The sequence below is a fragment of the Salmo trutta genome, chromosome 14 (genome assembly GCF_901001165.1).
Source record: "Salmo trutta chromosome 14, fSalTru1.1, whole genome shotgun sequence".
Classification (NCBI taxonomy): domain Eukaryota; kingdom Metazoa; phylum Chordata; class Actinopteri; order Salmoniformes; family Salmonidae; genus Salmo; species Salmo trutta.
The window spans coordinates 25722018-25866196 of record NC_042970.1 but is presented as its reverse complement, the minus strand read 5'-3'; the positions used below and the strand labels follow the sequence as shown (position 1 = coordinate 25866196).

General features: G+C 42.4%; 2 protein-coding genes across 3 annotated transcripts; both read right to left on the bottom strand.

The window, feature by feature from the left end:
- Positions 1 to 14860: 14860 nt before the first annotated feature.
- LOC115207675 (coiled-coil domain-containing protein 3) lies at positions 14861 to 49107 on the bottom strand. The gene is made up of 3 exons (XM_029775006.1): positions 48364 to 49107; positions 33465 to 33639; positions 14861 to 17179 (listed from the first exon to the last, which is right to left on the bottom strand). Exons 1-3 carry the CDS (start codon positions 48807 to 48809, stop codon positions 16895 to 16897), a joined length of 906 nt encoding a protein of 301 aa, XP_029630866.1. The 5' UTR covers positions 48810 to 49107; the 3' UTR covers positions 14861 to 16894.
- Positions 49108 to 77801: 28694 nt separating this feature from the next.
- LOC115207674 (protein FAM107B) lies at positions 77802 to 128883 on the bottom strand. Of its 2 annotated transcripts, XM_029775005.1 has the most exons (5): positions 128482 to 128883; positions 114153 to 114231; positions 95596 to 95824; positions 78364 to 78526; positions 77802 to 78256 (listed from the first exon to the last, which is right to left on the bottom strand). In XM_029775005.1, the coding sequence occupies exons 1-5, from the start codon at positions 128503 to 128505 to the stop codon at positions 78143 to 78145; spliced, it is 609 nt and encodes a 202-aa protein (XP_029630865.1). In that variant the 5' UTR covers positions 128506 to 128883; the 3' UTR covers positions 77802 to 78142. The 2 variants fall into 2 exon arrangements, with proteins under 2 accessions (XP_029630865.1, XP_029630864.1); XM_029775004.1 differs by lacking the exons at positions 114153 to 114231; positions 128482 to 128883 and adding an exon at positions 112625 to 112789.
- Between the last annotated feature and the right edge of the window lie 15296 nt (positions 128884 to 144179).

Sequence of the window (144179 nt, the reverse complement as noted above, 5' to 3'; positions counted from 1 at the left end):
ACCCTCGTAAAACTGACTATCCTACCGATCCTCGACTTCGGCGATGTCATTTTCAAAATAGCCTCCAACACTCTACTCAGCAAATTGGACGCAGTCTATCACAGTGCCATCCGTTTTGTCACCAAAGCCCCATATACTACCCACCACTGCGACCTGTATGCTCTCGTTGGCTGGCCCTCGCTTCATATTCGTCGCCAAACCCACTGGCTCCAGGTCATCTATAAGTGTTTGCTAGGTAAAGCCCCGCCTTATCTCAGCTCACTCGTCACCATAGCAGCACCCACCCGTAGCATACGCTCCAGCAGGTATATTTCACTGGTCACCCTGAAAGCCAATTCCTCCTTTGGCTGCCTTTCCTTCCAGTTCTCTGCTGCCAATGACTGGAACGAATTGTCAAAATCACTGAAGCTGGAGACTCATATTTCCCTCACTAACTTGAAGCACCAGCTGTCAGAGCAGCTCACAGATCACTGCACCTGTACGTAGCCCATCTGTAAATAGCCCATGCAACTGCCTCATCCCCATACTGTTATTTTTTTGTTGTTGCTCCTTTGCACCCCAGTATCTCTACTTGCACATTCATCTTCTGCACATCTATCACTCCAGTCTCTCACTCCAGTGTTTAATTGCTAAATTGTAATTCTTTCGCCACTGTGGCCTATTTATTGCCTTACCTCCCTTATTTTACCTCATTTGCACACACTGTATATAGACTTTTTTTCTATTGTGTTATTGACTGTATGTTTTGTTTATTCCATGTGTAACTCTGTGTTGTTGTTTGTGTCGCACTGCTTTGCTTTATCTTGGCCAGGTCACAGTTGTAAATTTGAACTTGTTCTCAACTAGCCTACCTGGTTAAATAAATAAAAAAAAAAAATTTTAAAGAAGAAATTCTTATTTATAATGACGGCCTACACCGACCAAACCTGGACGATGCTAGGCCAAATGTGCACCGCTCTATGGGACTCCCAATCACAGCCAGTTGTGATACAGCCTGGATTCAAACCAGGGTGTCTGTAGTGACGCCTCTAGCACTGAGATGTAGTGCCTTAGACCACTGCGCCACTTGGGAGCCCGATTAGTAGATTTAATTGATGGACTAATACACATTTGAGTCAATAAATAAGGCAGAGTGTCAGAATGTTGGGAAAGAGCACATGGTCAGGAGTTCAGTGTCTCCGGTCAGAGTCCCATGTCTCCTCTCTGGCTCAAGCTCTGCTCTGGCCTTCTGGGTCCACAGTCCAGCAGATCTGATTGCCATTACCTCACCAGCCTGGCCAGGGTGAATGACAGTTGGCTGACATTAGGCTGAGAAACTGTGACGTGGTGAGGTTGGACCCAGGTGCAGAGAAGAGACCAGAAGAGGAATCAGTGGTTAAGGATAAACATAAATACCTTAATGATAAACAGTAGCCGTAGGATCACAGTACACTAGAGAAAAAAAAGAAAACTCACTCAGTAAAACAAAACACACATGGTAAACAATTCAAGCTTCTGCAAAGGACAACAGAAAACACACAGGGAAATCATAATGAGTAAATAGGACACACCCGAGTGTCGTTAATGTCTCTAGGACGGTCTCTGCTGCTCTTTGGTGACAAGTGGAACCATGACAGTACCCCCATTGCACCACCAAGCATGATACGCAACTCTAAACATTATTGAGGGATAAGTGTACTTCGGACCTGAACATGTGTTTTGTTTGATTATGCTCTTGATCAGACAGAGTCCTCTGCACAGTGTGTGATGATTGGTAAGATATTGTAAGAGCAACAGTGAGTTTGTTTTGATTTGCATTGCTGGCATTCACACCAGGCCTGAGATATACGCCATTAGTGGTTGATGAGGTGACGATGGAGGCCCAGAGGAAGAAAAGGATTGGACATTGAGCTGAACAATAGTAATCAGGAATGACACTGTCCAAAATCCGAAGGCTTTTTGGTCTGTGCTATGAAAACATGAGCAGCACAATATCTCATGAGCTCTATAAACAACTGGGGTGGAGGATATGGGAACGTAAACATAATTTGTCCCTAGTCAGCAAATAGATTTAAATCACAATTATGCACTGCTAACAACAAACACATGAAGTCATGTTCCTTCTGCTTATGCGGTGGCCTCTGCCAGTGGCAGAGAAAAGAAATCAGAAGAGAGCAGTAAAATCGAGGGAAGAGGGAGGGAAGGAAGAGGGTGGATGGAAGGAGGTCAATGAAGTGTTGGGAGAATGATGAGTTAATCATGTCAACATGGGACTGTTCGATAATTGGACAGAAATCAGAGACGGAAAAGGGGAAACTTCTGCACTCTCACAGTACACTAACTCTTACACACAGATGAATGGGTACACGTGTAAGCAAAACAGTACATAACTATATTTGAAGCAATTGCAACAATACAGACAGTAATTACTTCTAAAGCACAATCTCTATCATAGCCTTAACCCATCACAATCAAGTTCTCTCCATCATTGTACATAAAACTACTCCACAGCAGCCAGTAGCTTTGTTTGGATATCTCCCACAGACGACACTCCTCATTCTGAGGGATGGTTGCTGCGGAACAGAGAACCTCTTGTGTAATCTTCTGCGTCATCTTAAGAGTTTAGGTGGATACACTACAATATGGAAATGGATGCCATCTGCAAAATTTTATTGGCTCAAGTTAATGTTAGGGATCCTTTTGAGCAAGTGATCAATACTAACAAAACAATCAATACCAAAAACAAAATTTGAATGTAAAGTACACAAACAAATAAAAACAAATCAATGCACCCGACCAATACCTCTCAATATTTTCAACATCCAATAATGTGCTGAGATGTGAAACAACATTCACATTACAGACCAGTCATCTGTATAAAATATCTCCCCCTCTCCCAACAGGAGGGCTGTTGTGGCATTGCACTGGACCATCCCTTCATTAGGACTTTCATTAGTAGAGTGTGTTGTCCTTAACACTGCCTGCAGCTCACCATTTAACATGCAGCCAGCTTCACTTTCCTTGGGAGTGCAGTACTTTTATTGTCTACAGGAGAGACAACTGCGAGCCTGAAGGTGTACTGTTTAGTCAAAGTCCAAAGAACACACAAACATGTTTACATTTTAGTCATTGAGAGTTAGTTAAGATACTTCAAAAAGGTAGAGTTTCAGATGTTTTTGAAACATGGTCAGACCCTTCGCTGTCCTGACTTTAGGGGGAAGCTTGTTCCACCTTTGGGGTGCCAGGACAGAGAAGAGCTTTGACTGGGCTGAGTGGGAGCTGACCTCCCCGTAGTGGTGGGAAGGCCAAGAGACCACAGGTGGCTCGGGTTGGGTTGTAGGGTTTGAGCATAGCCTGAAGGTAAGGAGGTGCAGTTCACCTTGCTGCTCCGTAGGCAAGCACCAGGGTTTTGAAGATGATTCAAGCTTCGACTGGAAGCCAGTGGAGTTTGCGGAGGAGCGGGATGACATGGGAGAATTTAGGATGGTTGAACACCAGGTGGGCTGCGACATTCTAGATAAATTGCAGGGGTTTGGTTGCACAAGTGGGGATCCCGGCCAACAAAGAGTTGGTGTCTAGACGGGAGAAGACAAGTGCTTGGATTAGGACCTGCGCTGCTTCCTGTGTGAGGAAAGGTCATACCCTACAGATGTTGTAGAGCATGAACTTGCAGGAGCGAGTCACTGCTTTGATGTTTGCAGAGAACAACAGGGTGTTGTCCAGGGTCATGCCAAGGTTATTTGCACTCTGGGAGGGGGACACCGTGGAGTTGTCAACCGTGATGAAGAAGTCTTGGAGCAGGCAGGCCTTTCCCGGGAGGAAGAGCAGCCACATTTTGTCAAGGTTGAAGAGTAGTTGAGTGCCATCCACATAGCAATGATAGGAAAGACCATGTGAGGATATAACAGAGCTGAGTGACTTTGTGTAAAGAGAAAAGAGGAGATGGCCTAGAACCGAGCCCTGGGGGACACCAGTAGTGAGAGCATGTGGTACAGATGCAGATCCTGTCCACTCTGTAGCGGTATTGTTAGAGAGTGGTAAAGATAAAGATTTTGTTAGGGTGCCAGACAGGTATTAACCCTTGCCTAAAGAAAAATAGTAGGAGAGTGTACCACTACCACACACACACCAGCAGAAGAGACTGCCTAGAGTTTAGCCTGTTTGCCAGATAGCCAGAGGAGAGAAAATACAAGACACACATCACAGCACAGGGGTAACCCAACCAATAATCCCTCATACAATACTATTGGTAGAGCAATTTAATGGCAACTTCATAGAAACAATTCACAAGAAAGAACCCAGAGAGAGAGAGAGAGAGACTTGAGACTTTCTTTACTGAAACTTTCTCATTTCATTTAAAAAAAAACTCACCCCCCCCTTAAAAATAAAACACCAAAATATATGTACTGCATACATGTACCATACTCACCTTTCCATTTACCACATGATACAAACCAACATCACAATACCCACTTCTACAACCGTATATCCAAAACATCTTCCCCAGCTATACAGACAGCCCCCCAACACACCTTATCTCCTGAAACATCTCCACACTTTTTATCATTCTATAGTACTCAAACTCAACCCTAAGGCGCGCAGAGACCATCCCATTAAACAATAGTAAAGGGTCTGTTATCCCCCCACCTTTGACCCTGTTCCTCCTTGTTAGCCAAATAGCTAACTGCGCCTGAGCAAACAGAAAATTCAACAAAACACATTTGGACTTCTCCTTAATCGAATACCTGTATCCCATTATAAACACCCCAACAGTAAAAACCACCCCCAACTTCTCACACAGACATTCCAACAGAGACATTCATGGAATTAACCTGGTGCACACAGAAAACATATGAATCACAGTTTCTTTTATTACACAGAAAGGACACCATTGCCCGATTCCTGGTTCAACCCGTGCCAACCAGCTGTTAGTGGCCCGGGCTCCATGAAGAACCCTCCACTGGAGGTCCCCTGATCTCTTTGGTGCTGGGGGTTGTAGAGCCCCCTCCATCTAAAACCCACCATATTCTCCGCCCCACATACCCCCTGCCACTGATGTGCCTTCACTCCTGTTAGGCTTCTAATGTTCCTAACCTTAACGCAGAGGTTGTAGAGGGCTTTACCTCCCACCCCTTCAAACTCCCCCAGGCTCGGAGTGTTAAAATCTAACAAATCCTCAGACAGTGCCTCCTGGACCTCCTCCAGGAATCTCTCCAGCATCCTAAGAGGCGTTATTCCTGTTTGTTGTGCCAAGACTTCCGGGGTTTTCCACCCCTCCTCTCCCAGCAGTCTCAGGTCACCCAGCCTTTGTAAACCCGCTGCCATCAGTTGCCTCTGCAGGATGGCCAACTGAACCGATCTCAAAGGGATGGCTGGGTTGTTGAAGACAGGCTCCTCCCATACCCACAGCCCAGGCTCCACACACCCTTCTCGTGTGGGCCTTAGCAGCTGCCAGGCCCTCAGTACTGCAGAGTAAAAATCTGAGAGACCTGCTGTACTCAGCCTCTCCAGCTTCATGAGGAACAGCTGCCTGTCCAAACCTAATCCACCAGCTCTCCTCAGCAGCGCGCATGCTGGTTCCCTCCAGCCAACATCAGTATGGTACAGCAGTCTCTGCACCGCCTTTAGCCGGAAAGCAGCTATCCTGCTCTCCAGTTCCACCAGGCCCTGTCCTCCTTCGTGGACAACACTGCCGCCCTCAGCCAGTGATGGCCCGACCAGAAAAAGTCCACCAGCTTGCGTTGCAGGTCTGCGAGCAAACCGGCGGGGGGTTGAGGACAGCCAGTTTATGCCACAGGGAAGATGCCACCAGGATGTTGATTATCAGCACCCTCCCTCTATATGACACTTGGGACAGGGACCACCTCCACCTGGCCAGTCTTGACACCACTGCCTGTGATAGCCCCTCCCAGTTCTTCCTGACCCACTTCTCCGAGCCCAGGTACACCCCCAACACTTTAAGCCCTTCACAACCCCACTGCAAACCCCCTGGAAGCAGAGGAGGGACCCTATCCCCCCATGCCCCACATAACAGAGCTTTGCTCTTGCCCCAGTTCACCTTAGCTGAAGAAGCTCCCTCGTACACCTTCAGACTAAGTCTCTAGTGCCTGCATATCCTGACCATCACAGAAACGTCATCTGCATATGCTGACACTGCTATGCCGGTCACCACATCCATGCCTGTCCAGCACACTCCCTGCAGTCTCCTGCGTAGCAGTCCCAAAAAAAGGCTCAATGGCTAATGTGTATAACTGCCCAGATACAGGGCATCCTTGTCTAATGCCCCGTCTCACCCAGAATGGCCTACTGAGCCACCCTCCCACCTTGACCATACATGATGCCCCAGCATACAACAGCTTCACACAGGTAAAAAAAAACTATTTCCAAATCCAAACATCACATTAAACAGATACTCATGGTCCACTCTATCAAAAGCTTTCTCTTGATCTAAAGAGACCAGTCCAAAGTTCACATTAAAACCTCTCGACAAGTCCAACATGTCCCTGATTAAGAACAAGTTGTCCGTGATTGATCGTCCCGGTACACAATATGTTTGGTCCTCATGTACTATCGAGTCCAAATGGGACTTCAGTCTGTTAGAGAGGACCTTGGCAAATATCTTGTAGTCCGCACAGAGTAATGCCACAGGCCTCCAGTTCTTAAGTTCACACAAGTCCCCTTTTTTGGGCAGGACGCATTCACGCAACACGCAAAAGAAGTCCTGTCCAATTATTCCCCAGAATGTTTAATAAAACTCCACTGGGAGTCCATCGACCCTCAGTGCACGACCGGGCGACATCTGGGTTACGGCCTCTGCCAGTTCATGGGACAACAGAGGAATGTCAATTTCATTCCTCTGTGCCAGAGAGAGCTTAGGGAGTCCTGTGAACAAGTCCTGAGCACACAGAGGTTCACACACTGCTGCCCTATACAACTCAGTATAAAACTCCACAGTCCGCTCCCGCATCTCTCCCACCACAGAGGTCACCCGCCCATCAGACAGCTGTCGACAATGCATGCCCTTGGCTTCACTGCTCTGTCTTTCCAAACCAAAGAAGAAGGAGCTGGGAACATCCATCTCCTTGAGCATGGAGAACCTAGCTCTTACAAGTGCTCCCTTTGCTTTAACCTGGAAAAAACTACGCAGGTCCCTACGTAATTCAGCTAAATTAGCCTGAAGGCCTACATTGCCTTGCCCCACCATCTCTACCTCCATCTCACTAATACAATGCTCTAGTTCCCCCAATACTCTCCTAGCCTCTGAGGATGAGAGAGCTGTGTACTGTATCTTGTAAGAGCTTTACATTGAACTTCCAATAGGATGCCTGCCGGGGCCCTGGTGAAATAGACAGCCGTGCCATGGTTATGTGGTGATCTGAAAACCCCACCGGGAGAAATGCTATTACTTCAATTTCTCAAACATATGACTATTTTACACCATTTTAAAGACAAGACTCTCGTTAATCTAACCACACTGTCCAATTTCAAAAAGGCTTTACAACGAAAGCAAAACATTAGATTATGTCAGCAGAGTACCCAGCCAGAAATAATCAGACACCCATTTTTCAAGCTAGCATATAATGTCACATAAACCCAAACCACAGCTAAATGCAGCACTAACCTTTGATGATCTTCATCAGATGACAATCCTAGGACATTATGTTATACAATACATGCATGTTTTGTTCAATCAAGTTCATATTTATATCAAAAAACAGCTTTTTACATTAGCATGTGACTAGCATGTGACTGGCATTCCCACCGAATACTTCCGGTGTATTTACTAAATTACTCACGATAAACGTTCACAAAAAACATAACAATTATTTTAAGAATTATAGATACAGAACTCCTTTATGCACTCGCTATGTCCGATTTTAAAATAGCTTTTCGGTGAAAGCACATTTTGCAATATTCTGAGTAGATAGCCTGGCCATCACAGGCTAGCTATTTTGACACCCACCAAGTGTGGTACTCACCAAACTCTGATTTACTATTAGAAAAGTTTGATTACCTTTCCTGTTCTTCGTCAGAATGCACTCCCAGGACTTCTACTTCAATAGGAAATGTTGGTTTGGTCCAAAATAATCCATAGTTATGTTCCAACAGCGACGTTTTGTTCGTGCGTTCAGGACACTATCCGAATGGTAAATAAGGGTCACACGCACGGCACATTTCATGACAAAAGATTTCTAAATATTTCATTACCGTACTTCGAAGCATGTCAACCGCTGTTTAAAATCAATTTTTATGCAATTTTTCTCGTAAAAAAGCGATAATATTCCGACCGGGAGTCGTTGTTTTCATTCAAAGAGAGAGAAAGTAAACATGGTGTCGGCTCGTGCACGCGCCTCCAGTCTCATTGTCCTCAGATCGATCACTTACCAAATGCGCTAATGTTTTTCAGCCATGGCCTGCAAAGCCACCATTCATCGTTCTGGCGCCTTCTGAGAGCCTATGGGAGCGTTAGAAAATGTCACGTTATGCCAGAGATCCCCTGTTTTGGTTAGAGATGATCAAGAAGGCCATGAAATGGTCAGAGAGAGCGCTTCCTGTTTGGAATCTTCTCAGGTTTTGGCCTGCCAAATGAGTTCTGTTATACTCACAGACACCATTCAAACAGTTTTAGAAACTTTAGGGTGTTTTCTAACCAAATCAAACAATTATATGCATATTCTAGTTACTGGGCAGGAGTAGTAACCAGATTCAATCGGGTTCGTTTTTTATCTGGCCGTGCAAATACTGCCCCCTATCCCCAACAGGTTAAACACTTTACAAACTAAGCACGCAGAAAATAACCAAGACTTCTGCAGCATTGCACACCCCAATCAAACTGCCACGCCAACCGAGAGCTACCTCCCAGAGAGCCGGAAGAGCTATCTTTATTTCCTCCTTTCTGACTGCTGATGTGCTCTTAAAGTGGCAGTGCACAGTAAAGGCTCCTTGCAGGATTTTGCCACAACGCCACCTAGTAGAAGCGACCTGCCAGGTAGGATGAAATCAGGAGTCTGCAGAGCCTGAGACACCCAACCCTGAGAGGGTTGAGAGGAAGATCTGATGGTTCCCGGTGTCAAAGACAGACACAGAAAGACACACACACACACACATACATGCACTCATGCACAAATGGTGGACAAAAGTCCTCAACCCCCCAGTCAATAACCACGGTCCTCAACCCCCCCAGTCATAGACAGCCTCACACCTGCTTAATAACCTCCCATTTATTATATCCTGTTTCTGAACAAATATACTGAACAAAAATATAAACACAACATGTAAAGTATTGGTCCCATGTTTCATGAGCTGAAATAAAAGATCCCAGAAATGTCCATACGCACAAAAAGCATATTTCTCTAAAATGTTTTGCACAAATTTGTTTAAATCCCTGTTACTGAGTGTTTCTCCTTTGCCAAAATAATCCATCCACTGACAGGTGTGGCATATCAAGAAGCTGATTAAACAGCATGACCATTATACAGGTGTACCTTGGGCTGGGGCCATTAAAAGGCAACTATAAAATGTGCAGTTTTGTCACACAACGCAATGCCACAGATGTCTCAAGTTTTGAGGGAGCATGAAATTGGCATGCTGACTGCAAGAATGTCCACCAGAGCTGTTGCCAGATAATTAATGTTCATTTCTTTACCAACGCTGTTTTCGAAAATTCTGCAATACATCCAAACGGACTCACAACCGCAGACCATGTGTAACCACGCCAACCCAGGACCTCCACATCCGGCTTCTTCACCTGTGGGATCGTCTGAGACTAGCCACCCAGACTGCTGATGAAACTGAGGAGTATTTCTGTCTGTAATAAAGACTTTTTTTGTGGGGGGGGGACTCATTCTGATTGGCTGGGTCTGGCTCCCCAGTAAGTCCCAGGCCCACCCATGGCTGCGCCCCTGCCCAGTTATGTGAAATCCATAGCTTAGAGCCTAATGAATTTATATAAATTGACTGATTTCCTTATAAAAACTGTAACTTGGTAAAATTATTGAAATTGTTGCATGTTGCGTTTATATTTTTGTTCAGTATAGCTACATTGATCAGTAGAGCATTCACTGAATATAACGCTGAAGTCTGCTTCTTGTCTCTTTGTCTGGTAAAAATGCCCATGAATCCCTCTGTTTGTACAGCTTGATGTCAGAGCCAGTGAAAATATTGCGCACTTGGTTACATGAACTTCCCCCTCCTAGCTCCAACTGTGGTGCTCCTCTGAAGTTTAGCAGACATTAATTACAGTTCTTCTCAATTGCTTGAGCACATTTGTCCAAACATAATTCACTTTTTCAAAACAATTAACACACAGCCCCAAACTGACACACGTTGCCCAAAATGACACATTTCATTTGCAAAATGCATTAAGACTCTGAAAACATGAAATACATGACACAAAATCAATTACCTCCATCAAAACATAAAACTTGTTATCTAATGAAAAGTTTTTTCAGTCAGTCATTACACAATGGCCCAATAAATACTAACTACAACTATCAATATACCCTAACATGGTTAACCCTCTTTAATTTTGTCTGTGCCATTTGTTGATACTACAGTATAATTATAGTATGCACCATAAAAGGCAAGTAAACATATTATCACAGCATAGGCTGTATTCTTTTTTTCCTAAAATTATTTTACCAAAGATGACCAATACAGAAAGAATGTCACTCAAGAGCATGAATATTCAGAAACAGAAGGTTTTATTTGACCTTTTTCCAGTTTAGCAGAGCTGAACTAAACTATCCTCCTCTATGCACCCCTCTACCTGTCCTCTACCTGTCCTCTACCTGTCCTCTACCTGTCCTCTGCCTGTCCTCTGCCTGTCCTCTGCCTGTCCTCTGCCTGTCCTCTACCTGTCCTCTGCCTGTCCTCTGCCTGTCCTCTGCCTGTCCTCTACCTGTCCTCTACCTGTCCTCTACCTGTCCTTTGCCCGTCCCCTCAGCCTCTTACTTGGTCCATTCTTGCAAACAACAACGAAGAGGTGACCTCTTTTATGCATGAATAAGGACTGATTGCTGATTGAACAATTGTGCAAAGAGGTTTTGCACATGTGCAGAAGAGGTTCACATTCATGGGAGTAATTTGTATCAGCTGTGACCAAATGTTTTAATTTGGTTTCTCATGATTTACTCAACTGAGTTTTGCGTCTTCTGTAGAGAGTTGTGTTTACTGTTTTGCAAAAATGTGCTTAGTATTTACATGGTGTGTGAAAGTGAACTGTTGTGCTCATTAGGTTATGGTGGAGATCAAGTGGACCCCAGTTTATTAAAAGTGTCTTAGCAATTGAGAAAAACTGTAACTCTGAACAGTTTTAATTGTAGAACCTTGGAAAGCAAGGAAAGCAAGGGTATTTTTACATGTGTTGTACATGGACCTTCACAATACAGAACAACACACACAAAGACAATATACAATATGATCTATAGTGAAAACATTCCTGATGCTGAGTGTACTGTCTATAGGTATTTTGGGTAGTAATCTGACAGATGTTATATAAAACGGGAAGGGATGAGTGCTGAGAAAACAACCAGCATGAGTCATTTTCCGATGCAGGACTGAACTGAGCTGACCTGTGTTGCTCCCTCCCTCCATGTCAATAGCTATCACACAAGTTCACGGTGTATTTTACTGCTCTGTGCTGAGCATACCAACACCAATGTGTTTGGGTCTGTGTGTCTGAGACTGGTGTGTACTTTGAAGGTGTGTACTGTGCCAGAGTTCTCTATGACTGTCCCAGATGTGAGCGTGTGTGTTTCTCTGAGTGTGTGATATTTTCACGCAAAAGCACTGCAACTGTCTTCCCTGTCTGACTTGTATTGTCATGAGAGAGCACCTGTATCCTACTCTGTAAAGAGAGATACAGCTCTGCTCAGAGCAGCTTTTGGCTCGGCCTGATGGGTATTGTTGTTCTTTCCTTTTTGGGGGACTCTGCATATGACACGTGTGAGTAGGCCTGGTATTGTAATCATTGTCAGACAGAGAACTAGAGGAACGACAGCAGCCTCAGAGGAAAAATACACACTTCCCTTCTCCTTATTGACACAGACATAGACAACCATGATGGAAATCACCTAGTCCTCGCTGAAATGCACACAGCTGGAGAAGTACTGAGATACAGACAAAGTCATGCATACACTTCAAATCTAAGCTGACCTTGTTAGGGTTAGGGTTACCATAATACACATTTTAGTATGCTTTATTGGCATGTCTGTACATAACATCTGACACGAAACCGTGCACTGTTGCCAAAGCGATTAATAGAATATCTTCAGGAGGTGATGTATCACAGGCTCAACCATTAAACAATGAAACATGTATTATACAACTTTGGAGCTGTACAAGCTGCTTGCCAGCACTCCTTAAGGAATGTAGGAAAATCACACTGGAATGCCAGAGACTGACACCAAGTGCATATCTTCTGGGTTTTCATTGTAGGGTGAGAGATTAAAAACATAAAGGAGATGGGATTCCTGTGCTTAAAAGGAAGTGCTGGCTCATATGGGACATATTTGAGTAAATACCAACAGAAGCAGAAGTGAACCATGCCAGAGATGGTTCATGTTTACATGGTAGATCTCGCTTAGGTTGAATGGATAAAATAATTGTTAGAATGAGTTAATATACTTTATACTGTATGACATACCCAGTGAATACAATTTAAAAAATACAGACAAAGCATTGTAGATATGGATGCCTGTTGGAGTTCGCCACTTTTTTCAATTATTTGTTTTTCTTAACTGTATAATAAACCAAGATAGAGTAGAGATAGAAACAGATGACGGAATGAAATGAGAGAGAGAGAGAGAGAGAGAGAGAGACAAAGAGAGTCTTAGAGAAAGATTACCATATTGAAAAATATACATAGGAGTGATAAAATGATGGTTTGAGAGCCTAATGAGTTTATAATGAACTGTATGTGTAAGGAATTGTATATTACATGAAATTAGGCAGGGATTCAATCCAATCACGGGTTATAAACATCGCAGGTTTTTTGATTGAGCCAACATAAACAGTGTTTACCACGAACGTGGGAACGTTGCCTTCAAAAACGGCAATGCTTATAACCCCTACAGTGTATATCCCGGCCTTTGTACTTTACATGGAAAATTAATGCTATATTGTCAAGGGAAAACTGACAGTTGAATATTCCTAAAATCCCTTTACCGTTTATTATCCCAGCAATCAGAATACTCCAACATTTAAATTATATGAAAACAACAACATCCAAAAACACATAAATAAAATAAGACCAGGTCTATAATTAGACTGAGTGCACCAGGGAGGACCACCACAAATGCGGCCATATTATCTGACATCTGTTTTGCAGCTTGTCGGTGCGCGCAGGGTTTATGTTGAGAAGGCAGCGTGAATATATCATTTTTGGCCCACTTCCACAGGGCTATGGCAGATTCCTGCAGGCAAAGCCATCTGATGTAGTGCTTTGGGAGAGGGGGGATGGAGAGAGTTATATTCTGCAACTGTCTCCCCTTCGGAGGTCAACCAAAGCCTGCCAGAGGCCCCAAACACAGAGACAAGGCTCATAAATGTCCCTCACACTCACCCATACTCATATTCTCTGTGAGATGTCTCCTTTTTCACGACTGGAAGAGGCTTACACATCGTAAAATGTGGTCATTTCTGAGTTTTACTCCCCCTTTTACCTTTATTTTTTATGAAATAGCCCCATATGGAAGCGTTTGGGTTCAGTTCTCTCCTGGAAATCGTATAGAAAATTGAGAATGGTCTGATAGAGTATTCCAGATTGGAAATGATGCTTTCACCGTCGCTATGCCCAACTATCTACAAAAGGCTCTCGGGAAGAGGTCAAAATATGGGCTGGCTATTTATAATCCTGCTTTATATTCATGGAGAAGAGAGTGATTTATTCATTTTGTATCACATTGAAGATCCCATAAAAGCCAGAAGTAATCTATCACATCCTCTGCCGTCACAGAGGAGAACAGAGGAAACATCTTGTCTGTTTTTGATTTGAGCCCTGTTTGAAAACAACAAGTCTGTTCTGCATGCTCTTTTTGCAACTAAATTCTCCCGGTGGTAGCTCTGACATTTGGCTGTACTCATCTATGTTGAAATACCAGAGCCATAGATAAAAAGAGTTTGGCAAAACTATTCCTGATGGCACCAAACATTCCATGACAATTTGAATTTAATCGATTTGTAACCTTTGGTGCTAATATGGCACCCCTTGGAATTTTAAATCCCAAACAAATTCTCCTCAACATCTTACCAATGGCTCTGGGAAATCTCATGGATTCAAAGATCCTCCAGTCTATTTCTAGGGTATACTGTACAACACAAATCTACTCCAAGTGGTGGGGGAGTAGAGGGACGAAACTGCTTTCACACCTCAGCCTAATGTGGAACTAATTTCAGTTGATCTCTGTGCTGAAAGCTCTTTGGATGACTGGGTTATCTGTATATCAGCCCTGTCCCGTGTAACTCTCTGGGAATAGGAGGTGATAATCTGTAGATTTATCTGGTAACTTCTCTATAATATTTGTTCTAACTGTCTCGCCTTCCAAACCACATGTGAGAAAAGTGCAGGTTTGACCTACCAAACACAGAACATAATGTAAAGTGACATTGATCTGAACGGTGCCAAATACTAATGTTCAGCAGACTACTTTGCTAGAATATGAAGATCTTGTTCCATCGGGATTCAGAGCTTCACACCAGTGACCTGGTTGTGCTAATGAGTGCTAGTCTATAATGAGATTCTGACAAGGACCAGATTGTGGAATGGTCAGTGTTGATCTTTGCGGTGCTACACCTGCATCTATGGAAGGCAATCACAACAGTTTTGCTAATAATATGCTGAAAGTTCATACTATTGAGAAATTGCAAGATGACGAAACAAACTTTGTAAAAATGAAAGTTTATTTTTGTCATTATTTGCTATCATACATGATTTAAAGGTTAAAGGCAACCAGATGCTTATTGTTTGAAAAGGACATAAACATACAAGCCAAGTACAACACATAATAGGAGACTAGGGATGCCTCTCAGTTCTGACACAGGAAAAGATTTTACGGTACCACATCATGCCTCATTGGCTAGTGGTTGTATTTATTGAGTGCTCAGCACCCTGTTTACAAACATAAAAACTATATTTTCCCTCAGTGTACTATAACTGTATAAAACGTACCATCAAAAGCTATAATCTTTAACAAATTAACAATAAATGTGGAAGTACATGGGATAGTTATTCTTGGTTAATAATGCCCATATAAAAATAGCTGAATTTTAACAGAATTTGGGGGATTTCAACTGAATTTAAAACCCTAGTTATCCTTGCTAATAAGAGTCTGGGCATGTTTGTTAATATCATATTACTATTATTTAATATACCATGAGGAGTGTGCTTACCTGTTCTTATGGCCAACCATACACTATCCCTGTGTTTACAATCCTCGGGCCTGAAAATTGGTTTCCTGTAAGTGCAGTGACGGTGTTGGGTGTGCTGTGTTAAAAAAGGGAGGGTTCCGTACACTCTGTCCTAACTGGTCCAAGGCAGCTCTTGTTGTTTGGTGTGAAATGGTTATGGCTGGGACTGCTGAGGGAGGGGAGAGCTGATCAGAGCCATGGATATTAACAGTTCAGCAGACTATTGCCTGTGTTGTCATTAAATCAAACTCCCTGTACTCTGTTAGCCTCGCAAAGCCGCCTGATCCTGTGAGCTTACATGAATGTTGCTGTATGGATATAAGTCTTGTATTTACGAGGCTAGTACTCTGTGACTCTGGATCTGATCCATCGTCAGTTGTTAAAGGACAGAATTGAACCTTTTACATGTAACACAATGTAAAAGGTTAAGCAGGTGTTCTTAGCCAGCAGGCCTATGACTGGTTTAAATTCAGCATCCTCAAGTCAGCAGTGTGAGGTCCCTGGCATGGTATTGGCATCACACCTGTAGCCCTTGCCTTGACTTTCCCACTAGTTCTCCAAAAGGTGTCAGCTACTACGGCAGCATCTCACCTAGCATTGAAATGGCATGGAACTCCACTCTGGGGAAAAACCTGCCAGCAGGAAGGCCTGGGCATGTTTGGGATGTGCGAGGTGGGTAGAAATGACAGGGTGAGACTATATTGACCTTATTGAGCTGGGACCAGCGTTGATCTATTTACAATTTGTTCAGTTGTCAATATTATATCCTCACAGGATAAGACTTCACAGAGCAGCACTGATCTCTACTGTATGATATTGAGGTGAGGGGAACTAGGAAATGGGGGATATGGGAGCGAGGTTGGGATTAGATATGGGGTTAGGAAGGCCCGGTGGGATGAGATGGGGACTTTGTGATTACCATATATCCCCCAGCATGCATTTTTGTAAGGAAGCAGTTGTATAACCAGTGAGTCATAATGAAGCATGAGCGCTGTCTTCATCTGTGGTTGGAAATCACATTTGATCCAAGCCAACGTTCCCCTCAAATTGTCCTGCTACTCTTTCTGTGGTAAGAACAGTGACACAATGTGATTGCTATGACAAGAAATGCTCATCACATTGTAGTGAAGGCATTTCACATAGATCTAAACAAAGTGTATGTGTGTGAAATAGGTGTGAAATGACTGCATTCATATATAGAAATGTTGAAGGCTATTCAATAGCATTATATTAATGTAGGGAAAAATAATAAAATTCTGAAGAATACAAAACATTTTTGATTTTGCTCAAAGCACTTTCTTCTAAAGGTGTGACTAGTCTGCATCACATTAAGGGTATGCAATTCCTCTATCTCCTTAACTTGTGACATGATACAGTATTACATACAGTACCTATCTTAGCATACCTATCTTTCCCCTGATGTCACATACTATACAATCCTTATGTCCTTTTATACAGCCTGTTTATGTCTGCAGTGTAACAGGTGGTGGTGGCGGCTGGTTGGGGTTCAGTTTTTTATCATCTTGGTGAGGATCTTTTTGAGTGCGGGTCTCTTCTGGTCCTGTGTGGTGTCTTGGTGTGGGTGGGAGGGCTCAGCGTGGTGCAGCTGTTTCAGGGGGAGGGTCTGCTGATCCTTAGTGTCTCGTTTGGCTTGGCGTAGGAGGCGCTTCATGTTCTTCACCTTGTCCCGCAGGTGGCTGTTGGCCTTCTCCAAAGAACGCACCTTCTGGGAGAGAGTCTTGACCCTCTCCTCCTCCTCAAACAGGGCCTTCTGCACCGTTGAACACAGCAGCTGGAGGAAACAGGATGTTAGTCAACAGGAAGTGAGCAAAATGCTAATGTGCACCACAGATTGAGGTTAAGAATTGTTAATTGATTCAGATGATGAGTGAGTTCAGAGAATAAAGTCTCAGGCTGTTGTTGAACATGATGACCACATCCTTATTTTACACTTTTGATGATCCATTACACAAACCCCAAGTTGTTACACTAATTCAGTCCTGATTCTTTGGATCATCTGGTTACTCAAGTTCCTGATCAAGTCTTAATGTTTGGAAATCTATAATTTACTTCAAAAGGCAAAGATATTAATCTCAAAACCTATTTTCTTTGAAACACATTTCAGAAAACAAATTCTTGCCTTGTGTGAATATGCTAAAATGGTAATGATGTCAATCCACATTAATTTATTAATAGAGATAAAAAAATATATTTAAAAAAGTTTAGAAACTGTTCCACTTCAAGTGATGGAAAGTCTGAGACAGATTCTAATATTTTTGTTTTACTTCTATCATATGTCACGAATTAGATCTTAATCCTTTGAAAGATAATACATTGAGATTAAGGAGGAAAGACATCGGCTAATTTACTGTCCATGTGTTTTTACTTGAATGCAAAATTCAATTTTTATTTGTTCAAACATATTTTTCAGGTTGCTAGGAGATAAAGTACACTACCGTTCAAAAGTTTGGGATCACTTAGAAATGTCCTTGTTTTTGAAAGAAAAGCACATTTTTTTGTCCATTAAAATAACATCGAATTGATCAGAAATACAGTGTAGACATTATTAATGTTGTAAATGACTATTGTAGCTGGAAACTGCAGATTATTTAAGGAATATCTACATAGGCGTACAGAGGCCCATAATCAGCAACCATCACTCCTACGTTCCAATGGCATTTTGTGTTAGCTAATCCAAGTTTATCATTTTAAAAGGCTAATTGATCATTAGAAAACCCTTTTGCAATTATGTTAGCACAACTGAAAACTGTTGTTCTGATTAAAGAAGCAATAAAACTGGCCTTCTTTAGACTTCAGTATCTGGAGCATCAGCATTTGTGGGTTTGATTACAGGCTCAAAATGGCTACAAACAAAGAACTTTCTTCTGAAACTCGTCAGTCTATTCTAGCTCTGAGAAATGAAGGCATTTCCATTTGTGAAATTCCCAAGAAACTGAAGATCTTGTACAAAGCTGTGTACAACTCCCTTCACAGAACAGCGCAAACTGGCTTTAACCAGAATAGAAAAAGGAGTGGGAGGCTCCGGTGCACAACTGAGCAAGAGGACAAGTACATTAGAGTGTCTAGTATGAGAAACAGACGCATCACAAGTCTTCAACTGGTAGCTTCATTAAATAGTACCCGCAAAACACCAGCCTCAATGTCAACAGTGAGGACTTGTGAGGCGTCTGTTTCTCAAACTAGACACTAATGCACTTGTCCTCTTGCTCAGTTGTGCACCGGGGCATCCCACTCCTCTTTCTATTCTGGTTAGGGCCAGTTTGCGCTGTTCTGTGAAGGGAGTGGTACACAGCATTGTACGAGATCTTCAGCTTCTTGGCAATTTCTGGCATGGAATAGCGAGAAATTTCTCAGAACAAGAATAGACTGAAGAGTTCCAGAAGAAAGTGCTTTGTTTCTGGCCATTTTGAGCCTGTAATCGAACCCACAAATGCTGACACTCCAGATACTGAACTAGTCTAAAGAAGGCCAGTTTTATTACTTCTTTAATCAGAACAACAGTTTTCAGCTGTGCTAACATAATTGCAAAAGGGTTTTCTAATGATCAATTAGCCTTTTAAAATAATAAACTTGGATTAGCTAACACAACGTGCCATTGGAACACAGGAGTGATGGTTGCTGATAATGGTCCTCTGTACGCCTATGTAGATATTCCATAAAGAAATTGCTGTTTCCAGCTAGAATAGTCATTTACAACATTAATAATGTCTACACTGTATTTCTGATCAATTTGATGTTATTTTAATGGACAAAAAATGTCATTTTCTTTCAAAAACAAAGACATTTCTAAGTGACCTCAAACTTTTGAACAATAGTGTACATCTCAAAGAGACTGAGTGAGAAACCTCTATGTCCAACATACTAGCCAACTGCCATTTAGTATACACATCAGCAACCCAAATAAGGAATATTCCCTTCATTCAAAACAAGTATGTCGCACAACTTCAATGATTAACAATAAACACAAGGTAATGTCTTCAGAATGATAACATGTGTGATCATTTAACAGTGGTAGCACTGAGGAGAGAAACCTAGCATGTTTGTTGATAGTGTTAAATGATCTAAGACTACTTGTATTTCATTCACAGGTGGCTTGTGGCACCTTATTTGGGGAGGACGGGCTCATAGTAAAGGCTGGAACGGAATACATGGAATGGTATCAAACACATCAAACACGTGGTTTCAATGTGGTTGATACCATTCCATTTACGCCATTCCAGCCATTATTATGAGCCGTCTTCCCCTCAGCAGCCTCCTGTGATTTCATTAATTTCTTTCCCTTTTGAAAGAGTTTAAAACCATTTGTTCTATCCTGTGTGATTTTCAGTCCTGCTGTTTTTGATAAGTGATGGAACCCCATGTACAGGGGCTTTGTCTAACGGGCAGAAGTTGTGGAACATAGCATTCCTTGGCCTGTCCAGCAGAAACAACAGCTCATATATATGTCTTTCAGCGTATTCTGGGCTTTTATTATGAGTGAGCCGCAAGAGGATGCCTTTTTTTCATTAGCAGCAGGCGTGCCTGTGGCCAGAGAACTAATACGGAGAAGGAAAGAAAAGGAAAAATGGAAAACATGTAATTTAAACAGAACTAATCTGATGGGGGGGTGGGGGGGTTCTCTCCAGGGAGCGGCCTAAGGTCATGTGGAATTATGAAGGTGGTTGGTAGAAAGATGCATGGCAAATGCCTTGTGCTTTAGAAATGTGGTCAGAGTGGTGGGTGAGCTGCCCCTTATGGCCCTAAGTAGCAGCCCCGAACACAGAGCTGAAACCAAACAGTGTTAACGAAAAAATGTATATATATTTTTTTTATTTAACCTTTATTTAACTAGGCAAGTAATGCTGGGGTCTTGGTTACACTTTATTTGGATAGTCCGGATAATCGATCTGTAGATGCTCTACAGATGATCATGCTATCAACAAACTTTCTGTTGATAAGCAACTGCTTGTTAAGGTTACGGTTAGGGTTAGGTTTAGAATAAGGGATAGGATAAGGGTTAAGGTTAGGATTAGGGTAAGGGTAAAGTTCAGGGTTAGGATAAGGTTTAAGGTTAGGGTAAGGTTTAAGTTTAGGGTTAGGAAAAGGGTTACGGTTAGGGTTAGGGTAAGGTTTAAGTTTAGGGTTAGTAGATAGTTAGATGAAATGTTACTGATAAAGCATCTACAGATGGGCTATCCATATAAAGTGCTACCAGGGTCTTTCCTGGGAGAAGCATACAGTGGCTTGCAAAAGTATTCACCCCCCTTGGCATTTTTCCTATTTTGTTGCCTTACAACCTGGAAGGAAAATTGATTTTGGGGGGTTTGTATCATTTGATTTACACAATATGCCTACCACTTTGAAAATGCAAAATATTTTTATTATGAAACAAACAAGAAATAAGACAAGAAAACAGAAAACCTGAGCGTGCATAACTATTTACCCCCAAAGTAATGACTTTGTAGAGCCACTGTCTGCAGCAATTACAGCTGCAAGACTCTTGGGGTATGTCTCTATAAGCTTGGCACATCTTGCCACTGAGATATTTTTGCCCATTCTTCAAGGCAAAACTGCTCCAGCTCCTTCAAGTTGGATGGGTTCCGCTGGTGTACAGCAATCATTAAGTCATACCACAGATTCTCAATTTAATTGAGGCCTGGGCTTTGACTAGGCCATTCCAAGACATTTAAATGTTTCCCCTTAAACCACTCGAGTGTTGCTTTAGCAGTATGCTTAGGGTCATTGTCCTGCTGGAAGGTGAACCTCCGTCCCAGTCTCAAATCTCTGGAAGACTGAAACAGGTTTCCCTCAAGAATTTCCCTGTATTTAGTGCCATCCATCATTCCTTAAATTCTGACCAGTTTCCCAGTCCCTGCTGATGAAAAACATCCCCACAGCATGATGCCTCCACCACAATGCTTCACTGTGGGGATGATGTTCTCAGGGTGATGTGAGGTGCTGGGTTTGAGCAAGACATAGTGTTTTCCTTGATGGCCAAAACGCTCAATTTTAGTCTCATCTGACCGGAGTACCTTCTTCCATATGCTTGGGGAGTCTCCCACATGCCTTTTGGCAAACACCAAACGTGTTGGCTTCTTTTTTCTTTAAGTAATGGCTTTTTCTGGCCACTCTTCTATAAAGCCCAGCTCTGTGGAGTGTACGACTTGAAGTGGTCCCATGGACAGATACTCCAATCTCCGCTGTGGAGCTTTGTAGCTCCTTCAGGGTTATCTTTGGTCTCTTTGTTGCCTCTATGATTATTGCCCTCCTTGCCTGGTCCGTGAGTTTTGGTGGGCGGCCCTCTCTTTGTAGGTTTGTTGTGGTGCCATATTCTTTCCATTTTTTAATAATGGATTTAATGGTGCTCCGTGGGATATTCAAAGTTTCAGATATTTCTTTATAACCCAACCCTGATCTGTACCACAACTTCATAGTGCTGCTTGCTTGGTGGTGCCCCTTGCTTAGTGGTGTTGCAGTCTCTGGGGCCTTTCAGAACAGGTGTATATATACTGAGATCATGTGACAGATCATGTAACACAGATTGCACACAGGTGGACTTTATTTAACTAATTATGTGATTTCTGAAGGTAATTGGTTGCACCAGATGTTATTTATGGGCTTCATAGCAAAGGGGTGAATACATATGCACCCACCACTTTTCAGTTTTGAACTTCTTTGAATTTTTTAAAACAAGTACTTTTTTCATTTTACTTCACCAATTTGGACTATTTTGTGTATGTCCATTACATGAAATAAAAATAAAAATAAATTGAAATTACAGGTTGTAATGCAACAAAATGGGAAAAACGCCAAGGGCGGTGAATACTTTTGCAAGGTACTGTACATCAACGACAGCCTTAAATCAGCCATAGGTGAGCTTCAATGCATGTCCATCTCCTAAAAAATTGATTCCCTGCTCCGATCCTAATGCTTACACATGGAGCTGAGTAAAACATTGACGTAAATGCACTGCCATCTCTGATAGGACTGTGTGGAGGGGTTTATATGAAATTCAAAAAGTGTGGTGGGTGCTGCCATCCTGCATCACCAATTAGTGTGTCACTTTATGTTATATTTGCCTACATTTTTATCCAGTGTGGTTTCTTCCGCAGCTCTGCCACAGGGCATTCTATCAGCTGCTAGGGCCCAAAATCAAATCAAATCAAATCAAATGTTATTGGTCACATACACATGGTTAGCAGATGTTATTGTGAGTAGCGAAATGCTTGTACTTCTAGTTTTAACAGTGCAACAACAATCTAACAATTCCACAACAACTACCTAATACACACAAATCTAACTAAAGGAATGCAATAAGAATATATATATATAAATATATGGATGAGCAATGACAGAATGGCATAGGCAAGATGCAATAGATACCATAAAATACAGTATACACATATGAGATGAGTAATGCAAGATATGTAAACATATTTAATGTGACATTATTAAAGTGACTAGTGATCCATTTATTGAAGTGGCCAATGGTGTCAAGTCTGTATGTAGGCAGCAGCCTCTCTGTGTTAGTGATGGCTGTTTAACAGTCTGATGGTCTTGAGATAAACTGTTTTCAGTCTCTCGGTCCCAGCTTTGATGCACCTGTACTGACCTTGCCTTCTGGATGGTAGCGGGGTGAAAGGGCAGTGGCTCAGGTGGTTGTTGTCATTGATGATCTTTTCGGCCTTCCTGTGACATCGGGTGCTGTAGGTGTCCTAGGGGGCAGGTAGTTTGCCACCGGTGATGCACTGTGCAGACCGCACCACCCTCTGGAGAGTCCTGCGGTTGTGGGTGGTGCAGTTGCCGTACCAGGCGGTGATACAGCCCGACAGGATGCTTTCAATTGTGCATCTGTAAAAGTGTGTGAGGCTTTGATGCGCTGTTGCACCTTCTTCACCACACTGGCACCCCTTATATTTATTTATTAAATTTTTTGAAAATGCACTGTTGGTAAGTAAGCATTTCACTTCACTGTAAGGTCTACACCTGTTGTATTCAGCGCATGTGACTAATAACATTTGATTTGATTTGTCTTTGTGGGTGGACGATTTTACATTTTCCGTGATGTGTACGCGGAGGAACTTAAAACTTTCCACCTTCTCCACTACTGTCCCGTCGATGGGGATAGGGGGTTGCTCCCTCTGCTGTTTCCTGAAGTCCACAATCATCTCCTTTGTTTGGCTGATGTTGAGTGAGAGGTTGTTTTCCTGACACCACACTCCGAGTCCCCTCACCTCCTCACTGTAGGCTGTCTCGTCATTGTTGGTAATCAAACCTACTACTGTTGTGTCGTCTGCAAACTTGATGATTGAGTTGGAGGCGTGCATGGCCACGCAGTCATGGGTGAAAAGGGAGTACAGGAGGGGACTGAGCACGCACCCTTGTGGGGCCCCAGTGTTGAGGATCAGCGAAGTGTAGATAATGTTTCATACCTTCAACACCTGGGGGCAGCCCGTCATGAAGTCCAGGACCCAATTGCACAGGGCGGGATTGAGACCCAGGGCCTCAAGCTTAATGATGAGCTTGGAGGGTACTATGGTGTTGAATGCTGAGCTAGAGTCAATGAACAGCATTCTTACATAGATACTCCTCTTGTCCAGATGGGATAGCGCATAGTGCAGTGTGATGGCGATTGCATCGTCTGTGGACCTATTGGGGCGGTAAGCAAATTAAAGTGGGTCTAGGGTGACAGGTAAGATGGAGGTGATATGATCCTTGACTAGTCTCTCAAAGCACTTCATGATGACAGAAGTGAGTGCTACGGGGTGATAGTAATTTAGTTCAGTTTCCTTTGCATTCTTGGGTACAGGAACAATGGTGGCCATCTTGAAGCACGTGGGGACAGCAGACTGGGATAGGGAGAGATTGAATATCTCCGTAAACACACCAGCCAGCTGGTCTGTGCATGATCTGAGGATGCGGCTAGGGATGCCATCTTGGGCCGGCAGCCTTGCTAGTGTTAACACGTTTAAATGTCTAACTCAAGTCGACCTCGGAGAAAGAGAGCTCACAGTCCTTGGTAGTGGGCCGTGTTGGTGGCACTGTATTATCCTCAAAGCAGGCAAAGAAGGTGTTTTGTTTGTCTGGAAGCAGGACTTTGGTGTCCGTGACGTGGCTGGTTTTCCTTTTGAAGTCCATGATTGTCTGTAGACCACATACGTCTCATGTCTGAGCAGTTGAATTGCGACTCCATTTTGTCTCTACACTGACATTTCGCTTATTTGATTGCCTTGCGGAGGGAATAACTACACTGTTAGTATTCAGCCATATTCCCAGTCACCATTCAATATGGTTGGTCAAGCTTTCAGTTTTGCGCGAATGCTGCCATCTATCCACGGTTTCCGGTTAGGGTAGGTTTTAATTGTCACAGTAGGTATAACGTCTCCTATACACTTCCTTAAAAACTCACTCACCGAATCAGCGAATACATTGATATTATTTTCTGAGGCTACCTGGAACATATCTCAGTCTGCGTGATTAACTTCTATGGGCTGCGGGACACAGCCAGTGAAATATCAGGGAAAAAAAAAAAAGAAAAAAAAGTCATAATTCAACTTTCTCAAACATACAACTATTTTACACCATTTTAAAGATACACTTCTCGTTAATCTAACCACAATGTCCGATTTCAAAAAGGCTTTACAGCGAAAGCAAAACATTAGATTATGATAGGAGAGTACATAGACAAAAATAATCACACATCCATTTTCCAAGCAAGGACATGTGTCAATAAAACCCAAAACACAGCTAAATGAAGCACTAACCTTTGACGATCTTCATCAGATGACACTCCTAGGACATTATGTTACACAATACATGTATGTTTTGTTCGATAAAGTTCATATTTATATCCAAAAACAGCATTTTACATTGGCACGTGATGTTCAGAAAATGTATTCCCACCAAAATGTCCGGTGAATGTGCACATCAATTTACAAAAATACTCATCATAAACGTTGACAAAATATATAACAGTTATTTTAAGAATTATAGATTGACTACCCCTGGATGCAACCGCTGTGTCAGATTTTAAAATAGCTTTACGGAGAAAGCACATTTTTCAATATTCTGAGTACATAGCTCAGCCATCACGGCGAGCTATTCAGACACCCGCCAAGTTCGGGGCAACATAAATTCAGAATTAGTATTAGAAATATTCTCTTACCTTTGCTGATCTTCATCAGAATGCACTCCCAGGACTGCTACTTCCACAATAAATGTTGTTTTTGTTCCAAATAATCCATATTTATGTTCAAATACCGTTTTGTTCGTGCGAACAGATCACTTATCCAAAGGCATAACACGAGAGCGCGGAACGAGAGACGAAAAGTCAAAATGTTCCATTACCATACTTAGAAGCATGTCAAACGCTGTTTAAAATCAATCTTTATGGTATTTTTAACGTAAAATTGCGATAATATTCCAACTGGACAATAGCATATTCATTCAAGAAGAAAAAGAAGGAATGGCATGCTCGTGTGACTGCGCATATCCAATCCCTTTGTTGCCAGGCAGACCACTCAGTAACTGAGCTCCTATTATCTGCCCAGTGACAGGAAAATGCACAAACCACTTTCTGAAGGCTTTAGACAGCCAATGGAAGCCTTAGGAAGTGCAACGTCACCCCACAGACACTGTAGCTTCGATAGAGAATCAAAAGATGAACTCCAATTCTCAAACTTTTCACTTCCTGCTTGGATTTTTCTCAGGTTTTTGCCTGCCATATGAGTTCTGTTATACTCACAGACACCATTCAAACAGTTTTAGAAACTTCAGAGTGTTTTCTATCCAAATATACTAATTATATGCGTATTATAGTTACTGGGCCAGAGTCGTAACCTGTTTAAATTGGGTACATTTTTCATCTGGCCGTGAAAATACTGCCACCTAGCCCAGATAGGTTAAAACAATCTTGAAGTGTGGATTTTGATTGGTCAGACCAGCATTGACTGGTCCTTAGCACGGGTACTTCCTGTTTGAGTTTCTGCCTATAGGAAGGGAGGAGCAAAACAGAGTCGTGGTCAGATTTGCCGAAGGGAGGGCGGGGGAGGGCCTTGTATGCGGAAGTTAGAGTAGCAGTGATCCAGTCTTTTTCCAGCGCAAATTGGCCAACGTGCAATCACTGGAAAATAAACTAGGTGATCTCCGTTGGAGACTATCCTACCAACGGGACATTAAAAACTGTAATATTCACCAAATCGTGGTTCAACAGCAACACGGATAATATACATTTGGTTGGGTTTTCTGTGCATTAGCAGGACAGAACAGCTACGTCTGGTAAAACGGGGGTTGGGGGTGTTTGTCTACTTGTCAATAACAGTTGTAGTGGGATGTCTAATATCAAGGAAATCTCAAGGTATTGCTCGCCTGAGGAAAGTACATCATGATAAACTGTAGACCACACTATCTACCAAGAGAGTTTTTATTTATATTTTTCGTATCCGTATATTTACCACTTCAAACCGATGCTGGCACTAAGACTGCACTCAACAAGCTGTATAAGGCCATAAGAAAATAAGAAAATGCCAATCCAGAAGCGGCGCTCTGAGTGGCCGGGGACTTTAAACGTAAATGTAAATGTAAAATGCAGGCAAACTTAACTCAGTTTTACCTCATTTCTACCTGCATGTCAAATGTGCAACCAGAGAGAAAAAAACTCTAGACCACCTTTACTCCACACAAAGAGACGCATACAAAGCTCTCCCTCGCCCTCCATTTGGCAAATCTGACCATAATTCTATCATCCTGATTCCTTCTGACAAGCAAAAACTATAGGAGGAAGTACCAGTGACTCGCTCAATACAGAAGTGGTCAGATGACGCGGATGCTAAATTACAGGATTGTTTTACTAGCACAGACTGGAATATGTTCCGAGATTCATCCAACGGCATTGAGGAGTATACCACCACAGTCACCGGCTTCAGCAACAAGTGCATCGACGACGTCGTCCCACAGTTACCATACACACATATCCCAACCAAAAGCCATGGACTACAGGCAACATTCACAACGAGCTAAAGGCTAGAGCTGCCGCTTCAAAGAGCGGGACACTAATGCGGACGCTTCTAAGAAATCCTGATATGCCCTCAGACAAACCATCAAACAGGCAAAGCATCAATACAGGACTAAGATTGAATCCTATTACACCGGCTCAGACCCTCGTCAGATGTGGCAGGGCAAGCAAACTATTACGGACTACAAAGGGAAACCCAGCCACAAGTTGCCCAGTTATGCGAGCCTACCAGATGAGCTAAATGCCTTCTATGCTTGCTTCGAGGTATGTAACTCTGAAGCATGCATGAGAGCACCAGCTGTTCCGGACAACTGTGTGATCACGCTCTCCGTAGCTGATGTGAGCAAGACCTTTAACCTCTCTAGGATATGTGGGACGAAATCGTGCCACCTACGTAAAGCCAGTGGAATCCTGTGGCGCGTTATTCAAATACCTTAGAAATGCTATTACTTCAATTTCTCAAACATATGACTATTTTACACCATTTTAAAGACAAGACTCTCGTTAATCTAACCACACTGTCCGATTTCAAAAAGGCTTTACACTGAAAGCAAAACATTAGATTATGTCAGCAGAGTACCCAGCCAGAAATAATCAGACACCCTTTTTTCAAGCTAGCATATAATGTCACAAAAAACAAAACCACAGCTAAATGCAGCACTAACCTTTGATGATCTTCATCAGATGACACCCCTAGGACATTATGTTATACAATACATGCATGTTTTGTTCAATCAAGTTCATATTTATATCAAAAACCAGCCTTTTACATTAGCATGTGACGTTCAGAACTAGCATACCCCCCGCAAACTTCCGGTGAATTTACTAAATTACTCACGATAAACGTTCACAAAAAACATAACAATTATTTTAAGAATTATAGATACAGAACTCCTCTATGCACTCGCTATGTCCGATTTTAAAATAGCTTTCGGTGAAAGCACATTTTGCAATATTCTAAGTAGATAGCCCAGCCATCACGGCTAGCCATTTACACACCCACCAAGTTTAGCTCTCACCAAAGTCAGATTTACTATAAGAAAAATGTTATTACCTTTGCTGTTCTTTGTCAGAATGCACTCCCAGGACTTCTACTTCAATAACAAATGTTGGTTTGGTCCCAAATAATCCATAGCTATATCCAAATAGCGGCGTTTTGTTCGTGCGTTCAAGACACTATCCGAAAGGGTAAATAAGGGTTACGCGCCCGACGCGTTTCGTGAATTTCTAAATATTCCATTACCGTACTTCGAAGCATGTCAACCGCTGTTTAAAATAAATTTTTATGCCATTTTTCTCGTAAAAAAAGCAATAATATTCCGACCGGGAAAGCGTGTTTACGTTCAAAGAGAGAGAAAATAAAAACATGGGATCCCCTCGTGCACGAGCCTCAGTCTGATGGTCCTCTGATCGGCCACTTAACCAAGGCGCTAAAGTTTTTCAGCCAGCGGCTGGAATTACATCATTCAGCTTTTTCCCGGGTTCTGAGAGCCTATGGGAGCCGTAGGAAGTGTCACGTTACAGCAAAGATCCTAAGTTTTCAATAAACAGAGCCAAGAAGCTCAAGGAATGGTCAGAGAGGGTACTTCCTGTAAGGAATCTTCTCAGGTTTTTGCCTGCCATATGAGTTCTGTTATACTCACAGACACCATTCAAACAGTTTTAGAAACGTTAGGGTGTTTTCTATCCAAAGCCAATAATTATATGCATATTCTAGTTTCTGGGCAGTAGTAATAACCAGATTAAATCGGGTACGTTTTTTATCCGGCCGTGTAAATACTGCCCCCTAGCCCTAACAGGTTAAACAGGGCAACATTCACAAGGCCGCGGGGCCAGACGGATTACCAGGACGTGTACTCAGCGCATGAAAGTGGACCAACTGGCAAGTGTCTTCACTGACATTTTCAACCTCTCCATGACCGAGTCTGCAATACCTACTTGTTTCAAGCAGACCACCATTGTCCCTGTGCCCAAGAAAGTGAAGGTAACCTGCCTAAATGACTACCACCAGGTAGCACTCATGTCGGTAGCCATGAAGTGCTTTGAAATCTGGTCATGGCTCACATCAATACCATAATCCCAGAAACCCTTGATCCACTCCAATTCGCATACCGCCCCAACAGATCCACAGATGATACAATCTCAATGACACTCCACACTGCACTTTCCCACCTGGACAAAAGGAACACCTACGTGAGAATGCTGTTCATTGACTACAGCTCAGTGTTCAACACCATAGTACCCACAAAGCTCATCACTAAGCTAAGGACCCTGGGACTAAACACCTCCCTCTTCAACTGGAGCCTGGACTTCCTGACGGGCCGCTCCCAGGTGGTAAGGGTAGGCAACACCACATCGCCACACTGATTCTCAACATGGGGGAACCTCAGGTGTGCGTGCTTAGTCCCCTCCTGTACTCCCTGTTCACCCATGACTGCGTGGCCAAGCACGACTCCAACACCATCATTAAGTTTGCTGACGACACAACAGTGGTAGGCCTGATCACCGACAACGACGAGACAGCCTCTAGGGAGGAGGTCAGAGACCTGGCAGTGTGATGCCAGGACAACAACACCCCCCCCCAACATGAGCAAGACAAAGGAGCTGATCGTGGACTACAGGAAAAGGAGGGCCCAGAATGCCCCGATTCACATCGACGGGGCTGTAGTGGAGCTGGTCAAGAGTTTAAAGTTCCGTGGTGTTCACATCACCAACAAACTATCATGGTCCAAACACACTAAACCAGCCGTGAATAGGGCATGACAACACCTTTTTCCCCTCAGGAGACTGAAAAGTTTTGGCATTGGTCCCCAAATCCTCAAAATGTTCTACAGCTGCACCATCGACCGGTTGCATCACCGCCTGGTATGGCAACTGCTCGGCATCCGACCGTAAGACTCTACAGATGGTTGTGCGTACGGCCCAGTACATCACTGAGGCCAAGTTTCCTGCCATCCAGGAGGAAGGCCCAAAAAATTGTCAAAGACTCCAGCCCACCAAGTCATAGACTGATCTCTCTGCTTCCGCACGGCAAGCAGTCCCGGAGCACCAAGTCGAGGTACAAAAGGCTCCTTAACAGCTTCTACCCCCAAGCCATAAGACTGCTGAACAATTCATCAAATGGCCACCCGGACTATTTACATTGACACTCCCTCCCCTCCCTTTATTTTTACACTGCTGCTACTCACTGTTTATTATCTATGCATAGTCACTTTACCCCTACCTACAATTACAAATTACCTAGACTAACCTGTATCCCCACATATTGATTCTGTACTGGTACCACCTATATGTAGCCTTGTTATTGTTATTTTATTGTGTTGCTTTTTATTTAATTTTTTACTTTAGTTTATTTTGCAAATATTTTCTTAACTCTATTTCTTGAACTGCATTGTTGGTTAAGGGCTTGTAAGTAAGCATTTCACGGTAAAGTCTACACCAGTTGTATTCGGCGCATGTAACAAATACAATTTGATTTGATTTGATTTAATGTATTAGGCCAACTTCACAAATCTCACTCCTACAGAACTGTTTTCATTATGTTAATGTTACATTTTTTTAGGTTATTGTCATGTTTAAAAAAAAAATCTGAGCGTTAGAATGCGATAGTGATATTGACTCAGAAAAGGTTGTAGAGGCTCAGCAGGTAACCATTTTGTAAAGATATTTTCAAGGTCTTTTCTGACTTTATTGGACATATAGAGGGAAAGGATGGCCGTGGGGAAAGCTAGAGAGAGGTTGTGTGAAAGGGCAGTAAGCCGGATTCAAACCTATGCCGACACTGTAGATACAGTATGTGTGTCGGCGGCTGCAGCATTACCTCAAGACCAACCAGGCCACTCAGCAGATAACCCTAAACAACAAATTCCAGGTAGAAAAATTAGATGGATGGAGTGGTGGGGCTGTTTTTTTTAACTGGGTATGTGTTTCACTCAGACCAGAGGTACCTATAGTAAAGTCCCTATCTCCACATCTCCCTACCATTGTTATGGGACAGTCCATGGTTTCCTAAACCAAGCTCCACTGTGGACACATACCTATTTAATTGCCCTTGAACATGTCTGGAGTCTTGAATATATCTGGACTGTGATCTGAGCATCTATCTCCCACGTATGGTCCACACCTGCACCACAGCTACAGAGTTGGTGTGCTTGCTTCCAAAGTCTGAATACTATCCCTATCATATCTTTCCCATGGCAGACAACCCAGTTTTAAAAATAGTAATACATTCAACTGTTTACACAACCAAACCAACAAACTAATCTCAAGTGGCAGATGGAAGATTTATCACTGTGGTCATAATGGTAGAGACCTAGACTCAACAGAAACATAGACATAACATGCCATTTTGACACTTATCCAGTAAGAATTTTAGTAAGAAATATATTTCCAGTCTTACTGGGACATTTTCCCACGTTAGCAGAGGGACATCTTCAGGGTTTTTGAGGGAAAACAGCTGCGTGCCCCAGTTAAGAGTATCCCAGTGGGCATATGATAATTTCATTCTAACCCAGGAAATCTACGACTATAATCATGACAGTATGTGTGTTGGGTAATTATCATTAGTTTTACATGTGAAGACCCTAGACTGTCACTCTTACACAACAGTCACAGTCATGTCTGTGTGGCATGATGACAGAATATGACTGCGTTATGCTGTCCAGCAGTCCAGTCTGTGGGCCTAGCCAATCCATTCAGATATTTAGTAATAAGAGTGTAATCATACAAATTACTTTGTGCATTACCTTGGCTTTGCCTCTGATTACAGATTTGAGCTGAGATGTGGTCATTAATGGAAACATAAGCCCATTCTTATTCTGTCAGAGAGACAGAAGGCTTTTATGTGTAGTCAGCACATGATTGGAAACAGAGAAGACTGATGTAAATCATGAGTTCAATGAATGGAATCCAGAGACGTGGAAATGCCAGATTATTAGTTACTATTGAGGGACTATGCATGACACTATGACGTGATCACGAGTGTTGATCTTGCAAATTGACACTGAAATGTTGAGTTGAGCCATGGATATGTTAAGCAGAAATGTGTAGACTTCATACTCATCGGTATGTTAATCAGCATTTAGGTATTTTACAATGTGTATGAGGCAGACTTTTCCCTCAAACTACTTCAATTTGGATTTTATGAGCAACAATGTCCCGCTGACCACGAGACAGGGCTTTGAAACTGATCCAATAATTTCTACCTATATAAACAGTCATCACTAAACCGATGGCTGCCCACCTACCATAACATTGGTATGAAAGGCTCAGGTACAGGCAGTACAGTCTAATGAATGTAAGTTCTGTGCTCATAGTAGAAAACCCCATAGATGGTTAAAAAGCCTGCTGCTCCCTGTCTCTCAGCCACATCCCACATCCTGCTCTACAGCCAATATACTCTACCATGCATTGACACACATGAAAGACAAGCACAAACCAAGGGGATTCTGACTGCCTGGACCAACTACTGATCAGAGCAGGGTCTCTATCCACCACCCAAATAATTCTGGTCTCCCAGACACCAAGAACATATTACACTTACAAGCCTCTCCTCACTGGACCTTTGAAGACTGTGGTTAGCCCTAACCACAAGCCACCATTAGCAGAATGATTTCTGGATAGCATACAATTCCATCCCCTGTGAAGTGGGGGCTCCTATTGTGATTCCTTTCATAGGCAAAGTTCCTTGATTGGGGGTTAAGGGTAGGTTAGGCATAATATACAATACTCTGCAGCACTGGCCTTTAGTTAATCCTTACTGGGCTCTCAAGTGCAAGTGATCATGGAAGACTTGCTAGGACATAGTACGCTGAATGCTACCTCAGCCATGGAGGGACCAAAATGGATTAAGGGGGAATAGCAAGGAACATTTATCAGCTGTCTATTAGTGTGTCTGTCAAAGGTTTCCTGCATGTGTTTTGATGAGATTCTTCCAACCTAGGCAGTTTTTCTTTCCCAGTCTTGCTCTTTGGTGGTTTAGGAGCTGCTGTTTAGGAGTTGCTGTTGCTGACTTTCTTAACAACGGCACATAAAAACCGGAGTGATAGATTAGTTGAATTCGTACCCGGCTGTCCTCCTGAGCCTCCCATTCTGGGGTGTAGCTGTGAACCATGGTTCCGGCCGTGCAGTTGGAGAACTGGAAGAGGCTGGCGAACATGCGGTGGTTCTCTGGTGTGTCTGGGAAGATTGGGTCTTGGAAGTTAACCCCGTGGGGGATAATGCTGTAGTTCTCATCCATCCTGGGGAACACAGATAGACAGGAGATTAAGATGCATTGCATTTGAATTCCACACACACACACACACACACACACACACACACACACACACACACACACACACACACACACACACACACACACACACACACACACACACACACACACACACACACACACACACACACACACACACAAAACCCTCATACAGTATGGCTCTGAGACTGAGGTATGGCAGCTTGTGTGATGCTGCCGTTGGTGTCAGGCAGGATTAAAATAACATGTATTTTATCCTCCTTAGTAGCTAGGTTTCCATCCAATTGGTGACAGATTTTCTTGCGAATATTCTAAATTCCGCATTGAAACAATATGCACATTTTCCCACCAGATGTGTTTACATCAAAGGCTGTGCGTGATGACGTAGTGCACATAACATACATTTCGCGGTTAAATTCCCATGTACCAAATAAAAAGTACAAGTTAAATGGGTTTCTATCTCATTTTCAACTCTACTGATGAATTTTTCACAAAAGCTTTTGTTTTATATAGCGAGTGTGCTCACTCTGGTATTGGCACATGCAAGAGAGCACATATGGCCTACATGATGAGATACTATTATGGACAAAGGAGACAAGATTATTTTTATTTGTCAAAGGCAGCCAAGCATTGATTACCATGTCACCAGAATAAGACCCTTGATATTTATTGGAAAGGCGCATCAAGCTCATCTCCTTGCACTTTCACCACCCTGTGAAGTTCTTGATAATTTATTTAATCTGTAACCTAATAAACTGCATGCTTTCCCGATGAGAAGGAGTGGGAGGACCACAGAACATGTCATCGCGTGACTCCAAGTTTACTTTGATATGATGGTTATTATATCAGTATTTGCGCATAAAAGTGATTCCACCAACATTTTTCACATAATTAATATTATCGACACGAAAAGATCCCACCTTGTCTAGCGTATTTTGTTTTGTCAACATTTGTAAAGCTTACCGAAAAATGTTCTGTACTTTGCTCGCATAAAAAGGTTGGATTCAAGCCTCTGCCTTGGGCCACATCTGTCTAATAAAACCTCCAATCATGTGACAAGTAGGGGAATACCTGTTGCATAACACCCAGTTAGAGCACCTGCAGTACAACATTATGACACTTCTTCAGCAGCTACACTAAAGCACTTATGCATAACAAAGGCATTTGGCAACACAATTACATTAACCTTCAGGCGAAACATTGAATGTTCAAATCTGAACTCATCCAAACAAAGTGGCATACTCTCCTCAATTCCTTCTATGTCTCTAACTTCCTCCCTTATTTTTCCTTTCTACCCCTCTGTTGTTTTCATTAATTATGGTGTTGAACCATGTCACTGCTAACCTATCCCAGCAGACATCTGCCTTCACACACAAAAACACACACACAAACCACATGCATTCACACGCGCGCACACACACATCGCACACATTCAAACGCACTTGCACACACACACACATCCACTGATACATAGCTAACAAAATAGCTACACGGACCGAGTTTACCTTGTATCTTTACTGACCTTTTATTTCAATATTTTCACTGTCTCTATGCACACTCACAGGGCCATACACACTCACACACACTGTCACTCCAACACACGCAAACACTCATTTGCTCACTCACACATAATATGCACATACATTTATACTGACTCTACACACACGCACACCTACTCACATACAAGCTGCTGCTACTCTGTTTACCTCATATCCTTGAAACTTGAAACACTCACACACACACATACCACATCAGGATGGAAATGAAGGAAGTCCGTTATCACATCTCAGGGTGGCAAGAGAAATATTAATACAACAACATGGCATAAATGAACAGGAAATTTGGTTTGGTCTGCCTCTCGTTAAGGGCATTGCTCCTTTCTTTACTGTGAGCTTTGGTTGCTTTCCAAGTGCAAGCCTGAGGAAAAGTTATTCTTTATTTCCCATTTATGTTTGTGCTACTCGATTACAGAGAACAGTTTACATAATGGCCTGCAGAGTTGAAAAGCAATCATCAAGCCCATAAGTGGTGAAGGAAGGAGAAGTGTGTTGTTCCATTAATAGTTTCTTAAGGCAGGAGAATGTTAACAGCGCTGGAATGACATGATTTTGAAAGGATCTGACTTTCAGGAGTTATCCAGCTGTGTTATCCAGCTGTGTTATCCAAATGATTAAAAAAGAATCAACCTCTGACAGACGCTTGAACCAGTAATGTATCTCACGTAACAGTATACCTAACACCTAACAGTATCTTCTTCAGTCAACAGCTTCCATGACCCCACCCAAAAAATAGCTTTGAGTCCATAGATACTATGGCCTGGTTATACAGTTTTATAGCTGTTATTTTTAATGTTGTTTGAGTAAAACTGGAACGGACCTTCAATCCACCCGGGTCACATTTTCTCCAGCTATTAGAAGTGTGTCAGACTGAGGCGGAAGTATTAGCTTGGAGGTTGAGACTCGACAGCAGGCAGTCCATACATCTGGACTCCATCTAATCTCCCTTGTGGGACATCAAAAGCTTGCTTATTGTTTCTCTGTCCATCAAAACATCGGTCAGTGGCTGCATACGTGTTTGCATACTTGGGGTTTTGGGGGGGATGAATGAAAATCGAGGATGGCACAAAAATACAAAATAAAAAGGTACCTCATGAGTGTTTGTGTGTTGTCAGCTCTAGACTGTAAAAAGCGGGATGGCTTTTACTGATTGGTATGATCTAAAATTACGTTTTGGTTCATTCAACCTATTCTATTTCATTTGTCTGGAATAAAAGAAAATTAAAAATTAAAAAATATATATTTTTTTTCTTTTCTATTGTACGTTTCTTAATGTGTATCTCTGTGTTGTTGTTTTTGTTGCACGGCTTTGCTTTATCTTGGCCAGGTCGCAGTTGTAAATGAGAACTTGTTCTCAACTGGCCTACCTGGTTAAATAAAGGTGAAATAAAATTTAAAAAAATGAAAAAATGAATTTGACAGATTAATGTGATTTTTTTAATCGAATGAATGCTTCTAAATTGTTTTCAACACCTCATGCAAATACACATTGCATAGCGGTGGCAGCAATGCTGCAGCAGCAGCCTATCAGAAGAGTTGGGGGTGTGGCTTATTGGGGGCGTGGCTTTCAGTCTGTTCTTTTCGAACACCCGTGAAAGTGAATGTCATTGAAATGAATCTGTTCTGTTGTATTCTCTATGTGAATGTCACGGTGTGCCCTGGGGGAAGGATTCTAGCGACCTCTTCCCACAGTTTGTGACTTTACGACAGGCCATAAGTACCGGGTAGTAACTATCATACAGTATTCAGAGAGAGAGAACAACAGACTTCACTTGGCCAAACTCCTAAGTCCCCAAATGGGAGAATTAAACAATAGTTCTACTTTTGAGAATGTGGGAATGGCCTGTGGACACTTAAGGGACAGTTATGTTGTTTCATTTGGTGATCTCATGAAGGACAGGAAACACCCATAATGGTATCTCTTAAAGTGTACATTTCCCAGCTGTCAGGTTTACATCTAAATATTGTGAAACATATGTGATTAAATATTTAACCATTTCTGAAAAGATGTAATGTGATGTTAACCTTGGAAAATGACAGAATGGATTTTCATACAGTGAGGGAAAATGGAGGAAAACTCGCCTCCCTGCGGACCTGGTATCCTTTCACTCCCTCCTCTCTACATTTTCCTCTTCTGTCTCTGCTGCTAAAGCCACTTTCTACCACTCTAAATTCCAAGCATCTGCCTCTAACCCTAGGAAGCTTTTTGCTACCTTCTCCTCCCTCCTGAATTCTCCTCCCCCTCCCCCCCTCCTCCCTCACTGCGGATCACTTCGTCAACCATTTTGAAAAGAAGGTTGACGACATCCGATCCTCGTTTGCTAAGTCAAGCGACACCGCTGGTCCTGCTCACACTGCCCTACCCTGTGCTTTGACCTCTTTCTCCCCTCTCTCTTCAGATGAAATCTCGCGTCTTGTGACGGCCGGCCGCCCAACAACCTGCCCACTTGACCCTATCCCCTCCTCTCTTCTCCAGACCATTTCCGGAGACCTTCTCCCCTACCTCACCTCGCTCATCAACTCATCCTTGACCGCTGGCTACGTCCCTTCCGTCTTCAAGAGAGCGAGAGTTGCACCCCTTCTGAAAAAACCTACACTCGATCCCTCCGATGTCAACAACTACAGACCAGTATCCCTTCTTTCTTTTCTCTCCAAAAATCTTGAACGTGCAGTCCTTGGCCAGCTCTCCTGCTATCTCTCTCAGAACGACCTTCTTGATCCTAATCAGTCAGGTTTCAAGACTGGGCATTCAACTGAGACTGCTCTTCTCTGTGTCACGGAGGCTCTCCGCACTGCTAAAGCTAACTCTCTCTCCTCTGCTCTCATCCTTCTAGACCTATCTGCTGCCTTTGATACTGTGAACCATCAGATCCTCCTCTCCACCCTCTCCGAGCTGGGCATCTCCGGCGCGGCCCACGCTTGGATTGCGTCCTACCTGACAGGTCGCTCCTACCAGGTGGCGTGGCGAGAATCTGTCTCCGCACCACGTGCTCTCACCACTGGTGTCCCCCAGGGCTCTGTTCTAGGCCCTCTCCTATTCTCGCTATACACCAAGTCACTTGGCTCTGTCATATCCTCACACGGTCTCTCCTATCATTGCTATGCAGACGACACACAATTAATCTTCTCCTTTCCCCCTTCTGACAACCAGGTGGCGAATCGCATCTCTGCATGTCTGGCAGACATATCAGTGTGGATGACGGATCACCACCTCAAGCTGAACCTCGGCAAGACGGAGCTGCTCTTCCTCCCGGGGAAGGACTGCCCGTTCCATGATCTCGCCATCACGGTTGACAACTCCCTTGTGTCCTCCTCCCAGAGTGCTAAGAACCTTGGCGTGATCCTGGACAACACCCTGTCGTTCTCCACTAACATCAAGGCGGTGACCCGATCCTGTAGGTTCATGCTCTACAACATTCGCAGAGTACGACCCTGCCTCACACAGGAAGCGGCGCAGGTCCTAATCCAGGCACTTGTCATCTCCCGTCTGGATTACTGCAACTCGCTATTGGCTGGGCTCCCTGCCTGTGCCATCAAACCCCTACAACTCATCCAGAACGCCGCAGCCCGTCTGGTGTTCAACCTTCCCAAGTTCTCTCACGTCACCCCGCTCCTCCGCTCTCTCCACTGGCTTCCAGTTGAAGCTCGCATCCGCTACAAGACCATGGTGCTTGCCTACGGAGCTGTGAGGGGAACGGCACCTCCATACCTTCAGGCTCTGATCAGGCCCTACACCCAAACAAGGGCACTGCGTTCATCCACCTCTGGCCTGCTCGCCTCCCTACCTCTGAGGAAGCACAGTTCCCGCTCAGCCCAATCAAAACTGTTCGCTGCTCTGGCACCCCAATGGTGGAACAAGCTCCCTCACGATGCCAGGACACCGGAGTCAACCACCACCTTCCGGAGACACCTGAAACCCCACCTCTTTAAGGAATACCTGGGATAGGATAAAGTAATCCTTCTAACCCCCCCCCCCTTTAAAAGATTAGATGCACTATTGTAAAGTGGTTGTTCTATTGGATATTATAGGTGAATGCACCAATTTGTAAGTCGCTCTGGATAAGAGCGTCTGCTAAATGACTTAAATGTAAATGTAAATGTTGTATGTTTGCCCACTGACAAAGAAACGATCAGTCTATAATTTTAATTGTAGGTTTATTTGAACAGTGAGAGACAGAATAACCCCAAAAAATCTAGAAAAACGCATGTCAAAAATTTTATAAATTAATTTGCATTTTAATGAGGAAAATAAGTATTTGACCCCTCTGCAAAACATGAATTAGCACTTGGTGGCAAAACCCTTGTTGGCAATCACAGAGGTCAGACGTTTCTTGTAGTTGGCCACCAGGTTTGCACACATCTCAGGAGGGATTTTGTCCCACTCCTCTTTGCAGATCTTCTCCAAGTCATTAAGGTTTCGAGGCTGACGTTTGGCAACTCGAACCTTCAGCTCCCTCCACAGATTTTCTATGGGATTAAGGTCTGGAGACTGGCTAGGCCACTCCAGGACCTTAATGTGCTTCTTCTTGAGCCACTCCTTTGTTGCCTTGGCTGTGTGTTTTGGGTCATTGTCATGCTGGAATACCCATCCACGACCCATTATCAATGCCCTGGCAGAGGGAAGGAGGTTCTCACCCAAGATTTGACGGTACATTGCCCCATCCATCATCCCTTTGATGTGGTGAAGTTGTCCTGTCCCCTTAGCAGAAAAACACCCCCAAAGCATAATGTTTCCACCTCCATGTTTGACGGTGGGGATGGTGTTCTTGGGGTCATAGGCAGCATTCCTCCTCCTCCAAACACGGCGAGTTGAGTTGATGCCAAAGAGCTCCATTTTGGTCTCATCTGACCACAACACTTTCACCCAGTTGTCCTCTGAATCATTCAGATGTTCATTGGCAAACTTCAGACGGGCATGTATATGTGCTTTCTTGAGCAGGGTGACCTTGGGGGCGCTGCAGGATTTCAGTCCATCACGGCATAGTGTGTAACCAATTGTTTTCTTGGTGACTATGGTCCCAGCTGCCTTGAGATCATTGACAAGATCCTCCCATGTAGTTCTGGGCTGATTCCTCACCATTCTCATGATCATTGCAACTCCACGAGGTGAGATCTTGCATGGGGCCCCAGGCCGAGGGAGATTGACAGTTCTTTTGTGTTTCTTCCATTTGCGAATAATCGCACCAACTGTTGTCACCTTCTCACCAAGCTGCTTGGCGATGGTCTTGTAGCCTATTCCAGCCTTGTGTAGGTCTACAATCTTGTCCCTGACATCCTTGGAGAGCTCTTTCATCTTTCCCATGGTGGAGAGTTTGGAATCTGATTGATTGATTGCTTCTGTGCACAGGTGTCTTTTATACAGGTAACAAACTGAGATTAGGAGCACTCCCTTTAAGAGTGTGCTCCTAATCTCAGCTCGTTACCTGTATAAGACACCTGGGAGCCAGAAATCTTTCTGATTGAGAGGGGGTCAAATACTTATTTCCCTCATTAAAATGCAAATCAATTTATAACATTTTTTACATGCGTTTTTCTGGATTTTTTTTGTTGTTATTCTGTCTCTCACTGTTCAAATAAACCTACCATTAAAATTATAGACTGATGATTTCTTTGTCAGTGGGCAAACGTACAAAATCAGCAGGGGATCAAATACTTTTTTCCCTCACTGTAAAAAGATTAACCTCTCTAGGGTATGTGGGACGAAATCTTCCCACCTACTCAACAGCCAGTGGAATCGAGTGGCGCGATATTCAAATACCTTCAAAATGCTATTACTTCAATTTCTCAAACATATGACTATTTTACACCATTTTAAAGACAAGACGCTCCTTTATCTAACCACATTGCTTGATTTCAAAAAGGCTTTACAACAAAAGCAAAACATTAGATTATGTCAGGAGAGTACCCAGCCAGAAATAATCACACACCCATATTTCAAGCTAGCATATAATGTCACAAAAACCAAAACCACAGCTAAATGCAGCACTAACCTTTGATGATCTTCATCAGATGACACTCCTAGGACATTATGTTATACAATACATGCATGTTTTGTTCAATCAAGTTCATATTTATATCAAAAACCAGCTTTTTACATTCGCATGTGACGTTCAGAACTAGCAAACATACCGAAAACTTCCGGTGAATTTACTAAATTACTCACGATAAACGTTCACAAAAAACATAACAATTATTTTAAGAATTATAGATACAGAACTCCTTTATGCAATCGCGGTGTCAGATTTTAAAATAGCTTTTCGGCAAAAGCACATTTTGCAATATTCTGAGTAGATAGCTCGCCATCACGGGCTAGCTAATTTGACACCCACCAAGTTTGGCACTCACCAAACTCAGATTTACTATAAGAAAAATTTGATTACCTTTGCTGTTCTTCGTCAGAATGCACTCCCAGGACTTCTACTTCATCCACAAATGTTGTTTTGGTTCAAAATAATCCATAGTTATGTTCAAATATCCTCTGTTTTGTTCTTGCGTTCAAGACACTATCCGAACGGTGACGCGCGGACGCATGTCGTGACAAATTTGTTTCAAAATATTCCATTACTGTACTTCGAAGCATGTCAAACGCTGTTTAAAATAAATTTTTATGCGATTTTTCTCGTAAAATAGCGATAATATTCTGACCGGGAGACGTCTTTTTCGTTCAAAGACTGAAAATGTAAAATGGCCTCTTCACGTGCACCCCTGTCTAATTGTTCTCAGATCGACCGCTATCCAAATGCGCTACTGTTTTTCAGCCTGGGACTGCAAAGTCATTATTCAACGTTCTGGCGCCTTCTGAGAGCCTATGGGAGCCTTAGAAAGTGTCACGTTACAGCAGAGATCCTCTGTTTTCAATAAAGAGGGTATAGAAGGCCAAGAAATGGTCAGAGAGGGCACTTCCTGTACAGAATCTTCTCAGGTTTTGGCCTGCCATATGAGTTCTGTTATACTCACAGACACCATTCAAACAGTTTTAGAAACTTTAGGGTGTTTTCTATCCAAATCAAACAATTTTATGCATATTCTAGTTTCTGGGCAGTAGTAATAACCAGATTAAATCGGGTACGTTTTTTATCCGGATGTGAAAATACTGCCCCCTACCCTAGAGAGGTTAACTAGTCAGTGGCCATTCCCACGTGAGCATAGACATTACGTCGGCGTCATGGAACCGCCCTTTTCTACTGAAACGTATAAAACCCCGGTGTAAGCTGAGGTTGCAAATGGTTGAATTTCTAAGACCAAAACATGCTGGGTGACACTGGTGTGTGAAGTGGTTTAAACTACAACTCTACCAAAGGACAAGACTATACGTGGAGCATTGGCTACACGGCTGGAAATGGTTAAACTCTGAGATTATCGATCCCCACAGAATAAGAGCAAATCTTAGACGTATAATTACTAGTCTGCAGCTAGAAATTATTTAAATCTAGAACGAGAATACTGACAACTCCCGAAGCATCTATTCTATGACAACATTTCTGAATGATACTCTGAAGTATACATTCTAACCATCTACAACCATAAAAAGACTGTGACTTCAATGGAAGTTAACCAAAGACTCTAAATAACCCTACAGGATGATGGAGGATTCCAACAGAGAAGACAACAACGACATACGGGCGTAAATATATATACATTGCAATTATTCTTGAATGAGCAGCCGTTCATGTGCAAAGGATTAGCATTTCAATTAATATAATTATAGACTGTGTGTAATGAATCCATTTAGTCTTTCCCACTCTTTCTCAGTCCCAACCCTTTCCTTTCGCCTACCAAGCTGTCATATCGGCTTAGCCCACTAGGGACTTTTCCATCATTGTTATTAACCAATATCTAGTGTTTGTTTGTTATGTATTTCTGTGATTATTTAGTTAGTTAGTAAATAAATAATTAAGCCAATTTGTACGTATGTTGCAGATTCATAATTTATGCTAGGGTTCCTGCAGATAACGAAGAATTTTACAAAGTAAAGTAGTCCCTCTCCGGCCTCTAGGTCATCAGGCTGCTGATTATCCTGCACACCTGTCACCATCGTCTCGCGTACCTGCGCCTCATGACACTCACCCGAACTCCATCACCTCCTTGATTATCTTCCCTATATCTGTCACTCCCCTTGGTTCTTTCCTCAGGTGTTATTGACTCTGTTTTCATGTCGGTGCGTTGTTTATGTTTTGTGTTCATTGGTTCTTTTATTTATTAAAACACTCACTCCCTGAACTTGCTTCCCGACTCTCAGCGCACTCATTACATGAAGAGTCGCTTTGGGAAATAGAGACTATAAACATTTTCCCGTGGTGCCCCGACTTCCTAGTTGATTAAAGTTTACATGATTAGTTTAATCACGTAATAATAATTACACATAGAGAATTGATTTGATAAAATAAGTCTTCACATGTAATGATAGTAACGACATGACACAAAGTAGAACATGTGCACTGCCAGCACTGAATCTGTAATGATGCTTGCAATGATACTAAAGAGCTTGTTAAAGTTTTCATTGGTAAGCTAGTTACCATTTGATTACACTATTGAAGTAAATAAATGTGAAAGTCTACAGAAAGAATGTGATATGTAATGATTTCATGTTATTGAACCAACTGAATTTATTGATACAGGAAATGTATTTAATTGTTTGTAACCCAATTTGTATAGGTAATATCAAATGGAAAAATCTACTTGGAACAATATGAAAAAATTGGTTGTATTTACATAAAATATTAGTTTGGATTTAGGTTATTTATTAGGTTTTACCAAAGGGGAAAAGTAAGTTGAGCTTTGAAAGAAATAGGTTGCAACTTGAAATGTTTTTTGGTTGATCCAAAGAGTAATTTTTTACAGTGTATGTTTTTGTCTGACCCAGACAGCCTGATGTTTTGTCCCTACAGTGGGGGTCACTCATAATGTTGATAATGTTGAACTCTTGCGGCACTGGAATGTAAGCAGGGGCAACACAAGGTCAACCCTGAGAATTATGTGGATGGGGAGAAAGGATCCGGAGGGAATAACACTCTGTGTTGTACTGTTGGCCCCAAAAATGCACATGGTTCTAATTACCAGACTATTTAGCACAGACACAAGAACATACTCACAATGGACATGACCACTGATAATGGCTGTATGTGTGTTCATTTCAATGGCTTTGAAATTAATTTCACTGCATATTTTGAGGGACACTGGAACCAATACCTTCCTCAAAACAATAACTGATGCACTGGTTTTAATTAATTCCATGCTCCTGAGACATGAATCCTTCCCCATCCTGACAAGCATGGCTTTGTGGATTGTTTTATATATTTCATAAACAGTATGTTTTGTCCCTCTTTCTTTTTCTCTACCTTCCTCCATCCCTCACTCAATCATTCTTGCCCTCCCTCCATCCCTTCCTCTCTCACTCGGTGTCTCTCTCTGCTCTGTTGCATGTTGAGGGTTGTGGCCAGTGTTTTCCCTACTTCACAAGTCTAGCATGTAAGTATCGAGACATTTGGTCCCTATAGGATTACAACTCGATGTATAAACCAACCAAATACTCCCAGATGGCGCAGTAATGTCAACCAGCACTAGTAAATGCAGTTTAACGGCCAATGTTTCCACTGGTTTCAATTTCTTCTCAGCTTCTACAAATTCCATGGCACTTAGCAGACACATAATTATGTCCTAACCACTTGACGCATACATTCCCAAACAGTTCCCCAGTCAATGGTTGTAGAAAAAAACGATATCTTTAGAAAAAAAATGTCTATGCTGGTTTAGCTATCCTGGATGCTGTGTCTGTATTAGCCAGCTATATTGTCAAAGTTCTGCCAAACCAACGTATTATCTTCATTACACTCTCAGCATAAGGTATCGACTGCATACAGTACAGTCAATGGGACAGCAGTTATAGGAATTATCCTGTGTTTCAAACCCTAATGGCTTCCAGAGAGCGTACGCGTCTGCTGGTTCTCAGACCCTTTTTCACATCCACTCTCAAATTCCCCAACTTTAAACAGACCTCACTTCCCTCTCTCTCCCATTCCTCTACACAAAAAACCTGGTCCTCCCTAGGAAAGCTTGTCATCTTGTCTTAACCTTGTTTAGTCAAGAGCATGTTGGTTTAATTAATGTTTCCATGCAGCCTTTCTCCTATTTCTTCTCCTATTTCGGTGACGGTTTGACTGGTTAGTTTTGCCCTGTCAAAATGGAACCAGCTGGCTGGTTGGTTCAACGTTCAGCCACACACCAAAGAGTCAAAGGAGGAAGTAAACAAAAGGGGAACCGCTGGGATGTGCAATATACCTGAGCCAAATACCAAGCCCTCTCCATGGTAATGGAGACTAAGGCAGACACCCTGGAGTCAATTCCCCCAGTAGCACTACGCTATGTCTCTCAGTTCTTCAAGCAAGCATCCTTTCTTGTCCTGCTTACAGTACATACGTGAACTGAACACAATGGAGAGATTATAGCTCTTGTTTATTGTTCTCAGTATTGTCACCTATTCTATCTTTTCAGATTGGTGATTCTTGGAATTAAAACATAGGGAAGGAGACTTCTTCCAAATTACAGTAGCCCTCTCTAGGGGCAGGCAGCTGAGTGTCTTGAGGCTTAAAGCTCGCCAGAGCACCACCACTGCATTGAGATTTATTGACTGAACTTGTGGAGACATCCTTGAGAGTTCAGAATGAATGGCTGTCATGATCCCTTCACTCCATTTGGCTAGATGAAAGCAAGTGATGAACTGTTAAGTCAAAACCGAGACATGAACTGTAAAGTCTTAACCCACAAATTCTACTCACAGAATCACCAAGAATAATAATCTGTCCTTCACTTTGTTTAACAGCAGACAAGCAACAATGTTATGGGATTGAGATGACTACATTTGGCACAGACAAGCAGACCAATCAACAAGTCTACAGTTTCGGTCCTGTGGGAGACTCCTTGTTGCATTTCTTCATATACTAAACTCCCCTTTGTCCTGTCCTGAGCACTCATAGTCGTGATTGATTGGGGAGGCTGTTTCAGACTGTGTCGTTTGGGGGGCTTTAACAGGAAATGGGAGCTCACTGGAGACTCTGATGGAAACTTTTCAGCACTAGCTTGCTGATTCAGCGCCTGAGAGAGCCAGCGTTGCAGAACAACGAGAACAATGCTTTCTGGAACTGGAGACACCTCTGTTAAATGTTTACGACGGAGGTCTGAGATTAGCTGAGAAGCTGCAGAGCAACACTAGGGGCTCCGACAGACCCCCCCCCACCCCAGCATCCTAATGGAGGGAGGTAGTCCAGAGATGCATCAGAGGAGGCATATTCTAATATAGGCTTTTTCTGTAACTTTGAGTGACAGTTTAACACAGCACTTTCATGTATACGTAGGATTTTTTATTCTAGTTTTCGTGGCACACTGAATCCTTGAACCCGTATGTCTGTGTCTTATTGTGATCCTTATTAGGTTGTTTCCTTCCAGGGTCCCCTGGCTGATTGCAGGGTTAATCCCTATGATTTGTAGTTTCAGGATGAGGAGACTTTCAGATCAGCAAAAACCTCAAAGCCTTATGGGTTTCCCAGTGATGGAGAACGGCTACATAGTGACACCATCAACCTTTCCTCTCAAACAGAACACACAAGTTCCTGTCTGTCTGTCTGTCTGTCTGTCTGTCTGTCTGTCTGTCTGTCTGTCTGCCTGCCTGCCTGCCTGCCTGCCTGCCTGCCTGCCTGCCTGCCTGTCTGTCTGTCTGTCTGTCTGTCTGTCTGTCTGTCTGTCTGTCTGTCTGTCTGTCTGTCTGTCTGTCTGTCTGTCTGTCTGTCTGTCTGTCTGTCTGTCTGTCTGTCTGTGTGTGTGTGTGTGTGTGTGTGTGTGTGTGTGTGTGTGTGTGTGTGTGTGTGTGTATTGACTGGCAGCAGGGTGCCTGTGAACCTGGGGTCTTCAAAAAAAACAATAAAAAATGTTGCTGGCCATCCAACTCATCAACACAACACACACATATACACACACTCTCCCCCTGACTATGTAAACACACAGTCATTACTGTACTTGGCCGTGAACCTCCATACGGAATAGCTGAATACTCCACACTGGAATGCCTTTGAAATACTCTTTGATTGAATGCGCACTTATCTGTTCTAGGTGCTGAGAATGAAAGAAACACAGGACATGAGACATGTTAAACCTGTCGGCACAAGTTCATCTCTCAGAACAGAAGGCCTGGTGTCATTCATCAGGGTTGTTCTGTGTTTGGGATACAAACGACTTCCCAGCCAGCCTGTGGTTGGTGTGGAGATAATACCCTCAGCCTAAACTTCCAGCTTTAAGGGTCTCCCCTAAGCAGTTGGGAACTGTCAGACTCTGTAATTATAGAAGCTGGAATGCCATGGGCACTTTCTCAAAGACTGATGTGTTGTTCCACTCTAAAACCAAGGGAGATAAGTATTAAGGTGTCAATCATCTCACATTATGAAACTTGCCTTTGTGGAAACAAATCTACTGATATGCTGTAAATTGTGTAAGGCATTTTAACTATCACAAAGTAGCACAGATGTTTTACCTATAATATGTGAGACAAAGTTTACTTTGGGTCAAACGTGTTGGGGTCAAATTGACTGGTGGTGCTTGTGCTGAGTCTCTCTCTCTCTCTCCCCATCTGTTTCCCCCACATTAGGACCTGTGACAGGTGTGACATCTGTGCAAATGTGCATCATGCATCTGTCCATGATAGACATTGTTGTATCATTACAGGCGCAACTTCAGAACTACTGGTACCTGATCCTCTTTTCAATCTGTTGCTTTTTATCTCACAATCTAGCTACTCCATAGAACACGCTTCATATCATACACACACACACACACACACACAGACACACAAACAGCAGGTTTGGGTTATTATTCCTGCCGTGTTTGCATCCAAAGACAATCCTAGGGGCCAGACCATCACTCTCAACTCTATTTCACCAAGTATTCATCAAACACAAGTTTCTCATTGTGACTGTAAAAATGAATAACAGCAGGAAATGTAAGGGTTATATTGTATCTAGACACAAGTTCAGGCAATTACACAACCAAATCACTGTATGCCAATTTTCTGTTGAATTATGATTGTGTCATTTCTGACTTACAAAACCGCCACACTTGCTTGACAGTGATAAACGCACCTCCAACACCAGGATGTCAATGTATCTTACCTCAAAAAGAAATAGTAAGAGTTGTTCTCCACTGCGCTGTAGGAGTAACAGGGGAAGTATCCCAGCCCGGTGACATTGAACCGGGAACCAGCAGGGACCTCCAGCATGCTGCCCCACGCCTGGTCGCATTGCAGCTCGATCTCGGCAGAGAAGAAGAGGTCCGTGTCATACTGCCAAGGCAAGTAATTGTACACACTGTATGAGTCCTTGTGCAGCGCAAGCACCTTAGCGAAAACGATAATCTCCGCGAGCTCCGCGCGGCACGCCTCCGTCTGTGGTCTCCAGTCATGGGGCAACTGGCATCCCCAAACTCCGCTCAAACAGGTCGCCAGAATCAAAGCCAAAATAGCACCCATGGCAGGCAACTGCGGGTCTCGATTGCAGCCTCTATGAAACGTAATTTGGGGCAGTGATGGGTGAGCGCTACAGGACCAGTGACTTCTCATCAAACTGTCCGACAGGACTGTATTCCATGGGCTTGTGTGCAAATGCGCAGCACCAATGTGACATATAGTCACTCAGTTGTTGCAGTCAAATATAAAAGGTCCGCAGCAGTTTATTGATCCAGTTCTCTCATGTAAACCCCTCTGTCCTCCCTCATCCCCTCCTGCACGCTAGTCTACACACTGTGAGTGATGATCTAATATTACGCGCAGCTCCCCTGTATCCTGTAGAAAAGAATGAGGCGCTCAGTGCGCTTTATATCTGGCACTCTATTCTAACCTAACGTAGCAGGCGTAAAAATACGTCTGAACGGAGGGCCCACATCTGGTTTCCTGCTGAAGAGGAAGCTTGGTCGAAGTGGATGTATGCCTGAAAACCGGATGCATCCGTTTGTTGTCAACTCCGCTAAGGGTGCACTATTTTGACAGCCTTCATAGAGAACATTCTCCACTTTGTCTATTACCTAACACTTTATATTACTTAACCTCTCTCGATCCGACATCCAGGGTGTCATCAGGCGTTATCTACAGTGTCTTAAAAACTGAGAGCCTATAAAAAAATGGTATGCCCATTTACAATCCTCCAAATGTGCGATTTGCAGACCATTGTCTAATATAGGCTATTTCCATACATTTCCAATATTACATAATATTGGGTGTTTTCTATATTCCTCTTATATTTCTTTGGTAATAAGCACCTGCAATTTACAACTTAATGAATAGCAAATCCTGCAACAGCTACCTTATCCCTCTCACAGAGACAAACAATGCCCCCCTGGGGACATAACTTCTGAGACATAAGGAGGTGGGAAGTGGCCCACAAATTACACCACCAAAAGCTGATAGAAATACAATATTTGACCACTTTCTAATCACTCTGGTGTCTGAAAGATAGATGAGTTGCTGCTAACATTAGGTCAGAGTTCAATAATAAATTTCCTAAATGTCTCAGGCTCAAGAGACCCTAGGCTGAACAGTAGGCCTGCTACAATGACATGTAACATCATGCCTTTATCCCAGCATTGCACCTGTCATGGGCAGGGATGTAAAAATAATACTCAATTGTCATACTTGAGTAAAAGTAAAGATACCTTAATAGAAAATGACTCAAGTAAAAGTGAGTCACCCATTAAAACACTACTTGAGGAAAAGTAAAAAAGTATCTGGCTTTAATTGTACAGTGGTGGGAAAAGTACTCAATTGTAATACTTGAGTAAAAGTAAAAAGTAAAAGTAAATGCCATACATCAAATCAGAAGACACCATTTTCTTGTTTATTTAATTTATTTACAGACAGCCAGGGGCACACTCCAACACTCAGACATAATTTACGAACACAGTATTTGAGCAGACACCATTACCTTAGCTCAGGGATCATCAACTAGATTCAGTCGCAGGTCAATTTTTTTCTTGAGCAGATGGTCAAGGGTCCAGAACATAATAAAAAATAATTTATAGACTGCAAATTGACCGCAAGAAGCTCAAACAGATAAAATATGTGACGAAAAAAATATGATTTCAAACTTTGCTTGCATTTGCATACGATCACATATATGTCTTTATTATGTGTGGGAATACTTTGGATACTTTGGAATTTCTGAAATTAAAATCACTTACTGTAGAGCTGATTTGCTAGCGTTTTTATAGCCTTTTTATGTCCCCCCAAAAACAAGTTACCTTGGTGGGTCAAGTAAAATCAATTGGGGATCCACCAACAATTTGAAATAGGGCACTGAAATCATTCCAATTCCGATTAAAAGGCAAATGCAGTTCAGCAGTATTAAAAGGCTGACTTTAGGACCATGCATATACCTGGGAGCAGGAGGGAAGGCTGTTTGTATGGCTGGCTGGCTTTATGGAGAGCTCATGATGCAGATGCAGGGAATAGTGCAGAGGTAAAGATGGCTGTAGTAGATGGCGTTGGCTAGGTAACTGCTGTTTGACTTGACATGACACATACCAGCTAATTCTTGTTTAACATGTTTTTGTAGAATGTTAAGTCCCATATTGACTGAGGTGAATGAAGCTACAGCAACTCAAAGTGATAATGGCTGCAGTGAATTTATCTGGTTTTTGCTGTTCTTCAAATTGTATTTTGGAGTTCTGTAAAAATGCAGTAAATGAGCTTCAATTTGATAAAATAAAATCCACTTTGCTATACCCTAGGTTTAGCTGAAATGATGCCCCTAGTGGGAATTTGACCATTTTGCTGTCCTCCCTGAGCATTCGAAATGTAAACATGTACTTTTGGGTGTCAGGGAATATGTATGAGTAAAAAGTCCATATTTTCTTTACAAATGTAGTGGAGTTAAAGTTGTCAAAAATACAGATACTCCAAAAAACTAGTACTTCAAAGTATTTTTACCTAGGCTGTATTCCCTTTTACACTGCCGCCACTCTCTGTTTATTATCTATGCATAATCACGTTAACTCTACCTACATGTACATACTACCTCAATTACCTCGACTAACCGATGCCCCTGCACATTGACTCTGTACCAGTACCCCGTGTGTCAAGTCCTGACCCTAGTAAGATGTAATTTTCTATAGTAGAGTAGGTCAGGGCGTGACAGGGAGTGTTTTGTGTTTTTCTAGGTTTTGTATTTCTATGTTTATGTTCTAGGTTTCAATTTCTATGTTGTTTTTTTGGGTTGATCTCCAACTGGAGGCAGCTGGTCCTCAGTGTCTCTGATTGGAGATCATATTTAAGTAGGGGTTTTTCTTCCTGGGGTTTGTGGGTTATTATATTTTGAGTAGTGTTTGTTTCTCTCTGCGTCACAGTTTGTTGTTTTTGTCAATTCAGTTATTTATGTTTTGCAAAGTTTCACGGATTTAATAAAATGTGGAACTACAACCACGCTGCACTTTGGTCTGCTCCTTTCGACAGCCGTGACACCGGGTATATAGCCTCACTACTGCTATTTTACTGCTGCTCTTTAATTACTTGTTACTTTAATTTTTTATTTTTTACTTATCTATTTTTTTACTTAACACTTATTTTTCTTAAAACTGCATTGTTGGTTAAGGGCTTGTAAAGTAAGCATTTCACTGTAAGGTCTACACCTGTTGTATTCGGCGCATGTGACAAATATGATTTGATTTGAAGGAGAGTCTGAGGAGCAAAACAGAATTCTACTTTTCAATTTCCATTAAATCTTTGCCTTAACTTTCGTCGTGTCTGGCAACATGGCATTCTTGGTCCGCAGTTCAAATTTACAGTAAATATCACAGTAACCACCAGCCAGTAAGCACAAACTATTCAACAATAGATGCAGTTAAGGGGTCAATGGAACTGCAACGAGGGTCGTCTAAAGGAGACCAAGGTGCGGCGTGTGAAGTGCTCATATTTAACTTTTAATGAATATATTTAAAGAAAACAACAAAACGACCGACAACAGTTCCGTCAGGTGACATACACTAAACAGAAAACAACTACCCACAAAACCCAGGAAGAAAAACCCCTACTTAAATATGATCTCTAATCAGAGGCAACGAGGATCAGCTGCCTCCAATTAGAGATCAACCCAAACAATCCCAACATAGAAATAGAAAAACTAGAACTTAAACATAGAAATAGAAAACATAGTACAACCCAAAACACCCCGTCACGCCCTGACCTACTCTATTATAGAAAATTACATCTTACTAGGATCAGGATGTGACAGTACCCCCCCCCCCCCCCAAAGGTGCAGACTCCGAATGCAACATATCAAAACCCAACAAAACAACCACAAAACACAAAGGGAGGGTAGGGAGGGTGACAAAAGTCTATGGCGGCTCAAATGCAGTCCACATAACATTAACTTCCAGCATAGGAGGTGGCGCCGGTTCTGGGCGTACTCCCCGCTCCACCCGCTGATCCTTCTGCTTTATTACCACCTGACCGTGGATCATCGTCGAAGGAACCGGACTGTAGATCATCGTCGAAGGAACCGGACTGTAGATCATCGTCGAAGGAACCGGACTGTAGATCATTGCTGGAGGTTCTGGGCTGCAGGCCGCCGCCGTTGAAGACTCCGGGCTGCAGGCCGCCGCCGTTGAAGACTCCGGGCTGCAGGCCGCCGCCGTTGAAGACTCCGGGCTGCAGGCGACCGCCGTTGAAGACTCCGGGCTGCAGGCCGCCGCCGTTGAAGACTCCGGGCTGCAGGCCGCCGCCGTTGAAGACTCCGGGCTGCAGGCCGCCGCCGTTGAAGACTCCGGGCTGCAGGCCGCCGCCGTTGAAGACTCCGGGCTGCGGACCGCCGTTGAAGACTCCGGGCGGCAGGCCGCCGCCGTTGAAGACTCCGGGCTGCGGACTGCCGTTGAAGACTCCGGGCTGCGGACTGCCGTTGAAGACTCCGGGCTGCGGACCGTAGCTGGAGGCTCCGGGCTGCGGACCGTAGCTGGAGGCTCCGGGCTGCGGACCGTAGCTGGAGGCTCCGGGCTGCGGACCGTAGCTGGAGGCTCCAGACTGGGGACCGCCGTTGAAGACTCCGGGCTGCGGACTGCAGTTGAAGACTCCGGGCTGCGGACCGTAGCTGGAGGCTCCGGGCTGCGGACCGTAGCTGGAGGCTCCAGACTGGGGACCGCCGTTGAAGACTCCGGGCTGCGGACTGCCGTTGAAGACTCCGGGCTGCGGACTGCCGTTGAAGACTCCGGGCTGCGGACCGTAGCTGGAGGCTCCAGACTGGGGACCGCCGTTGAAGACTCCGGGCTGCGGACCGTAGCTGGAGGCTCCGGGCTGCGGACCGTAGCTGGAGGCTCCAGACTGGGGACCGCCGTTGAAGACTCCGGGCTGCGGACTGCCGTTGAAGACTCCGGGCTGCGGACTGCCGTTGAAGACTCCGGGCTGCGGACCGTAGCTGGAGGCTCCAGACTGGGGACCGCCGTTGAAGACTCCGGGCTGCGGACCGCAGCTGGAGGCTCCGGGCTGCGGACCGTAGCTGGAGGCTCCGGGCTGCGGACCGTAGCTGGAGGCTCCGGGCTGCGGACCGTAGCTGGAGGCTCCGGGCTGCGGACCGTAGCTGGAGGCTCCGGGCTGCGGACCGTAGCTGGAGGCTCCGGACTGGGGAGCGTAGCTGGAGGCTCCGGACTGGGGAGCGTAGCTGGAGGCTCTGAACTGAAGAGTGTCACTGGAGGCTCCGGATGGAAAAGCGTCACCGGAGGCTCCGGACTGGGAGGCGTCATAATAGGTTCCGTACCAGTGACCGTTGCTGCTGGCTCCATGCCATGTATCATCTCTACAGGTTCCGCGCCAAGGATCATCACTGGAGGCTTCTTACCATGGATTATCTCTACAGGTGCCGGGCCATGGATTTTTCTTACAGGCTTTGTGCCATGGTTTATCCCTACAGGCTCCGGACCATTTATAATCCCTCCAGGCTTTTTGCCAAGGATTACTTCTTCAGGTTCCGGGCCATGGATTACCTCTTCAGGCTTCGTGCCATGGAATATCCCTACAGGCTCCAGGCCATGGATCATCACAATAGGCTTAGTGTCATGGATCATCTCTACAGGCGTCGGACCATCGATTATCACTGGAGGCTTTGTACGAGGAGCAGGAACCGGTCTCACCGGACTGGGGAGACGCACTGAGGACCGAGTGCTCAAAGCAGGCACCAGCCGTACTGGGTTATGGATGCGCACTGGAGGGAGAGTGCGAAGAACAGGTACAGGACGTACTGGATTCTGGAGGCACGCTGGAGGGAGAGCGCGAGGAGCAGGCACAGGACGTACGGTGCTATGGAGGCGCACTGGAGAGAGAGTGTGAGAGGCAGGCACATGCTCACCACAAAAAGCATGGGGAATTGGCTCAGGTCCCAGTCCTGGCCCAGCCAAACTACCCGTGTGCCCCCCGGTCTCACCGGACTGGGGAGACGCACTGAGGACCGAGTGCTCAAAGCAGGCACCGGCCGTACTGGGTTATGGACCAGCCACCAGCCATCCTCTCAATCCACTCCTGATGTGACCAGGTGTCCATTTCTGCCCGGGCACGCCGCTTGATCCAATCATGGTGGGTAGTTCTGTAACGAGGGTCATCTAAAGGAGACCAAGGTGTGAAGTGCTCATATTTAACTTTTAATGAATATATTTCAACAAAACGACCGACAACAGTTCCGTCAGGTGACATACACTAAACAGAAAACAACTACCCACAAAACCCAGGAAGAAAAATCCCTACTTAAATATGATCTCTAATCAGAGGCAACGAGGATCAGCTGCCTCCAATTAGAGATCAACCCAAACAATCCCAACATAGAAATAGAAAAACTAGAACTTAAACATAGTAATAGAAAACATAGAACAACCCAAAACACCCCCTGTCACGCCCTGACCTACTCTACTATGGAAAATGACATCTGACTAAGATCAGGACGTGACAGGAACGCAGACCATCCCATTGTTCAGATTAGCGCACATTGAAATCTGATCTATCAAAGTGGATACTCGTCAAATCCGTCATGATTTATGTATTGTAATAGGCCCACAATGTGGTTACTGAAGTCCGATTTGGATATAAACTCAGCAAAAAAAGAAACGTCCCTTTTTCAGAACCCTGTCTTTCAAAGATCATTTGTAAAAATCCAAATAACTTCATAGATCTTAATTGTAAAGGGTTTAACCACTGTTTCCCATGCTTGTTCAATGAACCATAAACAATTAATAAACATGCACCTGTGGAACGGTCGTTAAGACACTAACAGCTTACAGACGGTAGGCAATTTAGGTCACAGTTATGAAAACTTAGGACACTAAGAGGCCTTTCTACTGACTCTGAAAGACACCAAAAGAAAGATGCCCAGGGTCCCTGCTCATCTGCATGGACGTGCCTTAGGCATGCTGCAAGGAGGCATGAGGACTGCAGATGTGGCCAGGGCAATAAATTGCAATGTCCGTACTGTGAGACACCTAAGACAGTGCTACAGGGAGAAAGGGCGGACAGCTGATCGTCCTCGCAGTGGCAGACCACATGCAACAACACCTGCACAGGATCGGTACATCCGAACATCACACCTGCGGGACAGGTACAGGATGGCAACAACAACTGCCCGAGATACACCAGGAACGCACAATCCCTCCATCAGTGCTCAGACTGTCCTCAATAGGCTGAGAGAGGCTGGACTGAGGGCTTGTAGGCCTGTTGTAAGGCAGTTCCTCACCAGACATCACCGGCAACAATATCACCTATGGGCACAAACCCACCGTCGCTGGACCAGACAGGACAGGCAAAAAATGCTCTTCACTGGCGAGTCGCGGTTTTGTCTCACCAGGAGTGATGGTCGGATTCGCGTTTATCATCGAAGGAATGAGTGTTACACCGTGGCCTCTACTCTGGAGCGGGATCGATTTGGACGTGGAGGGTCCATCATGGTCTGGGGCGGTGTGGTCTGGAGCCGTCATGGACTGGGGCCATCATGGTCTGGGGCGGTGCATCATCGGACTGAGCTTGTTGTCATTGCAGGCAATCTCAACGCTGTACATTACAGGGATGAAATCCTCCTCCCTCATGTTGTACACTTCCTGCAGGCTCATCCTGACATGACCCTCCAGCATGACAATGCCACCAGCCATACTGCTCGTTCTGTGCGTGATTTCCTGCAAGACAGGAATGTCAGGCAAATCTGGTGCAGTCCATGAGGAGGAGATGCACTGCAGTGCTTTATGCAGCTGGTGGCCACACCAGATACTGACTGTTACTTTTGATTTTGACCCCCCTTTTGTTCAGGGACACATTATTTAATTTCTGTTAGTCACATGTCTGTGGAACTTCAGTTTATGTCTCAGTTGTTGAATATTGTTATGTCAATACAAATATTTACAGATGTTAAGTTTGCTGAAAATAAATGCAGTGGACAGTGAGAGGACGTTTCTTTTTTTGCTGAGTTTATTTGGCTGTTTTCGCTGCATAATATGTAGAAGTCCCTTTTCAGGTTTAGAAGATTTGACTGCTAAATGCTAACTCCCGTTTGTATAAGCGGGTTAGCATAGCTACAGTAGCATACAGAAATCGGTGGTGGTAATCAAAGTCGATTTTAACTATAATGCAGTTGATTGGTAACAATGACATGAACATGTGTTAGGATTGACATTCATACAAGCATTATACTCACATTTTTATCTCAACATAGTGTGAAATACACATAAACCTAAATGTAGGCACATTTTGCTGGGGGACAATTAGGAGACTCGGGATCTTTGCCCAATGGCCCTTTCCATGGCAATTCTATTGTTTTGGTCGAGTTCGATTGACCTCTAACGTATCTATGACAGAAACTTTTCTTCTAAAATATTACACTATTGAATAATGCGACCAAAACATATTGCACTCTTGAATTATGCAACAATTCACAAGCATGTGGAGAAAATTAAAGGGTTTCTTTTCTTGGCTATAAGCTACACTCATTAAATTTTAGCTTCAAGACAAAATCACAGAGTTACTAACAGCATGTCTTCATCAAGTAACATGAGCCTATCAAAAATGTACAATTAACCCTCTCATACTAAGATAAGTACAGTAGGCCGACCTTACAACATTACAAGAAACCACACTTCGTGTTTTAAATATCAATATGAAATTTCACTGAAAACATGGGTATAAGTGAATTAACTGCGAGGAGCTGTTATATGGAAACCCATAGCCGACCACAATTAGTCTGTGCTTCAGTCTGATCAACTGTAGCCTACTGATAACAACCACAGCTGCAGGTAGCTTAGAGAAGCCTATGTGCTCTGATCCCATCTGTGCCTGGCCAGGGGAAACATAATGTTTTTATAGCGAAAGCTATGTATTCATAGCCTAAAGTATTTGTGTTCTGAGAAATGTGAATGTGATCAAATTTGTTTTATATTCAAACTTCGGGTGGCTAAGCTACTTAGGGCTTTTTAATCCACAATTATTGACTGGAATTAATCAATCAACACAATAGTGATGACATACAGTACGGGTATCTTTTTAATTACAGATGCAAAGGCCTGCATGATGCAACCATGCATACAACAAGCTCAGCCCTGTTAAAACAAATTAACCCCCACAACTCTGGGACCTGTGGTGCCACCTCTGTAATCACCACACAATGTTACAAAGGAAAAAAAACATACCCCATTTGTATGATCTACATTTTACATGTTTTTGGTGGTGGGGATAGGCTTCCATAGTTTTACATGGCTCAGTGCAGCCAGCAACAACAGGCTGTTACTGCAATTTCAGGTAAAAACTCAATAAAACAAGTCTCAAATATTAGGAAAAAGTCCATACATTTCAGCTGTTTCAAAAACTGTTAGTACCATTTATACTTCAGGAGTTTTGGCTCAACATGGCAATTCTGTTTACGCTGCCCTGCTTCAAGGGGGGCAACTGTCAGGCGAGTGTCGTGCACTACCCCTGGAGGTAGTGGTTAAGACGTAGCAAGCAGCCTATTCAAGTTTACATTTATAATATGTAATATGTGTAGCCAACGGTATGTTTTACGGAAATTGTAAAAGAAGAGCTTAGTTACTTTACAACACTGATCATGGGAATGTCCTTCCCAGCAGAACAGCCCCCCCAGTTATCTCCTCTTTAGTAATCTCTTCCAAGAGGTGGCAGGTAGCCAGGCGATTAAGGGCGTTGGGACAGTAAAGGTTGCTGATCTGGAGCCCAGAGCCAGCAAGGTGGGAAAAATCTACCGTTTTGCCCTTGAGCAAGGCAATTAACCTCCAACAACATCTGCTCCCTGGGCGCCGATGACGTGGACATTGATTAAGACAGCCCCCCACACCTCTCTGATTCAGAGGGGTTGGGTTAAATGCAGAAGACACAATTCGGTTGAATGCATTCAGTGGTGCAGCTGACTAGGTATCCCCCTTTCCGGGTACAACATTTCCTCGTTAGAGATGAGTGATGAATTAACCCATGCCAACCATGCAGAAAAATAGTAGGCCTCAGCGAAGATGGCTCAAAGGGTCTACATTTTTCATTTTGGCAGATCTAATGCCTGAGGCAGGCCTTTACACCAATAGGCCTAGGCCATGTTTTTAAGATTACACTAGAGCCTGTCCTACTGTTGTATAATTTGACAAAGGGTTTATATTTTCAACATGTATTATCCGGTTTAAATCTCAGGCTTTTTGGTGTTGATATGGGAGCGTGGACATCAGTGAGTCCCCTCCTCCTCTCTAATCCTCCGCAATCAAGCCAAAATAAGCATGTGGATTCCTGTCGCTTTTTATGTCGAGTGACACAAAAAGAGAGCCGGTTTGATCAGCCACGTGGCTCCTTCAGTTCAATCAGCAGTCAAAAACAGACAATGATCAGCCTCGCCTCAAAACAAAACGTTTTATATTTTACTCAAATCCGTGCCACTCCATTTAGTATGATATGTTACTTTTCTGGTAACATTTGGCCGAGGTAAATCCAGGACACTGAAATTAGTATGATATGTTACGTTTGGTATGACAGTAGCTTTCTTAAGACAAAAATGATAGAGATGAAACCAGATTACCGGTAGGCCAAGGGAAAAATTCCTCTGCACCTTCTTACACTGGAGAATTCCACCATCACAATATTTTCTTAGAGGGGAATTTCACCCTGGCTCTGCCACGGCATATAGTCATTACTATGTTAAACAAGTTTTTGTCATAAACATCAACATTATTCTCCCTCCCTCCTACACAACATCACTTCCTGTTGAACGCAGAATGAGGCAGCACTCGGTTTGTTGGTTTAGAACATTTTAAAAGTGTTTGAAAAAGTGTTCTATTAGAAAAGTTTGGTTACTAGCTAGCTATATTTTGATTTTGGATTTTGCCATCAGTTGCTGGGACCTCTGCTATCTGTCCAGGGATCCTATCAATCGAGGGTCTGATGATGAGTTACTCTCTGTCCCAGCTTTGATTCACCTGTACTGACCTCGCCTTCTAGATGATAGCGGGATGAACAGGCCGTGGCTCGGGTGGTTGATGTCCTTGGTTATCTTTTTGGCCTTGCTGTCACAGGTGGAGGATCTTTGAACAAACAATGACTATACCATTTACAGTTGAAGTCGGAAGTTTACATACACTTAGGTTGGAGTCATTAACTTATTTTTCAACCACTCCACAAATTTCTTATTAACAAACTATAGTTTTGGCAAGTCGGTTAGGACATCTACATTATGCATGACACAAGTAATTTTCCAACAATTGTTTAGACAGATTATTTCACTCATAATTCACTGTATCACAATTCCAGTGGGTCAGAAGTTTACATACACTAAGTTGACTGTGCCATTAAACAGCTTGGAAAATTCCAGAAAATTATGTCATGGCTTTAGAAGCTTCTGATAGGCTAATTGACATCATGTGAGTCAATTGGAGGTGTACCTGTGGATGTATTTCAAGGCATACCTTCAAACTCAGTGCCTCTTTGCTTGACATCATGGGAAAATCAAAATAACTCAGCCAAGACCTTAGGAAAAAAAAATTGTAGATCTCCACAAGTCTGGTTCATCCTTGGGAGCAATTTCCAAATGCCTGAAGGTACCACGTTCATCTGTACAAACAATAGTACGCAAGTGTAAACACCATGGGAACACGCATCTGTCATACCGCTCAGGAAGGAGACGCGCTCTGTCTCCTAGAGATAAATGTATTTTGGTGCAAAAAGTGCAAATCAATCCCAGAACAACAGCAAAGAACCTTGTGAAAATGCTGGAGGAAACAGGTACAAAAGTATCTATATCCACAGTAAAACGAGTCCTATATCGACATAACCTGAAAGGCCGCTCAGCAAGGAAGAAGCCACTGCTACAAAACCGCCATAAAAAAGATTGTACTTTTTGGAGAAATATCCAGTGGTCTGATGAAACAAAAATATACGTTTTTGGCATTAATGACAATCATTATGTGTGGAGGAAAAAGGGGGATGCTTGCAAGCCGAAGAACACCATCCCAACCGTGAAGCACTGGGTGGCAGCATCATGTTGTGGTTGTGCTTTGCTGCAGGAGGGACTGGTGCACTTCACAAAATAGACGGTATCATGAGGGAGGAAAAGTATGTGGATATATTGAAGCAACATCTCTAGACATCAGTCAGGAAGTTAAAGCATGGTCGCAAATGGGCCTTCCAAATGGACAATGACCCCAAGCATACTTCTAAAGCTGTGTCAAAATGGCTTCAGGACAACAAAGTCAAGGTATTGGAGTGGCCATCACAAAGCCCTGACCTCAATCTTATAGAAAATTTGTGGGCAGAACTGAAAAAGTGTGTGCGAGCAAGGAGGCCTACAAACCTGACTCAGTTACACCAACTCTGTCAGGAGGAATGGGCCAAATTTCACCCAACTTATTTTGGGAAGCTTGTGTAAGGCTACCCAAAACATTTGACCCAAGTTAAACAATTTAAAGGCAATGCTACCGAATACTAATTGAGTGTATGTAAACTTCTGACCCACTGGGAATGTGATGAAAGAAATAAAAGCTTAAATAAATCATTCTCTCTACTATTATTCTGACATTTCACATTCTTAAATTAAAGTGGTGATCCTAACTGTCCTAAGACAGGGAATCTTTACTAGGAATTAAATGTCAGGAATTAAATGTAAAAAATACTCAGTTTAAATGTATTTGGCTAAGGTGTATGTAAACTTCCGACTTCAACTGTAGTTAATATACTGGAAAGTTCAATGTTTTAGTAGCCAACTAACGTTAGGTAGCTAGCTAACATATATTACCAGTACATATTGCTGTAATGATATGCTATGCGGTTCATAAGGATAGCGTAATTAACAAATTGTCATAATTGGTTAAAGCAATACATTTACATCTGCTCTCGAATATTTCCCATCAGTAGGGAAATGCTGCCCAATTTATGATCACCGACAACGACGAGACAGCTTATAGGGGGGAGGTCAGAGACCTGGCCGGGTGGTGCCAGAATAACAAGCTATCCCTCAACGTAATCAAGACAAAGGAGATGATTGTGGACTGCAGGCGAAGAAGGACCGAGCACGCCCCCATTCTTATCGACGGGGCTGTAGTGGAGCAGGTTGAGAGCTTCAATTTCCTTCCAATCACCAACAAACTAGAATTGTCCAAACACACCAAGACAGTCGTGAAGAGCGCATGACAAAACCTATTCCCCCTCAGGAGACTTAAAAGATTAGGCATGGGTCCTCAGATCCTCAAAAGGTTCTACAGCTGCAACATCGAGAGCATCCTGACTGGTTGCATCACTGCCTGGTACGGCAACTGCTCTGCCTCCGACTGCAAGGCACTACAGAGGGTAGTGCATACGGCCCAGTACATCACAGGCTAAATTGCCTGCCATCCAGGACCTCTACACCAGGCGATGTCAGAGGATGGCCCTAAAAATTGTCAAAGACCCCAGCCATCCCAGTCATAGACTGTTCTATCTGCTAGTGGATGGCAAGCAGTACCGGAGCGCCAAGTCTAGGACCAAAAGGTTTCTCAACAGCTTTTACCACCAAGCCATAAGACTCCTGAACAGGTAATCAAATGGCTACCCAGACTATTTGCATTGTGTCATGCCACCCGCCAACCCCCTCTTTTACACTGCTGTTACGCTCTGTTTATCATCTATGCATAGTCACTTTAACTATACCTACATGTACATATTATCTCAATTAGCCCGACTAACCGGTGCCCCCACACATTGACTCTGTACCGGTACCACGTGTATATAGCCTTGCTACTGTTATTTTCAATGTCATTTTACTGTTTAGAATTTTTTAACAACCTTAGCTTGGCGATGCTGTCTTCGTCCTCAATTCGTGGAAACAGGAGTCTCAAAATGTCTGTGTCCAGTTGAAGGGGTCCTCTTAAATTAAAAAAAATGCTCCATTATGAAAACAAAAACGTTTTTTTGCTCCATGAAGTAATCCAACAAAGTGTACGCTGCCATCTTATCTGTTTCAAGTCTTTTCTCATTGAGTGTCCACTCCAAAGTGCTGCATGTCATGATAACAGTCTCTCAGTCAATGAGACATTGTTCGACTACTGCATGGAGCAAAAAAGTTTTTTGTTGACACAGCTTCTAAAATGGAGTATTACGTTAAGCATTTCATTAACTGCAAAACCACTCATGTCATCTACAGATTGGAATGTCCACAGTGCAAGGTATTCTACATTGGACGGACAAAGAGACACCTTCAAGACCGCTTAGTGGAACACAAGTACGCCATACGGGTAGGCAATGAAGACTACCCCATGGCCAGGCACTACAAGTCCTTACACCATGGCAACCCTGCCTCCCTACAAGCTATGGGTATTGATCATGTTCCGGCCTCAATTAGAAAAGGGGACCGTCTTAAACAGTTAAACCAAAGGGAAAGTTTTGGGATTTACAAACTACAGGCCACTAAGTACCCTGATTTAAATGAAGATGGATTTCTCACCCTTCCTGTAGGGTCGTGATAAGTCCATTTGCTGTCATCTAGTGGACATTTTGCTCAATTGCCCTGAGCTATGTTGTGTCCATGTTTGCTGTGTTCTAGTGTACTACGGAATATATTGCTTTCTTATTCTTGACACTTCACCCATTCATATGTACGGTTAGAACTACCTTTCTAGACGTTCTGATAATCTAGCTTGGAGTTGAATTTTTTGATAACATACTTTTCACTTTTAAATGTGTATAGTATTGCTTACTAGGTGTGTCCAATCAATTTTGTAACCACTCCCTCTTCAAATTAGGGATAACTGGAAAAGCTGTTCAAAAGAGGACATTGTATTATTTCTTTGTACTCCCTGACGAGGGCCATGCAGCCGAAACGTGTCGGATTTTTAAAACTTTGTTTCAATTGAACATGCCATACAAATAAAGGCATTTTAATTAATTATATGAAGAGTGCCTTGGTCCTCCTTTCTTTTTGATGACCAATTCACCCCTTTTACCAAAGAGCACCTTCTGTCTACCAAAATGTACTATTGTGTACCTTAGTAGCGCTTCCCTTCCTCCTCTTTCTACAAAAAAAGTATTTATTTTAATAACTGAGCATTTTCTAAATTCAATTCTGACCCCCTGCAACTGGACACATTTTATGAGACTCCTGTTTCTACTAGTTTATGCCAAAATCTCGCACTATCCCTTTAAGGTAAGGTTTATTAGCCCTATGTCCATGTAAGGTTTATTAAGCCTACGTAACCTAATATGTACTGTAGGACTATCTAACCTAGCCCTTGGCATATTTCAGGCTATAGTACTCTCAAATTAAAATCTGGACCTCAAAGCCAGTTCCACTGCTTTTTTTCTGTTTTAATTTAGGACTGATTTAGACCTGACAACAGGTGGGTGCAATTAATTATCAGGTAAAACAGAAAACCAGGAGTAAGTTACTTCGGCTCTTCAGGGTAAGATTTAAATACCAATGCTATAGTGCAGTGTTTCCCAACTCCAAACCACCGGGGCTACAACAAAAATGTGTGCTGTTGATACTTTCGGACTGGAGTTGGGAAACACTGCTATAGAGTGTCAAGTTGTCAACAGTAGCATTTCATGGAGCCACTAAAATAATAGTTCAAATCTCTCTTTCTTGATGAGTAGTCTAGCCTAGTGTAAAATATATATTTTATTTAGATTCAGCAAATTAATATTTATGTGGATGGTGTTGCCTAGGCCAACAGGTTAGGTCATTGGCTGTCAATAATGTCACATGGCATTTTTGGTTGTGTTCCTCTGCTAAAATGTTGCTGACGTGTGCCAGATTTTTACAACACCTGGATAGGTATTTTATACATCAGCTAACCACATCATACAGTACATTATAGCAATCTGGTGCCCGACGGCACAGTCGATGACGTTTCACACAACCTTTGGTTAATGCATGCAATGTCTGAGCAGGTTAACAACTTTTGAGTTTGTATTGAGGTAGACCTATGTCCTTGGGCTTTGGAGCTCATGGACCCTTGCCGGGTCTGCGGAGTGAGTGGTATGCCAGTGGCCCGAAAATATTGCAGACGCTTTCCAGATCTCATAATGGCAGGATAGGTGTATAGCAATTTGATGTCAGACTGCACAGTTGATGACGTGCCACGCAACCTTTGGTTGATACATATGGAACACCGTTTGGGTCTTTGCATGTCAAAAAAATATACAAGTCAAATATCACTATTTGATGCATCAAATAAGCTTGTTGACCAATCAGGACCTGAATATGACTGTACTTCACGTAATAATTTAACACATCCAGGAATTTTTGACGTAATATTACACATTGATTATACCGTCACTCGTATTTCATGTTACAACGATTCACTGAAACGTATGCTATGATGCTGGTAAAGTTGTGACTTTACGCACATGCTGCACCAGCGCAGACACATCCCAAAGCTCTTGACAGTGCTGGTTATAAATAAACTAGCTAGTTGATGGATGCAAACAATGTTCTTCCCCAAAAACATAGCAAAACGACAATCTGTTTCATCAGCTATAGTTAGCTAGATAACTATCTAGCTAGGCGTCATCATCTAAAATACCCTTACTTTATAAGACAGTCCTCATTGAGTAGATGACATAGGTGGTCAGACCCACCTATGTGAAGCTAGCCACACTAAAGAATATACATAATAGTGGAATTTGCGGTTCGCCTTCAAAATAAGTCTCATTGAAAGTGATGCAAATGAACACAAATAGTGGAATCATGCCATAATGGAGAATGGAATAAATCATGCTGAACGAGGTTGGAATGTTCTTATATAAATTCAACAAAATACAACAATTTGTTAATATGACAAAAATCTGTTAATCACAATGGATGTATTAGATTTTAGAATTGCATTGGGGGCATACTTTGTTTCACTGTACAGCCTTACCTATGGATTGTGGATTGGGTATCAGTCTACTCAGTGACACCCAGAGGACATTAGTGTCGTAGCTCTTATTGCGGGACTCTGAAACCACTGTGAATTGAGCCACATTTATTGTACCAGTCAACCTACTATGTGTATTGAACACTATTCCAGAGGAAAAACAATACGACCTGGATGTTTTGAAACCTGATAACTCTTGAGGAGGACTTTGGGAAAAAAGCACTTGGGTACTGAGTAGACTGATACCTAAGGATTGGGGATCAATGAAATGGGGTAAGGCTGTCCAGTGCAATATAAATGTCAATACAAACAATAGGCTGACTGGGGAGGTGATTTCCCACAGTCAAAGTCCCACAATAAGAGCTATTACGACGCTAATATGTTCGTAAACTCTTCACAGTTGTGTTCTGTGGGTGGGGAAAGGGGGATACCTAGTCAGTTGTTCAACAATGCATTCAACTAAAATGTGTCTTCCGCATTTAACCCAACCCTTCTGAATCAGAGGTGCGGGGGGCTGCCATAATCAACATCCACGTCTTTGGCGCCCAGGGAACAGTCACCGGGCGTCACCGAGTAGACTCATACTACATTTCAATGCTCCACATTACAACATTCCAACCTTGTTTAAGAATATCTAGTCTAAATATGGCATGATTCCACCAATTGTAACATACGACATCACTTTAAATATGGACTTTTATTTTGAAGGCAAAACGCAAATTCCACTATTGTGGCTAGTTTCACAACACATAACCCGGCCCGGTCAAGCCATACTAGCCAGATGAAGCTAGCTGGCTGTTTATAACGTTAGTTTTTGGCAACAGGGTTAAGTAGATGGCTTAGCTAGTTATTTCAATAGGAGAACAACAAGCGGCTACCTAGCTAATACGTACTCACATGGTTTCCTAAACCGATGCTAAGAATATTGAGAATTACTGCAGTTTTTACTGGTCATTGTTTTCAGTCTGGTTGCATTGGTGCTAGCTAGCTACCACGCCAAAACTAGCTAGCTAACCCAGAAGTTGCTAATAAAATATGTATCAAAAATGTTTGATCCTGATCTATTTTCAAACGCTCACACAGACGTTTCCCATTCGGTCGAACAAATACTTTATTACCAACGCAGTATTGTACATATTTGACAGTGATCATAGTGGTGGCGCTTGCACGTGGAAATTCAGCATAGACAACATTCTATAATAGAATAGTGTTATTTGACGTGTATCTTTTTGACACACAAAGACCCAGACGGCGTTCCATATTATTTGACGCATCGTATCTTTTTTGACACACAAGAGCACAAACGGCGTTCCATATATACAATACAATGCATGCACGTCTAGTCTGGCAGGAATTCGACCTTAGACTTCACTGTTCCATTACTAGACAGCAACATCTGAAAACACATCATTTGAGAGTTGAGAGCAATTATAGCGGCAAATACTTACAGCGCGTTTCTGCCCTCGTGTGGCAGTAGCGTAGTAGATAGTCAGCGGCAGCCAAACGTGTTATATGTTTTTTCCAACCGACAGACCGACGGACAGATAGACCTTAACGTTTGCTCAGCGGTCTAATACAGGTATGTAGGAGACCTTGGTTTGGACCCAGTCGGTCACATTGATCCATTGGTTTTTCTGGAGCAATAACAGAAAGAAAGTTTGCTAACACTTCATGGCACTGAGCATGAAAAGACTTCCTGCAGAATAATTGAATTACTCATTAGAAAATGAATGTACAACATCCTTTTGAGTGCTCTGGTTCATAGTACTGTTTTACATGTTTATCTCATGGGACTAACACCCTAACTCAATAAAACAGAGGGCTAACAATGGCGCCAGAAGTTTACATTCTAGAAAATCAAAGTACCTTTTGTGCTTCCTGTTTGTTTTTGTGGTGTTCCAATTTCTCAGACCTCCATCCTTACAACTCCTCTCCCATTCCCAGCCCAGCCCAACTCCAGACTTGGTCCCTTTCCCAGCTCTCTAAAGCGTTTCTTCTCCCATGGTATAGCTGACAAGCCTCCATACATTCCTGGCTGGCTTCTCCTAGAAACATCTCACCAGCAACGGGTAGGAACAGTGTCAGAACACAGTGTCAGGTGTCTTTACTGTAGTTCTCCCTGATATCCTTATCCCTGCCAAGCCCCCCTGCCAACATGCTTTAGTATTTTTTGTATTTAGTATTTTATTGGGATCCTCAATTAGCCGCTGGCTACTCTTCCTGGGGTCCAAACAGGAAACAAAACAAATAAAATACATAATGTACATAATCTCATTCACTGAGCTGGTAACAACAATGGACAGATGCAGGTAGGTTGGATTCACATGTGGTTTCTCTCTCCTGGTAGGAAAAGGCATTTCCAATGAGAATGAATTATGTATTGTTTAGTGTAGTAATTCTATCTTTTCAGAAATCTGTGAGGTTCCTTTCTGGGTTATGGTTCTTAGCATGGTTTCATCTTTTGCCTGATGATGGCAGCAGAGTTTAGATTTACATACAATTTTCTGATTCATTGATTTCTCAAAAAGGGAATTTGCCTTCTGCGGTACTGATGTTTCATTATATTTTGTAGATATTGTGTTTTCCTCTTTACAAGCTTACATAGCTCTTTCCATTGCTCTCTTCATGTGAAATAATATTGCCTTACACTTTTAATAGCATTCCCCCAATCTACATAACTAATGATCTTAGAAACCACATACAAATGACAACAATTGGTTAAAATATGAATTTATTAAGATATTGACACAGACATATCAAGGTAGACCTGCCTATTTATTTCTAAATCAGTAAGCTGGATATTTAAGTACAGGTAATACAGCCTAGGGTGAATTTAATTGTACATTATAAATTCCCATAAGTAAACAATTTTACTTGGTAGTTGGCTCATTCCAAAACATTACTCTTCAAAAAATGTTTAGCAAAATCTGCAAAAACGACATTTTCCATTGCACCACATAATATTATTATTGCACTTCAAGTTGCCTCTCGTAGATCACGTTTTACCACTTAACTTTCAAAGAGAAAAATATTTTTCTTTGGACAATGCATGGTTTATAAAGAATTGTACCTATGCAATTTAAGATCTATGATGCTACAATGACAACTTGCTAAATAAATTAAGTGAGCACCATTCTTACAAAGCACCAATATGAAAGTAGGCATTTATATAATCCTTACTAAGGTTAACTAATAAAACAAGTGTTAGAAGTTATTTTGTTGAAATAATAAAAATACTGTGAAACAAATATTAGGATAACTCACAAACCATAAATCAAATGGTTTGACAAAGCAGATAGAATAACAATATTAGAATACATCCATATTTCACAAAGACCTTGGAGTTATATACTTCCAGTATTTAAATGTTTAATGATTCCTCCCACCCCAAGAGATAATGATGAATAAAGTGGAATATTTGGCCTTGCATTGTGTCATTCACTATAGATAAGACCCATGCTTCTCCTCTCTCTCTCCGCTCCAGCTCTCCTGGCCTGGCCTGATGATGCTACATTACACCCCAGGGCTACATCTCTGAGCCTTCCAGCATAGCCCCACTGCTAAGGCTCTGAAAAAAAGACACAGAAAACAAAATTATGAACTGTGCACCTTCATTTCGATCAAAAGTTTGAAAAACTTGTAACTTACCGATTTCACCAGTGCCACAGTATCGCCATTCAACAGCATCTTTGAACTGTCCTCCTGTGAATTGAAAAAGTAATGTAATCCTCACAAATTGTGTTACACATAGCAGGCTTTACTGTATTACAGAATATGAAGTACTCCATATTACTACTGTCTGTTGAGTTAGCCACAGTTGTTCAAGTTCAGGACTAGTAACAATTCTCATACTAGAAATCAAATGTGATATTTGAGGCTGGTGCAAGTGAAACAGATTGTAACAATGTCAGGGTCAATGTCCTGAGCTGTCTTTGTTCCCGTGTATGTCAGAGCATGGTAGTGGGAGCTGCACCACTGCCCTGGAGGATCAACTTACAGAGTAATGTTTGTCAGTCTAGCTTGACCTCATAGACTAGACGTAACATAGTAAACGAAAATCCGGGACACTCAAATTAGTATGATATGTTATGTTAGGTGTGGTTACATAAGACAGAAGGTTACTTAACGCAAAAACAAAAGGAGGGAGGGTAGTTGGTTGGTGTGGATGGGTGGACTATAATGCAAACTTCTAGTAACCCAAAGGTTGCGTGATCAAATCTCCTCACGGACAACTTTAGCATTTTAGCGAATTAGCAACTTTGCAACTACTTACTACTTTTTTTGTTACTTTGCAACTACTTAGCATGTTAGCTAACCCTTCCCTTAACTCCAGACATTTAACCTAACTCCTAACCCTAACCCTTACCCCTAGTCTAGCTAATGTTAGCCAACTAGATAGCGTTAGCCACCTAGCTAACATTAGCCACAACAAATTGCAAATTTGGAACATATTGTAATCCGTAACATATCATATGGATTGGGCTCTCGAGTGGCGCAGCAGTCTAAGGCACTGCACTTCAGTGCTAGAGGGGTCACTACAGACCCTGGTTTGATTCCAGGCTGTATCACAACCGGCCGTGATTGGGAGTCCCATTGGGCGCCGCACAATTGGCCCAGCATTGTCTGGGTTAGGGTTTGGCCGGGGTAGGCCGTCATTGTAAATAAGAATTTGTTCTTAACTGACTTGCCTAGTTAAATAAAGGTTAAATAAATAAAAATATTGATATCCACAAATTAATACATACTATACCAAATGTAACATATTACGCTCATTTGTGTTTCTCTGATTTTACCTGAGTCCAGTTTGCAGTGTTTATGGCCAATATAGTTTCAGAGATAAACATCTATTTTTCAGGAGAGACCAAGTTAGCTGAAACAGATTTGATTAGTTCTAACTTTAACTAAGCCATTCTAGAAGGAGGAACACCATAGCATGCTGGTCTCAGGTGCAGTAATTTGTAATTTGAGTAATACTATGATATTGAGTGACCCATATGTAATGTCTATACTTCAATGTGTAGCTCCTCAGCCTCACTCTCCTCCATACTGTAGCGTGCAGGGAAACACCCTGCAGCACGCTTTTCTCTCACTGGTCTCAGGAAGTCAGCAGCTGTGGATTTCCTCAGCAGAGCTAACAAAAACAAAAACACAGAGGAATATTTGCAATAACACAAAGTAATTAATATAAACTCAGCAAAAAAAGAAACGTCCCCTCACTGTCAACTGCGTTTATTTTCAGCAAACTTAACATGTGTAAATATTTGTATGAACATAACAAGATTCAACAACTGAGACATAAACTGAACAAGTTCCACAGACATGTGACTAACAGAAATGGAATAATGTGTCCCTGAACAAAGGGGGGGTCAAAATAAATCAAAAGTAACAGTCCGTATCTGGTGTGGCCACCAGCTGCGTTAACTTATATGGGCTAGGTGGGACGCCAGCGTCCCACCTGCGGGACACAGCCAGTGAAATATCAGGGCGGAAAATTCAAAAACAACAAAATGTCATAATTCAACTTTCTCAAACATACAACTATTTTACACCATTTTAAAGATACGCTTCTCGTTAATCTAACCACATTGTCCGATTTCAAAAAGGCTTTACAGCGAAAGCAAAACATTAGATTATGTTAGGAGAGTACATAGACAAAAATAATCACACAGCCATTTTTCAAGCAAGGACATGTGTCAATAAAACCCAAAACACAGCGAAATGAAGCACTAACGTTTGACGATCTTCGTCAGATGACACTCCTAGGACATTATGTTACACAATACATGTATGTTTTGTTCGATAAAGTCGATAAAGCATTTTACATTGGCGCGTGATATTCAGAAAATGTATTCCCACCAAAACGGCCGGTGAATGTGCACATCAATTTACAAAAATACTCATCATAAACGTTGACAAAATACATAACAATTATTTTAAGAATTATAGATAGACTACTCCTTTATGCAACCGCTGTGTCAGATTTTAAAATAGCTTTACGGAGAAAGCACATTTTTCAATATTCTGAGTACATAGCTCAGCCATCACGGCGAGCTAATCAGACACCCGCCAAATTCGGGACAACCTAAACTCAGAATTAGTATTAGAAATATTGTATTACCTTTGCTGATCTTCGTCAGAATGCACTCCCAGGACTGCTACTTCCACAAGAAATTTTGTTTTTGTTCCAAATAATCCATATTTATGTCCAAATACCTCCATTTTGTTTGTGCGTACAGATCACTATCCAAAGGGTAACGCGCGAGCGCGGAACGAGAGACAAAGTCAAAATGTTCCATTACCATACTTAGAAGCATGTCAAACGCTGTTTAAAATCAATCTTTATGGTATTTTTAATGTAAAATTGCAATAATATTCCAACCGGACAATAGCATATTCATTCAAGAAGAAAAAGACTGCGTGACTGCACATATCCAATCCCTTTGTTGCCAGGCAGACCACTCAGTAACTGAGCTCCTATTATCTGCCCAGTGACAGGAAAATGCTCAAACCACTTTCTGAAGGCTTTAGACAGCCAATGGAAGCCTTAGGAAGTGTAACGTCACCCCACAGACACTGTAGCTTCGAAAGAGAATCAAAAGAAGAACTACAATTCTCAAACTTTTCACTTCCTGCTTGGATTTTTCTCAGGTTTTTGCCTGCCATATGAGTTCTGTTATACTCACAGACACCATTCAAACAGTTTTAGAAACTTCAGAGTGTTTTCTATCCAAATCTACTAATAATATGCATATTCTAGTTTCTGGGCCAGAGTAGTAACCTGTTTAAATTGGGTACGTTTTTCATACTGCCACCTAGCCCAGATAGGTTAAAACAATCTTGAAGTGTGGATTTTGATTGGTCAGACCAGCGTTGACTAGTCCTTAGCACGGGTACTTCCTGTTCGAGTTTCTGCCTAAGGCACGTTCACGCAGATGAGCAGGGACCCTGGGCATCTTTCTTTTGGTGTTTTTCAGTCAGTAGAAAGACCTCTTTAGTGTCTTAACTGTGACCTTAATTGCCTACCGTCTGCAAGCTGTTAGTGCACCCGTTCCACAGGTGCATGTTTCTTTTTTTCTTTTTTGTGAAGAAGAAGGAGGGAGGTTTGCGCCCGTGTATTGACTATCGAGGCCTTAATCAGATAACTGTGAGGTACAGTTACCCGCTACCTCTAATCGCCACGACGATTGAGTCAATGCACGGGGCGCGCTTCTTCACCAAACTTGATCTCAGGAGTGTTTACAACCTGGTGCGTATCCGGGAGGGAGACGAGTGGAAGACGCCGTTCAGTACGACCTCAGGGCATTATGAGTACATCGTCATGGCGTACGGGTTGATGAATGCTCCATCAGTCTTCCAAGCATTTGTAGACGAGATTTTCAGGGACCTGCACGGGCAGAGTGTAGTGGTGTATATTGATGACATTCTGATATACTCCGCTACACGCGACGAGCATGTGTCCCTGGTGCGCAAGGTGCTTGGTCGACTGTTGGAGCATGACCTGTACGCCAAGGCTGAGAAATGCCTGTTCTTCCAACAGTCCGTCTCCTTCCTAGGGTACCGCATTTCCACCTCAGGGGTGGAGATGGAGAGTGACCGCATTTCAGCCGTGCGTAATTGGCCGACTCCCACCACGGTAAAGGAGGTGCAGCGGTTTTTAGGGTTTGCCAATTACTACCGGAGGTTTATCCGGGGTTTTGGTCAGGTAGCGGCTCCCATTACCTCACTGCTGAAGGGGGTTCGGTACGTTTGCAGTGGTCGGCTGAGGCGGACAGGGCTTTTTGTCACCTGAGGGCTCTGTTTACCTCGGCTCCCGTGCTGGCCCATCCAGATCCCTCTTTGGCATTCATAGTGGAGGTGGACACGTCCGAGGCTGGGATAGGAGCCGTGCTCTCTCAGCGCTCGTGTACGCCACCGAAGCTCCGCCCCTGTGCCTTCTTCTCGAGGAAGCTTAGCCCGGCGGAGCGAAACTATAACGTAGGGGACCGGGAGCTGTTGGCTGTCGTCAAGGCTCTGAAGGCGTGGAGACATTGGCTTGAGGGGGCTAAACACCCTTTTCTCATCTGGACTGACCACCGCTATCTGGAGCACATCCGGGCGGCGAGGAGACTGAACCCTCGCCAAGCAAGGTGGGCCATGTTTTTCACCCGTTTTGTGTTCACCCTTTCTTACAGACCAAGTTCCCAGAACGTGAAGGCAGACGCACTGTCCCGGCTGTATGACACAGAGGAGCGGCCCATGGATCCCATCCCATACTCCCGGCCTCCTGCCTGGTGGCGCCGGTAGTGTGGGAGCTGGACGCGGACATTGGGCAGGCGTTGCGTGCAGAGCCCGCTCCATTCCAGTGTCCCGCTGGGCGTCTGTATGTTCCGTCTGCTGTCCGTGACCGGTTGATCTATTGGGCCCACACGTCACCCTCCTCTGTTCATCCAGGCATCAGTCGGACGGTGCGCTGTCTAACTGGGAAGTACTGGTGGCCCACTTTGGCTAAGGACGTGAGGGTTTATGTTTCCTCCTGCTCAGTTTGCGCCCCGTGTAAGGCTCCTAGGCACCTGCCTAGGTAAGCTACACCCCTTACCCGTTCCACAACGGCCATGGTTGCACCTGTCGATCGATTTCCTGACTGATCTTCCCCCATCACAGGGAAACACTACGATCCTGGTTGTTGTTGATCGTTTCTCTAAGTCCTGCCGTCTCCTTCCTTTGCCCGGTCTCCCTACGGCCCTACACACTGCGGAGGCCTTGTTTACACACGTCTTCCGGCGCTACCGGATGCCTGAGGATATAGTGTCGGATCGGGCAGGTGGAGAGAGTTAACCAGGATGTGGGTAGGTTTCTGAGGTCCTATTGCCAGGACCGGCCGGGGGAGTGGGCAGCGTTCGTGCCCTGGGCAGAAATGGCCCAGAACTCGCTCCGCCACTCCTCCACTAACCTCTCCCCCTTCCAGTGTGCATTGGGGTATCAGTCGGTTCTGGCTCCTTGGCATCAGAGTCAGACCGAGGCTCCTGCGGTGGACGACTGGTTCCGGCACGCGGAGGAGACATGGGACGCCGCTCATGTTCACCTTCGGCGCGCCACGCTGCGCCAGAAAGCCAGCACAGACCGTCACCGCAGTGAGGCCCCGGTGTTCGCACCGTTTCTGGTCTGGCTCTCGACCCGAAACCTGCCCCTCCGCCTGCCCTGCCGGTAGCTGGGTCCGCGGTTTGTGGGGTCATTTAAAGTCCTGAGGAGAGTGAACGAGGTTTGTTACAGGTTACAGCTTCCCCCCGATACTCATTCCATGTGTCTCTCCTCAGGCCGGTGGTGGCTGGCCTGCTCCAGGAGTCTGAGGTGTGGGAGTTTCCTCCGCCCCCTCTGGACATCGAGGAGGCCCCGGCGTACTCCGTTCGTTCCATACTGACTGGTGCGCATCGGGTTAATGTGCCCATATTTTGTATTTCGTATGCCGTTGGTTTTACTATTAAACTGCTCCGGCTATTACCAAGTTCTGCTCTCTTGCATCTGACTTCCCTGCCACCAGTTACGCACCCCTTACACAGCCCCATCTTCAATGAACCTTTGACCCAGGAATTAGTTGGAAAGGATGTTACATTTTATTTAAATGGCTGTTTTTATAATAGGGTAACACCAGTGGCATGAAATTGAGAGACAGCTATTCCCTGTAAATGATTTACAAATTTAGTTGATCTTTTAGTTTTTCAAGTAATCCACTAAATAACTATAATACTTTCCTTTGTATTATGACATAAAACAATATATTTTAACTCAATAAAATGTCACTAAACCACGACTCATTACCCGAGGGACAAGCCATTTTCATGATACTGACCGTGTTCTATGACAGGGTTTCCCAGACTCTGTCCTGGGGCCCCACCTGGGTGTACGTTTTGTTTTTTGTCCTATCACTACACAGCTGATTCAAATAACCAATGAATTATCAAGCTTTGATTATTTTAATCAGCTGTGTAGTGCTGGGGCAAAAACCAAAACAGACGTACACCCAGGCGGGGCCCAGGACCGAGTTTGGGAAACCCTGTTCTACGATGTATACAATAATGTTTTGCAATGTAACTGTCTTACATATGTTTTATTAACAATAATACACTTAAATTAAAACAAAAACATATATTTTGTATTATTATCTGACCTTTTTAAGTGATTTTCCAAGTGGTTAAGGCGGGCGACAGAAAAGCCACTATTTTTGTGGAATGATCCAGAAATTATCAGACCAAATGAAAGGTCACAGTGCAACTATCAATGCAGTGTTTGTCCTTTTATTTATTTTCTTAGAAAGGAATACAATTTTCTCCAGCTCTTTGTTACCTCTCTTCTCAAACATGTACCATAGTAATTTGAAGTACAAACCTTTGTTATTCATAACAATCATTCTGTCATTGTGAAAGCTATTGAAATATTCATACATTAATATAGTCATGCTTCTATGCAATGAAGAGACTGAAAAAGAAATGAGAAAGAATGTATTCATGTTTATAACATGTACAGCTTTATAATATTAAACATCTTAAGTGGCTTCAGGAGTCAGTAAAGGCAGATATTTCATACAAGTAGAACAATATTTGGTGCAAAAAACACCAAAATACCAATGGCCATCTATATGCAATCAGGATAAAAACATATTAAAGACTTTAAAAAAATTACAAATGCATAATTGATCAGTAAAATAAATGTTCAGATACATAATTTCAATGTTCTAAAGTGCCTTATTGAAATAAGATTCAAATGATTGCATTTTATTTTGTATTGCTACATAATACTATTTAAAAAGCGCTGTGATACAATTACAAATGTGAGAATATCTACCTGGTCTCAGACCTTAAGCACAAAACATAAATATCCCTTTTCAAAACATGTATATGTTACAAAAAAATGGTGAAATGGGGTTAGAGAAAAATCTACATCTATAATATAACGTATGCCATTTAGCAGATGCTTTTATACAATCTCACACGCGCATACATTTTACATATGGGTGGTCCCAGGAATCAAACTACCCTGGCGTTACAAGCGCCATGCTCTACCAACTGAGCTACAAAGGACCACCATATCAGTGTCAGTCTCTTGTGTCTGCAACATGCATTCACTCAACCACTCACACTCACCTACATACTGTACAAATACTCTATCTGATTCCTCAGATCATGTGGTTTGATAGTATGCCGTTGGTATAAGCGTTACATGCACCACCATTTCAGAAAGATAGCGTTCCTTGGTTTGAACTTTTTGATTAGGATGACATGCAGCTAGAGCTAGGAAGGCACTGTTAGGGATAGGTGCTTTCTCAGTGAGAGATTTCACATTGAGACATGTGACCTTGAATTGCAGATAAATGCCATTAGTAGGAAGAACATTTGATTGTTTACTGTTAACAATCTGTACTGATTGTGTGTGCAGGTACAGTGTGCTTCTTATACTGTAACCTAGATAATTACTATTGGATACACATAGCCTAAGATGAAAAGTAACCACTGCTTTGTGACACACTTGAGAAAAACAACCAATTTGGCTTTGTCTCTTAACATCTTACGTGTCCTTGTTTCTAGAGTCATTGCAGTACGGAACACTACATCCACTAGTGAATAGCTTCTCCCCTCTTCTTCAGCCTGGTCTTATAGACTAGAAGTAACATAGTAAACGTAAATTTGACACTAGTATGATATATTATGTTTGGTATGGTTACATATGACAGAAGGTTACTTAAGGTAAAAACAAAGGTATGGTGGTTGGTCGGGTGCATGAGTAGGCATATAACACGAATGTCTAGCAATCCAAAGGTTGTGTATTCAAATCTCATCACGGGCAACATTTAGCATTTTAGCTAATTAACAACTTTGCAAGTATTTACTACTTTTTAGCTACTTTGCAACTACTTAGCATGTTAGCTAACCCTTCCCCTAACCCTTTAACCTAACTCCTAAGCTTATCCTTAACCCCTAACCCTAACTGTTAGCCTAGTTAACGCTAGCCACCTAGCTAACGTTAGCGACAACAAATTGGAATTCGTATCATATCATATGTTTAGCAAATTCTTAACATATTGTACAAATTGCAATCCGTAACATATCGTATGAATTGTCATTCGCAATATATCATACAAAATGGATGATGGACATCCACAAATTAATTCATACCATACGAAACGTAACATATCATACTATTTGGAGTGTCCCGGAATTATGTTTACCATGTTACGTCTACCCCCGAGTCCAGGTTGTCCTTTTTGACCCTAACACTCACTCTCATGTCAGTTACTCTGGATTGAGATATCACAGACACAGTTTGACCTATCCCTGTAACAGTAGCCCATTGCAGAGTCAACCTTCCTTCTCTGTCTCTCTGTCTCTCCCGCTGTGTCTCTGCTCTGAGTGGGTTAGTGAAGGCATTGTGTCATGGCTTGCCGACCAGTCCTTGTAGGTAGAAGTTCCTTGCTGTTGTCTTGAGTTGTGCAGTCAGAGCAACACAACACAGCTGTCCTGTGTCCACTCACGCGCATAATACACACAAGTGTACAAACTCCAGCAGATTCCAACTCAATGGTATACTTGGACCGGTTTGTCCCTACACCTCTTTCTCTCCATTATTGTGAAAGGACGTCCGTCTCAAGTTCTCCTTGACCTTGACAAACTCTGGGGCTCTCACGGTCTCCTCTTTTTTTCCCTGCTCCTTCTCCAGCTGAATCAGAAACAGAAGTGAGTTTATTCAATCAATTTCGATTAGATTAAATTGTAAAAAGCTCTATAGCAATATAATTGTATTGACCGATTGATGATCTCTCCTACCTCTTCTAGCTTCTCCTTCCTCTTGAGGAGCTCTTGTTCCAGAGGGGAGATCTTCTTTCTGGCCTCATCTTCCTCCTTCCTCTGCTTGATGATCTGTTCCCTCTTCCTGGCCTCCAAGACACGCTGCAGCTCCGGCTTAGACTCCATCCCAACACCGCCACTCCTGAGAGACCAAGAGAGAGAAGGTATTTACTAAGGTCATCTGCATTTAAATTTAACTTCAGTCTTTTCCTCTTGTCTCCAGCAGAGGGAACTCTAATCATACTAAATGCTATGTTCTGATTTTGCTCTCTCATACAATATCCTTTCCTCACCCAAAGTAGTGGTTTGTGGGTAAAATCACTGGAGAAGACAAGTCAGGAAAAAAAGCCATATTATAACCTATGTGTTGTGATAATTGTGTTGTTTGCTGTATCCTGTTAGTTCATATGCCTTGACAACCTGATATACAGTTGAAGTCGGAAGTTTACATACACCTTGGCCAAATACATTTAAACTCAGTTTTTCACAATTCCTGACATTTAATCCTAGTAAAAATCCCCTGTTTTAGGTAAATTAGGATCAGCACTTTATTTTAAGAATGTGAAATGTCAGAATAATAGTAGAGAGAATGATTTATTTCAGCTTTTATTTCTTTCATCATATTCCCAGTGGGTCAGAAGTTTACATACACTCAATTAGTATTTGGTAGCAATGCCTTTAAATTGTTTAACTTGGGTCAAACGTTTCGGGTAGCCTTCCACAAGCTTCCCACAATAATTTGGGTGAAATTTGGCCCATTCCTCCTGACAGAGCTGGTGTAACTGAGTCAGGTTTGTAGGCCTCCTTGCTCGCACACACTTTTTCAGTTCTGCCCACAAATTTTCTATGGGATTAAGGTCAGGGCTTTGTGATGGCTACTCCAATACCTTGACTTTGTTGTCCTTAAGCCATTTTGCCACAACTTTGGAAGTATGTTTGGGGTCATTGTCCATTTGGAAGACCCATTTGCGACCAAGCTTTAACTTCCTGACTGATGTCTTGAGATGTTGCTTCAATATATACACATAATTTTCCTCCCTCATGAGACCATCTATTTTGTGAAGTGCACCAGTCACTCCTGCAGCAAAGCACCCCCACAACATGATGTTGCCACATACATGATGCTGCCACCCCCGTGCTTCACAGTTGGGATGGTGTTCTTCAGCTTGCAAGCCTCCCCCATTTTCCTCCAAACATAACAATTGTCATTATGGCCAAACAGTTCTATTTTTGTTTCATCAGACCAGAAGACATTTCTCCAAAAAGTACGATCTTTGTCCCCATGTGCAGTTGCAAACCTTAGTCTGGCTTTTTTATGGCGGTTTTGGAACAGTGGCTTCTTCCTTGCTGAGCGGCCTTTCAGGTTATGTCGATATATAGGACTCGTTTTACTGAGGATATAGATACTTTTGTACCTGTTTCCTACAGCATCTTCACAAGGTCCTTTGTTGTTGTTCTGGGATTTATTTGCACTTTTCGCACCAAAGTACATTCATCTCTAGGAGACAGAATGCATCTCCTTCCTGAGCGGTATGACAGCTGAGTGGTCCCATGGTGTTTATACTTGCATACTATTGTTTGTACAGATGAATGTGGTACCTTCAGGCATTTGGAAATTGCTCCCAAGGATGAACCAGACTTGTGGAGATCTACAATTTTCTGAGTTTTCTGAGTTCTTTGCTGATTTCTTTCAATTTTCTCATGATGTCAAGCAAAGAGGCCTTGAAATACATCCACAGGTACACCTCCAATTGACTCAAATGATGTCAATTAGCCTATCAGAAACTTCTAAAGCCATGACATCATCTTCTGGAGTTTTCTAAGCTGTTTAAAGGCACAGTCAACTTAGTGTATGTAAACTTTTGACCCACTGGAATTGTGATACAGTGAATTATAAGTGAAACAATCTGTCTGTAAACAATTGTTGGAAAAATTACTTGTGTCATGCACAAAGTAGATGCCCTAACCGACTTGCCAAAACTGTAGTTTGTTAACAAGAAATTTGTGGAGTGGTTGAAAAACAAGTTTTAATGACTCCAACATAAGTGTATGTTAACTTCCGACTTCAACTGTATAGGCCTAAGGCTGAGACAATAAGAAGACACAGTGAGCAGAATAAATTCATCCACACCTTTGTTTCATGACAAAACCGGAGAGCAACATCTGTCCTGTGAAGTCCACAAACAGTTACATGACATCCAGCATGGTCGAGTAAGTTAATGTTTCCGACATTTTCGGACTACTAAATAACTATTGATTTAGAACCGCAGAGAGTTACCGCAAGTTGCAAAGAAAAACAGGAGCTGCCGCCACTCTTCCAGCACCATTACAACATTTCAACATCATCTAATCACCTATGCTTAGTCTAATACAGTTACAACTAAAAGATACCAAAAACGATTTACTCCAGTCAACGTAAGCTAAATATGATGTGGCTGACCATGTTACTGATTTCTCGCTCTCTCTCTGTGTGTGTGTGTGTGTGTGTGTGTGTGTGTGTGTGTTCGTGCAAAGAAAAAACATGTTGACTCTGCCTACTTGTAGAGAAACGCCAACGCCATCCTCCTCTTTTATGTTGCTTAAATGGCAGTGGTGGAAAAAGTACCCAATTGTTATACTTGAGTAAAAGTAAAGATATCTTAATAGAAAATGACTCAAGTAAAAGTGAAAGTCACCCAGTAAAATACTTCTTGAGTAAAAGTCTAAAAGTATTTGGTTTTAAATATACTTAAGTTTCAAAAGTAACTGTAATTGCTAAAATAAGTGTCAAAAGTCAAAGTAAAAGTATAAATCATTACAAATTCCTTATATTAAGCAAACCAGGCGGCACCATTTTCTTATTTTTTTTATTTATTTACGGATAGCCAGGGGAACACTCCAACACTCAGACATCATTTACAAACTAAGCATTTGTGTTTAGTGAGTACGCCAGATCAGAGGCAATATGAATGACCAGGGATGTTCTCTTGATAAGTGCGTGAATTTGACCATTTTCCTGTCCTGCCAAGCATAGAAAATGTAACGAGTACTTTTGGGTGTCAGGGAAAATGAATGGTGTAAAAGTACATTATTTTATTTCAAAATGTAGTGAAGTAAAAGTAAAAATTGTCAAAAATAGAAATATTAAAGTAAAGTACAGATACCCCCAAAAAACTACTTAAGTGGTACTTTAAAGTATTTTAACTTAAGTACTTTACACCACTGCTAAACGGTCTATAACTCTGTCACACAGTACACACTTTTAGTTTTTGTTTTCCTATGCTTGCTCACTAGCCTAACTGCCTTTCATGGGCAACGATGCGCCAGCCCAGCTAGGTAACATTAGCCTACTACATCTAACCACATGTTACACTTCCATCCTCTCTGGCCAGGGGCACAATGTATGAATTTATGGTTTGATCAGAATCTGCATTATAAATCATTGGCTGGTATGGAGAACTAGGTAAAACCACAAGTCCAAATCCCTATATATATTCCTGGCTAATATAAGAAAGGGACGATTTTAGCTAGCTAGCTAGCCACAGCAACACAACGTGACGCAACAATTAACGTTTTTTTCTGTCAATGACGTTTGGCTTCAGATGTAATGTGATTGGTGTGAAGCCAAATCCAAACTGGCTTCACTTTTTTTTGGTGTGCCAGGACTATTCACAGCTGAGCTCACTCAGCTGAGCTCAACGCTGATTAGCTATATTTTATATATTTTTTATCAAGGGAGGCCAAATGCTTGCTGACAACAGTGTCATACCCTTTTTGACCTGACAGCGTCAGCTAGATAGGCTACACATACTGAGACGGAGGGGGCGCTGTTTTGTTAGTTCGGATGCTTTTTCCGGTGAGATACTGTATATTCAGCCTCTTGCGATTTGATGGACATTTATCAAACTCAGAGAGATTAAATCAATTATTGTGTTGTTTTTTTTTGGGGGGGGGGGGAAACCTGGGTCCTCTTGACACCCATAAATACACACCACTGCTCACCCATTGATTTTTTTTTCAGGATTCAATTACATTAATATGACAAATATAAAATGCGGAAGGATTATGTTGCATTTTAGCAAATAACAATTGCATAGAAGTAAAGCTTATTTCCCTGCTCATAAATGCTCCTCTATTCCTAACAAGGGCTATGGGACTTGTGATCCACAGACCGGTGTTTGTCTCTGAATCTCTATGGTGATGCCAGATTAATTAGGAGCCTGTTTTCTTATTAGACAGAAAAAGACAGCAGGAAGCACACCGCTGAGGTTTGGTGGTGGGACCCTTGTTTTGTTTTATCAGAAAGGAAGAAAACCATCCTTCTCAATTGTTAATCAACTTTGAGTTTATTCAATCACTGCATATGGCCTCTAAAACTCATCAAGAATTCATTCAATATCTCCCCCCAATATCTCACATCAGACCTCTTCGGAGTGAAATGCCATTATACTCAGGATAAGATAGAAACTGTTGAGCTCTCTTTGTAACCCTCCTCTCACCTCTCCTCTTTGAGACTGCTAATTCAATTCACGCAGTGCCTTTAGCCCCCTTAGGGAGGTGCAGTCACCGTTTTTTTGTTGGTGGTAGAGAGAGGGAGGGCTGCTATTGAGGTGTGATTAGTGTTTTTGTTAATTTTGTCTCTGCTCATCAAATAAGTCAGAGTGATGTACACACACACACACACACACACACACACACACACACACACACACACACACACACACACACACACACACACACACACACACACACACACACACACACACAGTGTATAGCAGTAGCCTGTGTACTGTAGATAGTTTATGAAAGAAACACACTACCAATAGACTACAATCCCATTTCCCCAAAAATCTGTAGAAGGTATAGTTTGATCGCCAAGCACAGGACAAGAATAGCACAGTGAAAGGGCTGATATTTGAGTCCACTATATTACTTTCTGGTTGCTGTCATCCATAGGCCTATTCATGACATACTCTGGGACCTCTGACTCCTCTATACCTTCTCACTGCTCTAAAATCAATAGACAGTCATTTCTTACTACACAGCATTGTGAACGGCATTGACATTTGAAACAAAACATGTTTTTTTCTGTGTGTTGTGGTCCATGCTTTTTTCCCTCTTTCATCTTACATCTACCACCTCAGACTTTCCAGACATCAATGCTCAATGACACAAAAAATACTTATCCAGAGTGAGAGAGTGAACGAGAGAGGTAGCGAAATAGCAATCAGAGAAAATGGAGACCACTTAGTAAGAGAGAGAAAGACTGTTCAAGTTGATTACCTGCACTCCCATCACAGTGGTGTGGCTGATCTCCCAGCGCTGTAAGGGCTCTCTCTCTGTCATGGTGCCCAACACAGATTGCCTGTTCTGGGCTTTGACTCTCATAGCCATACCCCTCTTAGCACTAGTAGCAATGCCAACCCAAGCCCAGCAGATACATATAGATGCTTAATTGAAAGCATGACACCTGCCAGCTTACCTCTGAGTATCTGCCTGCCTGCCTGTAGAAAAGCAGAAGTGAATGTGTGTGTGTGTGTAGTTTAAACTACGGTCTTATTCAATGTTCACTTAATATCACTTAATCACAGATATCACTTAATATCTATCAATGTGCTCAATTTCATAAAAAGGTAAATGAATAACATTAATGACAATGTATTTCACTATAATTTCAAGTACATGTGATGGTGAATGCATACTAAAAAGATTTACACCAAGTGTGATGTTTAATTATTTTTTAACTCAGAAGGAAATATCAAGAGGATCAGGTAAGTGATAAAACAGTCAAATAACAATATCGAAATGTCACTATCAATCATGTTACTAGTATACAAATCAGACACCTTTCAGCATGGAATAAACATTAAGGTAGGTATTCCGATAAAAATCATGTAAGTAATAAATAAATAATCATAATTTGGCAGTACGTCCAACCGGCCTCACAACTACAGACCACGTGTAACCACCCCAGCCCAGGACCTCCACATCCGGCTTCTTCACCTGCGGGATTGTCTGACCAGCCACCCGGACAGCTGATGAAACTGTGGATTTGCACAAGTGAAGAATTTCTGCACAAACCATCAGGAACTGTCTCAGGGAAACTCATCTGCATGCTTGTCGTCCTCACCAGGGTCTTGACCTGACTGCAGTTTGGCGTTGTAACCGACTTCAGTGGTCAAGTAAAGTGTGCTCTTCATGGATGAATCACGGTTTCAACTGTACCGGGCAGATGGCAGATAGTGTGTATGGCGTCGTGTAGGCGAGCAGTTTGCTGATATCAACATTGTGAACAGAGTGCCCCATGGTGGCAGTGGGGTTATGGTATGGGCAGGCAAAAGCTACGGACAACGAACATAATTGCATTTTATCGATGGCAATTTGAATGCACAGAGATACCGTGACGAGATCCTGAGGACCATTGCCGTGCCATTCATCCGTCGCTATCATCTCATGTTTGCACCACCCCATGTCACAAGGATCAGTATACAATTCCTGGAAGCTGAAAATGTCCCAGTTATTCCATGGCTTGCATACTCATCAGACATTTCACCCATTGAGCAAGTTTGGAATGCTCTGGATCGACGTGTATGACAGCGTGTTCCAGTTCCCGCCAATATCTAGCAACTTCGCATAGCCACTGAAGAGGAATGGGACAACATTCCACGGGACAACATTCCACAGGCCACAATCAACAGCCTGATCAAATCTTGGCGAAGGAGATGTGTTGCGCTGCATGAGGCAAATGGTTTTCACACCAGCTACTTACTTCTTTTCTGATCCATGCTTCTTTTAACCTGTTGGGGCTAGGGGGCAGTATTTGCACGGCCGGATAAAAAACGTACCCGATTTAAACTGGTTACTACTCTTGCCCAGAAACAAGAATATGCATATAATTAGTCGATTTGGATAGAAAACACTCAAACGTTTCTAAAACTGTTTGAATGGTGTCTGTGAGTATAACAGAACTCATATGGCAGGCCAAAACCTGAGAAGATTCCATACAGGAAGTGCCCTGTCTGACAATTTGTTGTCCTTCTGTTGCATCTCTATCGAAAATACAGCATCTCTGCTGTAACGTGACATTTTCTAAGGCTTCCAGTGGCTCTCAGAAGGCGCCAGAAAGTGTAATGGGGTGTCTGCTGTCTCTGGGCGAAGAACAGCAGGAGAATTTCTGAGTGGTCAGCCTGGGGACAGTGACACTGGAGATGCGCGTTCATGAGAATTCTCTATTTTGTTCTTTCAGCCTTTGAATGAATACAACGTCGCCCGGTTGGAATATTATCGCTATTTTACAAGAAAAATAGCATAAAAATTGATTTTAAACAGCGTTTGACATGCTTCGAAGGGAATATTTTGATTTTTTTTGTCACAAAATGCGCTTGCGCGTCACCCTTCGGATAGTGACCTGAACGCACGAACAAAACGGAGCTATTTGAATATAACTATGGATTATTTGGAACCAAAACAACATTTGTTGTTGAAGTAGAAGTCCTGGGAGTGCATTCTGACGAAGAACAGCAAAGGTAATCCAATTTTTCTAATAGTAATTCTGAGTTTGGTGAGCCCCAAACTTGATGGGTGTCAAAATAGCTAGCCGTGATGGCCGGGCTATGTACTCAGAATATTGCAAAATGTGCTTTCGCCGAAAAGCTATTTTAAAATCTGACACCGCAATTGCATAAAGGAGTTCTGTATCTATAATTCTTAAAATAATTGTTATGTATTTTGTGAACGTTTATCGTGAGTAATTTAGTAAATTCACCGGAAGTTTGCGGTGGGTATGCTAGTTCTGAACATCACATGCTAATGTAAAAAGCTCTTTTTTGATATAAATATGAACTTGATTGAACAAAACATGCATGTATTGTATAACATAATGTCCTAAGAGTGTCATCTGATGAAGGTCATCAAAGGTTAGTGCTGCATTTAGCTGTGGTTTTGGTTTTTGTGACATATATGCTTGCTTTGAAAATGGCTGTGTGATTGTTTTTGGCAGGGTACTCTCCTGACATAATCTAATGTTTTGCTTTCGCTGTAAAGCCTTTTTGAAATCAGACAATGTAGTTAGATTAACGAGAGTCTTTAAAATGGTGTAAAATAGTCATATGTTTGAGAAATTGAAGTTATAGCATTTTTGAGGTATTTGTATTTGGCGCCACGCAATTCCACTGGTTGTCGACTAAATCATAATATAACTCTATATAACTGAAGTGATTTGGTAAAATGTAACGGAGTAAAAAGTAAGTTACTTCCTTCAGAAATTACTTGAGTAAGAGTGCAAGTGCAGCCCACAGAGAGTCACTAGAAAAGTACGAGATCCTCCAAGAATGTACTTAAGTACATGTAACCACCTCTGGCTAGCAGCTATCAGTAAAGCTGCTGGCTAGCAGTCCAATCGATCAAAACATTCTAAAGTAAGCACTACGTGATCAAGGGATACCACAGTGTGTAATATAGTATTCTACAGTATACTAAAACATTCTATATTAAGCATTACACAATCGAGGGGGATACTACAATGTGTAGTATAGGGATACTACAGTGTATAGTATTCTCCAGTATACTACTCAATTCTATAGTAAGCACCACACAATCGAGGGATACTACAGCGTGTAATAAAGTATTCTACAGTATACTACAAAATTCTAAAGTAAGCAGCACTACATGATCGAGGGATACTAGAGTGTGTAGTATAGTACACTACAGTATACTACAAAAGTCTGTAGTATGCACTACATGTTTAAGGGATACTACACTGTGGAGTATAGGACTCGACAGTGTACTACAGTTTTACTACAGAATTCTATAGAATTCTATATTAAGTACTATAGTATTCTATAGTAAACTGTAGTATTTGTTATGTGGGAAGATATTGGATACTGTAAATTAGACTTGAATGTTCTGCTATATTTATCTATTAACATCTATGTTTTATATTCTTCCCATTTCTCACACTAATTACACTCCAGGTTTTAGTGTACTGTGTCTTTCTCTCTGTCAGATCAATACTAGGATTTGGATATATTCGATAAGAGTCAATCTACTTGAATCCAAGATCGCGTAGCAGTCAGACGTCTTTGTCTTTGTTCTGTCGTGTCACTTGTATATGTCTTTTTACATCTTTTTCTTCACATACCTTTTAAAAATATTTTCCCAAACCTCAACTTCTAAATACTCTCCTGCAACCCGCCTCACCCAATGTGGCGTGGATCTTTTTTTTTTCTAAAGTATTTCTATTTACTTCGGATTTGGAATCCCTCAACTGAAGCTAGGCAGCTAACTACCTACCAGCTATCAGTCAGCAAACCATTGCTAGCGGTCATCAGCTAACCTTTAGCTCGGAAAGCTCTCGCCAGTTCGAACAACGTGACTCAAATCAGAGCATAACGGACCTATTATTATTATTTATTTTTTCCCCCCAATTCCCCGGATTCCTACCGCAAACTCTGAACATTTTCATCTGGATCTTCGCAACTAGCTAACCGCAATCCCGTGTGACTACTCCTGGCTAGTGTTTCCATCCCGGAGCAAGCACCAATTAGCCTGATGCTAGCACGGCCAGGGCTCCTGTGCTACCACCGAAGCCCACTCCTGGGCTACAATATCCGGACCCCTTCTACTGCCGGTACGGGGCACGGAACCCCGCCGATCCTCTACAACTGGAATACTGACATAATCTGCTAAAGGATTCCAACAGGCCCCTCAGGCGCGACGTCCGCTGAAGGCCCATTCTGCTAACCGCGGCCTACTAGCTACCTAGAGCTACTTGGAACCCTACTAATTCCACGACTGGTCTATCGACATCACCGCATGAAGAGGCAAAAACAGACTTACCTCTATCGCGACGTCCCCCAAAGGCTAACTTGCTAGCCCCGGTCTGTTAACTGCTAGCTTGCTTGCCCCGGTCTGCTAACTGCTAGCTTGCCTGCCCCGATCTGCTAACTGCTAGCCCCGGTCTGCCAACTGCTTGCTTGCTAACCCGGTCTGCTAACTGCTAGCTTGCCAGCCCCGGTCTGCTAACTGCTAGCTTGTTTAGCCCCGGCCTACTAACTGTTAGCTTGTTAGCATCGGCCTGCTAACTCTCTGAATCGCGTGTCCCCAGTCAGCCCAACCACTCACTGGACCCATATGTTCACTTGGCTACGCATGCCTCTCTCTACTATCAATATGCCTCGTCCATTACTGTCCTGGTTAGTGATTACTGTCTTATTTCACTGTAGAGCCTCTAGCCCTGCTCACTATGCCTTAACCAACCATGTTGTTCTACCTCCTACATATGCGATGACGTCACCTGGTTTAAACATCTCTAGAGACTATATCTCTCTCATCATTACTCAATGACTAGGTTTACCTCCAATGTACTCACATCCTACCTTACCTTTGTCTGTACACTATGCCTTGAATCTATGCTATCGTGCCCAGAAACCTGCTCCTTTTACTCTCTGTTCTGAACGTGCTAGACGGCCAGTTCGTATAGCCTTTAGCCGTACCCTTATCCTACTTCTCCTCTGGTGATGTGGAGGTTAATCCAGGTCCTGCAGTGCCTAACTCCACTCCCACTCCCCAGGTGCTCTCATTTGTTGATTTCTGTAACCGTAAAAGCCTTGGTTTCATGCATGTTAACATTAGAAGCCTACTCCCTAAGTTTGTTTTACTCACTGCTTTAGCACACTCTGCCAACCCGGATGTTTTAGCCATGTCTGAATCCTGGCTTAGGAAATCCACCAAAAACCTTGAAATCTCCATCGCTAACTATAACATGTTCTGCCAAGATAGAACTGCCAAAGGGGGTGGTGTTGCAATCTACTGGAAAGATAGCCTGCAGAGTTCTGTATTACTATCCAAGTTTGTACCCAAACAATTCGAGCATCTACTTCTAAAAATTCACCTTTCCAGAAACAAGTCTCTCACCATTGCCGCTTCCTATAGACCACCCTCTGCCCCCAGCTGTGTCCTGGACACCATATGTGAATTGATTGCCCCCATCTATCTTCAGAGCTCATGCTGCTAGGTGACCTAAACTGGGACATGCTTAATACCCCGGCCATCCTACAATCTAAGCTTGATGCCCTCAATCTCACACAAATTATCAATGAACCTACCAGGTACAACCCCAAATCTGTAAACACGGGCACCCCCACGGGCACCCTCATAGATGTCATCCTAACTAGCCCCGGTCTGTCCCATGGGGGACCAGTACGGAGACAAAATGTATGAAATATATGAAATGTATGCATTCACTACTGTAAGTCGCTCTGGATAAGAGCGTCTGCTAAATGACTAAAATGTAATGTAAATGTAACTAACTCGCCCTCCAAATACACCTCTGCTGTTTTCAATCAAGATCTTAGCGATCACTGCCTCATTGCCTGCATCCGTAATGGGTCTGCGACCAAACGACCACCCCTCGTCACTGTCAAACGCTCCCTAAAACACTTCTGCGAGCAGGCCTTTCTAATCGACCTGGCCGGGGTATCCTGGAATGACATTGACCTCATCCCGTCAGTAGATGATGCCTGGCTATTCTTTAAAAGTGCCTTCCTCACCATCTTAAATAAACATGCCCCACTCAAAAAATGTAGAACTAGGAAGAGATACAGTCCTTGGTTCACTCCAGACCTGTCTGCCCTTGACCAGCACAAAAACATCCTGTGGCATTCTGCATTAGCATCGAATAGCCCCCGTGATATGCAACTTTTCAAGGAAGTTAGGAACAAATATACACAGGTAGTTAGAAAAGCTAAGGCTAGCTTTTTCAAACAGAAATGTGCATCCTGTAGTACTAACTCAAAAAGTTCTGGGATACTGTAAAGTTCATGGAGAATAAGAGCACCTCCTCCCTGCTGCCCACTGCTCTGAGGCTAGGAAACAATGTTACCACTGAGAATTTCAAGAAGCATTTCTCTACGGCTGGCCATGCTTTCCACCGGGCTACCCCTACCCCCGTCAACTGCCCGGCACCCTCCACAGCAACCCCCCAAAAACCCCCACCATTTCTCCTTCACCCAAATCCAGATATCTGATTTTCTGAAAGAGCTGCAAAATCTGGACCCATACAAATCAGCCGGGCTAGACAATCTGGACCCTCTCTTTCAAAAATTATCTGTCGAAATTGTTGCAACCCCTATTACTAGCCTGTTCAACCTCTCTTTCGTATCGTCTGACATTCCCAAAGATTGGAAAGCTGCCGCAGTCATCCCCCTCTACAAAGGGGGTGACACTCTAGACCCAAACTGCTACAGACCTATATCTATCCTACCCTGTCTTTCTAAGGTCTTCGAAAGCCATGTCAAAAAACAGATTACCGACCATTTCGAATCCCACCGTACCTTCTCCGCTATGCAATCTGGTTTCAGAGCTGGTCATGGGTGCACCTCAGCCATGCTCAAGGTCCTAAACGACATCATAACCACCATCGATAAGAGACATTACTGTGCAGCCGTATTCATCGACCTGGCCAAGGCTTTCTACTCTGTCAATCACCACATTCTTATCGGCAGACTCAACAGCCTTGGTTTCTCAAATGATTGCCTCGCCTGGTTTACCAACTACTTCTCTGATAGAGTTCAGTGTGTCAAATCGGAGGACCTGTTGTCTGGACCTCTGGTAGTCTCTATGGGTGTGCCACAGGGTTCAATTCTCGGACCGACTCTCTTCTCTGTATACATCAATGATGTTGCTCTTGCTGCTGGTGATTCTCCGATCCACCTCCTAGCAGACGACACCATTCTGTATACTTCTGGCCCCTCTTTGGACACTGTGTTAACTAACCTCCAGACGAGCTTCAATGCCAAACAACTCTTCTCCTTCCGTGGCCTCCAACTGCTCTTAAACGCAAGTAAAGCTAAATGCATGCTATTTAATCGATCACTACCCGCACCTGCTCGCCCGTCCAGCATCTCTACTCTGGACGGCTCTGACTTAGAATACGTGGACAACTACAAATACCTGGGTGTCTGGTTAGACTGTAAACTCTCCTTCCAGACTCACATTAAGCATCTCCAATCCAAAATTAAATCTAGAATCGGCTTCCTATATCGCAACAAAGCATCCTTCACTCATGCTGCCAAATATACCCTCGTAAAACTGACCATCCTACCGATCCTCGACTTCGGTGATGTCATCTATAAAATAGCCTCCAACACTCTACTCAACAAACTGGATGCAGTCTATCACAGTGCCATCCGTTTTGTCACCAAAGCCCCATACACTACCCACCATTGCGACCTGTACGCTCTCGTTGGTTGGCCCTCGCTTCATACTCGTTGCCAAACCCACTGGCTACAGGTTATCTACAAGTCTCTGCTAGGTAAAGCCCCACCTTATCTCAGCTCACTGGTCATCATAGCAGCACCCACTCGTAGCACGTGCTCCAGCAGGTATATCTCACTGGTCACCCCCAAAGCCAATTCCTCCTTTGGTCGTCTTTCCTTCCAGTTCTCTGCTGCCAATGACTGGAATGAACTGCAAAAATCTCTGAAGCTGGAGACTCATATCTCCCTCACTAGCTTTAAGCACCAGTTGTCAGAGCAGCTCACAGATCACTGCACCTGTACATAGCCCATCTGTAAACAGTCCATCTATTTGCCTACCTCATCCCCATACTGTATTTATTTATTTATTTATTAATCTTGCTCCTTTGCACCCCAGTATCTCTACTTGCACATTCATCTTCTGCACATCTACCATTCCAGTGTTTAATTGCTATATTGTGATTACTTCGCCACCATGGCCTATTTATTGCCTTAACTTACCTAATTTGCACTCACTGTATATAGACTTTTTGTTTTATTTTGTTCTACTGTATGATTGACTGTATGTTTTGTTTATTCCATGTGTAACTCTGTGTTGTTGTATGTTTCGAATTGCTATGCTTTATCTTGGCCAGGTCGCATTTGCAAATGAGAACTTGTTCTCAACTAGCCTACCTGGTTAAATAAAGGTGAAATAAAATAAAATATTACTAGAAGATAGACAGACAGCAGATGTGACATGCATGTCCTTTTCTACCAGATTTGCTTCACAATGAATTATTTATTAGTAGACTAGTGGGTTATGAATGATTGGTCTGACTCTCCTGTAGGATATTGTTATTATAACCTATTTAGCGCCTGAATGATTAACTGACCAACGCTACAGAGTAAACAAGTTCAGATACAGGTCAGACACACCACACAGATAAGTTGGGAAATTATCATACTGTAGAGAGATTACAGAAAGGGAAGTTAAGAGCAGATAAGGGAGATATTTTCCTGTTGTGTATACTGCATTCCATATTCCTGGAAATTGGGTTTCCGTGATGGCAATCTTTGACATTCTGTGGCATTCTACAATGACATTTTTCTTGCGTATTGGAGAATATTAGGATTCATGTTTATGATCACTGAAAACCATGATTATAAAGAGAAATCCAACTGCATAATGACACAAACAAGAAGAACACTAGAAGAATGTCATTTTTACTTCCAGAGCCTGGTTTTCTATGGGCCTACTCTTCAATGGCAGTGAAACAGCAGGGCTGGAGGGGCATAAACGGTCCTCTGTTGCCCACTCTCTTATTAAGGGTCTGAGTTCCGACTGTCACCTCATGGAGGGTTGGAGTACTGGAGCCATGGGGATTTGCCCAGATCCCAACAACTCAGTGATAAGGACAGGATTGTGGTGGGCTGTCACCTAGCAACAGCTGGCTTCTAATGGGCCTGCTAATTAAAGAGATGTTGATCAAGAGAGACAGACGACAGGCTTCAATGGAGAGAAAAAACTGCTCTGTTTGGGTGGTTGCTATTTGATATGCCATACACTGTCTGTGCAGTATTTATTTAGAATGGCATTTTTTTTCTTATTTGTAGGGGTAAAAGAATAACAACTGAGTCTAGAATTGGTTAAAACTTTGGGTGTTAACACAAATATGAACTACATATGATCACTGGCTTGTTTTGCCATAGCTTAGCAGCAATATAAAGTTGAACCACACTTTTCTGTTCACCCCACCACTATTGCAATCACAACTGGACTTGTGATGAACTCGCACATTTTTCCTAAATGCTGGCATGTTTTTCTTCATACCAAACTCCAAACAGAGCTGATTCTTTGTAGCCCATTTAGAATTCCTATTTGAGACATTTTAAATAGGGGGTGTTTTTCCCTTCCATACCCAAATCTGGCATGCTGAAAATATCCTGCTTCCTTAGTTTAAAGGGAGGTATCTGCTGCTTTAAACAGTCCTCTTACCTCCAGTGCTGCAGTAACTAGCTAAATATTTCTGGAACTTTTAAGTGTACTTACTAGCCTATGCTGTGAGTGGATGACCAATACCACTTTCAGAAAGCATTTTAGAGGGGCAGTGTAAGAGAGAGTGTAAATGGCAATGCTGCCTACGATCACACTTTCGTGACTAATGTCTATGTTTTAGAATGTACTTCTCCTTTTATGTAAATCCATACATGTTGAGGCATGTACAGTGATCACTAGAAATCCTGTATTTCTTTATTTACGTAATGCCATGATATGGGTATGTCCTTAAAATATCATATCATATGAATCTATAATGGGGAATTACGGTCGGAAATATCCATCCTCTGTGATATAATTTAACCTGTTATGGATAGGGGGCAGTATTTTCATGGCTGGATAAAAAACGTACCCGATTTAATCTGATTATTACTCCTGCCCAGAAACTAGAATATGCATATAATTATTAGCTTTGGATAGAAAACACTCCAAAGTTTCTAAAACTGTTTGAATGGTGTCTGTGAGTATAACAGAAATCATTTGGCAGGCCAAAACATGAGAAGATTCTGTTCAGGAAGTACCCTGTCTGACCATTTCTTCCCCTTCTTGATTCTCTCTATCCATTACAAAGGATCTCTGCTGTTAAGTGACACTTCCTACGGCTTCCATGGGCCCTCAGAGCCCGGGAAAAAGCTGAATGACGTAATTCAAAGCCCTGGCTGAAACACACGAGCGCTTTTGCTAAGTGGTCTATCAGAGGACAAAGGGCTTCATGCTCGTGCCCGAGTCAACCCCGTGCTGTATTTTCTTTCGGCTGTTTACCTAATTGCAGATTCCCGGTCGGAATATTATCGCTTTTTTACGAGAAAAATGGCATAAAAATTGATTTTAAACAGCGGTTGACATGCTTCGAAGTACGGTAATGAAATATTTAGAAATCTTTTGTCACAAAATGTGCCATGCGCACGACCCTTATTTACCATTCGGATAGTGTCTAGAACGCACAAACAAAACGTCACTGATGGAACATAACTATGGATTATTTTGGACCAAACCTACATTTGTTATTGAAGTAGAAGTCCTGGGAGTGCATTCTGACGAAGAACATCAAAGGTAATCAAACTTTTCTAATAGTAAATCTGATTTTGGTGAGTGCTAAACTGGGTGGGTGTCTAAATAGCTAGCCCTGTGATGCCGGGCTATCTACTGAGAATATTGTAAAATGTGCTTTCACCGAAAATCGGACATATCGAGTGCATAGAGGAGTTCTGTATCTATAATTCTTAAAATAATTGTTATGTTTTTTGTGAACGTTTATCGTGAGTAATTTAGTAAATTCACCGGAGTTCTGAACGTCACATGCTAATGTAAAAAAGCTGGTTTTTGATATAAATATGAACTTGATTGAACAAAACATGCATGCATTGTATAACATAATGTCCTAGGGTTGTCATCTGATGAAGATCATCAAAGGTTAGTGCTGCATTTAGCTGTCTTCTGGGTTTTTGTGACATTATATGCTAGCTTGAAAAATGGGTGTCTGATTATTTCTGGCTGGGTACTCTGCTGACATAATCTAATGTTTTGCTTTCGCTGTAAAGCCTTTTTGAAATCGGACAGTGTGGTTAGATTAACGAGAGTCTTGTCTTTAAAATGCTGTGAAATAGTCATATGTTTGAAAAATGGAAGTTTTCGGATTTTAGAGGAATTTGTATTTCGCGCCACGCCCATCATTGGATATTGGAGCAGGTGTTCCGCTAGCGGAACATCTAGATGTAAGATTAAGTAAATGGGAGGCAAAACATTACAGAGGGCTTGGCTGAGAATTCTGAATGACTTGTCAGGTTGACTGTCTGTGTGCACACACAGATGCATAAACATGCAAACAAGCACAGTGTAAGTGCTGAAATCATACCAATAGCTAGATTGCTGGATAATAAGCTAAATCAGCTGTTAGTTTAAGATCTTGTATGGGACTCTGTTGGGTGGGAGTTGTACCGTTTCTGGCTCATGAGCAGCTCTCGGTGGAGCTCCTGGTGGCTTTTGGAGGCTTTCACTGGATTAAGGAGCTTTTTGGGCTTGATGAGATCATCATCTCCCTCCATGTAATCTGGCTGGGGGACATAGCCAGCCACGGGGGGCTGGTCCCTGTGAGGGTAGTCCTGAGGTGGGTGGCTCCCATCCTGCCTGGGCTGCTGCTCCCACTGCAGGTCCGCATAGGCTGACGCTGAATGACAGAGAGGAGAGAGGGTGGGACAGGAGAAATGGACAGAGAAAGACACCAGTGTTAGTGATAAAGAAACAAAACAGTGGAAACGTATACTAGAAATTGAGGCGTGACTGAAGGTAACAGGAAGGTGTCCATAGCAGAGGTTCCAAAGTCCTATCATGGGGAAATCTCTGGATCCTCAGTAGATGAGGAAACATTCCTGCTCATTTTCACACATTAGCCGGGCAGCAGCTGAGCAAGGGCAGGTGAGCCGCCAGGCACTTGGCTCCGTTTGTGTTCTTTAGAGCTAGAGGAAATTCCATATTGCCCTTTCCCCTCTCTGCTGTGGGTTGAGATGCTGACACACTAGGTTACACCTTCTTTGCTCACTGTAAACCATACACGCAAGTAACCCCCTTTGGGAATGTCATATTCACCAAGCTTTAACTTTCGGAGTCAATTATTAGGTACTCCATATAGGTGGGGCAACTACCACTCATTCCCTCAGTGACATCTGTGACGTGCATGAGATTTAGTCATTCCGCAGAACTCTCAATGGAAGTGATAGGATCATTCATAGAATGTTGGTTCCGTCGTTAGGATGTTAATGGTCCCATCAGAACATGCAAAGATACATTCAAGCATAGACATGGTTTTGTAATGTCGGTACCAAATGTCCCAGCCCATTGTATTTTCCACATATTTCAGTGGGTTTTGTTCCATCAGAACAGACAGATTAAGAGGTACCTGATCTGTGCTAGAGTGTTTCTGGAGAGAGGTCAGATGTCATACGCAAGCAGGCCAGCTCAGAACAATGACTCTTTCTCAAGTGCAACCAGACACCATCTCTGCTACTTAATATTTCAGAAAAATGAAATGAGCTGTGGTTGTCTTGTCCCAGCTCTTCCCAATCAGGGCTAGTGACAGGATGTTGATGGGCTGGAGTCAACAGGAGATGATTTGGGCATTGGAAACAGTAACAAACACATCAACACATTTTAGATGGAGAAAAAAAATCTGGTTCCTGTGTTGCATTAGCAAATACAGGTAATTTAATTCAGTCTATTGCTTGAAATGCTAGCCATTTTGTTTATCTGCCTCATTCTCATTCTGACAGAATGCCACTAACAGCAGATTGACAACTACAGTAAAAGTATTGCTTTTTAGCCATGTACAGTGCAGTAACTTGCAGTAACTCTGAAGGAACAACAGCAGAAACATGTGATCCAGGCTGTGTCATTTGTCTGAGGATTAATTGGGCATTAGGGAGAGCACAGGGAGAATGCAATTCATAGAGAGGGAAAGATAGAAAGTAATAGAAAGAGAGAAAGCAATACAGAGGAGGAAATGAAAGAGAAAGTAATCAAAAGAAAGAGCAATACAGAGAGAGCTGGAGATAACAGAAGTATTACAATGAAAGAGACAGGGGAACGGAGAGAGACAGGATAAAAAGTCATAAAAAGAAAGTGAGCAACACAGAAAGGGAGGATACCTAGAAAGAAATAGAACGAGAGAGACAGAGAGAGAGAAAGAGAAGCCCAGGGTAATTGTTTTTTTATGAGCGCTGGTCCAGCAATGCAGACTCACTGTAATCACAGATGCCTTCTAATGCCTTGGAGGTAAATGGAGGGAGAGGTTTCTAAAGCAGTAGCGATGTCTAAAGCAGCTTACTGTGCTCCAGCTCTCTGTTGGATCCCTACACAACCACTAATACTCATACCCTCTCTATGGCTATACTGTACACTTACAGGACATACTAATGAACATGCATGCTGAGAGTATGTATTGTACTGTGTGTGTTCATGTTTGGGTATACATTCACATCTGTATGTGCAACATTTTGTGCTGGCCTTGTTTTCCTGTGCATGCGTTTTGACCAGCAACAACAATCTGGTCTCAGAGAATTTCGTATTATTTCGTACGTAATTCCGGGACACTCTATTTAGTATGATATGTTACGTTTCGTATGGTATGTATTCATTTGTGGTTGTCCAAGACCCATTTCGTATGATATGTTACGAATTACAATTTTTATTATATGTTACGAATTTGCTAAATGTACAATATGTTACAAATGCTGGCTAATGTTAGCTAGGCTAGGGGTTAAGGTTAGGGTTAAGTTTAGGAGTTATGTTAAAGTTTTAATGTTAGGGTTAGAAAAGGGTTAGCTAAAAAGGTTCAAATCAAATATTATTTGTCACATGTGCCGAATACAAGCGGTGTTGTATTCTCCTTACAGTGAAATGCTTACTTACAAACCGTTAACCAACAATGCAGTTTTAAGAAAAATAAGTGTTAAGTAAAAAATGTAAAATAATAGTAATTAAAGAGCAGCAGTAAAATAACAGTAGCGAGGCTATATACAAGGGGTACCAGTACAGAGTCAATGAGCGTGGGCACAGGTTAGTCGAGGTAATTGAGTTAATAATTACACTACCGTTCAGGTCACTTAGAAATGTCCTTGTTTTTTAAAGAAAAGCACGTTTTTTGTCCATACAAATTACATCAAATTGATAAGAAATACAGTGTAGACATTGTTAATGTTGTAAATTACCATTGTAGCTGGAAACGGCTGATTCTTTATGGAATATCTACATAGGCGTACAGAGGCCCATAATCAGCAACCATCACTCCTGTGTTCCAATGGCACGTTGTGTTAGCTAAGCCAAGTTTATCATTTTAAAAGGCTAATTGATCATTAGAAAACTCTTTTGCAATTATGTTAGCACAGCTAAAAACTGTTGTTCTGATTAAAGAAGCAATAAAACTGGCCTTCTTTAGACGAGTCGAGAATCTGGAGCATCAGCATTTGTGGGTTCGATTACAGGCTCAAAATGGCCAGAAACAAAGAACTTTCTTCTGGAACTCGTTAGTCTATTCTTGTTCTGAGAAATTAAGGCTATTCCATGCAAGAAATTACCAAGAAACTGAAGATCTCGTGCAATGCTGTGTACTACTCCCTTCACAGAACAGCGCAAACTGGCCCTAACCAGAAAAGAAAGAGGAGTGGGAGGCCCCAGTGCACAACTGTCTAGTTTTAGAAACAGACGCCTCACAAGTCCTCAACTGGCAGCTTCATTAAATATTACCCGCAAAACACCAGTCTCAACGTCAACAGTGACGAGGCGACGCCGGGATACTGGCCTTCTAGGCAGAGTTGCAAAGAAAAAGACATATCTCAGACTGGCCAATAAAAAGAAAAGATTAAGATGGGCAAAAGAACACAGATACTGGACAGAGGAACTCTGCCTAGAAGTGGTGTGGAGGCTGTGCTTTAGCAAAGTGGGTGGGGTTATATCCTACCTGTTTGGCCCTGTCCGGGGGTTTCATCGGATGGGGCCACAGTGTCTCCTGACCCCTCCTGTCTCAGCCTCCAGTATCTATGCTGCAGTAGTTTATGTGTCGGGGGGCTAGGGTCAGTCTGTCACATCTGGAGTATTTCTCTTGTCTTTTCCGGTGTCCTGTGTGAATTTAAATATGCTCTCTCTAATTCTCTCTTTCTCTTTCTTTCTCTCTCTCTCGGAGGACCTGAGCCCTAGGACCATGCCTCGGGACTACCTGGTTTGATGACTCCTTGCTGTCCCCAGTTCACCTGACCGTGCTGCTGCTCCAGTTCCAACTGTTCTGCCTGCAGCTATGGAACCCTGACCTGTTCACCGGACGTGCTACCTGTTCCAGACCTGCTGTCCCAGACCTGCTGGAACCCTGACCTCTTCACCGGACGTGCTACCTGTCCCAGACCTGCTGTTTTCAACTCTCTAGAGACAGCAGGAGCGGTAGAGATACTCTCAAAGATCGGCTATGAAAAAGCCAACTGACACTTACTCTTGTGTTACTGACTGTTGCACCCTCGACAACTACTATGATTATTATTATTTGACCATGCTGGTCATTTATGAACATTTGAACATCTAGGCCATGTGCTGTTATAATCTCCACCCGGCACAGCCAGAAGAGGACTGGCCACCCCTCATAGCCTGGTTCCTCTCTAGGTTTCTTCCTAGGTTTTGGCCTTTCTAGGGAGTTTTTCCTAGCCACCGTGCTTCTACACCTGCATTGCTTGCTGTTTGGGGTTTTAGGCTGGGTTTCTGTACAGCACTTTGAGATATCAGCTGATGTAAGAAGGGCTATATAAATACATTTGATTTGATTTGATTTAGAAGGCCAGCATCCCGGAGGCGCCTCTTCATTGTAGACGTTGAGACTGGTGTTTTTCGGGTACAATTTAATGAAGCTGCCAGTTGAGGACTTTCTTGCCAATTTTCGCATGGAGTAGCCTTCATTTTTCAGAACAAGAATAGACTGACGAGTTTCAGAAGAAAGTACTCAACTAGTCTAAAGAAGGCCAGTTTTATTGCTTCTTTAATCAGAACAACAGTTTTCAGCCGTGCTAACATAATTGCAAAAGGGTTAGCATTTTAGCCTTTTAAAATGATACATTTGGATTAGCTAACACAACATGCCATTGGAACACAGGAGTGATGGTTGTTGATAATGGGCCTCTGTGCGCCTATGTAGATATTCCATTAAAAATCAGCTGTTTCCAGCTACAGTAGTCATTTATCTTCAGAGTTCGTACTGTTAGGTGACCTAAACTGGGATATGCTTAACCTCTCTAGTACATGTGGGACGAACTCGTCCCACCTACGTAACAGCCACTGAAATCCAGTGGCGCGATTTTTGAATCGTTAGAAATGCTATAACTTCAATTTCTCAAACATATGACTATTTCACAGCTATTTAAAGACAAGAATCTCGTTAATCTAACCCCACTGTCCGATTTCAAAAAGGCTTTACAACAAAAGCAAAACATTAGATTATGTCAGCAGAGTACCCAGCCAGAAATAATCACACAGCCATTTTTCAAGCTAGCATATCATGTCACATAAACCCAAACCACAGCTAAATGCAGCACTAACCTTTTATAATCTTCATCAGATGACACACCTAGGACATTGTGTTATACAATACATGCATGTCTGTTCAATCAAGTTCATATTTATATCAAAAACCAGCTTTTTACATTAGCATGTGACGTTCAGAAAAAGCATAACCACCGCAAACTTCCGGTGAATTTACTAACAGTTTGCTAAATTACTCACGATAAACGTTCACAAAAAGCATAACAATTATTTTAAGAATTATAGATACATTACCCCTCTATGCACTCGATATGTCCGATTTTAAAATAGCTTTTCGGATGAAGCACATTTTGCAATAATCTAAGTACATAGCCCGGCATTACAGGGCTAGCTATTTAGACACCCACCCAGGTCAGCCTCCACCAAAATCACATTTCCTATAAGAAAGATGTTCTTACCTTGCTTGTTCTTCATCAGAATACACTGCCAGGACTTCTACTTCAATAACAAATGTTGGTTTGGTCCCAAATAATCCATCGTTATGTTCCAACAGCGACGTTTTGTTCGTGAGTTCTAGAATGCTTTTTCGCGGTGTCGCGCATGGCGCATTGGCGTGTCAAAAATGTCTAAATATTCCATTACCGTACTTCGAAGCATGTCAACCGCTGTTTAAAACCAATTTTTATGCCATTTATGTCATAGAGAAGTGTTAATATTCCGACCGGGAGTATGCATTGAGCCTAAACAGCCGAATAAAATTTCTCCTCAGAAGCGACTCATGCACGCGCATCATTGAAAGGTCCTCCGAGCATCCACTTACAAAAGGCGATAATATATTTCAACCTGAGGTTCCCTCGTAAACCTTCAGTTATTTCGCGGGCTCTGAGAGCCTATTGGAGCCCTGGGAATTGTCACGTTACAGCTAAGATCCTTACTTTTCAATAAAAAGAGGTAAGACGCACGACTCCTTGTCAGACAGGGTACTTCCTGCTTGAAACCTTGTCAGGTTTTTGCCTGCCATAGGAGTTCTGTTATACTCACAGACACCATTCAAACAGTTTTAGAAAATTCAGAGTGTTTTCTATCCAAACCTGAACAATAATATGCATATTCTAGCTTCTGAGTTGGTGTAGGAGGCCGTTAAAAATGGGAACATATTTTTTCCAAAATTCTCAATACTGCCCCCTATACCAAACAGGTTAAAACTTCACCAGGATACGGGGCAGCACTCGGAATTTTGGATGAAAAGCATGCCTAAACTAAACTGCCTGGTACTCAGGCCCAGAAGCTAGGATATGCATATAATTGGTAGATCCGGATAGAAAACACTCTGTAGCTTCTACAACTGTTTGAATGATGTCTGTGAGTATAACAGAACTTATTTGGCAGGCGAAACCCCAAGCACAAACCAACCAGGATTTTTTTTTTTTTAGGTCACTCTCTATTCAATGAGTTTTCATTGGGAATCTAGAATTCTAAGGCAGTTTCTTGTAGTTCCTATCGCTTCCACTGGATGTCAACAGTCTTCAGAAATTGGTTGATGTTTTTCCTTCGTGTAATGAAGAAGTAGCCCTGTTCAGAACGAGGGTCGAGGGAAGTGTATTGTTTGATAGAGGCGCGTGACCTGAAAAGCACGCTCCACTTTGTTTTCCTCCGGTATTGAACGCAGTTTATCCCGTCTTAAATTGTATCGATTATTTATGTAAAAAATACCTAAAGTTGTATTAGGAAAGTTGTTTGAAATGTTTGGACAAAGATTACAGGTAACTTATGAGATATTTTCTAGTCATGTTGCACGAGTTGGAACCGGTGTATTTTCTGAATCATACGCTCCAAATAAATGGACATTTTGGATATATAACGACAGAATTTATCAAACAAAAGGACCATTTGTGATGTTTAATGGACATATTGGAGTGCCAACAGAAGAAGATCTTCAAAGGTAAGGCATGCATTATATGTTATTTCTGACTTTTGTGTTGTGCCTGGCGGGTTGAATTATGATTTCATGTGTATGTTTGCTGGGGTGCTGTCCTCAGATAATAGCATGGTTTGCTTTCGCCGTAAAGCCTTTTTGAAATCGGACACTGTGGTTGGATTAACAAGAAGTTATCTTTAAAATGGTGTATAATACTTGTATGTTTGAGGAATTTGAATTATGAGGTTTCTGTTGTTTGAATTTGGCGCCCTGCAAATTCACTGGCTGTTGTCGAGGTAGCGTCCCACATATCCCAGAGAGGTTAAAAATAAGCATGCCCCATTCAAAACATGTAGAACTAAGAACAGATATAGCCCTTGGTTCACCCGACTTGACTGCCCTTGACCAGCACAAAAACATCCTGTGGCATTCTGCATTAGCATCGAATAGCCCCTGCGATATGCAACTTTTCAGGGAAGTCAGGAACCAATATACACAGTCAGATAGGAAAGCAAAAGCTAGCTTTTTCAAACAGAAATTTGCATCCTGTAGCACTAATTCCAATAAGTTTTGAGACACTGTAAAGTCCATGGAGAATAAGAGCACATCCTCCCAGCTGCCCACTGCTCTCAGGCTAGGAAACACTGTCACCACCGATAAATCTACGATAATCGATAATTTCAATAAGCATTTTTCTACGGCTGGCCATGCTTTCCACTTGGCTACCCCTACCCCGGCCAACAGCTCTGCACCCCCTGCAGCAACTTGCCCAAGCCCCTCCCGCTTCTCCTTCACCCAAATCCAGACAGCTGATGTTCTGAAAGAGCTGCAAAATCTGGACCCCTACAAATCAGCTTGGCTAAACAATCTGGACCCTTTCTTTCTAAAATTATCTGCCAAAATTGTTGCAACCCCAATTACTAGCCTGTTCAACCTCTCTTTCATATTGTCTGAGATCCCCAAAGATTGGAAAGCTACCGCTGTCATCCCCCTCTTCAATCTGTTATAGACCTATATCCATCCTGCTCTGACTTTCTAAAATATTCTTAAACCAAGTTAACAAACAGATCACCAAACATTTCGAATCCCACCGTACCTTCTCCACAATGCAATCTGGTTTCCGAGCTGGTCAAGGGTGCACCTCAGCCACGCTCAGCGTCCTAAACGGTATCATAACCGCTGTCATGACGTTGGCCTGTGGGTAAGGTTTATGACCCCCGCATAAATACCTTTCTCCCTTCCCCTCTCTTACTGACCCTACTGAAGGACTGCTGTCCTGTTAAATATAGAGACTCTGGGAACATCAAACAAATGGGGAAAGGAACCATATTTTGGTAATAAAACCAGTTGGAAATATGCTTGATAACGTAATGAGTATGGAGGTCAGTTCATTGTTATCTGGGACATTATGATTGATGACAGGACGACATAAACTGTACCTGAGAAAGTATACACCCTCTAGTTATCAGAGACACACAGGAATTGTTATGCAATTGACATTTTTGATATTGAAATTGTTTGTTAGGAGATTAAATGTAATTTTAGCTTCCAAATGAGAGAATTGGGTTTTCATAAGGAAAGTGCCCTGCTCGATCAGTGGCCCAACCCTGTGAAGAGACAGGGGTTATAAACGATGAAACACCTCCTTCCCCCCTCTCCACTATATAAGCCTTTGACGAAAAGATAACCAGTAGTTCCAGTACGTGAGGTCTGCAGCCTCTACGTTAGAAGGACACACACATGTCAAGGACAGAACTAAGCCAACCTCGGCGTGAGCTTTGATGGCGAATGGTATGAACTTTGAGCTTATTCACTACAGAAGTGATACTTCCTAGCCGCTGTAGACGTGGGCTAGGAAAGGACGGACGACTGACCCAGTCTAACAAACAGACGAAGATACCACCACGTATCCAATTTACCACCAGAGACATTCTTCCGAGGACAGGAAGATCTGTTGGCCAACCCGGCCAGCATCTACGACCAATCTACCGAAGCGCAGCTCAGAGTAAATATTTATTGCATTTTCCTTTTCCAAATGGGTGGTAATTTAGAATGCATAAGATAATGTATTTACGATAGCATAGCTGCTGTTTGTGGTTCCTAAGTCTTCCCGCCCTTTCATTCAAGCCCAACCCCCTTTCCTTTGTGTAACCAGGTTCCGTCCACCGACGTTTTCTGTATGACATCATTGGTATTCTGTGTATTTGTAATTCTGTGTGATTAGTTAGGTATTTAGTAAATAAATAATTAAACCCAATTTTGTATTGCTGATTCAACTTGTTAGCCAGGGTTCGTGAAGATAACCAAGAATTTACAACTTTCATTATGAGACTGAAAATAAGTTAAGGGTTAATATTGACTGCTATCGATGTAAAATATTACTAAGTATTTTAAGAGTTTATTCGGAAGATAACAGCTCTATAAACGTTCTTCCGTGGTGCCCCGACTTTCTAGTTAATTACATTTACATGATTAGCTTAATCAGGTAATATTAATTACAGAGAAATAATTTTACAAGTTAGCATGTCATATCACTTAATCCGGCATAGCCAAAGACACGACACCGCCATCAATTAAAGACAGTACTGTGCAGCCGTCTTCATCGACCTGGCCAAGGCTTTCGACTCTGTCAATCACCGCATTCTTATTGGCAGACTCAATAGCCTTGGTTTCTCAAATGACTGCCTCGCCTGGTTCACCAACTACTTCTCAGATAGAGTTCGGAGGGCCTGTTGTCCGGACCTCTGGCAGTCTCTATGGGTGTACCACAGGGTTCAATTCTCAGGCCGACTCTGTTCTCTGTATATATCAATGATGTTGCTCTTGCTGCTGGTGATTCTCTGATCCACCTGTACGCAGACGACACCATTCTGTATACATCTGGCCCTTCTTTGGACACTGTGTTAACAACCCTCCAGATGAGCTTCAATGCCATACAACACTCTTTCCGTGGCCTCCAACTGCTTTTAAATGCTAGTAAAACTAAATGCATGCTCTCCAACCGATTGCTGCCCGCACCCGCCCGCCCGATGAGCATCACTACTCTGAATGGTTCTGACTTAGAATATGTGGACAATTACAAATACCTAGGTGTCTGGTTAGACTGTAAACTCTCCTTCCAGACTCACATAAAGCATCTCCAATGCAAAATGAAATCTAGAATCGGCTTCCTATTTCGCAACAAAGCCTCCTACACTCATACTGTCAAACATACCCTCGTAGAACTGACTATCCTACCGATCCTTGACTTTGGCGATGTAATTTACAAAATTGCCTCCAACACTCTACTCAGCAAACTGGATGTAGTCTATCACAGTGCAATCCGTTTTGTCACCAAAGCCCCATATACTACCCACCACTGCGACCTGTATGCTCTCGTTTGCTGGCCCTCGCTACATATTCGTCGCCAAACCCACTGGATCCTGGTCATCTACAAGTCTTTGCTAGGTAAAGCCCCGCCTTATCTCAGCTCACTGGTCACCATAGCAACACCCACCCGTAGCACTCGCTCCAGCAGGTATATTTCACTGGTCATTCCCAAAGCCAACTCGTCCTCTTTGACTGCCTTTCCTTCCAGTTCTCTGCTGCCAATGACTGGAACGAATTGCAAAAATCACTGAAGCTGGAGACTTATATCCCCCTCACTAACTTTAAGCATCAGCTGTCAGAGCAGCTTACTGATCACTGTACCGGTACACAGACAATCTGTAAATAGCACACCCAACTACCTCATCCCCATATTGTTATTTATCTTTTTGCTCTTTTGCACACCAGTTTCACTACTTGCACATCATCATCTGCACATCTATCACTCCAGTGTTAATGCTGAATTGAAATTATTTCACCTCTTTGGCTTATTTATTGCCTTACCTCCCTAATCTTCTACATTTGCACACACTGTACATAGATTCTTCTATTGTGTTATTGACTGTACGTTTGTTTATGTGTAACTCTGTGTTGCTGTTTTTGTCGCACTGCTTTGCTTTATCTTGGCCAGGTCGCAGTTGTAAATGAGAACTTGTTCTCACCTGGCCTACCTGGTGAAATAAAGGTGAAATGTCTACAATGTCTACACTGTATTTCTGATCAATTTGATGTTATTTTAATGGACCATAAATGTGCTTTTCTTTCAAAAACAAGGACATTTCTAAGTGACCCCAAACTTTTGAACAGTAGTGTACATGTTGGTAGAGTTAAAGCGACTATACATAGATAATTAACAGAGAGTTGCAGCAGCGTAAAAGGAGGGGGAGGGGGGCAATGCAAATAGATTGGGTAGCCATTTAATTAGCTGTTCAGGAGTCTTATGGCTTGAGGGTAGATTCTGTTAAGCCTTTTGGACCTTGACGTGGCGCTCTGGCACCGCTTGAATTGCGGTAGCAGAGAGAACAGTCTATGACTAGGTTGGCTGGAGTTTTTATCCGTTTTTAGGGTCTTCCTCTGACACCGCCTGGTATAGAGGTCCTGGATGGCAGCAAAGCTTGGCTCCAGTGATATACTGGGCCGTACGCACTACCCTCTGTAGTGCCTTGGGTTCAGAGGCCAAGCAGTTGCCATACCAGGTAATGATGGAACCAGTCAGGATGCTCTCAATGGTGCAGCTGTATAACTTTTTGAGGATCTGAGGACTCATGCCAAACCTTTTCAGACTCCTGAGGGGGAATAGGCTGTCGTGTCTTTGGCATCATTAAAACTGAAGACATATTTATCAAATAACTCTCTGTAATTATTATTATTATTAAACTGATTAATCGTGTAACTGTAAATGAAAACAGCAGACACCCCATTCCACTTTCTGGCAGCTTTAGAGAGCCAATGGAAGCCTTAAAAAGTGTCACGTTACAGCACAGATGCTGTATTTTCGATAGAGATGCAACAGAAGGACAACAAATTGTCAGACAGGGCACTTCCTGTATGGAATCTTCTCAGGGTTTGGCCTGCCATATGAGTTCTGTTATACTCACAGACACCATTCAAACAGTTTTAGAAACTTTAGAGTGTTTTCTATCCAAATACTAATTATATGCATATTCTAGTTTCTGGGCAGGAGTAGTAACCAGGTTAAATCGGGTACGTTTTTTTATCCGGCCGTGAAAATACTGCCCCCTATACCACAACAGGTTAAGGTCTTACTCATATCGCTTATGGAGAGTGTGATCACACAGTCGTCTGGTACAGCTGATGCTCTCATGCATGCTTCAGTGCTATTTGCCTCGAAGCGAGCATAGAAGGAATTTATTTTGTCTGGTAGGCTTGTGTCACTGGGCAGCGCGTGGCTGTGCTTCCCTTTGTAGTCAGTAATAGGTTGCTTGCCCTGCCACATCCGACGAGCGTTGGAGCCGGTGTAGTACGATTCAATCTTAGTCCTGTATTGATGGTTCGTCGGAGGGCGTAGCGGGATTTCTTTCAAACTCCTTGAGAACCGCTCCTTGAAAGCGACAGTGCTACCCTTTAGCTCAGTGCGGATGTTGCCTGTAGTGCATGGCTTCTAGTTGGGGTATGTACATACAGTCACTGTGGGGACGACGTCATCGATGCACTTATTTATGAAGCCAGTGACTGATGTGGTGTACTCAATGCCATCGGAAGAATTCCGCAACATATTCCAGTCTGTGCTAGCAAAACAGTCCTGTATATTAGCATCTGCGTCATCTGACCACTTCTTTATTGACCAAGTCACTGGTGCTTCCTAACCCTAACCCTAAGGTGCTAAAATGCTAAAGTTGCTAAAATGCTAACGTTGTCCGTGATGAGATTCGAACTCCCAACCTTCGGGTTGCTAGACATTTGCTTTATACTCTCACCCAACTTCAGTTTTGCCTTAAGTAACCATCTGTCTTATGTAACCATATCAAACGTTACATATCATACTAATTTGAGTGTCCCGGATTTACATTTACTATGTTACGACTAGTCTATGAGACCAGGCTGGCAACAAACAAAAAAGGAAGGCCGGTTGCATCATTTGTTATGCAATGTAAGTCCACAATCTTCTGTGTGGAATGTTTGCTTATCCTTCATAAAAATAGACAAAACTCCCTCAAAAGATCAAGACAGACATGCTCCATATAGAGTTGCAAACTACCTGTAGTTTACCAATGTTACCAGACTCTTCAGTCATTTTGGTAATTAACAGAAATCGATGACAATCTATCGTAAATTTGGTAATTCATACTTGAATAACTTTTAGATCTGTCTCCGTCCATTCGTTTGTACATTTTTTCATTAGTAACACGTGATATCTCAGACAGCGCTGGGTCGATTTTGACTAAACTTGAGTGAATGATGCATCTTGCCATAGAGATCCAGCATTTACAAAATTAAACTCATTGGCCCAAGACAGGAGCTATAGTAATGATCTTTAACTATTTACTCGCACACGATATCTCAACCGACTCATCGGGCTCCCACGCCTCAGCCGGCTCGTTGGGCATCCACACCTCAGCCAACTCAAATGTCTCGGCAAGACCATCAGGCTCACCCAGGGTGGCGCCACTAGGGGCGGGGTACTGTCAGGCTGCCCATTATTGCACACCAGCGCATCTTTGGACTCACCTGGACTCCATTACTTTGCCCCTCCTATATCTGTCTGTTCCTCGGTTTGATCCCCGTGTCAGCATTATTGTCATTATGTTTCCCATCAAGATACTGTCCTTGTTTGTTTCATGTCGGTTATTTATTAAATGTTCCCTTCCTGTACTTGCGTCTCGTCTCCCATCGTCTGTCCTTACAAAAATAAATAAAATGGTGTACATTATTGTATATTTCATGCTGAAAGACTCATATTAAATACCAATGGTATTCACTTAGTTCATGGTTTATATTTAGGATAATGTTTTACAGCTTTTTAATTCTATTAGTTTTTTTCTAATCTTATTGAATTATTTCGTAGAGGACCAAAGATAATTACAAACAACTGTAAAAATCTGAAGTTCCCAAAAGGGCCACTAGATGTGATAGATTACATAAAATCCTTGAACATTTAACATTTTCTGGTAGTTTACTGGTAAATTTAGAAAGTTCATTTCCAGTAAAATACCCTCCCTTTGCAACCCTAGTCACATAAGAGACAGACATGTACGATAATTCGGTAGTTCTTGAGTCATATAATCCCGGCTGTGGTTGTATTGATTTGAGATTTAGGACATGCTAGATGTCATTTCAATGCACCCTGGGTAAGTTAGTAATATCTCTGTGCACTGAGTCCATCATCCAGTTACATCTCTTATAACCCTGGAGGAGTATGGCAAATCATATTTTCCTCTGGGTGTCTATGGCAGGGGATGAGGCTCAGGCTACAGCACAGTGGCTAGAGAAACAGGAGCCTTTTCAATCTTCATTATCCCACAATCTTTGCAGTAAACCATTTTATGGTAATATGCCATTTGAGTCGCTGTTTGTTCTTTGAAATGCTTTATAATGTCACTATTAGGTTCTGTTTGAATATCCTGAGTAAGTGGCTATTGGAGTCAAAGCAGGCTACACATTGTTTGATTATAAATGAGTATGGGAAATGATGGTGAAATAGCTGGGTCTGTCAACCAACTATTTCCTGTTGACTTTCACCAAAGCACATTCACATTTTTTATGTGGTATTTACTTCACTGTTACTTCAACAGGTGGATGCAGATGGGTAGAGAAATTATTTAATTCCTGTCTCATTTTATAACGCTATGCACCTTGGGAGGAAAAATCTGAGAGTGAAAGGGTTCTTAGATTGTATACAAACAGAACACTGGTTGTTGTCGTGGCAACGCAGGCTTAGCCCCTAAGATGACCAAAGCACCCAGTCTCCCAAGGGACAGGGCGGGGGAGTTGTTTTCCCAGAATACACTGTGAATACAGATTGTTGACACACCATGAAATTCAGACTCAGGCTCCATGAAGTCATTATCATTAAAATAGGCAAGGGTCTAACATAACAGCAGAAGCCAACAAGGACGCATGTTAGGCCACTAACCAGACATGCCATCAGAATCATACAGAACATACAGTAAACTTTCCAAACGCCTGAAGGTACCACGTTTATCTGTACAAACAATAGTATGCAAGTACAAACACAATGGGACCACACAGCTGTCATACCGCTCAGGAAAGAGACGCATTCTATCTCCTAGAGATGAATGTACTTTGGTGCAAAAAGTGCAAATCAATCCCAGAACAACAACAAAGGACCTTGTGAAGATCCTGGAGGAAACAGGTAAAAAAGTATCTATATCCACAGTACAACGAGTCCTATATCGACATAACCTGAAAGGCCGCTCAGGAAGGAAGAAGCCACTGCTCCAAAACCGCCATAAAAAAGCCAGACTAAGGTTTGTAACTGCACATGCGGACAAAGATCGTACATTTTGGAGAATTGTCCTCTGGTCTGATGAAACAAAAATAGAACTGTTTGGCCATAATAACAATCGTTATATTTGGAGGAAAAAGGGGGAGGCTTGCAAGCCGAAGAACACCATCCCAACAGTGAAGCACGGGGTGGCAGCATCATGTTGTGGGGGTGCTTTGCTGCAGGAGGGACTGGTGCACTTCACAAAATAGATGGCATCATGAGGAAGGAAAATTTTGTGGCTATATTGAAGCAACATCTCAAGACATTTTTCTTTATTTAACTAGGCAACTCATTTAAGAACAAATTCTTATTTTCAATGACTGCCTAGGAACAGTGGGCTAACTGCTTTGTTCAGGGGCAGAACAACAGATTTTTACCTTGTCAGCTCGTGGATTCAATCTTGCAAACTTTCGGTTACTAGTCCAACACTCTAACCACTAGGCTACCCTGCCACCCCTGACACCAGTCAGGAAGTTAAAGCTTGGTCGCAAGTGGGTCTTCCAAATGGACAATGACCCCAAGCATACTTCCAAAGTTGTGACAAAATGGCTTAAGGACAACAAAGTCAAGGTATTGGAGTGGCCATCACAAAGCCCTGACCTCAATCCCATAGAACATTTGTGGGCAGAACTTAAAAAGTGTGTGCGAGCAAGGAGGCCTACAAACCTGAATCAGTTCCACCAGCTCTGTCAGGAGGAATGGGCCAAAATTCACCCAACTTATTGTGGGAAGCTTGTGGGAGGCTACCCGAAACGTTTGACCCAAGTTAAACAATTTAAAGGCAATGCTACCAAATACTAATTGAGTGTATGTAAACTTCTGACCCACTGGGAATGTGATGAAAGAAATAATTCTCTCTACTATTATTCTGACATTTCACATTCTTAAATAAAGTGGTGATCCTAACTGACCTAAGACAGGGATTCTTTATTCGGATTAAATGTCAGGAATTGTGTAAAACTGAGTTTAAATGTATTTGGCTAAGGTGTATGTCAACGTCTGACTTCAACTGTAAGTGGTCCTGTATTGTCCAATTGATGGACAGAGGGCTCTTCTACACAAAGAACATGTAATGTCCCAAGACTCAAGAGTACAAAACAAGAAAATCCTGCTTAAGCATTATAATTACATTATCTGAATGAATCTTGCTATGTGAAGTCATTGTGCCTGGTGATACCTTGGTGTGTCCAGCACATCGTTCCCAAACTGTTAACATGACAATCTGTGTTGCTGTACCAATGCATAAGTTATAGACATAGCTAGGTGTCTTCAGTGGATTTTGCTATGAAACTGATCTGATGCTCTCTGTGTCTCAAGTACACTTACATGTACAGTACATTTCACTTCATGTTTGTCTTTTCCAGGCCCAAACAATGAGCCCTCCTAAATGTGTCTAAAATACCTTCTCCCCCATAAGTAGAGACAATTGTAACAGATAACAACATCTAGTATCTACAAAGTTCCCTCCTGTTACCTCAGTAATACATTCCATGATGTTCGCAAAACCATGTTGTTTTATCAACATACTGTACAGATCTCACTACCTTCTCTCTTCTTGCACAATTTGCCTTTCCCATAAATAAACAGAGCCTATAACATATACAACACTGTTCTGCAAAATCTGGCTTCTGCTGAAGCCTCTGTGTCAGCCCTGCTGTTCTGTCATAGTGACAGAGTGGAGCATAGCTCTGCATGGGTCTTACCTGACTTGACCAGTACGTCTCTGGTCCTCCCAGCCTGGCCAGAAGGCACTCTCTGTGCCATGCCTCTCTTGGTGTCTGTCTGTCTGTCTGTCTGTCTGTCTGTCTGTCTGTCTGTCTGTCTGTCTGTCTGTCTGTCTGTCTGTCTGTCTGTCTCCCTCTCTCTGTGTCTGGGTGTATCTGTGTGTGTCCTGCTGCAGCACTCCTTTAAGCATGCTTCTCTGCCCAGGCTAGAGTAAACAGTCACATGACCCCCGGGCATTCCACTGCCCGCCCCTCCCTCTCTCACACCACTCGCACTCTGTCATTCTCTCTCTCTCTCTCTCTCTCTCTCGCTCTCTCTCTCTCTCTCTCTCTCACTCTTTATCTCTAATATTATTACTCTATCTATTGCCTCTCCCCTCGTCTCTAGCCTGCTGTTAGATACTCTCTCCCTCTCTTTCTTTTTCTTTTGTCTTTTTCTCTTTTCCTCTATCCTCTCACTTTCTCTCTCTCCCCTACTCTCAATCTCTCTAGTTCTCTCCTCCATTCTTTCTTTCTTTCCTTCCTTCCCTCTCTTTCTTTTCTCTCTCAATCTTACACTATCCCCTCTCTCTCACTCACTCACACTCTCACTCCTCTCTCTCTCCCTCTTTCTGATCCTCAGTGGTCTGTAGCTGGTAGGATTAGCAGAAGGCTTAAGCTCTCTCGCCTAATGCTCATATTAACCATAAGTCATCTGGGCGCTTTCATACTCAGCAGTGTAGTCCAGTAGCCAGGCTGGCAGTACTGGGAGAGAGTACACTGGGCTGTTCATCTACACATAGCTTTCCCAATGCCTCTGCTTTAAGGGGATGTAGAATGTATACAGTGTTAGCCAGATAGAGATTATGAGCTAGCCTGCAATTAGTCAGAGGGATGTCAGTATCAATGTGATATTTTTTTCCTGACAAAGAGAGTAATGGACACTTACCACTATAGAAAATAACTGAGTGACAAGTGACAAGGTGTTCACTGACTTATTTGTTAGTTATAAATAATGTTTTGATAAAAAATATCCCAAATTTGTCAACAAAGTAAGACATGGGATTAGGAAGAAATGTAAATCTCTTCAGCACTCTGATGAAAACTCTCCAAGACATGTTGATCTCAAAGTTGGACACTTTAGTTTATGTCAAGTACCACGAAATCCCTTGTATTTCACAAAATCAACGTAATCAGAGTTTATCATGTTAGCACAGGCACTAAATTGTAAGACTCTTTTAAGACTCTTAAGGTTCTTACTGGATGCTTTGAGCCCTTTAAAAAAACTTTTCATACATAACACAAACAGTGTAACCAGACCAGTGAACAGTCAAATGTGCCAAGTGTGCGGAAGTACCTCTACCTGGCTGGCAGGTATGGTCACAGTGATTGGAGGGCCAGGTCCATTACTCTGCTGTGTACAATGAGAGGCAGTGATAACACAAGATGGTAACTCAGAGTTGCTTGGCTTTACTTCCCAGGCATGTTATTGTTCCATGAGACAGTAACCGGAGAGGGCCAGACGTACCTCTGCCATTCCTGTGCTTTCCGTTTTTCACACACTGCTGCTGCTGCTGCTGCTGCTGTTGGTTGATGCTATACGTCTTCTGTAGAGAGAGGGAAAGAAGAATAGAGAGAGATGGGTGGGATGGGAGAGAAATAGAGATGGGTTCAGACGATACATCAGACCCTGATCATTGCCATTTCTCACATCCGCCCAGCATGCTTGTGATGTCATTAGTGTCTCCTCATTGATTTTAAATGGACATTACCGGCCTGGGGGCTATAAACAGCTAAAGGCTGCACACAGTGACAGCAGGCATTAAACTGGCCCTCTCACCCTTCCATTCTTCCTCCATCTCTCTCACTTCTACTCCCTTTACTCCTTTTACTTCTATCCATTCCTCTCATCATCCTCCTCCTCCATCCTCTCTCCCTTCTCCTCCTCACCTGTATCCCTCCCATGCCCCATACCGCTACACCCCTTCTGTTACTGCTCCTCCCCTTTTCCTTCTGATCCCCACATCCCTTCCTATTCATCCTTCTCCCCCCCCTCTCTCTCTCGCTCTCACTCTCACTCTCTCCCTCCCCTTCCATCCTCCTTACCCCTCTCTCTCTGACAGGGCCCCAGAGGCCTGGTTGTCCATACTGAAGCCTTGCAGCACAGCCTCTTCACAGGGGTGAGCTGAGCTCCATTCAAAGGGCCTTTTGGACGCCCTCTCGGCTGTGTGAAAGGATATTGTGTTGCCGTCTACGGTTGCTAGGAGAGGCTTTCTCAGGCTTGGTTTGGTGACAAGGCCCTTACTGTCTTGAGTCCCCCCCCCATCCACTACCTCCCTGGCATTACTGGGGGTGGGGGCATTTCTGTTAATCCACTGGTGGGGTATAGGGTAAATTCTGTGTCGTGCATGGAATGGAGAGTTTGGGGGAATGGAGGTTTGGGGAGGGCAGTGTTTTAATGAATGATCTCTTTCTCCTAAATGTGTCTCTGTCACTGTGTTGGGACAGGGTGTTCCTCGTGTACTCTAAAAATGTTCTGTAAATATGACAAACAGCAACAAACATGAATAATACATGACCTCACATGGAAAATACCTAAACTCAACTCTGTTGATTGTATCATGTACTATTATGCATGTTATTTTTCTGACATAATCAAAATAGAGGCTTCAGTCATGATAATGTCTAGAGACTAGTTTCTTAAATTGGTAAATGGAAAACATTTATGTTGTTTAGAATGTAATAGTAATAATGGAAATAATCAATTTTTTTCTACAACACATTGCTCCTAATATTCATGCTCTCTCACGTTGCTTTAAAGTACAACAGAGTTGCTCTAAGCAGTATTATGATTACCAGGGGCTCACTAAGAAGATATAAGAAGCAAAGCCTGTGCTAATAACACTTGAGTCAAGTTTTAAAAGAGCTTAGAGGGAATAAAAACTCCATATTTACAGCCACACTGCATAAACCCCTCTCTCATTGATGAGTCACCTCATAACGTCTATGAGCTGTGTGAATAAAGAACAGTAAGCTCCGTATTGATCTCCAGTGATTATGAGTGTCCATAACTTTATCCTCTTTATTTTCCTGCCCCAGGAGTGTATCAAGGTTCGTGGCTTGCCTCTGTAGGTGGACAATCAAATCCAAACAGGTCTGGTTCGTGGCTTGCTTCTGTAAGTGGACAATTAAATCCAAACAGGTCTCAGTAGGGCCGCAAAATTCTGGTAACTTTACAGAAATCCCAGTTGGAGGATTCCTGGTCTAAATCCGTTCTGGAAGCACTGGACCTAGTCCCTACTGTGCAGGCTGGCTGACCTGGGTTTAGATTGTGTTTGTTGTGTTGTGTTTTTCCCTGGCCCAGTGTCTCATTACCATCAGTGGTCATTTGACCTTTCCAATCAGAGTCCTGTTTGATTTCCCTCATGTTTTATTAAGCAGACTCAGAAAGTGATTCTATACCTCTAACCCTATAATAAGGGGTGAGACAAAGAGGTTTGACCTTTTTTTGTCAAATTAATTTGGACCCTGATCTGGTGATCTGGTGCTCTGGTTTCACCCCTCAGGGTAGTCAGGTTACCCAGACGACACAGGCTGTTAGCAGAGGCCCTGGACGGGAGAGTAGGGTTGCTAGAAAAGTACACAAGCAATGCACCTTCCAACTACTAACTGTATGCACGCACACATGCACCCACACAAAATGTGAGTATATCATGATAATTACACAAAGTTATGATTATGTTTGCATTATCCCTTTGAATAGAGTCTTACTGAATATTTGAATATTGGACACTGTGTCAACACGAGTAATTTCAACCATGGATATAAATAAATACATTTAAATATATCTTTCTCTAATTACAAAATCAAGTCTTGTGGCTGACACTGCCTCAGTACAGTACACCATGTTCCCTACATAAGGGATTTTGATGTTTTATTGTCCCCAATGAGAAAGTAAAACCCACACTCACTGAAATATTCTTTAAGTTTTAATGTATTTTGTTAGCGGCAGAGATCAGAGCAAACAGACACATTTCGGCGACAGCCTTCACCAGCCTTTTTTGTTTTACGTCCCCATGAGTCATATGAGCCCCTTAACATAGTGCTCTCCTAGTGAGATGAAAGAGCAGTAAAAGCAGAGAGCTTGTCAGTGGCATTCAGGACACTGCCATTAGATGAGACAGAGGGAACTACAGCCCCAGAGATTGTTGTCTTAACATACTCTCCAAAATGCAGATTTAGAACCTGACACCTGTAGAAAGACATTGAAAGGGAAAAGAAGCAACGCTCACTCACCATAAAAATGCATTGTTTTATTTAAAAGGTGCAAAGCACGATCGCTTTGAATCCCACCCCAAGTTTTCATTAAACAAAAACAGTCAGGACCCTGTCAATAGAGACCCAGTTAGGAACCCAAAACAAACCTCATGTAGATCCTGACTTACCAAGGAACTAACATAGCTTTTACAAATCCTAACTGGAGTAATCAGTGGGCAAACTGAAACACTGACCATGTTGTACACTGCTGAAGGGCCTGTCACCAACATGTGTCTGTGCTACTAAATACACTTTTCCCCCTCTGTCCTTATCTTTTCCTAAATAAGTCTATAAGACAATGTTCCCACATTCACGGAGGCTGCAATCACATTAAATGCTGCATATGTCGGCTCAATCGGAAATTACCGTTAAATGTCAAGTGCGCTGTAATGCAGATTTGTATTTTTTAATTTAACCAGGCAAGTCAGTTAAGAACAAATTCTTATTTACAATGACAGCGGGCTAACTGCTTTGTTCAGGGGCAGAACAACAGATTTTTACCTTATCAGCTCAGGGATTTGATCTAGCAACCTTTCAGTTACTGGCCCAACTCTCTAACCACTAGGCTACCTGCCGCCCCAGATCTACTGCCGGTCGGATTGAATCCCAGCCTTCGATGGTCACAGCACAACAAAGATGGGAACCACGCCATGAAGCGGATCCAAGATCAGTTCTTAGGGACAGTGCCCACCTCAGGCCAGTACATTAGTCACTCTCACCTCCCCCTGTCTTTAATCTCAGGAAGGCAGATTCTGCACCACAGGTCATCACAGCTCAACATGAACCATGTTCCACTATGCCAGCTACCCTCCAGGAAGGAAAAGTAATGTACTTAGGCAGGACACAATGTTTTACAGATGGTTTTAAGATGTAACGTTCAGATCTGGGAGGCCTTGTAAACTACAAAGCGTTCCCTTTCCTGCAACAGGCTTTAACATGCACGATACACACACACACACACACACACACACACACACACACAACAACAACACACCCAATGGTACTGATTCAGATTCTTACATGATCAGATTGAGTTGAGTCTGCCACCTAGTGGAGAAACAGGTATACTTCTCTGCTCTCTACAGCTCGTGGTGGCAGTAATTAACTTCAGAGCTAGGGACGCTAAAGATAACTAAGCTCATTACAGCTACAGTACCATTTCAGGTCATGTAATTGTCGAGAACTAACCATATGCTTCAGTGAATAAACAGATATCTGAGGGATTTGAACTGTTTTCAGTATAATGCCCTATATGGTGGAGCCAGAAGAGCTTGTAATGAGGACAGGGCCATGCAGGTAAACACAAACACCATCTGGTCCTATAAATCTGCAGCTGGGCCCCTGTAGGTCACATCAGTGTTGTGTTCGAGACCACCTAAAGCAAGACCGATTCAAGACCAAGACCAGGAGGGGGACAAGGGGTTTGAGACCGAGGCAAGACCGAGACCAGAAAAATGAGAGTCCAATTCAAGACCATGATTGTAATTTTGTCAAATCACCACCACAACAGAGTTCAAAATGTACAATATTTCTGTGTTCATATTTCAGAACAATGTATGGATTCTTTAGACATTCAGAATAGTGAAAAAATGCATGCTGAGGCAAATTATTACTAACCCAAACACAGTGGGGAACAATGGGCCTACTACGCCTTCAGAGAAGGGTTAAGGATTTATACAATAATTATTATAATTATAATTATATTATTATTTTTCAATGATCTGATTTAATCTCTTCAGTTTTTGTTGGAAAGGAAAGGGTAAACACTGAAGAGAAAACAAGATCCAATCAGGATTTTTCTTTGCTGGTCTCTGGGGAGATAAATTGAGCTAGCAATGTCAGCCATTGGCTAGCTATATAAAGACATCTGCCATTCAACTATATTAGGGCAACATTATGGAGTGACAGTGGAATCAACCAGTCACATTTTGACTTAATGGGTGGGATTGCTTTTACAAAAACATATGGAAACTTCTAGCTATCTTTTGTTAACACCGGCTGCAGCAGGTGTTATCAAAGAGGATTCTTGTTGCTAATTTGTTAGCTTCTCCCTTTTCAAGAATAACTTTCAACAAGAAGTTAAGTTCATCTGGTGAGTGGAACTGTTTTTTATTGCAGCGTGCTTACTGTTGTTCGCCATCTCTTTGAAAATAACTTGTGTGTGTGAAACATTGTAGCATTTATAAAGTGGAACTGACAGCATTTTAGCAACTTGAAATCTCATCAAAATCTTTTCATTTACACCCCCAGGAAGAATATGACACTTTTTTTAACATTTTCTGACAAGCGACCACTTAGATGTGACTTGTTTCAGGAAACTAGGCGCATGTTGCACGTCACTACTTCACAGGAGCGGCATTTGAACGTAAATGTCTAGACAATAGTAACCCATACACAGCTAGATGTGGCTGGGGGATGGTTATAGCATTTCCTTCACATGTCCCATCAATTTAGAGACGTGTGTAAGGTAAGCGTCATATAATAATTATAAAATATTTTTATCTGGACAATTTCTGTTTTTGATATTGCTACTATGCAATTAACCATTTCAGTGTACCGTTTATACCTTCTGTATCCTGTGCATGTGACAAATAAACTTCATATAGCGTGTGTTTACCACATGGCCTCATGTGAATCTTTAAAGAGATGGGTGGGGCTAAGGCTTAAGAGGGTGCAAACGATGTTGAATGGGTGTAGACAAAGAAGAGCTCTCCAGTAGGTGTACCATTAAATTCAAAGGCCATTTTCTCAAAAGTGGAGTTAGAAGTTTATCAAATTTCAAAGCAGAATTACTTTCCTATTGTTCCTCAACTGCAGTGTATGACATACCATTTTCTAGCCCAGAGTCTCTACTTTTATCCAATGTAAAAAAAAAAACAGTTTCAAATTTTTCTAGATAAGACCAAATCAAGGAGCTCGGTCACATATGGTCATTTTCAAGATTTCATACATTCTTAGAATGTTTGGGAATTATGTATACTAAGGCAGTGGTTCCCAAACTTTTTACAGTCCGGTACCCCTTCAAACGTTCAACCTCCAGCTGCGTACCCCCTCTAGTACCAGGGTCAGCTCACTCTCAAATGTTGTTTTTTTGCCGTCATTGTAAGCCTGCCACACACACACTATACAATACATTTATTAAACATAAGAATGAGTGTGAGTTTTTGTCACAACCCGGGTCGTGGGAAGTGACAAAGAGTTCTTATAGGACCAGGGCACAAGTAATAATATAACAATAATCAATAATTTTGCTCTTTATTTAGCCACCTTACCTATAAAACCTTATTTGTTCATCAAAAATTGTGAATAAATCACCACAGGTTAATGAGAAGGGTGTGCTTGAAAGGATGCGCATAACTCTGCAATGTTGGGTTGTATTGGAGAGAGTCTTTCCACACACAGTCTGTGCCTGTATTTGGTTTTCATGCTAGTGAGGGCTGAGAATTCACTCTCACATAGGTTCGTGGTTGCAAAGGGCATTAGTGTCTTAACAGCGTGATTTGCCAAGGCAAGAAACTCTGAGCGCAGCCCTATCCAGAAATCTGGCAGTGGCTTCTGATTAAATTAAATTTTCACAGAACCGCTTGTTGCAATTTCGATGAGGCTCTCTATTGGTAAGTGGACTGGAGGCAGGGCATGAAAGGGTTAATGCAGACAGAGAAGAGCTCCAACTTCTTAATCATAGCCTCAATTTTGTCCCGCACATCGAATATAGTTGCGATGAGTCCCTGTAATCCTAGATTCAGATCATTCAGGAAAGAAAAAACATCACCCAGATAGGCCAGTCGTGTAAGAAACTCGTCATCATGCAAGCGGTCAGACAAGTGAAAATTATGGTCAGTAAAGAAAACTTTAAGCTCGTCTCTCAATTCAAAAAATGTGTCAATACTTTGCCCCTTGATAACCAGCGCACTTCTGTATGTTGTAAAAGCTTTACATGGTCGCTGCCCATATCATTGCATAATGCAGAAAATACACGAGAGTTCAGGGACCTTGCTTTAAGAAAGTTAACCATTTTCACTGTAGTGTCCAAAACATCTTTCAAGCTGTCAGGCATTCACTTGGCACCAAGAGCCTCTCGGTGGATGCTGCAGTGTACCCAAGTGGCATCGGGAGGAACTGCTTTCACGTGCGTTACCACTCCACTATGTCTCCCTGTCATGGCTTTTGCGCCATCAGTACAGACACAATCACATCTTGACCACCAAAGTCCATTTGATGTCACAAAGCTGTACAGTACTTTAAAAATATCTTCTCATGTATATAAATATCCTCTTCCTTAATTGACCCCCTATAAACGTAACGGACATATACCAGGAGCTGTGCCAGGCCCACCACGTCTGTTGACTCATCCAGCTGTAACACATATAATTCACAGGCTTGTATGCGAAGCAGTAATTGTTTCAAAACATCTCCTGCCATGTCACTGATGCGTCATGAAACATCGTTGTATGATGAAGGAATTGTCTGTATAGTTTTTTTGGGCCTTTTCCCCAGCATTGTCCCAGCCATATCCACGGCAGCAGGAAGAATGAAGTCCTTCACAATTGTATGGGGCTTGCCTGTCCTAGCCGCTTGGTAGCTCACCATATAAGACGCTTCTAGCCCCTTCTTATTAATGGTATCTGTTGCTTTTATACATGTCTTACTACTCAAAAGTCGTCTTTATTCTCGCTCAAAAAACTTGCGTGGCTTATTTTTCAAATTGTCATGTTTCATTTCTAAATGTCTGTGCAAGAGTGAAGGTTTCCCGCGCAAGAGTGAAGGTTTCCCACGAGAAAGTAACGGTTAATGTGACTGGATGTACATTTTTTGACTAGGCTACCTGTGTTTGACATTGTGTTGTTATTTTGCTGAACACTAGATGGTTTAATTTAATTTTTTTGCAGTGAAACGATGCTACTCAGGTGAGAAAAGAACTTCACCCGAACGTATAGCCTTGTTGGAAAAAATAAATGTACTGTTTGAAAATGTGAAGAAAAAAGAATAGAAATACATAATTTGTATTTATTAAATAAAACCGGAGTCTACACAGACCGGTGCGCTATAGCCAATCAGAGCTACAGTAGGGCTTTATACAAACAAGCCATTTGCCACTGGGCCTGCCATAATACACTTTGAACTGGGCTGTATGTTTACAAGCAGTTGCAACAGCACGACTTTAGATCATTAGAACGCATTCACCAAAAGACACAAAATTCACCTGAATGGATTTCTGCATATAAGTAAACACCATGGAAGTCCTCTTATATTTGGAAGTCCTCTTTACAGTCCTATTGATGAAACAACCAAAAAGGTAGGCTCTCTCTCCCTCAGTTATGCACATCAACAACAAGATAAACAACTAATGCTAGCCAAAGCAAGATGAGCTAAAATCTAACAAAGGAACATTAGATAAATCCTCAAACTTTTTCAGCTAGTTGGCTGTCAAAATTGCACTGATAAACAATGGGGAATTGTAGCCTCCCCGTCCTTCTGCAGCTTGTCTGCTAATGCATGCTTGCCCCAACCAAGCACCCAAGCTAACTGCCTAAAGTTGGCTAGCTTGCTAGATAGCTTCTTCCAGACACAAATGAGACCTCACTGACATTTTACTCGCTGTAGCAGAGCTGGTTAGTCTGTTTACATGTTATCTAGAGAGTTCTTGACTAACTATTACTTGTTTTGCCTACGTTTACTGAGACCGGTCATATTCAACTGGGTTTTGCACGTTTGTAAATTCATCAGCTGCTCTATGCTCTGGAACACTCCGACGAAAGTACTCTGAAATTGGAGTAGATAACCAGAGTGAATTTGCGAACCCAAGAGATATGCTAACTGGATAATAGTCGTTCAAGCTCTTGCTAGCTAACCAAATGACACCTGCATCTCTAGCTGTGTATAGCCACTGAAAACGATATGAGGGGAAAAAGTCAGTCACTCACCCACTCCTCCAATGGCATGACATCCTCCTAACAGCTAGCTAGCTAGCTAACGTTAGTCTCTGTGTTTTTAGCTTGCTACATAAATAGATAGGCTAGCCTATTAGCCACGTTATGACTGGCTTGTGATCATTGCCCATGCTAGTTTGATTGTATTTACATTCCCAGCATCCGTATTGACTGTCTCAGTGAGACCGGTCTCGAGTACTACACACTGGGTCACATGCCAGGGACAGATGTCTGACAGCAAGGACGGATAACACGGGACAGGTTGTAGTTCCATCACAGGCTGCACTGACACTAGCCTCAGCCTGGCATGGTCTGGGATCAAAGTGTGACCCACAGGTGAAAGGTGAGTGACCTGGCCTGGCTGGTGCAGTCTTCTGTCTGGGTTTGCTGCTCTGCCAGCCTCTTATCAATTGCCTGTCCATCAGGGTTGGGCTCAATTGGATTTACAGTAGATGTGGTAAATAGGTCAATGGAACTTGACCTAACAATAGAAATGCCATGGAAACGTGTGGGGGGAATATGCCGTGGGAGAAAGATCCCAAATATTCTCATTGCCCCCCAGAAAAATTAACCCACATTTAGGCAATTTTTTATGTGTATTTCACACTATGTTGAGGTAAATATCTGAGTATAATGCTTGTATGGATGTCAACCTAAACACATGTCATCGTCACCAATCAACTGCTTTGCAGTAAAAGAATGACTTTGACTACCACCACCGATTTCTGTATGCTAGCGATGCTACCAGCTTACACTAACGAGAGTTAGTATTTAGCACTCACTTCTAAATGTTATGCAGAGAAAACAGCCAAATATATCCAAATTGGACTTAGTAACCACATTGTAGGCCTGTTACAATACATCAATCATGACGGATTTGATAATTATCTACTTTGTTAGATCAGATTTGTTGAATGTGCACCAATCCGGTGTCCTTCTATCCCCCACGGTCTGTATTTCATTGACCTCTTTACCGCATCTATCGGAATTTGTGGGTACTCCACTTTTTAGATCTTTTCACTATTGCCATGATACAGACATCATTCTCCCCTGTTGTTGGTGCATATTCTAGACGACTCTAATGATCTCAAGGACAGACAGTCATTGTAATGTTCTCATGTCATGTGAAAGATGTTTAATCAGCACAGTAATGATTTCTGTTACCATAACATAAGGCAGAGTGCCATTTAGTTTGTTGCAAAAACAGACTGAAATGGACGATTTCAGTCTGCTTGATAACAATAACAGTAATTATAGTTTATTGAAGAAGTAGTTAGATGAGTTTTTATTCCATTACCCTCTGCAGCTTTACAATATATAAAGGCAAAGCACAGATATAAAGGCAAAGCACAGATACAGCACAAGCAGTTCAGCCCAGTTCAGTCCAGTCACTCTCAGCTACATTGTATGGTTCTCTCTGTTGTCTCTCCCTGTGATAATTATTATGAAGGCTATGAGTCTCCTGCTTTGAGTCTTATGCAGTACCAGACACTGTTGGCGTCATGGTTGAGGGAGTGACTGGTGATTGGATGCCCTGGGTTGGTTAGAACTCAACATGGATCAAAAGCATTTGATCAAACTTCAGGACCCAGAGGGCAAAGGTCAACTCTTCCTTTTTAAACATTCAGTGACCCCTAACAACAACAGATACAGATACCCCCAGTTCTCCTCATTCACTTTTGACAAGTGTCTACTTCTGTGTATTATTATATTTTACAAATTGCCTTATAAGGAAATTCACAGGGACACAACCTACTGTTTTGGACATATTTAAACCCATTATCCACAGATATCTCTGTAGCTCACTGAGACTGATCCTGAATTCCTCCTGTTTAATGAAGTCTTACGGACACTGCCAGGGCAAGCTGTGTCTGAGGTGCTCTCAACCCTTTCCTCCCTCACCACAACACATCCAACAGGACACACTCAACACCATGTGCAAATCCCTCAAGGGGGCTGTGTACTTTACATGCCCTAAAGAGGGCTGAACACACACATGCCTTCTCATGTGTCTTTCTCACTGTATCACAAAGGGTCATGTGTCAGGGAAAGGTTAGTGTGTGGCTTACTCTTTAACCTTAATCTTGAGAATGGCTTGTGTTCAGTTGAAGTAGTAAGTACTAGTCTCCTGTCTCAGTTTTCAACATATAGCTCATGTGACTATGTTGGTTTTCAAGCATGGAATTTGTCCTGCCTAGAACTTGGTCTTCTGAGCGCCTTGAACATTGAATGGTGTTACAGTAAACCCTTGCATTACAGATTCTGAGGTTATTGTTGGTCTTGAGGGGTTTAGTCAGAAGTCCTAGCGTCATTACCATCACTGTGTGAGTAATACGTAAGCAGTACATCTGGTTTGCCAAACTTAACTAATGGATGTTTCCTAAGTCGGTGTAGCCATCTGCCTACGATAACCTACCCCTCGCTTTCTCACTACAGCCAGATATGAAACATACCGTGCCTCACCTCAACCATGCCCTGATTTACTCCCAAAGCTCTCAATCAGAAGGGTGTGATTGTTTACATAAACTCCACAGCTGATCTGATGGTACTTATGGAAAATAACATTAAAAGTAGTGAGTACATTTCAAAATAGGTTGTTAATGTTTTCTTTTGTACCCTGTGTACTCCAGTTCAATTGTGCATTGACGGTCAACTGTTTGGGGATTCAGAATAATTTCTGTTATGTTCTGTTAATTACTGATGTCCCCTTTAAGAATGGAGCACCCTTGGTCATGCGCAGTGTTGTTCTATCTTATTCTGGTACTAACTCATTTAGGTAAATGTGAAGCTCCTTGTATTCAGAGTCTTTCTTATTGTATAAATAAGTAATAAGAGCTAAGACACTACACTTTCCTTTTTTAAACACTCTTAGCACATACACACATGTACTTAGCCATGACCCAGCACTTTAAGGACCTGTAGGTTACTAACCACCTTCTAGTCGCATCTCCCTCCCTGATTTAGACAGTGTTGGTGGCCACAGACAATAGTGACTAAAGAACCCCTTTGATGAGCCAGACAGTTGAATAGAAAAGCATTCCAAATAGCTGCATGGGTCTGTTCTTATGTCTGGAAGTCTAATTAAACAGTTATGTAACAAATACCTACACATTACCTACTCTTCTGGTTGTGTAGTCGGAAATGTAACAGAGGAATGGTTGTTATTCAGCATTCTTATAGTGCTGTTATATCACATACATTACTTTGCAATTAAGTCTGAAAAGAAGATGGCAAGATTTAGGATAACTTTAGATCCTTGTGGAAACAAATCACTGATACTGTATCATTTCTCGGCATGCCTGAGACCAGGTACTTCACAGTAAAACTCTTTCTAAGAGGTAACCAGTATTTTTAGCCTGTCCGTTGGGTAATGTAGACAGGGATTTTCTCTGATTGCCTTAATCTGCCTCAGTGGGTCTTTGGCACAAGACGGATTTAACTCTACTTGATGTCCCAGATAGCAGTAGAGCAGTCACAGTATTATCAGTGCAGACACTGAGCGCCATAACTACGCTGCTCTCTCATCATGGGTGCAGCCAAATCAAATATCCTGGTCTTACATCAATCTCTTCCCCATGGTGTTGCATCCATCTCTTCCCCTCTGTGATTAAGACGAGTTTGTTATGGTACCTGAGACAGTTTTATAAATCTATAAACCTATAACCTAAGAAAACCTAAGCCAGCCATCCAATGGGAGAGATGAAAACAAAATAGTTTCTCATGTTACAGCTAGTTGTCTAATGAACTGTTTTCTATTACATAATATTCTATTACATTAAATAACCAGAAATTGTTTAGAAAATTAATCAGAGCAAAATCCCTCATTATAATTAGAGCCTCCTTTAGCTGGTGTAGCGAAGCATGTGAGTATGATTCTTAACGCCTCACTTCTTACGTTGTTTACAGAGATGCTTGCTACATTTAGGCCATACCACCCAAACACCCACCCATCCCAGCGACACAAGAGGGGAAGCACCAGCCAAATAGTTTCCTCCTCCATTCCCCTCCGGTCTCTGTGCTAGTCGCAGTGAAAGGGAGTGTTGTGTTGTGCTGGTGGGGCTGATGGCTGGTACCGGCGCTGTTTTGTGAGGTCCAGGCCGACCGGGTATTCACATGGTGCCAAGCGGGGCCCGGAAACTGGCAGAGGGGATGAAATTACAGCCTGGTCGTGCAGTGACATTTTCACTGTTCTGAGAGCCTAGTGCTCTTTCCCTCTCTCCCTCAATCACTCAGTGCTCTTTCCCTCTATCGCTCCATCCTCCCCTCCACTAATGGATGTGTGGGGCAAAAAGAGATCAAGCATATGCCTCCTCCTCATATTTACCCATGGGGGTAATTCTGATTTGGACTTTGGAGTTGAAATGGTGGTGGTTTTGGGCAAGGTTGTGTCATTTCATTGGTGAAGATGACAAGAGATACCTGAAGATACAGTCACACTGTGTTGAGATCTGTGAATGTCATGATGGTTGTATTTCATAGCAGTATAAGATTTGTATGTGCTGTGTGTGCACCGTTCTCCCTTACTTGGTGACAATGGCATGGTTAACAAAGCAATGCAAAAAAATCTGCAGCAAACTGCAGTGAATCTATATCAATGAGGGAAAAGCACCTGCAGGTGTCTGATGTACGTGATATTGTAATGTGTTCTCTTTTAACAAAATTCCTAACTTCACAGCTCATTCAAATGAACACTTGTTGACTCCAGGCTGGCTTCACCATAGCACAGAAATATATATTGTATGAATCAGAGTCAGATATAGTCCCATTAATCTGACTGCCATAAATTCCCCTCAGATATGACACAAGACCCCTGATGAGAAGACACATGCATGCATCCCATAATGCCCTAGTAACCCTCTGGGAACCCCAGCTGTCAGCTCTCATTCGGTGGCTCCATGGTGTCAACACACCCCGATCCACACCCTTAAACAGGCGTGTCCCACCCCATAGCTCAAATATTTGTGAATGCAGCAGTGTGCATACTCTATTGGACATGATCTGCCTGCTCAACAGCCAACAATGAGGTTCCCTGGATAATGAGAAACCTCTGGAGTATTTGCAGAATTTACATTCTCTATAAATGCCTTCATACCCAGCATTATGCACAGTTACATTGACGCATGGCTGCGTGATGGGAAACAATGGGAAGGTCAAGGTTGGTAATCCTGCCATTCAAACCGCTAATATGACAAGTGTCAAGACAGAGTAATACAAGTTGTTATGTTCTGTGTGAAGTTCAGCCAAGTGATTAAGTTATGTTGTTAGTCTGTAATGTCCACAGTTACCATACACTGAATATAGTGTTATTGTAAACAGACACATGTGTCTCTGTCTATTTTAAGCCAAAATGTGTTCTTGGTTCTTTATGAGTCTTCAAATAAATCCTAACTATTCAGCAAATTAGATAACAGCTTAGTTATAAGTTGTAGTCTAGCACAAAGGCCCACTCATGTGACTCCCCCTTATACCTAAACTACACCATCAACAGGTAAATAAATAAGCAAACAAATATATATATGGTTAACAAGATGTATTGGGGCAGTATAGTATGACAAATTAACAGTGTTGAACAGCAACTCCAACCCGTCTTAGAATAGGAAGCTGACTTACCTTCTTTGAATAAGATGCCCCCATACTGCTGGATGTGCAGGTCGCTCTACTCCGTGTGCCTGGTCAGGTGTAGCTCCTCTAAGTCCCTCCACTCCTCTAGGCAGGGCCAGGCTCCAGGCTCTCCCTCAGCTCAGCTCTGCTCTGTCCACCCTTCCTGCATGCTCCAGGGAGGGGGCAGACGGACGGGGGCGAAGAGGAGCCTCCTAGCTCTCCCTCTGGCACCGTGACAACAACAGACAGGGGTGCTGTACTGTACTCCAGACAATACCAGTTTACAAGGTGTTCCTTAAGACTGGCTGTCCTGGCTGGTTGAGGAGGGATCCATAACGCCACAAATCAAACCTCAACTATTGCAAGGTCATGCTATGAGTCAGATTGTATAAAGAGAGGGAGAGAAAGAAGGCTGGGTAGTGTGTGTGTGTGTGTGAGAGAGAGAGATAGGAGTGTGTGTACTGTATGTGTGTGAGTGAGGGTAAGGACTTCTGAGCATGGCCAGTGTAGAAGAGCTGACCCTTCTCAGCCACCTGTCTGGCTGACTCCCCATTCTTAGCGGACTTAAGGACAGAAGGGGGGATTATGGTAATTGGGCCTGACAGAGCAGGAAGCCAGGAAGAGAGCACACTGTGTCATGGTTGTCACTGTCACCAGTCACCACCCTGGCTACTTCCAGGAGCTGGACAGCACTGGGCTGGACGGACTATGCCTAGGTGTGTGAGTGTGTGTGTGTGTGTGGGAGTTTCTAGCTGTTTGTTATGGTCTTTTTGTCTTCTCACCTTCTCAGGCTCTGCTAGAGCTGCATTTCATTCCAGAAAGTTGCTCCATCGCTTATGCCGTTGTTTACTCCCTTGTCCCTTGTTCCCTGAATGAAATACAGCCCTGGGTTCTGCGTGTCTTCCCTTTCCGGGAATTTGGCCACTAGAAGCAGATGCCACAGATCGGGCAAGCTTATGACATCACAGAGGGCTAGCTCTGGAGGCACAGCTAAGGCAGCCCACAGAGAGTTCAAAGGCCACCTTTGGTTTGGTTCACTCCTACTGTACACACAATGTCTTTGTTCTTGTTCTCATTCCCTCACTCCATCTTACTTGCTTTCCTAAGTTTACATGTAGCTCTGAAACTTTAACTCACAACTTTGCTTCTACCATTTGCTTAACAGCCTCTAGGGTAAGACAGGTGGAGAAAGAGAAGTCCCTTTGTACATTATCTATCAAAGATTATAGATGATGTACAATCAATACATTTATTCTACACAAGTATTCTAAAATCATGCATCAATTCTGAAAGGATAAATAAACTGATAGAGTTGAAGTAAACTAGAACTAGACATCAACAAGTAATATTTTACATATCGAATAATGAGGACAGCTATGTAAAGGAACTCTTCCGTGCAACCATCATATTCCTTACTCTCTGCTCCTCCTCGGGATGCAGCCTCCCACCTCCACCACACCTGGCCAGCCATCATACACATTTGTCTCAACATTGTTCTTCACAACCTATATGGAGGATGTACACCAACAAACAAGAAAATGTATGACACAAAGTGCATACAATATGCTTTTTTTCAACTTTATAACCTTGAAATGAAAAGTACATTCTTACTGTACCTTCTCAAAGGGGCTCTGTCCATTCATATCACCTGCTCCGACAAAGACCCAGCCATCTCTGGTCTCCAGTGACATCACCTCAGTGCTTCCCAGACTGACAAACGTCTCCCTGATCGCATCAGTCATCCTGAGAGACAGCATCAGACAGTTTTAGATTTTGTCTAGTTGGGTTGTTAATGGGATGTTGGTCAGAAAAGTCCCTTTAGTCTTTCCCGATCCAGAGTTGGAGTTACTGTGCAGGGTTGGGATCAATTCCATATCAATGAAGTCAATTCAACTTACTTTGTCACTGGATCATCTTAGGCCACCAGAACAGTTGTTTGGAGTTTGATCTCCCTCAGGAAACACCAACGAGTCCTCACCTAAATGCAGGAAGCATTTTTTATGCATGGTTTTACAGGCCACTATTTACCAGATACCTACGAATTGCAATGTAAAATGTTAATTACCTAAAGCTTATTTCTTTAGGATGCACCAAAATAGTACCAGGAAGTTACATTGTATTTTTTTATTATGTTGAATTCCTGTTTATATGCAGAGACCAGTGGCACTTACTTTCAGAATACATATTGAAGGAATCAACCTTTTCAATCTCCCCACTTTCTCCTTGAAAGAAACAAACTATTTGAATTAATTTACTGAAAAACTATTCAAAAGTTGTCAAAGTGCCTTTAAGTGCCTTTAAAGTGTATGCCTTTTCTATTACACAGAAGGGCTTCTCTAATGAAACTCACCATTCACAAGGACAATGTTCAGCTCGACCATGATGTTGTTGTAAACGCTACTCGTGCTGCTAAAATGAATAAAATGTGTCACATTGCACTATTACACACTGTTTCAAACTGTACAGTATACATTTCCAGACTGTGTCCCAATACTTTGGAATACTGTAGTATTCTTTCCCTGTGCTGCTCCCTTACGGAATGGGTGAGTGGCCTTGACCTTGAGTTATATTTGATTGTTTCGTTCATTTTCAGATTAGAAGTCATGCAGAATGAGAGGCAAGAAAAGTCAGCTAGTTAAGACTGTTAAGACTGTTAGGGCACAGCCACTTATACATATTTAGACTTTCTATTCAATTGTAGTAATCTCTGCTATCTCAGTGCAACAGACTGGGCAACAATGTCACATAGTGAGTTTCTACTGCCATCTGTAGGCTGTGTGCTCAATTCAGCTCTTTCACAGACACTGCAGTTAAATTGTGACTCGTTTCAGGAACTCGTTTCAGGAAACTAGGCGTATGTCGTACGTCACTACTTCACAGGAGTGGCATTTGAACGTTAACATTCATTTTTTTTAACACATTTTTGGGGGGCAGAAATGCCTTCTGGAACATGTGAACTTTCAAGTGCCTTAATAACAAACTTGTATTCCATCCATAAAGATAATACAGGAACCTTCCCGCTAGCCTTGATTGGCTGTGATAATGAATGGGCTGGACATGCCGGGAGAGGAGTTTGGATTGGTCTTCCATGTAGCATGCTTCTGTCCATGCTTCTGTCTTTCTACTGCGCCGTATTTGAAAGATATAACATTAGCCATTGAGAACTACAAACCTTTTGCTACTTTTCTCAACAACATTGATGCCCTGAATTTAGCAGGCACTATCATCCTCTAATAATGAAAAAAAAAATTATCAAATATTTTTATCTGGACATTTTATTTTTTGATATTGCTACTATGACTATGCAAGTAACCACTTCACTGTACCGTTTACACCTTCTGTATCCTGTGCATGTCACAAATAAACATTGCTTTTATTTGATATAGGGTGTGTTAACCACATGGCCTCAAATGTGAATCCTTAAAGAGATGGGTGGGGCTAATATTTAAGAGTGTGTGAACGATGCTGAATGGGTGTAGACAAAGAAGAGCTCTCTAGTAGGTGTACCAAAATATTCAAGGGCCATTTTCTCAAAAGTGGGGTTACAAGTTTATTAACTTTCAAAGCAGAATTACTTTTCCATTGTTCCTCAACTGCAGTGTATGATATACCATTTTCTAGCTCTGTCTGTACTTTTATCCAATGTAAAATACACCATTTCAAATTTTGCTACATAATATATCTTCTTAAGCCTAGGGTCCTTTTTTCTGAATTTCCGCCTGACTGACGTGCCCAAAGTACTCAGGCCCAGAAGCCAGGATATGCATATAATTGGTACCATTGGATAGAAAACACTTTGAAGTTTGTAGAAATGTTAAAATTATGTATGAGACTGTAACACAACTGATATGGTAGCCAAAAATCCAAAGAAAAACCAACCAGAATATTTTTTGAGATCCCATGCTCTTTCAATGGAAAGCTGTGGGTCTTATGCAATTCCAGCTCCCAGATTGCAATTCATATGGCTTCCACTAGATGTCAACAGTCCTGGTTCAAGGTTTCAGGCTTGTTTCTTCCAAAATGAGGAAGAATTTTGAGTTTTGGTACAAGGAGTCACAGTTGGAAATCAATCTGTGGGCACGCGACGAAGAGGACGCACACTTGCTAATTTTACTTTTCTATGGAACATACTTCTTTCTGTATGAACTATTATAGTTTAATTACATTTTAGGGTACCTGAGTATTAAATAGAAATGTAGTTTGACTTGTTTTAATAAAGTTTAGCGGTAGCTTTTTTGATTCCTTTGTCTGCATGTTGAACGAGTGGATTACTGAAATCGATGGCGCCAACTAAACTGACTTTTTGGGATATAAAGAAGGATTTTATCTAACAAAACGACCATGCATGTTGTAGATGGGACCCTTGGGATTGCAAATGGAGGAAGATTTTCAAAAAGTAAGTGATTATTTAATCGCTATTTTTGATTTTATGACGCCTGTGCTAGTTGAAAAATATGTTGATGTGGGGCGCCGTCCTCAAACAATCGCATGGTATGCTTTCGCTGTAAAGCCTATTGTAAATCGGACAATGCAGTTAGATTAACAAGAATTTAAGCTTTTAACCGATATAAGATACTTGTAAGTTCATAAATGTTTAATATTACGATTTTGTATTTGAATTGCGCACGCTCGAAATTCACTGGATGTTGTCGACAGGTGTCCCGCTGACGGGATGCCTAGCCCTAAGAAAATCGAGGCAGTCGCTCACAATTGAGATGTGTGCTCAGTTCCAAAATTACCCGTTCTCAGTACCTCTCTCCCGTAACTCACATCTTGCCATCGAAGCAGCCCACACTTCTTACAAGAAAGGCAAAGTGAGCTGGTGTGCATTCAATTTGAATAGCACACTGGGATCACGGTTGTTCAAATCACATTTTTATCTGTCACATACCCCGAATACAACAGGTGTAGACTTTTCGGTGAAATGCTTACTTACGAGCCCTTTCCCAACAATGCAGAGTTAAAAAGTAAGAAAAGACTAGCAAATAAGAAAAAAAGGAAACAAACTCAGCAAAAAAAGAAACATCCCTTTGTCAGGACCTTGTCTTTCAAAGATAATTTGTAAAAATCCAAATAACTTTACAGATCTTCATTGTAAAACGTTTAAACACTGTTTCCCATGCTTGTTCAATGAACCATAATCAATTAATGAACATGCACCAGTGGAACGGTCGTTAAGACATGAAGGTCAGTCAATCTGGAAAATTTCAAGAACTTTGAAATATTCTTCAAGTGCAGTTGCAAAAACCATCAAGCGCTATGATGAAACTGGCTCCCATGAGTACCGCCACAGGAAAGGAAGACCCAGAGTTACCTCTGCTGCAGAGGAAAAATTCATTGTAGTTAACTGCACCTCAGATTGCAGCCTAAATAAATGCTTCACAGAGTTCAAGTAACACATCTCATCATAAACTGTACGGAGGAGATTGCGTGAATCAGGCCTTCATGGTCAAATTGCTGCAAAGAAACCACTACTAAAGGACACCAATAAGAAGAAAAGACTGGCTTGGACCAAAAAACATGAGCAATGAACAAGAGACAGGTGGAAATCTGTCCTTTGAACTGATGAGCCCAAATTTGAGATTTTTGGTTCCAATCGCTGTGTCTTTGTGAGACGCAGAGTAGAGGAATGGATGATCTCCACGTGTGTGGTTCCCACTGTGAAGCATGGAGGAGGTGGTGTGATGGTGCTTTGCTGGTGATGCTATCTGTGATTTATTTAGAATTCAAGGCACACTTAACCAGCATGGCTTCTGCAGCGATACACCATCCCATATGGTTTGCGCTTAGTGGGAACATAATTTGTTTTTCAACAGGACAATGACCTAAAACACCTCCAGGTTGTGTAAGGGCTATTTGACCAAGTAGGAGAGTGATGGAGTGTTGCATCAGATGACCTGGCCTCCACAATCACCCGACCTCAACCCGATTGTGATGGTTTGGGATGAGTGGGACCGCAGAGTAAAGGAAAAGCAGCCAACAAGGGCTCAGCATATGTGGAAACTCCTTCAAAACTGTTGGAAAAGCATTCCAGGTGAAGGTGGTTGAGAGAATGCCAAGAGTGTGCAAAGCTGATTTGTTTAACACTTTTTTGGTTACTACATGATTCCATATGTGTTATTTCATAATGTTGATGTCTTCACTATTATTCTACAATGTAGAAAATAGTAAAAACAAAGAAAACCCTTTTTAATGAGTAGGTGTATCCAAACTTTTGACTGGTACTGTACATGTAGGTATGGGTAAAAAATCTGGATAAATAATAAACAGAGGAGCAGCAATGTGTGTGTGTGTGTGTGTGGCGTCTATATGCATGTGTGTTTTTTGTGTGTGTGTGTTGGAGTATCAGTGTAGTGTGTGTGAGTGTCTGGGTAGAATCTAGTGAGTGTGTATAGAGCCAGTGCAAGAATGTCAGTGCAAAAAATGTATGATTAAAAAAAGTGTGTCAATGCAAATAATCTGGATAGCCATTTGATTAACTGTTCAGCAGTCTTATGGCTTGGAGGTAGAAGCTGTTGAGAAGCCTTTTGGTCCTAGACTTGGCTCTCCTGTAGTGTTTGCCGTGTGGTTGCAGAGAGAACAGTCTATGACTTGGATGGATGGAGTCTTTGACATTTTTTCAAGGCCTTCCTCTGACACCCCCTGGTTTTGAGGTCCTGGATGGCAGGGAGCTCGGCCCCATTGATTTACTGGGCCATACGCACTACCCTCTGTAGCGCCTTGCGGTCGGATGCCAAGCAGTTGCCATACCAAGCGATGATGCAGCCAGTCAAGATGCTCTCAATGGTGCAACTGTATAACATTTTGAGGATCTAAGGACCCATTCCATATCTTTTCAGTCTCCTGAGGGGAATAGGCATTGTCGTGCCCGCTCCACTCTAGCCCTGTCGATGTGAATGGGGGCATGCTCGGCCCTCCATTTCTTGTAGTCGACGATCAGCTCCTTTGTCTTGCTGTTCAACTTGGTCTGGTAATTGAGATGGAAAATAATCTATTAACAACAATTTAAGGGCTTATTAAATATGAAACATGTTATTTTAACATGCAATGCCATTAATGTCTAAGCTATAGGCGGAAGCTTTTTAACTGGATAGCCTTGCCGTACATGTTTAGACTTTTCCTGAATCTACCGGTAAGAAGACATTAGACTATTTTCCCCACAGATACAACAGTAATGTGCCGTTATGAGACTCATATATTTTTTCATGTCACCCTGAAGTATTGATGTACAGTGCGGTCAAATTATTGACACCCTTGATAAAGATGAGTAATAATGACTGTATAACATTTTTGGGGAAACTATATTATTTTATACAAATACAATTATTCAGAGAAAGAGATTTTGTTGAACAAGTAATAATTGTTTTCTCAAAAAGGTAGGGGTCAACATTATTGACACAACTAAAGATTGTTATAAATAAAATAGTCAGAAGTGTAGTATTTGGTGTGATATTCCAAGCACGCAATGACTGCATAAAGCTTGTCATTCTACAAACTTGTTGGATGCATTTGCAGTTTGCAATGACTGCATAAAGCTTGTGACTCTAAAAACTTGTTGGATGCATTTGCAGTTTGTTTTGGTTGTTTTTCAGATAATTTTTCAGATTAGAAATAAGCAATGATTATGAGTTTAGGTGAATTTCAATTGTGAGGGAATTACTGTGCTCATTAGTGACCGATTAGGACAGCTGCTTAACACATTGCCGTTACATTCACTTAATTGTTTAATTAAATGTTAATTAAATAACAAATGATTGCTGTGATTAATGTGAGTTACCGTCAGCGATGGGAGAGCATCAAAGCACTGAGTATATTGACAAGAAAGAGGATGCCATTTAGTAATGGTTGTGCTATAAACCCCACTGCGTCCATGAGGGTATGATGATAGGTTGCATTACTGGAAAACCAGTGAAAAAGGGTAAATAATGGACAACTTAAAGCAACAATCTCAGTTTAATTAAATATTTGAATCATTAATTAAAAGTGAAATTGTTCCAGTAGTATGTCATTAGAAGGTTTGTGAATCTCATCATTCTAAATTCTTTCCGAAAATGTCTGGTTAATCAAATTCATTAGTCTGTATTGTAGGTGTCGTATTTACTTGCGTTTGATTGAGTTTGTTCACTCTTCAATAAGCCTAAACATTTTTAATGGTACAGCAGACAAGAAGAAAATATTGTTGACCATGCTATGTTCCTCGAAGTTTGCGTTTGAAACAGAAATGAGTCTAATAAAATAATCCTGTACCCAAAAACGTTGGAATGGCTTTGGTCTTTGGCTGTACCATGGAGGGCTTAGACCAGATGAAGCACAGAAAAAGGTGTGACCAACAGCACCCTAACATACACAGCTTCTATCAACACTGGGAGACATCAGGAATGATCAACTCATAGATGAAACAATATCTGGCTGCATGTCAGGGGTTAAATGGAATTTTGTTCATGGTAGACAAATTCTAGCCATTCAGTGAAGATTCCTTATATGTGGAGTATAACTCTGTAGGATGTATACTACTGTGTCCACATGCCACACCCCAATAACAGAGTGTCAGCTAAGCTATGTCCACAACTCATACTGCCCCAAAGGACTTTTGATGGAGATATGGCAGTTGTTGTTTCACTAGGAGTTTATGCATATTTAGAGAGTTGCTTCAACTCCATACATAGCTTCCCGAGACCGTCTTTGAATATACTACCTCTAGAGGTGTAATACTGCTACCTGTTGAACTTGTGCTACCTGTCTGAGCTGGTGGTCAAAGGGACAGTAGGTGACCGGTATATCATGGTACCAGTGAGATGTGTGTATACATCTAACCGCACCCTCGTTTTTATGGGAAATATGAAAGTAAACTGATTCTGACATGGAACAGGTTCTGGGTTCTGGTCACGTGATTAGTCAGCTGACAGCTCCAGCTGAGCTTCACATCCAATCATTTTGACAACAAACATACAGTTGAAGTCGGAAGTTTACATACACCTTAGCCAAATACATTTAAACTCAGTTATTCACAATTCCTGACATTTAGTCCTAGTACAAAATTCCCTGTCTTAGGTCGGTTAAGATCACCACTTTATTTTAAGAATGTGAAATGTCAGAATAATAGTAGAGAGAATTATTTATTTCAGCTTTTATTTCTTTCATCACATTCCCAGTGGGTCAGAAGTTTACATACACTCAATTAGTAATTGGTAGCAATACCTTTAAATAGTTTAACTTGAGTTAAACGTTTTGGGTAGCCTTCCACAAGCTTCCCACAATAAGTTAGGTGAATTTTGGCCCATTCCTCCTGACAGAGCTGGCGTAACTGAGTCAGGTGTGTAGGCCTCCTTGCTCGCACACGCTGTTTCAGTTCAAACCACAAATTTTCCATGGGATTGAGGTCAGGGCTTTGCGATGGCCAATAACTTGACTTTGTTGTCCTTAAGCGATTTTGCCACAACTTTGGAAGTACAGTCATGGCCAAAAGTTTTGAGAATGACACAAATATTAATTTTCATAAAGTCTGCTGCCTCAGTTTGTATGATGGAAATTTGCATATACTCCAGAATGTTATGAAGAGTGATCAGATGAATTGCAATTAATTGCAAAGTCCCTCTTTGCCATGCAAATTGTCACGTCTGTCGAAGTGATTAGACCAAGGCGCAGCGGGTTGCGTGCTCATAATTATATTTATTATAGCGAACACGGAAAAACAATAAACAAAGAACGACAGCTAACAGATTTGCAGGCTAAACAACAGCAGTGCAAATACAACTACCCACAAAGAGACAGGTGAAAACAAGCTCCCTAAGTATGACTCCCAACCAGGAACAACGATGTACAGCTGTTCCTGATTGAGAGCCACACCAGGCCAACAAAGAAATTCAAAACCTAGAAACCCAAAACAAGAACATACACCAAAAACCCCGGAACACATAAATACAATACCCCTCTACATACACATAACCCCCGAACCATATAAAACAAATACCCTCTGCCACGTCCTGACCAAACTACCATAACCAATAACCCCTATACTGGTCAGGACGTGACACAAATGAACTGAATCCCCCAAAAACATTTCCACTGCATTTCAGCTCTGCCACAAAAGGACCAGCTGACATCATGTCAGTGATTCTCTCGTTAACACAGGTGTGAGTGTTGGCGAGGACAAGGCTGGAGATCACTCTGTCATGCTGATTGAGTTCGAATAACAGACTGGAAGCTTCAAAAGGACGGTGGTGCTTGGAATCATTGTTCTTCCTCTGTCAATCATGGTTAACTGCAAGGAAACACGTGCCGTCATCATTGCTTTGCACAAAAAGGGCTTCACAGGCAAGGATATTGCTGCCAGTAAGATTGCACCTAAATCAACCATTTATCGGATCATCAAGAACTTCAAGGAGAGCGGTTCAATTGTTGTGAAGAAGGCTTCAGGGCGCCCAAGAAAGTCCAGGACCGTCTCCTAAAGTTGATTCAGCTGCGGGATCGGGGCACCACCAGTACAGAGCTTGCTCTGGAACGGCAGCAGGCAGGTGTGAGTGCATTTGCATGCACAGTGAGGCGAAGACTTTTGGAGGATGGCCTGGTGTCAAGAAGGGCAGCAAAGAAGCCACTTCTCTCCAGGAAAAACATCAGGGACAGACTGATATTCTGCAAAAGGTACAGGGGTTGGAATGCTGAGGACTGGGGTAAAGTCATTTTCTCTGAATTCCCTTTCCGATTGTTTGGAGCATCCGGAAAAAAGCTTGTCCGGAGAAGACAAGGTGAGCGCTACCATCAGTCCTGTGTCATGCCAACAGTAAAGCATCCTGAGACCATTCATGTGTGGGGTTGCTTCTCAGCCAAGGGAGTGGGCTCACTCACAATTTTGCCCAAGAACACAGCCGTGAATAAAGAATGGTACCAACACATCCTCCGAGAGCAACTTCTCCCAACCATCCAGGAACAGTTTGGTGACGAACAATGCCTTTTACAGCATGATGGAGCACCTTGCCATGAGGCAAAAGTGATAACTAAGTGGCTCGGAGAACAAAACATCGATATTTTGGGTCCATGGCCAGGAAACTCCCCAGACCTTAATCCCATTGAGAACTTGTGGTCAGTCCTCAAGAGGCGGGTGGACAATCAAAAACCCACAAATTCCAACAAACTCCAGGCATTGATTATGCAAGAATGGGCTGCCATCAGTCAGGATGTGGCCCAGAAGTTAATTGATAGCATGCCAGGGCGGATTGCAGAGGTCTTGAAAAAGAAGGGTCAACACTGCAAATATTGACTCTTTGCATCAACTTCATGTAATTGTCAATAAAAGCCTTTGACACTTCTGAAATGCTTGTAATTATACTTCAGTACTCCATAGTAACATCTGACAAAAATATCTAAAGACACCGAAGCAGCAAACTTTGTGGGAATTAATATTTGTGTCATTCTCAAACTTTTGGCCATGACTGTATGTGTGGGGTCATTGTCCATTTGGAAGACCCATTTGCAACTAAGCTTTAACCTCCTGACTGATGTCTTGAGATGTTGCTTCAATATATCCACATAATTTTCCTCCCTCATGAGACCATCTATTTTGTGAAGTGCACCAGTCCGTCCTGCAGCAAAGCAATCCCACAGCATGATGCTGCCACCCCAATGCTTCACAATTGGGATGGTGTTCTTCGGCTTGCAAGCATCCCCCTTTCTCCTCCAAACATAACGATGGTAAATATGGCCAAACAGTTCTATTTTTGTTTCTTCAGACCAGAGGACATTTCTCCAAAAAGTGTGATCTTTGTCCCCATGTGCAGTTGCAAATCGTAGTCTGGCTTTTTTATGGTGGTTTTGGAGCAGTGGCTTCTTCCTTGCTGAGCAGCCTTTCAGGTTTTGTCGATATAGGACTTTGTTTTACTGTGGATATAGATACTTTTGTACCTGTTTCCTACAGCATCTTCACAAGGTCCTTTTCTCCTGTTCTTGGATTGATTTGCACCAAAGTACGGTCATCTCTAGGAGACAGAAGGCGTCTCCTTCCATGAGCGGTATGACTGCTGCGTGGTCCCATGGTGTTTATACTTGAGTACTATTGTTTGTACAGATGAACGTGGCACCTTCAGGCGTTTGGAAATTGCTCCCAAGGATGAACCAGACTTTTTTTCTGAGGTCTTGGTTGATTTCTTTTGATTTTCCCATGATGTCAAGCAAAGAGGCACTGAGTTTGAAGGTAGGCTTGAAATGGATCCACAGGTACACCTCCAATTGACTCAAATGATGTCAATTAGCCTATCAGAAGCTTCTAAAGCCATAACATCATTTTCTGGAATTTTCCAAGCTGTTTAAAGGCACAATCAACTTATTGTATGTGAACTTCTGACCCACTGGAATTGTGATACCATGAATTATAAGTGAAATAATCTGTCTGTAAACAATTGTTGGAAAAATTACTTGTCATGCACAAAGTAGATGTCCTAACCGACTTGCCAAAACTATAGTTTGTTAACAAGGAATTTGTTAAAAAAAAAATAAAAAAAACAAAGGTATGAAATGTATGTATTCACTACTGTAGGTCGCTCTGGATAAGTGTCTGCTTAATGACTAAAATGTAAAAAAATGTGAAGTGGTTGAAAAACAAGTTTTAATGACTCCAACGTAAGTGTATGTAAACTTCCGTCTTCAACTCTATAATGTAGTCCCTTCAATCGGATCTTCAGCAGTGTTTTGGGTAAACATTGCTGCTGCTGAGCCTTTACCCTACCACCACCCCACCCTCCACCTGCTTTTGGTTCTGCTCGTCTGTCTATCTATAGCTTAGCTTGATCAGGTTAAATACAAAATACTGCCAAGACCAGGTATATTAGAATTCACTTTTTATGTTCAAAGAAATGTGATGTCACCGAATACACAAGTCTGTCTCATGACAGAAACAGTTATTCATCTCATTGATTCTGGCCTTGAACTTAATTTGCCTAAAAGTTCATTTTCCTTTAAATTATTTGCCTTGAAGACCACGCTGCGAGAAGCACATTTCAGTATAGTCACAGTCAACACAACATGTTTAGGCTCACCATTCACATGGGAAAACTATGGCAGAGATGTTTCTATGTTTTGCCATGATGGCTCTGGTAAGACACTGAAACAAGGGTTTTTCATTTCAGGGATGGCACCTTAAATGACACACACACAAAAGGTGCTAAAACACAGAGCGGATAACAGTTACACAAGGAGAGGTTTTTAGTCTTAAAAGACAAAAAGTCTATAGACGTTGAATGTTAAAGCAGGTCTCAGCAGACCTAGATATAGATCCAGGGATATTTGGACTTTGCTCTTGGCCTACATAACAATTTGTTGAGCTAATAGAGTCCCTCTGGGCATTGGATGTCAAACACCCACTGCTACTCTGGCTGGCTATTCACTCCTCAAATGAGCTCTCTGTAGGAGAGAAGGTCTATGAGACCATACTGTACTGTGTTTTTAACTGAAAAGGCTTCAAATAGATTTGGTTTGAGTATATGGATGGAGAACAGACATGCATAGTGAACGTGCACACACCTTTGTGCATGGACACATTAGCCTCCATACTATGTTTTCTGTATCATTTATAGATATAAGACCAAAGGTTAAAAACAGCCTTTCTGAAGTGCAGGGGTGAGGGACTAATTAACCAAGCTGAAGGCTGTGGAGATGTACAGAGTGAAAAAAGGCCCTTTAGAAAAGAGACTAGGGAATGTTTCAGCCCACCAAGTATAACATATTAATGGTTGACCAGGTCTACATCCTGTCTTTTTAACCCTTGATTAAATGCACCTTTACAAGCCCTCCAGCATGGTGTGGGGTTTATCTAAACTGGGTTTAACTAAACTCCCCTCAAATCAGGTCTCTTGTTAGAGCATCCTATGTTCCTCAATAAAAACATTTATTATAATGCTGATCCAGAGTTATGTTCATAGTCATAACTGTGATCTGAGGCAGAGAGTTAAGAACACAACTATACAGTAATGTCAATTGTATTGTACAGACTCTGGTTTACCACAATTATCACATGTTGAGGATGTAGTTTGCTATGAATTGTAACTTTGTCATGACTGTGGCGTGGGAAGAGTAATAAATTGTGACTCTTTATTCCTCTTTCTGGGAGACTGGAGTAAAGCAGGAGATTTGCAGATCACCCTCTTATTGCGTATCAACTACCTCTCTTCTTTTCCACCTCTCCCCTCATGTTCACTATGTCTTACACCCACCAAACAGCATGATCATGTTACTGCGGGTGAAGAAAGCAGCTTATGTGAAAAGTTGGGATGGCTTTATAAATAGAGATTTTAACTGAGTGTATACAGGTACAGAGTATGAATCAGTACTCCATTATGAAGCATCCAATGTTGCCTGCTGTTTTGTGTGTGAGTCTTAGTTTTCACAATGACCAGCAGTAGAAATGTATTATCTAGCTTTGAGATTCCATAAGCAGTATGTTTCTATTAGTTATTGTGAAAGTGAAACTACCTCTACCTCAATAAGCCGGACTAACCGGTGTCTGTATATAGCCTTGCTACTCTTATTTTCAAATGTCTTTTTACTGTTGTTTTATTTCTTTACTTACCCCCCCACACACACACACATATATACACACACACACACACACACACACACACACACACACACACACACACACACACACATACCTTTTTTTCGCACTATTGGTTAGAGCCTGTAAGTAAGCATTTCACTGTAAGGTCTACACCTGTTGTATTCGGCGCACGTGACACACTTTCATTTTGATTTTTGATTTTGATTTTGAAACACTGTGGGAGACAACAATGTGTTTTTAGGGTACTGTGAAACTGTCACTCCCTGACCTTAGAGAGCCTTTTTTATTCTCTATTTTGTTAGGTCGAGGTGTGACTTGGGTGGGCATATCTATGTTTCTATTTCTTTGTTGGCCTAGTATGGTTCCAAATCAGAGGCAGCTGTTTATCGTTGTCTCTGATTGGGGATCATACTTAGGCAGCCCTTTTTCCCACCTGTGATTGTGGGATCTTGTTTTTGTATAGCTGCTGTGAAGCCTGCAGAACTTTACGTTCGTTTTGTATTTTCTTTGTTTTATCGGTGTTCGTCAATTAAAAGTTAAGATGTACGCTTACCACGCTGCACCTTGGTCTCCTTCTTACGACGGACATAACAGAAACTTTGTGAATATTTGGAAGGACGTGGATGTGAACAGTATTTTGTCCCAACCAAATTGTGGTTAAAATGCAAATCTTCTCATCTGAAGTAACTCCAACTGCAGGATATTTCACAGTTTCGAGTTATTTTTAATTAGTATTATTTGTGAGGACGTGCAGGGGAGTTGAGGATGGTTCCCTGTTGAGTAAACACACTATAACGGCTTATTTTGAAATAGACTTATTCAAAATTAATGACAGGCACACTTTTTTGTGTGTATTACACGATTTCCTTTCGTTATAACACATTTTGTACATTACACAAATTCCGTTAGCTAGGGTAGCTAGGTGGCTAACTTTAGCTAGGCCAGGAATTAGGGTTAGGAGTTAAGGTTATGGTTAGGTTTAGGGGTTAGGGTTAAGGTTAGGCTTAGGTGACATACTAGCTAAGTAGTTGTAGGGTTAAGGTTAGGTTAAAGGGGAAGGGTTAGCTAACATGCTAAGTAGTTGCAAAGTAGCTAAACAGTAAGTAGTTGCAAAGTTGCCTTTAGCTAAAATACTAAAGTTGTCCATGATGAGATTATAACA

What these genes read in the sequence shown, in the direction of transcription:
- LOC115207674 (XM_029775005.1), bottom strand. Translation starts at nt 128,505, where the DNA reads ATGGGGGCATCTTATTCAAAGAAG. An exon ending in CTGCTCATGAGCCAGAAACG is followed by an intron (nt 78,527 to 95,595) that starts GTACAACTCCCA and finishes TTGGTCTCTCAG; the next exon opens with GAGTGGCGGTGTTGGGATGG. An exon ending in GGAAGGAGAAGCTAGAAGAG is followed by an intron (nt 78,257 to 78,363) that starts GTAGGAGAGATC and finishes TTTCTGATTCAG; the next exon opens with CTGGAGAAGGAGCAGGGAAA.
- LOC115207675 (XM_029775006.1), bottom strand. Translation starts at nt 48,809, where the DNA reads ATGAGAAGTCACTGGTCCTGTAGCGCTCACCCATCACTGCCCCAAATT. An exon ending in TCTTACTATTTCTTTTTGAG is followed by an intron (nt 33,640 to 48,363) that starts GTAAGATACATT and finishes TGTGTTCCCCAG; the next exon opens with GATGGATGAGAACTACAGCA. An exon ending in AGGCTCAGGAGGACAGCCGG is followed by an intron (nt 17,180 to 33,464) that starts GTACGAATTCAA and finishes TGTTTCCTCCAG; the next exon opens with CTGCTGTGTTCAACGGTGCA.